Consider the following 144179-nt stretch of genomic DNA (forward strand, 5'->3'; position numbering starts at 1 on the left):
TGCAGTGACAGGATCTGTGAAGTAGCTCATCACGGTTTCACACATTCCTAAGTAATCCCTATGAGAGTGGTTTTGGTTTAGCATGTGTAACTACTTCTGCATCCTGTTCCCAAACTGTATCTGGTGATACTCAAACCTAAAAGCCAAATAGGGATTCAGATTGATTTCTAGAATGATATTAAGGAGTCAGAGATAAAAGAGATATTTTCCCTTCTTTTGGGGTAAAATCTAATATAAAACAGTCTCAGCTTCAGAAGTCAGATTGCTCTAGTAGAGCAGTCAGAAGCAGATCAGGTTCACAGACATAAAGCCTCAGCTGTATCGAAAGGAGAAAGTGGTGCTGGCAACTATTTGATTATCAGTTCGGGAAAGGGAATCCCCTCCAGGCCAATGTGGAAATGATGGGTGAAGAGAGAGTATCTTTGCCATGGTGATATTAATAGCTCATTTGCAAATTTTTACCCGAATCTATTCACTTCAAAAGCTCAGCTTGGGGACTGAGAGAGATATTTTTCAACAAAACATTAGTCTCAATTAACTAAATGTAACTAAGATAAATGAGGAAGCAGATAAAACTGGTAAGGCCATTAAATCCATAAAGGGAAGATGCTGAAACTTGTAAGGCACCTGAATACAGTCCTGCGAGTATTCCAAGGCAGGGTCAGAAAGGGATAACACAGCCCTCCCAGGCCAGAGATGCTGAGCGGCCAGACGATATTGACACAGACAGTCAAATAATAGCGCAGCCCACAGCAAACACTGTGCACTAAGGTGGGAAAGAATTTTAATAAGCAATTTCAGTCTCATACATGCTATGAAAAAAGGACTTGGCATCATTCCCAATGACAGTGTCCTCCAGATTAGAGACTAAGTCACAGCATCCTCAAGGGAGGGTGAAAAGACAGTAATAGAGTTTCTTTCTTTCTGTCTTTGACCCTGATCTACTAATATTAACATGTGTTGCATAAGAGCTATGCTGGAGCAAAAAGAGCCAGCTGAAGAATAAAAAAGAATAGAATAGAATAGAATAGAATAGAATAGTATAGAACAGAACAGAACAGAATAGAATAGAATAGAATAGAATAGAATAGAATAGAATAGAATAGAATAGAATAGAATAGAGTAGAATAGAAAATAAAAGAACAGGACAGAACAGAACAGAACAGCACAGAACAGCAATGTTAACTGATTTTAAGGCATTAATCCAGTTTTACAAACACCTATAGCAGGCCATGCACTCTTAGGTACACAGCAATTTATTTAACCAACAGCACCCCTTTAAAAGACTGTTGTATGATGTCTTCAGAAGGACCAACTCCCAGTTCCCTCAGACAAGGCAGATGTACAAAAGCAAGCAATATCTTATGGGATGACAGGTTCTGCCTTCTAAAACACCATGGAGGAGCCGCCACGTAGGCAAAAGGAACAAAACACCTTCAGGCATCAGGGGGCATCAAAAAGCTCAGCTGTCTTCTGCAAAATATCTGCAATTTGTTATTAGCCCAGGGTAAATGAGTCAGATGCTTCCCCCAGGAGCCATTACACCCAGCCGGGCTGGGGGCGGAGGACTGGCAGATGGCTGCTGGGGATGCCTTTCTGTCCGGAAAACTGGGAATGAAAAGATCATGCCCCCGAGCGCAGCTGATCTCTTAGTGACAGGTTCATGGCTGCTCTGTCCCCCAGCCCAGCGTGCCGTGGGAGCTCTCCCACCCCGGGCAGTGTCAGCACCAGGGCTGGCTTTGCTCCCCCAAGCAGAACGCAGGCTGCTGCGGCGCCTCCATGGCCTTGATCCCGCTCTGGGCTACAAAAGATGAGAAGCCAGCAAAACTCCTGAAAAAGCCTCCTCACGACATGTAAGGCTGAAAGAGCAACATGCACATTATTTCCCCAGCTCTGCACCACAATGTGCCATGTGAGCCCTCCAGGAAAGCAGCATTTTCAGTTTTCCAAGCGATTGTGCTGCCACACCATTGTGGGCTCGGCCCCCTCCCGAGAGCAATTCCCCGCCAAGCTGTGCTCCAGGGAAGGCCAGCTCGCTTCATCTGCCACTGACACGGCTCCCGGACACAAGGGATCCTCTCACCGCCGGGCCGTTCACTTCCATTTGATTTTGCTCATTATATTCTCACCAGCTTTTTATAAATCAGTGTCCTGCAAGAAAGCCCAAAATTGAGCATAATGGAGACCTAGGCACGTGCGGTGCTTATATACAGATAAAGAAATGCCTGTTACAGCGCGGGTGGCTCTGGTGACGCCGAACGCGCCACCTCGCTGCTGTTCGTGTGGCTCCAAACACAGGTGCTCGGCCACCCCGAGCCCATGCACGCAGCCAGGTCCACCCTGAGTGTCACCTGGGCATCGGACAGACACGTTCATCCTTTCCAACTTTCCTATCAAAATTATCAGGAACTGGAACACTTGAAAGCAAATAAACGTTTGAAAGGAAAGATATGCAAACTCTTTGTTCCCTCACGAACTTGTGAGTAGCGACATTTTTCTGCCTGTTTGGAGAAGTTATCATTATTTTTGAAAACATAAGGTAAATCTTCTACAGAAAAGGCTTTAAACTGTTGGGGTTTTTCCTTTTCTTTTTTCCCTAGATAAAGCCAAAAACCTTCAGTGTTTTCTAGATCAGTGGCTTCCCTCAGTTGTTTGGTTTTTTTTTTAAATCAAAAAACTACAATTTTGCCTTGCTAGATTATTTCTATTATTTATTTGTGCTTTTTCTGTAAACAAGACTGACTGCTTAATGGAAAGTCGTCCTCTGTGTTTCTCAAATAAGAAAGTAGCTGCTGTCCCAGAGGCAGCAATAATTGCCTGAATGGCAATGAATAATTGCTTGGTAACAGCCAGTGCAGGGCTTTGCTTTTCACCGTGAACCTATTCCCTGCGCAGAGACTAATTAGTCACTGCCAAAAGGGAAAGGGAGACTCGCAGAGCTGCTCGGCTGCTCTCGTTCCCAGTAATTTGTGAGGTGTTTCCTTATGCCTCCCAGTCTCAGACCAGCCATGGCCTAACTCCAAACCCCTCCTCAGCATGTCTGGCCATCAGCTCTGTACCCTTCCTCTGCGATAGGATTTGAAACCTCACTGCGTTTTTCCTGTCTCTGGAGCAAAATAAAACGCCCAACCCTCAGCTCACGAGGATGAGCTCTTCCAGCTGGGCATGGGGCTTTGGTTAATCAGCGAGTGGCGGGGCTGCATTGCTGGGAAGGCACCAGACCATCACTTTGATCACTGGATTTCCAGTGAAATATAAAGGAGAAGTGGATGGGACAAACAGACATGCAGCTTCGCTGTCTCCTCTGTGGGCCCCCATGGCTATCCTCACTCAGGGCTGTCATGCCAGGTTGCTTTGCCTTTGAAGCTTTAGGAAATCAAGAGTTTAGAGCTAATCTCTCTCTGCTGGTTCTAATGCAACGTTCTCTGTGAGGCACGAAGACCCAGCTTATAGGGCTACATAGGTACATGTATGCTCAGAGTAGGTATTAGGAGGAAATGTCAGGAGTGAATTATCTATGATGATGTAATTAAATACTATATTATAAAGCGTATCTAGAGAGAAGCTGAGCTAAGGCTCCCTTGGAAGTTATGACTTAGTTATTTCCTAGTAGCTGAATGTTTGACCTTGGAATTGTAGCTTTTCTCTACCCAAGTTTTCACATGTCGTACTGACGTGAGGAATTAGACTCTATAACTCGAAAGTTATAAAGTAGGTATGTTTATTGCGCGCAGATGCACGGGGGATCGCTCCTCCACAAGCGTGCATGCCCCAAGTGACAAACCATCTCACATTTATACAATGAAACAAATGAATATTCAATTAACGCCTATACATATTCGTTACCTAAACCCCGCTTCGTATGTTAATTAGCTTATCAGTCCGTTTCCTGGAATGTGGTGGTCTTGCAGGTTTGTAGGTGATTCATGTTCTTGTGACCATCCAATCTTCTCCAGCAAGGAGACTTAGCACTCCCTCCTTCTAGATAGCATTTGAATGTCTCTCATCTTTTCTCGTTCTATTTTAAATAGCCCCCTTTGTTAGAGAAAGAAGGGCAGGCGTCTCCCCGTCTCCCCTTTGTTAGAGGAAGAGGGGCAGGCGTCTCCTCAAAAACTGTAGTTGTCTCCTCAGAGCTGTGTGCCTATGTGACCAGACACCGCACCCATGACTAGTCACCATACCCACATTTCTGAGTAGACATATACAATCACAGTCGGTGTTAAGCGTCCCCATTTCACACTATTTCTCCATATCAGTACTAGTAGGTAACTTCAGTAGCTTCAGACACAGACTTGACAAGTATCTCCAGTGATCACGTCCCATGTTGTCTTTCAGCTTCATTACACATGGCAAGCGTGAGGGAGATGGAAAGAGTGAATGAGAATTTTAATTGCTTTGGAAAGCACGATGTTCTGCTCATGTTCAAATTTATACGGAGTCACTTGTTGGGGTAGCTCTTTTAGCCTGTGTGAAACAATAATGAAAGAGTTAAGCAGGAATGTTGTGGGTAATTATTTTAAAATTAATACATATATAATTAATTCCCAGTCTGCATTTTGCAATAATCCAGTCTTGCTCCCACTGAACTCTGTGGCAGTTTTGTCATTCACTTGAAATAAAACAGGTTGCAGAGCTATCATAAAGTGAAATCCAGCACTTCAATAAACCCTTTATTCTGATGTTCCAGGGTCTTCTTCAAAGATGTGTAGTAATATTACTCCCATTATACAGATATAGATGCTAACGTTACAGAGTCAGCCAGATGGTCAGGTGATGGACAAGAAAATAATAATTCATAGCCTGCTTAAACAAATGAGTTTCAATGAAATTACAGATTCTATTTCCAATGGACGAATTATAATTTTTATTATTCACAAGGGAAGTTCAGCTTGTTCTTGCAACCCATTTTAAAATGCCATTTGGAAACTGTATCCCAAATGTTTATTCCAAAATAAAATAGCTTTAAACTGAAAGAGCATAGACTTAGCTTAGGTATTAAGAAAAAAATTCTTCACTGTGTGGGTGGTGAGGCACTGGAACAGGTTCCCCAGAGAAGCTGTGGATGCCCTGTCCCTGGAAGCATCCAAGGCCAGGCTGGATGGGGCTTTGAGCAACCTGGTCTGCTGAAGGTGTCCCTGGCCATGGCAGGGGGGGTTGGAACTAGATGATCTTTAAGGTTCCTTCCCCACCCAAGCCATTCTATGACTCTATGATTCTGTGAAATTACTACCTTATCTATTAACTGTTAAGATACCTGTTATAGCCTTCCCTAAACACCCAGATTAGCCCAGGGGCTCTCAGCGTTGCAGGTAAGACCACTCACTGCAGGGAAGGACAGTGGCACCAGGCAGCTGCAGTACCACAGCAAGGGGAAAGGGCAAAGGGGGCCGGGATGTGGTGGAGCAGCTGGCACTGGCTGTGCTGGGAAGCAGGACGCAGCCCCGCGCTCACCCTGGGCACGATACCCACCCACTCCCCACAGCAGGGCAGTCAGCGATGCTCTGGGGAGGGCAGTTCCACAGCAACAGTCACTACAGGCAGCACGTGGCCTCTCCTAGACCTCGAAGTCGGGCTTGGCATCTGAAGATTTGTGAAAGCGTTTGATGAATTAGGATCGAATTTTCCCATTTTTTTATTAAGGTGCCTGGCAAACACAGAAAGTGCATTCACAGCTGCATTGTCCAACACACCCTCTGTGCTACTGTTTGTCAGGTCTTTTTCCCATCGGGGCATCCATACCAGCAGTTTTGGTTTAGGCATCTTGCCAGCCCTCTAACACACTCCTGTTCCCCTTGGACAGGCTGTATAAAGCAATAGGCATTTGGTTTACATCATTATTCTGGGTCCTGGTTCCCAGTTGAACACTGTTCAGACTTCTTGTGGTATAAAGGCACCCAGGTCCCTCCCAAGAGCAAGATGCAGATTTCTGGTAGTGACTCCACACTCGGGACAGCTGACTGTCTCACAGCAATGAGATATTTCCCCTCTGTCTGATAACACAAAGTGTTTCTGTTGGAAATTATGTATGAAAAGACTTGGCAAACTGAAAATTAGCAGTGATTTTATTTTTTTTAATTATAAAAGCAACCAGCATTTCCAAAAACACTCTTCTCATTTATGTATCAATCACAAGGCAGAAACTGCTCTTGAATTATCATTGCTTGTAGGAAACTGCCTTAACTTTACAGATACCAGAACAAAGTGTTTATTTTTGTTATCATGAAAGAAAAACTCATACATCCTTCAGTCTGCCTATATTTCAAAGCCCATCTGAAGCAGAGCAGCAGGTGTAGCAGTTTCTCGCAGTCAGTTGAAAATACTGATGATTAATTGCATATATGCCCCCAGATCTCTGCCCCTCCTCCAAAAGCCAATCCCTTGGACTCGGCTGCGCACAAACAGGGCGGCACAGCACCACCTGTTCTCCCTGTGCTACATAATACGCTCTCCAAGCCCGGGTGCAGCTGGAAATTTAGTGAATCCAAGTTCAGGGGAGGCAACTAAAGACAGTGGGGTATAATAGAGTGGGCTGCAGAAAAGAATAATTTATTTTCCAGTTTCTAGACTGCTGCAAGTCTCTCTCCAAAATGTGCCTTTTGCCTGTTGAGCAAATGCCCCAAAGTAAATGTTATTGTACACTCTGCAACAGCGTTTCTGGGGTTAGCTTACACCAAACAGACTGATTTGCTTAGAGGAGCTTGGGCAGCAGCACCTGCTCCAGAGCAGGAGCTCACAGTGCGACTGGGAAGCTTTTCCTGCTGAGCACCTTCATATCTTTCTGCTGTGCAAAGTCACAGTTCTCCAGGTTCTTGTGTGATTTAATCAAAGTCAGCAACATAGGTTCGAGGGATACTTTTCCCTGCCTTTTGTCAGTATCCGGTTCACACTTTGTAGCTTTGGAGACCTCTTTATCAACATCACGTGTCATCACTACAGTTAACATTCATGGGGGTTTTGTTATACGGCTGCAGATGGAAAATCATCCGAGAACAAAGTTTATAGGCCAAATTGAGGTCATATCTCTCTCTGTAATAAACAGCCTTCCAACAAGAATGCCTGATTTCTTCCCAGATAAAAAAAGCTCCTTTTTAGAGCTACCTTTTTTTTCCTGCTTTTTGCCCAATTATCAACTTAATGAGCCAACTTTTCACTTATTCCATTACCCTGCATCACAGACATTGCACTGATCTGAAATTTTGCCAAATGCTCTAAAAAGCTATTGCACTCCCCCTGTACACCATAACATTAGTATCTTCAAACCATTCCACTACATTGAGCTATGACCTTGTTCCTAACAATACAATCACTTTCCCATCTTATGCTCCTGCCTCTTGGTTGGTTTTCCATCACTTGTTTATTCCTCTCTTTAGTTAAGAATATGTTGAAGGAATTTCTTAACTACTTCAGGTACCAATCCAAATCTCTAATTCCCCTGAATGCTTTTGTTTGCCAGCCTTTAAGGTTTTTCTTTAAATATCAGTTGGCAGATAGCAAGTATTGTTCATACATTTGAAGTTACAGCTGAAATCCACACAATGTTATTATATATCATCATAATGGTCTGATTGAAACTAGTGAATCACATGTAACTTTCACTATATGCCGAAATGGATACTAAACTAAGCAAAATCAGAGGTAAATCCCATTTCAAACCTGCTCCTCAGAACTGACATCAGTTAGGGGCAGCTAAATTGCCAACCACTTTGCGTTTGCATCTTCATTTAAAAAACCAACCAAACAAACAAAAAAACACCAAAAAACCCAAACCCCAAACACCCCATCCCACCCCACCCCAAATTAAAATGGATGGAACCAATGTATACTCGCAGTCCAGTTTAAATTATCCAGGTATTCCATTTTAGTCCAATGCCCTTTTGCTTGCTTAATCGCCTGGTTTGATAAGTGAGATGAAGAGATTGGCAACAAGAAACACAGTGCTGGCAGGAATGAACCTGGTATGAAAGATGTGCAGAGACAGGGAGACACGGCATCTCCAGTCAGGTGTGAGGAGCTGCAGAGCACATGCCAGATGGCACACAAATTTCTTCCATGTCTGAAAACCAACACAAGTTCAATAAAGCTTTGCTGTATCTGAATGCCACCTATTTACATGCATAGTACATCCAAACATGAAGCCTATAAAAGCTACTAGACCCGCCCAAACTAAGACTATTTCTTTGATCAGAGGGGTCTGAGGGCAGCTGAGCATCTACTTCTGCCATGTCTGAAATGTGGTGTGCTTCTGGAAACGGCTGCTGGCTTTGGCTGTGGCAGCAAGGGGGGACCTATGCCAGCAGCGCAGGTGGCTGCTGTGATTGGAAAACAAAGTTATTTTCATCTGTGTGCTTGCGTAAGCAATAGTGCAACGTCTCTTTTACCCTTAGTCCCTGCCCCGACCCTGGATACCCACATCAGGTCTGGGAATGTTGTTCTTGTTCCTCCAGCCCTGATGCTAAGCTGGGCACCTGTGTGGGTGGCCGGAGGGCTGGCTGGTCCCTGCAGCGCTCCAGGGCCACCACACCATGCTGGTGTGGACATTGGGGTCAAGAGCAGCGAAAGCACAGTACCACATGCCAAGTCTGCCTCGAGGGTCATATGTTTCAAGTGATTTCACCAAGGGAAATGACAACAAAGTGGTTAAGGGTATCAAAAGGCACTTTTGACCAGAGTCTGATAGAGAAGCATCACTCGGACAGGTCAGGAGGGACCTGACAAGAGGAGATAAGGATCGGTGCAGAAAAAGCATGGAAAAGGGAGAGGGGGAAAGAAGAGAAAATCATGAGGTGGTTTCTGTTGCTTTTTATTGGTATTGTAGACATCGTATTTCCTATGGGAAGTATTTCAGTCATGTCAAAATACTCCAGTAAATCAGCGTAAGTCCGCACAGTTGCAGAGATGCCATCTTCTAAGTGTCTGCTTTCCCCCCCAGGTTCTATAGAATCCGTGTTAGTATTTTGTCCCCAGTTCCTGAGACACTCTAACCAGCTCAGCACTTCAAGTTCTGCCTGTTTTCACTTCTATTACCTTGCACGGTTTCAGTTTACATACTCGCACAGCTCAGCGACAGTGACAGTGCACCAAGGTCAGGCAACAATGCTGCACAAAACCAGCCAAGGGTCAACGGCAGCTGCAGACCTGGGCCTGAGCCTGACTGCGCGGCTCAGGAAGGTCGTGTGGTCCCTCTGCCACACCTCACACACATTGCACAGCAGGGACAACTGCACAGGCCACATCCCACCTGGACCTGCTGAGGCGGCAGACTAGTACCCACGGGGATGCACATCTCTTTCCACAGATGATCTGAGATGCATCAGCCAAGCTGACTTTCAGAGTGATCCTATGAGCATGGTATTCTGTGCATACAATAAACTGAAATACATATACAATCGATATGCATACACTTCATATATACATGGGCATATACATAAACTCTCACATTTTCTGTCTCTCAAAACACACAGTAAACCGAGTAAGATATCCGGGGAACCTTCATAATCAGGAAGAAGTCATACAGCTTCAGTTAAACAGACTGTTAAGCTCATCCCATGTTAAACACAATTTTTGAGATTTTAAAATTTTAAATGCTTTCTTCTTCCTTTAGCTCAAATATTGCCAGACAAAAGTAGAACTACCCCCTGAAGCTCCAAAAAAGTTGTTTCCCTGGTATCTAGCCTCACTGCAGCAGGAATTTAAAGAAATCTGTCAAGAAAACCACAGCTCTACTTTTATAGTAAGATTTTAAGGCTAGAGGTGGCCTGTTTTAGTCACAGCCACGTTTAAAAGAATTGTTTAAGGGGTCAGAATTCCAATCTTGGGCATTAATTCACAGGCACTCAGCAGAATTGTGTCCAGTTTCTGACTATTCACTGGATCTGATTTTTCCCGCTGTTTCTCCCCTTTTTACTTTCTACATATTGAAGTCTGCTTTTAAGAATAGCTCTTCATTTTTGTGTCATTCATTTGTGAATCTGGGGAGGAGGAAGGCAGGAAACACTCCCCACCCCCCAACCCCCACCCCCCCCACCCCATTCCTCTCCATTGAAAATTGTAGCACACCTACACTTTTTCTCCCCTGCAGAATTCATGGCAATTTGTAAAATCCTGCTGTCTGACAGTTGTCAGAAGTAGAGTTAATGACAACACAGTTCACAGACCTTAAGTATGAACATTTCAAATGGTACCTGATTCCAGAAGGGAAATAAAACTCTTGACTTGCAGTCCAAGCATCAGCCTGAAAGGAACTTAACTACATTGACCACAAAATGCTTACTAAAAGATTATTTTTTTTAATTTTATGATTCCAGTATTTTGAGTTGTAATATAGAGTTAAATTTACTGTACAAAGACTGATTTGAAATTCTCCTCTGAAAAGGATTAGAAGATTTTAAAATATTGTTATGCTAAAATGACTTCATGATAACAGGTGATGGTGAAGAATTTGAGTGCATTACACAGACATCTGCTTTGCAAACCAAAAAAAATTACCAAGGTGGTCTCAATGACACTCCAAATGTGGCTTGTTTCTTCTGTCTACCCTGTAAAAACAGATCTACGAACGACATCATCACTAATAACACCTATTGCAGCTGTTAAAACAAAAGAAAAAAAGGAAAGGCAAAGGAAATACAGCACATACAGAGCGCAATTTAGGAACACAGGACTGTGTAGTTGTTTCTGGGGAATTTGAGACAACTGCGTAACAAAATTGCTTTCATAAGCTGATCAAAAAACTTCTTAAATTAAAGTGACAGAAACTCATTGGGGGAAAGTCAAGGGACATCAGAGGTTAAAGAGACCAATTTTTGCCTTTGTGGTCCTTATCCACACAGCCACAGTAGCCATATGGCACAGCAACTTGTCAGCTTCTCAGCTGCACCTTTAAGCTGTTCCATTTATATGTAATATGATTTATGAAGCAGATCACAGAATTAATATAAGGAACAAAATCTCTTCGCTAGAGATGATACTTCTTCTGCCCCTGAACTGACCGAACAGCCACCACTGTGGGAGGTGGCAGACCCACTCTTCACCCCACAGACTTAGAACAAGAGTGAGCTAAGTGATCACAGAAGGCAAATCTTATTTTGGATGGATTAAAAAAAAAAAAACAAACTTTATATTTCTTCATTTCCCCCACCAGCTGTCAGCTGTGCCTTGCGGAAATGAGTAACAATTTGGATATTGGGTGCTACAGAGATCTTAGTAGTTTGTGAAATAGTTTTCATCTACCTTTTATACTGACTATACAGCACTGGAAAGTTCACTTTGTACTTGGTATCTTCTGGCTCAGTTACGCCACTCTGCATTTTGAAAAGGGACTGACTGTGTATTAGGTTGGACTTCTCTTTAGTAAAGCAACTCTAGTGTCAGGCAAAAGTAACACAGAGGCTAGCTATGTCTGTTTGATATTCAGATGCCTTTGAGTAGGAAAGGACCGGTACTTACACCTACCACTTTTTCACAGTGATATGAATGAGCAAGAAAGTAAGAGCTTTGCCATCAGTGACCCAGGAGCACAAGGAACAGAGATGTTGGCAATTCAACTGCTGTACACTTCCTGGAATCTGGACTTAAATGCTAATTTTAACAGTTTGAAAATGTAACGTCTTTTTGCTTTTTGTAAAGGAAGTGAGGACTGTTTTTCTGTTTCCAGTAATCACCAGTGCATTTTCAGCACCCAACATAAATTCAGAGAATCTGGTGTATTGTTTTGACCACAGATAAAGTAAAATTATACAATTTGGAAGTATATTAAAGTATCTGATAATTTGCTATAATGCGTATTTCTAGATTTCTGAGACTGAGGAAATGAAAGGGAGAGAGTGAAAGAGATTGCTACTAAATTTGGGAAGAAAATCCCTGTCTTGCATAATGACCCTTTGTATCCCACCTATTTAAAAACCTCATGGAAGTGCTTTATAAATCTAACTTCTTTCCAGTAGGCAAACCTTGGTCATCTGTTGAAGGTAAACCAACTAATTGTCTTTGGAATACAAGTATTCCAGAAAAATGTTTCATCAAAAAATATAATCCAGAGTGATAAATCATTTAGAACAATAAAATCACTTGCATGAACAAACACAGCTTCTGCCAGTAATTGTACTTGCTTGCCCTAGGCATGTTTGTTACATATGGGAAGTGATAATACTCATGGTTACAGTTCCCAGTATCACATTTCCCTTTCCCAGTTCACACTTGCCCATAGCTATGCTTATACAGTAGCAGTTACATAAAATGCAATTCCAAACATTTATAATCCACCTCTTGCAAGCAATAAATTGCATCAAATTAGCCCCTGATGTGCTTTGTACTAGCAAAGAAATTTGCAGATTTGTCATGAAGTGTCATGTCAGCAGTCGGTATGGCCATTTTTTCTGACAGTGTTACCTGCAAGTGCTTGTTTATATGAACTTACAGTGGCTGAGAGACCCTGAGGCAAAAGGACAAATTCAGTGACATTCATTTCCCCTGTTTCTGGATGCTGGAGTACATATCCGTCTGATTTGACATCATGAGATGTCCCAGAAGCAATATCTGCAATGGCTGAGACCACTGGTTTCTACTGGTGATGTCTATCACACCCTACTCATCATGGCATGTTGGGGAACCCTGAACCCTGCCTCTGCCTTGACTAACCTGTTTCACTTGTCTAGCTGTCTATGTTTCTACTTACAAACTATCCTTCACAATAAGCCCTCTCCACATGCCAGCCATCAGCCCTTGAGAGCAGAGTGTTTCTTTCCTCACCACATTTTGTTTTCATTTTTTTAAACCTCCTCTGTGGGAAGGCTTCTTGTTCTTCTCAATGGAATCCTGTCCACATCTACTTACTTAGTGCTATGTCTAATTACTACAAAGAAAACTCAGTATGCAATTTAACTTGAAAGGTAACAGCAACAAATCATTTACTTCCCCATTCACATTTCATAATTATTGTGAGTAACTTTCTTTGTACTGCCATTTCCACATCCTTGAAACAGTCATCTCCACTTCAACAAATTTCTTTAAAATTTGCAGCAAGTAGATGTTCAAGCCTTCAAATTCTACTGATAGTCAACACAAGGTACTATTAACTCAGAAGGTTTGCCTCTGCACTCCTGGTGCCAGATTCAACCAGCAGGTAGATTCTACCAACCTGATTATTCTGAAAGTGGTTTTTGACTGACAATTGTTTTCAGCAAACAAAAATTCATATATTGTTTTGGATAGCCACCTTTGAGAAATGATGGAGGTATAACAGCACAGTAGGAAAAAGAACATCTGCTTAATGTCAAAGTACTACCTGCTCACTCAGCAAAGATTGTCATTAGTGTCAGCAGCGGATGCAGCCACTACTCTGTCCTCTCAGCTGTGTCAAATGACAGGAACCAAAACCAGAAGGCTGAGGCATCAGCGGGAGGTGGCACATGGAGCAAAAGGATTAGCAGGAAATGTACACATGCACTAGAAAAGATGCCATGAAGTTTTGCTACCACAAAACAACAAAACAAAAGAACATTAGTTATCATAATCCTTTCTGTTGACTTGAAATAGATTTGAAAACAATTCCACAATTTACATTGGATTCCAGTTTGAGCATAAACTTATGGTAATGTCTTTTTTTCCAAACCAAAATGCAACTAGTGCAACTAGCTAGAATGGAAATATAAATCATTACTTAGCTCAGGTCTGATCTTAGAGAGTCAGCAAAAATAAGCAAAGTAAGACCTGTGCCTTAACCATGGGGGGAAAAAAGCAAGTATGATATACATGTCTCTGTTACATAAAATCCAGTGCACTTGAATTAGTTTAGTAGGTTGGACCATGCTCCCTTCATGCTTGTATTTAAGGAGAAAGAATAACAATGTATTTGAATGTAGCATGCAAAGATTACAAGAAACTGGAAAAGATACAAAGCCTGAAATAAAGCAGGGCTGCCTGTGGGCTCTGTGAGCAACCTGGATGACAGGCATTTGAAAATATGTATCTTGGTCATTTTTACATTAATCTATGAAAAATTTGCCCCTGCAGAGCAAGACATATTATTTATACTGCTTTTTGCTGCGAATGCCGTTATCTGCTCTTCTTTATTCCAAAACTCACTAAAACCCCCACATGCTGTATCGCATTCAAAACCCCAAACACTTGGGTTTTGCGTATAGAACCATTGTATTATTTGTGCTCTTGATTTAAATTTTAAATAACTGTGGTTTATTTTAGATTTTATACTAAAGCAAAATTAACACAAGATTTACAGTTGAAAAGTCTCTAGCAGCATATAACACCATGAATTAATGTGGTGTTTCACCGACCAGGAACCACCACATATTTCTGGGTACTCCACGTACCAATGATTATAAACCTAATTATCATTAAGGTTTCTTACCGAAATTTCTGTCACTTACATTTCATAAAAATGAAAATATAAAAAGCTCATATAACATCATAAATGCTTATGACAGCCTTTCATTTAGAGCCCTTCAAAAACGGCAAGAAATTACCAAGTCTAGCAAACTTCTGTTAGGAATGCCATCTTGTGGTTAAAAGCTGCATACAACGACGATTCTAGGTAATTTTAACTAAATTTTTACTTGCAGAATAACGTTTTTGCAGAAATGAGCTATTCATGTATGACCTTTTGGAACTGTGCAGTATTCTTTTATTAACCATTCTGTATAGAAATGACTGTCAATATGGCTTTCCTGTCCTCATCTGTATACAATGCTAATTAATTATGCAGGGACCAGTAGTTTCATTATGAGATGAGATGCATTTATTAGCATTTTAAATAGAACCAGACTGCCACATGTACTTAGTAAAATAGTCCACTAAATGCCTACTCTATTTAGGTATAATTTAGTGAATTAGTCTGAAATGTATAGGAAATACATTTTTTCTCCAGATACCTTTCTAGAGCAGAACCCTATAAGCACACTTTACCTTCTCTAAGCTTTACAGAGCATCTTTGGTTGGTATATAAAAGGTCGAGTCTAACTATAAAAAGGAAACATTGGATTTTTCTATTTGTCTTATATAGATGTTATTATGAGCTGAAAATTAATTGAAAATGGCCACTGGATCGCAACTTGCTCATGAAAGCAGACAGAAATGCCAGGTAAACAAGAATGGAAAAAAGGGGTCCAAAAGCATCTAATAAACCTTAAAAGATCTCTAACTTTTAAAAGCTTGGGAAAATAAACAATAATTAGCTACATTGAATAAAGCTCACATTTGCATAGGCACTTTCCTCCTGTGTATGTTCATCTCATTTTCATAATGAAAGTATATACTATCGCCCAAACCATCACAACACATATTGTAGAATGAAATTTAAAACTGATGAGCCATATCCTAATAGCCATGAGTGAAGTCACGGTGTGCATTAGTAGTCCATTCGCAATTCTCTAGAGACAGAAAAAACCAAGGCTAACCATATCCAGTAGCCTACTTAGTGCACAACTTGTTCTGTGTACTGGTAACACTACAGCAGACTGAAATGAGTTCACAAGCTCTAGCACTCAAACTTCTCTGTGAAACACTGCTCATACTTGCCTTAGTATGCAGTTATTCCTGGGGCAGCCAAACTGCACTGCCTTGATTATTTAGTTTGACCTCCTGTGTAACATGAATCTGACTTGCCCGAATTAGTCCTCTTTCTATCAAATCACATCTCTTCAGGAAACCATCTAACAGGTCCAGACTAGAGAAACCTTTACCATTCTGTTACGTGCCTTTATTGCTTCTTGTAACATGTCCAGCTTCTGCCTAAAATCGCTGGATCACTCTTTCTCTGCTAGATGGAACAACATTATTTTATTATCAAATTTTTGCTCCAAATATGATTCTTCTAGGCTAATTCTCATTAAACAAAATATATTCTGCTTATTGAGACTCTCACGCCACTGCTTCTTTTTAATCCTTTTATTACCCTGATTAGTCTTTTCTGTCCAGTTTTCCAGCGCTACTGGAAATTGTGACTGCTGGAGCTGGACATAGCATACTTACAAAAGATTACACCTAAGTCAAATATAGACAGCAATATTGCTTCCCTTGCTTCCCGTTTCTAAACCTGAGGATCTCACTGGTCCTTTTGGCCATGTTCTCGGGCATGCTGAATATCCATACTCAGATGAGCATGTACATCTTCTCCAGACACTGTTCAAAGCCAGCATTTCCTACAGCAAATTGTTCTACTTGGTAAAGTAGAGGTCCTCAGACCTCTGCTCCTCAAAACACAGGTCTGCTTTAGGCTACAGTAAAATGAAGATTGCTTATAGCTCCCAACTAAGTCATTAATCTTAAACAGAATAAGTGGGTCCTTAAGCTTTGTACCATCCATAGATTTGAGCAGTCATTATTTTATTCCCTTCTCTGTTCTTAACAAACCCATGGTTAAGAGCCAAATCCTGTGTGAGCTCACGTAACAAATCTGTCCAGTCACAGCTGTCCCTCCAGGATTTACATTCTGAGATCTTTCAGGTTTTGACTCAATTAGTGTCATGATGAATTTTAAAGCTAGGGGTGATACACTGCATGTTTCTATAGCAATAACGTATTTAAGATAAAATATTTGAAAATCTAAGGGTATTCAAATACCAGTAATGAAATACCTAAATAAAATGCTAGAGCAATTATTCCTGTTCTATGTAACTGATTTTGTGGAGGTTTTATTTAAAAATGCGTCCCCATCATCTTGCACAGGAAAAACACTGTGACTTCTCTGCTTGGTTAAATTTTCTAAGAAATTGTACTTAAGCAAGTAAATCAGGTGTTTTCTTAATTCTGCTGAACAATTTTCCTGTTAAACATTTTATTTCCTCTGCTGTCAACAAAGTAGCCAGAGACCATCTTAAACAGTTACCAAGGAATAGTCTTCTCAGGTAAAAGGCACAAACAGTTTACAACTACCTCCATGCCGAGAGCCCTTCAAAAGTTTTACTTAAGTTGGAGAGCAAGACCAAGGTTGTGTCTTTTAGAATGTTTCATTCTGAAAAACTTTTGAAGCAACAGCTTCCCAGTTCTGATAAGCATGCTGAGCATATTTATGATACTGTGAAAAAACACAGTAACATTTAAATCCTCCTCAAGCTGCTAATATATATTCAGAATTAACTGCTTGTTCACGTTAATTCACTGAAATTACTTACTCCTTTCTTATTGCTGCTTCAACCATTCAAGTAATTTTTAAGCCTGTGATCCTGAAGTCATATTCCAAGTGAACCAAAGCTGCTCCACAACTGTTAACAATCAGCTCATTCCTCCACTGAACTAAGCATGAACAAGAAAGATTAAACTGTCAGATTTCTGTATTAATTCCTCACAATACACAGACTTCCCCTGCAGCACCAAACAAGTCTGTGGTGCAATATAAACAGAATGTTTAGCCATTTGCTATTTTTGATGTGGGTTTCCTTTTTTGTAAGGCACTTTCCTCCCAGGATAATACAAATTATCTCACTAATATGTCAATCTCAACAAAGGGAATTACTAGATTTTTTACTATGCACCTAACTTCCAAGTTACACAGGACTGAACAAGTCTTTCAAGATTTAAGAATATAAAATTCTGAAACCACTTCTTTTAGTAGATTTTCTTAATATCACACTGATATTATGAACATACTTGCAAATAAAGTGCTACAGAGTGGATCCTGCAGTATTTATTTAAAGAGAATACAGTGGATACAAGTGACTAATACATACTTCAGGCACGCCAAACATGATATACTTGATAACAATGTGTGTTCTTGATGTGCTTGAAGAACAGAGTTGACCTCTTGAAAAAGAAGAACCTTCCCTTTAGAGTTGTTACTGCTAAAATATTCCATCACCTCAAAAACATAAATTGCAATTCTTTCTAAATTGTAAGATACTGAGAAAACAAAATTATCTTCTGAAGTTATCCTTATCTGCTCTATTCAGCCTTTAACTCAAACCACTGTCACCTTGAGAAGCAGGACTCTGACTAAAGGCAAGTAATGAGCAACTGTAAGCAAAACAAAGTATTTTTCATACAGTCTTATAATAAAAAGTGTAAACATAGACATTACATTTGTCCTTACATTTGTTATTTTTGTCCTTAAGGTTTTTCATGTAATATCAGTGTTCAGCAAAGATTTACCTATACAGAAGAATAAAAGCTTAACTAAAGCTATGCTATTACTCTAGGTCAACAAAGCTAGTAGAAATGTGTATATATGCATGTTCACACTCTCTGCAGACCTGGCTTATGTTGATTTAGATTGCAACATCCTATCTTTAGACAAATAGGGGCAAACTGCATATACACCAAGCCTAAAACGCTTAAAGAATCCTGCTAACCATCACCATGCTGATTTGCTTTTGTGTATCACTAGCCTATCACTTTTACCTTAAGAAGTTAATATAAAACATTGCATGACAACAGCGTGCCTGATGTCTGCAAAAGACAAAAAAAATGGCACTTGTGTCCACTCTTATTCAGTAATGTCTTTTGAACCTTTCATAACACTGACAGTAGTGAAAAAAAGTACAGTAACAGTAACAGAATATTGAACCACAGTATTTTGCTGACTGACGTTCAGAAAAGCTGGGCTGAGAAAGCAGGATTGCTTCCCTCACTATCCTACGCTCCTGCAGCCAGCTATACTGAGTATGTTGGAAACTAGGAAACTTTTTCTCTTGCATTCCTCCAGGCCCTGCAGGACAAGGCAAACCAGAAGACTGTACATTACAGCTACCACAACACAGCATCAGCACCAGACCACAGATACTGTGTACATCCAGGATCGCAACACTACTGCAGTGTTTTAAGGTGCCCGTTACCAGAATCCACAAGCAAATGTGGTGCACAAAAATAGTTCAATGAAGTTATAAGAAGTCAAAAAATTAACTTATGATTTTTAAAAACTAGTAAATACTGTATTGTAAAAGCCTTTAGACACTCTAAGAAATGTACTAATACCCTATGTGCTCTTTAACCCCTGCCTTTATACACCTTAATTCCACATTTAAAGCCTGTAATTGCTCATTTCCTTATTCATCAGCTGTTACAATGGCTCATGTGCTATGTAAATAGCAACTAGAAATTTTACTAATACTTTCCCCTTCAAGCCAAGCTTGAGTTACTGCCATGAACTTTGAAATATTGATTGTTTGAGTCATGCCAAAATAAATCCTTGGTTTAGTTCTGTTTTATCTAATAATGAGCTAACTCAAGGCAGAATGTTGGCTTTTAGACTAATCTTGTTTAGAATCTCAGCTTTTCTCTTTTAGGTACCTTCTATGAAAACAAGCTCTTCTTTGTGGACATTTCTGGAAAGTATCATAGCAGTGCACAACAAATGGCCCTATGACATGTAATGGCATTGAGCCCCATGGAACCAGGTACTGCAGGATTTCCACAGAGATCTTATGCTGAAATCACCTCCTGTTCCAGTAACTCAGGCAGTCTGGTTTGTTTGGGGGTTTTGTTTCGGCTTGGTTACTTTAAAGATATAGAATTTAGGTTTTGTACTGAGCACACCCAGAGAAAGCATTATTTTTTTTCCACGTGGAACTACTGTAAGAATCAGTCTGAAACATACAGAAATACATGGTGGATGTGCACTTATCACCCACACAAGCAATGCTGCTTTTTTGGCAGTATGCTATATTGTCCTTACAGAACTCTGATTATTTTTTTAATTCCGTATTTATGGTCTTTCTCATGCTGTGTCTGGAAAAAGATTAAAATTCCTCTGCCCTATGAGGAGAACCTGAATGAGACTCCGGGCCTTATCACCCTGCAGAACAAAATGGCACCTCATCACAATTTTCCAGTACTTAAATGGTGGCTTCTAGAGGATGGAGGTGCTCTCTGCACAAGTAGCCACACAGAGATGACAAGAGAAAACAGCTATCAGTTGCACCAGGAGAAGTTTCATCTTGATATAAAGAAGAAATTTTTCACAACGAGAACACTCCATCACTGGAACAACCTCCCCAGGGATGTGATAAGAGTCCCCATCGCTGGAAGTTTTTAAGATGTGACTGGGCAGGGTGCTAGCTCATCTCATCTAGGCTCCCTTTCCCATGAAAGATTGGGCCAGAGGATGTTTTCAGGTCCCTTCCAACCTGGGCTGTTCTGTGATTCTGTGAAAATAAAAAATTATTTTCCAAAGTTACTGCAGAAATAGTGAACAAGGACCTAGCACAGAAAAGAACTAGAAAGGTCCTAAAAAGGCATCCAAGAATGGCGGAATCTAGAAAGTTACTGTGTCACACCTTTACTACCACCTACATTAAATTTTATTGCATAATGTATTCACTGTGGCAAATGCACATCATGCTTGGGTCTTTTTATCTTACACTGGAAGAAATGACAAGTCTTTAAAACAGTTTGCTAGATGACATATTCTTAACCCTAATGTGGCAAAAAGTACAAGCAGACACACAAAGGAAGCTGGCAGATATGGCAACAGTTCAAAGCCCCAAATGAGTCCTGGTATCTAGATGTCGCTTCTCAAAGAGGCAAAAAATGTTATCAATTACCATCTCTCTTGCCAACACCTTCCCTATTTGAATCTTGGTGGGAAACACAACCTCCCATAGTTGTATGTCCTCACACCTGATGACTCTTAGCTCTTTACCTCTAACTGCATGCCATTCAAAACTTGCCAATACATCATTTTACCATTTCTCTTAGCATGAAATGTAGTTATATTTTACGTCCTTGCCAAATACCATCTACAGTTAGCAGAATATGTTTGTCCATAACCACACGATCTCCTAGGACAAACTGCTCTATTCTTTTTTTAATGCTAAAACCCAGTAAGGAGCCTGTCATTAGCAAAACCAGATTGCTAACGTAGATTTATTTTAGGTTACACAATTAATACCTCTGATGCTATCACATTTTCCACACACTGGAATTCATCCTTCGCTTTCCTTGATGGGATGCCAAGTACTTTGGGAAGCTTCTTTCTTACACTAAGTCAAGCGAAGTATGAATAGAATAGAATGTCAAGAAGATTTAAGAAAAATATGAAAACACAAGTTATTAGAACAAGAAAGCTGTATGACCTCAAAGATAAAACTTACATTCTAAAAACTTAGAATACAAGAAATAAATGTAAATAAATGGTGAAGTCTGGTTCTTATTTAAGGAGACTGCTGCTACTACTAGCAAATTCTTCTATAGCATTAAAAAAGGATTCTAAAGTTGAAAGTTCCAATAGAAAAGATCCAGGAAAGAGACTAGAACACACCGGAGGAAGAGTCACATCTGAAAAAATATTAAAAATATTAAACAAAGGATTCTATTTTATACAGGAAAATATCTGGGAGAAAAAGTGTAAAAACCAAAATTACCAGATTTTTTTACATAAATGCTGGCCTCACAATACATATACGATATGTTTAACATAGACGATAACATACTACCAAATTGGATGGTTCAAGGATTAACAATACAAGTATACTTCAATCTTTGTAGTGAAATCAACCCTCATTAGTAATATACGAACATCATTACAGTACCTTATCATGTTTCAGTGTCCTAAGTGAAGTGAGTTCAAGTTTAACTAATCACCCACTGACCAAATGATCACATCATTCTTGCAACAAAACCAGAGCTGTTAGTTTCAGAAAGGTCGGTCAGACTTCATTATCTTCCTCCTTCCGTGGAGAACGCTTCAGGCTTGTGAAGGAGACAGCACTGCCAAAGAAAGCCGGCAGTACTGGTGTCTCTGCTACATATGACCCGCAAAAAAGTATTCCAGTCTTTTATAAATTCTCAATTCACAACCTTTCACCACTACTAGAAATCTCACATGTGTTACTTACAAATACTGTTGAAAACTTGACAACCGAGTATAAAACTGCAGACGTTATGCTGTGGACTGGACACAGGCCAGATGAATCATGGCTTTATTAAAACATGCAGCTTGTTAAGAACGTATCACAATTGACACAGTGGACATCTGATCAGTTGCTCAGAAAACTTTCATAAATCGATTCTGAATTAAGGTTTCTATACAGGACATTAGCATACTCATATCGGCAGCACAGACCTGGTGTTCCTCACTTCCCTTCTTTTTCAAGGTCTCTAACAGGCCCCAGTGGACTGGAGGCAGAGGGCTGTAAGAACTCAGCAAGTAAAGCTGACTTAAGGGATTCTGGTTTATTTCTGCAATCCTCAAGGCCCTCAAGATAGCAGGTGCAAACTTAGAATAATGAGCCGTAGATGAAATAATAATTGGACAAGTTCTATCTTGTAATCGATCTGCAACTACTTTAGCAACAGCTGTGTGTGTATCCAAAATATATCCTGTAGTACTGTATACAGAGTGAATGGCAGCCAGACAGTCCTCCTCAGAGCACCACCCAGCCACCAAGTCTCGCTGAAGCTTTTCAAGTAGATCTTTCCGTAGCTGGAAGTGGCCCTTATTTTCCAGCTGGTTATATAATTGTGTCACCAGTTGTCCATCCTCATTAGCAATCAGGTGCAAGTATCGCTCGAGATTGGAGGACTTCAAAATATCTACTGCTGGTGAAAATGTGGGAATTAATTTTCTTCCCCTCAAATCATAAACACCTGTTCTTATGAAGTCAGTCAAAACATTGTTTTCATTGGAAGCACAAATACATTTTCTAATAGGAATTCCCATCATTTTAGCATACAAAGCCGCTAGTATGTTGCCAAAGTTTCCTGTAGGAATGCAAACATCTACAGGGCTTCCAAAAGGAATAATACCCTGATGAACAAGATCAAGGTATGCAGAAGCATGATAAACTATCTGAGGAAGCAGTCGTGCCCAGTTTATGGAGTTTGCTGCAGCTAAAGCTGTTCCATATTCTACCGTAAGAAAGCCAGTATAATCAGAATTAGTAAAGATTTGCTTTATAGCTGTCTGGCAAAAATCAAAATCAGATTTGACACCTATTGACCAAGCATTTTCTTTCTGACAGCCAATCATCTGTGATTTTTGAATTGGGCTTACTCCATCCTCAGGAAAAAAATTCATCACAGCAATTCTCTGTTTGTCAGTGTCATGGAGGCGACTAAAGCCATCTAGGACAGCACTCCCTGTGTCACCAGAAGTAGCTACCAGAACCAAGTAATTGCAGCTTCTGGGAATGCAGTATGCAAATATATGTGGCACCATCTGTAATGCAAAATCTTTAAATGATGCTGTTGGGCCATGAAATAACTCAAGGAGAAACTGATTGCCTGCCAGATGTCTAACTGGAGCAATTTTAGAACAAGTAAAGTTTTCTCCATAAGCAGTTCCAATAATTTCTGCCAGCTTAGAAGCAGGAACATCAGCAGGATGTATGCATCTTTCTAGTATCACCTGGGCTCTTTCAATGTAAGTTGCTTCTATTAGGCCTTGCCATTCTCCAGCAGTGAATTTGGGAAGTCCTCTCTCAGGAACAAAGAGTCCTCCGTCAGGGGCTAAGCCCTGAATAACAACATCACTGAAATAATTATGAGAGTCTTTTTCCATACTTCTTCCAGACCTACTAGATCTAGTTGAAATGAAAGTTTCCAGTTCCGAGTTTTGGTATCTCTTCACGGCATCAAGTACTTTTTCTGCTACAATCTCTGCTGCAATATCCCCTCCACAAAGAACACGGATGTCATACCACTTTTTGTAGAACTGCTTCCTAAACTGAAGTATGTCCTTGAGAGAAATACCAGGAGACTGGCCCACAATGCGATCCACTTTCATCGATTTCAGCCTGCTCATAATGACTGCTGTGGGCACATCCAGATACACAACTATCCCATTTTTTTTCATATGCTGCATGCCAGCAGCATGCATTGGATTGGACCCAGTAAGGGAAATGACACTTCCAGATGCTGAAAATGTCAACAGGACTTTTCCTTCCTCCTCTAAAAATTGCTCATTACCAACATCCTGCAGTTTTTCCGACACACTCATATTCCAGGTTGTTTCAAGGACATCGTCATCTATGTCTATGACAGGGCAGTCTAGCTTCTGACCTACTATTCTCCCAGTCGTTGTTTTCCCAGCACCCGGAAGTCCCATCAGGATAATATTTTTGTTTCCAACAAGAGAATGGCTTGAGAACCATGACTTCCATATCTGTGCAAATGCAACAGGTCTTGAAAGCATCAGTTTTAAACACATGCCAGAAAGACTGTTTCGGGTTAAAAGCCTTAAAGGCCGATATTGAACAACATGAAACATCTTCTGCTGTGTTGTTTTGTTTGGGTTTTTTACCCAAGCCAACTTGGCAATCCACCCAACTGCTTCAAAGAGAAAAAAACAGTAATTAGTCCTTCAGCAAACATCTAGGAAAAAAACCTAAAATTTATGAAATTCAGAACAAAAATTCAAACATAAATCCAGTTATGACTTCATGAGAGCCAAGGAGGTATTTTTCAGAGTAAGACTCATTTTCCTCTCCTGCATAGTTCCAGCTCACTTCCACTGACAAATCTAACTTCAAACAGTCTACATCCCCAATGAAGACACCCAAGCCTAACACTACACATTCAAAACCAATTAGTTTTTCCTCTAGTAGACTTATTTTAAGTACACATTAACAAATAAGGAAGATTAACCTTCTTGTAATCAAAACGTTAAAAATATGCATGTCCCACCTCCCAAGATACCTTTGATTTCTTATACTTTCCTTCTGAATAAAACAAATGCAACACCCACTTAAATACACAGAAAACTCACAGACTTGTGCAAGAGCAAGGCAGGCTGGAAGAGCTGCATCCAGTTCTCTTCTGAAGGGGCGGCAAACCAAGCACACGATTTGTGAAGAGCTCCTACAATGGAATTGTATTGAGTGTAGATTGTGTAAAGTGAGACAGAGAGAAAATACATCATGAAGACACTATAACCTCAAAAAAAATCCATAGGAAAGTTGGATCTCCAGCAAAGATTAAGCAAGCAGCTCTCAACAAAGTGGGAAGGACTTTCAAAATCTCCGTAAAACTGGAGGGGGGGCCCAGGGACTAAACATAAATTTACACAGAAAATCCCTATAGAGTCATTTCTCATTTTAGGTAGGCAAAGAAGCAGCACTTTGTTACTATTAATTTTTCATTCTTAATGACTAAAAATGCTTGAAGAAAAGCAATACTGAACTTCCATTTATGAAATTAATAAAATTTTAGATTTAAAAATCCAACCCATTGCTTGCTCATCAACTCTAAAAAAATAATATATACAAAATAAAAACATGCTTTTGCAATATATATATAAAATCACCATTTTTAAAAATTATTTTGGTTGCTACAGTATGAAATACAGAGAGATGGTTGACTAAGCTGCAAGTTCTTCTTTCTCCTGACACTGCAACACATAACCAAAATGGTTCTAATAACTACATTTTAAAGGTTCAATCTAGCTGCTAGCACCCCAGCATTTGCTTTGCAATGTTTATTAAAATACTTTTACCAGTGAAAAAAATTTTAATGAGAAAGTGTTTCCCACATTAACCAAGACAGACTAAACAGAACAATTAAAGGAATTCACTATAAACTAAGTTTCCAAATCCTTCAATTGTTCAGTGTCTTTTCTCCAGTCCAATGGCCTTTTATCACTGTGAAGAGCAGAAGGTGGCCTGGAATTGCAGTAGAAGGCAACCAGTGGGAACTGCAACATCTTCCAAAGACCTGCTCATGATTAATCCATGTTTACAGTTGTTACAACCATCCTTTAAAGACCCTGCTGTTCTCCATCAGAGTGCATTATATCAAATGACTACAGAGATATAGGTCACAAACTTAAAAAAATGCCAGAGAAGCTCGAGTTTTGTCAGAGCAAACCATAAAACTGAAGACTCTTTACTTGCAGATGCTCCTTGCTCTAGACTATAGAATCATAGAACCATTTAGGTTGGAAAAGACCTCTGAGATCATCAAGTCCAACTGTTAACCCAGGACTGCCAAGTCAATCACCAAACCATGTCCCCATGTCCCTAAGCACCACATTATGTGTTTTTTACATACCTGCAGGGATGGTGATTCCACCACCTCCCTGGGCAGCCTGGTCCAATGCTTCACCACCCTTTCAGTGATTTTTTTTTTCCTAATATCCAGTCTAAACCTCCCCTGGCACAACTTGAAGCAGTTTCCTCTTGTCCTGTCACTAGACATCTGGGAAAAGACACTGACCTCCACCTGCCTACAACCTCCTTTTAGGTAGCTGTAGAGAGCAGTAAGATTCCCCCTCCCAGTCTCCTCTTGTTAAGACTAAACAACCCCAGTGCTCTGTGTTCCTCAATCTTTTACACTCTTACTTTCTTTACCAAACTATGAGCATACGTTACAAAGTCAAAGCACTTCTAATAATTTAAATCTTTGCATTTGCTCACTTCTGTGTGGAGAGATGAGCTTGAAGACAGTTAAGTGTCATGAGTTTGCACCCAATGCTGTCATGTATGTGCTGTAATTATAAGGCACAGATATGAGGAAAGATGGGCATATCATACTGTACATTTTTTTCTCAATCCTGTAAAGTATAAGGGAATCATCCTGTGTAGATGGAATACAAGTTTTTCCTAATTGTTTTTTTTGTAAATAACTATCTGTGAATAGTAGCTGTAATGTTCAGTATCATTATAAAGCTATACTGCAATAGTAATGTACTCCAGCTCTGTTTGCATTTATTCATCACTACAGGGCCAGAAAGAGATCTTAGTGTTAAACTTCCAGATGTAAGAAAGTTATATTCAAGTTTACAAAAAAACTAGAGACAGCATTTTAGCTATTTTATTTCTTGAATGTAAGAATAACTTCAAGTTATTTGTGAGCAAAGGGAGTACAAACCATGCCCAGTATAGCGGTCTGCCTGCCATGTCTAGATGCATTACAGATTCACTTTGAGGTGCAGTCACATGGTATGTATACAGCTGCTGTATGTAACATCTGGATTGCTTTATGAATCTAGGCCATAGGTATTGTTTGAAAACAACTTAGTCAATCAGGTGAAAAAATTTGCAGGGAATTCCTTTATTCAGCTATTCAGTTCAACCCACTTCAGTGTAATCCAATTTTGTACCCACATAAAGTACATGTACACAGAAGCTTGCAGCCATTGAATGCAACCTGTTTCTTTGAAATAATTCTTTGTTCAATTAGCAAAACCTTATGGTAAGAACAGCTCGAATTAAGACTTTATGGCTAGTACAGTTTAGCAGTCTAGTTAGAATGCCAAACCATTCAACTTTAGATATAAATCCCATGCCAAAAAGGTGGAGGGGGTTTTGAAGCAGAGCTTACACCCATGCCTCCAAAGAAATATTGACAATACACCTTGACCCCTCACTTTGATGTTGAGAGCACCTGTGTATTATTAGGAATCACCCACAATTTTAACAACTATTACTGATGACAACAGTTCTAGTGAAAACTGGGCCTTGTTACCAGTACAGACACAAAGTCTGCAACAATATAAAATACAGTTGAAATTCAGCAACCAAACAACACAGAGGCTGCTTGGAGCTGTCAAAGACCTCAAGGTAGGTCAAGACTGATAGCTTAAACATTTCAAAATTGCTAACCCAGGACAACTTCCATTTGACTTTTCTCAGAGCTTTTACACGGAGAAAAAAAATAATCCCAAAGCAAACCACTCAGCTTCAGCCTTCTCGTGACCATCCCGCAGACCAAGATCCTGCAAAGGTTCCCGCCTCACCACCGCGCTCCGGCCTCACCGTTTCGACGCCCCGAAGGTGTCAAAGCGCGGGCGGGAGGAGGGGGCCGGCCGGACCGCGCCGCGCTGAAAAACCGCGACCGCGCAGAGCAGGGTTAGCCGCTGCCGCTCGGCCAGAGCAGCCCAGGGCTCCGCCTCCCCTCGGGACCGGCGGCGGCCCGGCCCGGCCCGGCCCGGCCCGGCCCAGCCCTGCCCCGGCGGAGCGGAGCGGAGCGGCCCGGCCCCGGCCCCGGCCCCTCGCCCTCAGGCGCCCTCAGCGCCGCGCGCGCACGTACCGGCGCGGACAGTGACAGCTGCCGCAGGTGACGCGCGCCCCCTCCCCCCGCCACCGCGCACGCGTAGTCACCTGCCCTCCCCGCCCCCTCACGACTCCGCCCGCAGTCGCGACGCACGCGCAGCCGAGCTGCCCGGCGCGCCCGGATGGCGTACGGTGCTGGGCCTTGCTCGGGGGCAGGACGCCTGCGCTGCTGCTGCTGCTGCTGCCGCTGCTGCCGCTGCTGCCGCTGCTACGGCTGCGGCGGCTGCTCCTGGGCCCAGCTCGGCCGGCGGCTGTCTGCCGCCGCGGGGAGGCGGAAGCGTGGTGGCGCAGGTTCCGCCCCCTCATGGCGCTGTTACTTAGCAACGGGTTTCCCTAGTAACCGCGGCGACAACAGCGCGGTAACCGCGGAGACAACGGCGCGGCGGCCTGAGAGGGCGGGCGGGCGCCGTTTGCCGCAGTCGGCCGAGGCGAATGAGCGGCGGCGGGAGCTGTGAAGAGGGAGGAAACTCGAGGCCCCCCGAGCGAGCCCCGAGCACCCTGAGCGAGGCCGGCGCTGCCCTCGGGTCCGGGCCCCTCGGCTGGAGGATGGCAACGCAGCGTGCCCAGGAGAGCATCTATAACCTCCGCCCCCCCCTGGATGAGAAGCCTGGCAAACCGCCCAGGTATGTCGGTGCGACAGTGCTACTTGCAGACACGGTGACTGGTTCTGGCAAGGCAATATATCCTATGGGTAACAGGTATCAAAGAAAAAAAAGTCTAGTTGTTGCGCCTCCAAATGAGTCACTAGCCAACATCTGCTCCATGAGCTGATGATTCAGTTTGGTATCTTCAATGCCATCATCTTCATTGACAAAGAATTTACAAAGCATTCTTTCCCCACAGAAGAATTACATGGCATCTTTACAGTTTGCACCTACAACAAATTTTCAGTGAGCAGATGAAAACTTGGGGTATTTTTAAAATTTCTCTCAGTGCCACACTTCCATTCTTTTCATGTGTCAGGTGCGTCTTCTGACATTGTTTCTTTTGCTTCTCTTTCTCACCCCCTACCTACAAAACAAAAAATAGCCTTTTGCCCCCTGGCATGAATTCCTTTTGAGAGTTTTTGTAAAATTCCTATTTGATAACTATGCAAACATATGTGTTTTTTTCAAATCCTTATTACTTTATATGAAAGAAAGCTGTTAGTTGGCATTTTCAGTGAAAGGTTAATGTCGATCATAACTCAATTAGCTTTAAATGAGTAGAAGTATCAGTGACACTCATCAGAATGGTTACTCCTTTTCAGAGAAAAGGCTTCAGACTTGTGAGATTCCTAGTTCTGAACCTTTTCCATGTAAAAACAGATCATAGTTGTGTTGGTTTTTTTCCAGTGTGAATGAAATATTTCTGAAAGGCACAGGAAAGTGAAATGACTGTATGGCAAAACACACAGCACACTAAATCCATTCCTGTCCTAACACCTTTCAAGAATTTAGATACTCCACGACCATCAAGTTCAGTTTAGGCAAGGGATTCCTTAGGTTGGATACAATCTGACTACATCCCCTTCTGATCTCATTGACTTGTGTTGTCACCCCACTTCCTCCTTTGGTTCACAATGTGCCAGATACTCTGCTGGTAACAACAGTGTTGAACCTGGCTAACAGCATGCTCTGACCAGTTTTAACTGATGCATACAGTATCTAGAGTCCGGCCCCCCAAATGAAATAATATATATTTCACTCTTAACTGACCAGGTTCTACTCGTGAAACCATGGCAAGCATCATTTTCCCTAATTTTGATGTCCCAAGATGACACCTAAGGAATAGTAACTGTCTTCTTACAAATGTGTCGTCTTTTTCCCCTTGCCAAATGATGAATGAATTAAGATTTTAAGTCCCCTATAACCGTGTTTTCTCCCTTACAACCTTCTTTAACTCTATGATACTGGTGTATGACAGCATTTAGCCACCTTTGTGGCCTGAAGAGTCACTTGAAAAGATATGACTGCCACATCTCTTTGTCCAAAGGAATGCCCACAGCTGTCTTCAAAAGATGTCTTCACGTTATGACAACATGTAATAAACTCAATACCTTCTCATTCCGAGTCTTTGTGAACTGTACTAGGTCAAACTCCTCATAAAGTATAAGAATTTTTACCTTTCTCTACTGCGTAGCTACAATGCCACTCCCAGCAAATGGTGAGGAAGAGGAATACAATTATTTATGAATGTGGTGGGTTTGTTCCTATGTCTATAGTTGTTTGCCATGAATTTAACAGAAAAAATAAGTAATACCTCATTCCTTATAATAAGAGGTATTTCTGGAATTGTATATAATCTTAGGTACATAATCCTCTTTCAGATTTTGGAGATCAACTCTCCAGAAGACAAAATAACTCCACATTTTTGAAGCCAGCTGAGCTTTTCCTTAGATGTGTTTGATTGCTGGGTAAGGCCCTACAATGTTCTGCAGCTGCAGCTCCTGAAATGGCCAACATAAATTGGCATTTGCATCTTTCTCATACTACAAACTTTAAAATATAGAAGAAAATCTATCAAAGTAGGTTCATGATTACTGTTTTCCTGTAGATGCATAACAGCTGCATATTTTGGATGCATTTTTGAACAAAACAGCAACATCAGAAAAAACTTTTCAAAATGGTGGTAGTTAAGAAATAAAGGCCAAGGTGTGTAATGCACAAACTCATAAAAATTACGAATTCATGCAAGCAATACTCAAAGCAGCTTATTTCCAAAATTTAGGTTTTTTTCTGTTTCAAAATGTCTGTGTTCAGCATTTATATGAACAGTGCACACAGGAACCATTTCACAAAGAATGATAACGCAGACCTTGGAGACACAAGAAAAGAAGGAAGAAGCAGTTAACTTCAGAATCACAAAAAACATTTGTCAGTGCAGTGCTGGGCTTACATTAGCATGGAGGTTATATTAATGATGGCCTTTTTTTGGGAGAGAGTACAAAACAAATTAGTTTAGGGCATTGGCATGAACTACTGCAAAAATGTATATTCTTTGGAGAAGTATTTTTAATAATTTTCTGACCTTTAACTTCTTGATGGCTATTTTTTAATGCCTAAGGTATATATCCAAATTTAGACCATCCGTGAAACTTGAAGCAGAGAAAAATAAAGCTCAGTGGAAAACTATGGGACCAGCAAAAGCTGCACTGCCATCTCCAAAAAATTTTCTGCAGAAACATTCAAAAGAACCCAAGCTACCAGCAAGTAAGTGTAGACGTTAAATATATGAAATGTAATGCATTTTTAAATTTAAAAATTTGTAATATTAATGTTGAAAGTAACAGTTAGTTATGGAGGATTGAATTTTAAAAAAGGTTTAGATCAGTTTTGTATGCTGGGTCAGTTTCCATTGTTCCTTTTATAGTATCTGTGATATCAGAATTCCTTCTCTATTTTACAAAAATGTTTCCTGTTTGTGCAAAATACTGAAACAAGCAACAAGGAGATTATATATTATATATGTAGAAATTACCATAAGTATTTACTGTCATGTGGTACAAAACTAGCTGAAATACTAAGAAAAGAAACCATCTCTTTTGGGTACAACTATTCAGATGTTGAAGATGTGTTGATGGTACATTCTATCCTGTTGATATTTCAATTTGTAATTACATAGGTATGTACATCATTCTTTTCTGCAACTGATCATTAACATTAAATAATATGAATGTGGGTATTAAAAGTGGACTAATTGCTTTAATGCTTGAAGAGATATGGGAAAAGTAAGTGTGCCTTTCATGATGTTGTAAGCAACATACAGCTTTTACTCTCTTCAGCACTTACTGTCGGCTCTTCGTCCTGTACCATTAAATTGGCTGGTGGTATTCAAAACATAGACATTTTTGGAGACCTGAATGTCACAGAAATAAAATTGGAGTGTTCTGTTGCAAAATGCATCCTATCTTTGGGTGCAAACCACAATCCTGTGTTTAAGAAGTTGACAGTTCTAATGTTTAGCTTCATGGCCAGTTCTGCAAGTGTAGAGTGAACTTCTTAGCGCTGCTGGAGTTCTAAGTACATTGCTGCCAGAATTTATAATTGAGTTAAAACATTTCAGCTTGAAATTGGTTTTAGTTTGGAGAAATAGAAGAGCTTAACATACAGTATATTAAAAAATAAAAAAAAAAAAAAGGCTGTCTAAGAGAATGTAGAAGTCCAGCACCCAAATTTGCATGGCACATGCAAATGGCTTTAGCACAGGAGGCTTTAGAGTCTTGACATCTCAGGCAACATGGCTTATTAGAACCTTATGGTAAACTTTGGTTCCAGAGGTCCTGTAGGCATCCTGGGTTGTTTTTGAACAAAGCCTTCACTTTTTGAGGAAATCTGAAGTGTTCGGTATACTGGAATGTAATACTTCATGACATCTGAGCATGAATGCTTCCAGGCTCAAGACCTTGTTAATTTACCACTCTAGCATTTTAAATGGGCATAGGAAAGAAGGTTGATTCACCAATAGTTTGGAGCAGTCTGTAAGACCCCTTTTAAGTACTTGTATTATAAAATTAATGTTATCTACTTTAAAGTTGCTATATATTGAGGTAAGCACTCTGACTCATTTTTCTCAGACAAGCAGCTCACTATTTCTATTTTAACATGTTGATTCAGGGCTTCATAATAGCAATATGTGCCTTGGTGTTTGCATTTGGAATCAGTGTACCAGAGCCTCAATATTACTATGACACATCATAGTTTTGATCCAGACCAGTAATTTCATTGCCATGATTACATCCTAACAGATCTTGAGAAGGAACTGTATCATTAACTCAAAGTTCTTGTATCTTTGTTGGATGGAATTTCATACCTACCTCAGAGAAGTTACAGGCTTAATCATTTCTTTTAAAGCATGGCGCTTTCATCCGTTGGAATTTAACCAGTTATAAGCTGTCTAAATGGGATTATGGCATTGTGATTGTGGTATCTGTGCTGCCTTCAAAACTGGGTTTGATCCAATTAGTTAAAACACAGATTGTAAGGACAGAACAAAAAGACTGATTTTTTTTTCCCCTGAAGTCTGGGATAGTGTTATTCTTTTGGAGTCTGGTTATTCACCACTTCTTTACAAAAGGTGTGTTTCCTAACTGAAGCTTGTATTATTACTGGACTCTGGCATTCATTTTAACCAAGCTCAGTTGCTGGCTCCAGAAGAAATGGGGGCTCCCAAAACAGCAAGTGAATGTGTACCAGTGTACTGCAGATAAGGGTGAGCTAGTGCTCACTGAGAAGCTTCAGATAAATTGTTTCCAAACACATTCAAAGAGAAACAGAGATTTAGTCTGTGTGTCCAACTGTACTGTTATGGCAAACAATCAGGTTGTGAAAACACCACCCAGGAAAGTATTGGTTCATGGGGTCAGCATCAGGAAACCAGCTGTTATAGGAATGAGCTCTGTCACTTGTAATGTTGCACTTATTTTCTGCCAAAGAACATGAACTCAGACAACCTGAATCAAATTATCTCTGATAATGACTATGAGTCAGAGTTATATCTAGTGAGAAATATGGTGGGAAATGAATTGTCATTCGTCACTCACCTGAAGTGAGACTACTCAGGAGACTACTGACTTTCTGTTGGTGCCTTGGAGAAAGGATTACACTAAAGGAAGAGTTTATATCTTCTCTGGAGAAAGGATTGTGAGAAGTTGTTTATGACTGTTAAGGAGCAGCAAGAACAGGGCTTTTCCCTAAGGGGAGGTGGCCCAGAAATTGAGGGCAACCACAATGCAGGCTGGGCAACGATCTCACCAACAGAGTGCAGTCCCTCCACACCAAAGGCAGGCAAGCAGAGTGGTGTGGTGACAAAAATGAGTCCTGTCAATGGCCTGGTGACCATCAGGTAAGATGGAGTAATAGGCCGGGTCCATCCACTGATCCCACATAGCTGTTCAGGAGCAGGACTAGGGGCAGGCATGGCAGAGACAGCTTGGCCAGGCACTGACAGCACATGGCTGGCCTGAAATGTGGTCCTGAGCCCAAGGGTGCTAAAACTGGGCAGGGCCATTATTAATGCCTAAGGGCCCTGGCCATGAGCATCTCTAGTAAGAGTAGTTTTAATCACATTTGAAAAAAGTCCCGTACTCTTGCAGTTAAGAAGAAATGAGTGGCATGTTATAAGGAAAACCCATCTAGTATTTCCTAGGTTATGAAACTTCTGTTTTGCCAAACAAGCACGCTCATTTTCATCGCAGTATATTCCCAGTCATTTCTTTCATTGTCAATACAGTTGGTTTCTGTTTTTATGTAATATTGTACGTATTTTTTCCCTTTTGAAAAATGTAATAACATTAAATTGCAAAACTCTTCATGGTTATTGCTAAGAATATTTACATGCTCAATTCACAGGAAAAAAAGAAGAGGATAGTAAGAAATTGCCTGCATTATCAGTGCCACGGAGGACAGATCACCCCGTTATGGGAATTCACAGTAAAAAGAATTTTATAAATGCAAATGCAGTTGCTGCTATCACGGGGTTGCCTAAAAAGCCTCAACCTATTTATGTTGATAAAAGACAGGGAGATAAATACCTGCTTGAAACTTCGGGACTTGTTCCAAAATATATTAAAAAAAAGGTAAGTTTTATTAAATTATAGTGGAAATGCTAGTAGCAGTGCCTATTTTAGGTTCTGTATTGCATTCTCCTATGAAATGTTTATGATTCTTTTTGAGATGTTTACATACCAGTGCTGTTTGTGGTAGACCTCTGAAATTCATCAAGGAGAAATCACTGGCACTACAGTTGTGCCTTGCCTTTGCTCTGTATTCACTTGCTTACGCTGTCAGCAAAAAATTGGCAGAATGATGCTGCTAAAGCAATAGCATATGTGTTGCATTGGGAACCCAGGGAATATCTAATGAGGAGACAAATGGAGTTCTGTGATGAATGAATGCTGGCTCTTTAGAAAGTTAGGCAGGGAAGAAGAGGAGGCGTCGCCCTTTGGGTGAAGGAGCTGTTCAAATATATGGAGCTCTTCTATGGAATTGGTGACAGCCTGCTTGAGCTTGTGGGTCAGGATCAGAGGAAAGGCCAGTAAGTGTCAAAAGTATGGTTTTTATGGGCCATCTCTTGAAGCAACTTGAGGAAATCTTCAGATCATGGTGCAGCTTCTTATGGAAGACTTCACCTTCCTTGGTATCTGCTGAAAGGACAAGACAGTGGGATGAAAGCAGTCCAGAAAGGTTCCTGGAGCACGTCACCAACAGCTTCTTAACAAAGACGGTGGATGAGGCAACCAGTGGTCATGCTCTTCTGGTTCTGCTACTTACAAAGGAGAAAGAACTGGTGAGAGGTGTGATAATCCATAGTAGACTCGGTTGCACAGGCCATGAAGTAGTTCAAGATCCTCTCCTCCTCAGGGAGGCAGGTGGTAGTGTACAGACCCTGTACTTCAGAAGAGCAAACATCAGGTTATTCAGGGAACTAGTAGGTAGGAACCCAAGGGAGATATCTCTGAAAAGCAAAGGAGCTTGAGCGTGCCTTTAAGGACAACATCCTGAACCACAAGAACAGTCTATTCCACTACTCAGGAAAACAAGACGTATCAGGAGTCTGGCTTACTAAACCAGGTAACTCACAAAAGAGCATTACGTGGAGAGAGACACAATATATGGCACAACTTGTGAGGGAGAAGATGCAAAAAAAGGAACCTGCAGCCCTTGCACAATACCTTTGCATGGCTACACATATATGTAAAAACAATACTAGTCATAGTGCTACCCAACACTACAAGATTTGTGAATCATTTAGCACTTGATAGAAAGAAGGTAAGCTCCAGCACCTTTTGGCAGAGCTAGATAGGCTTCATTTTACAAATGGCAAAATAGATGTGTTCCCGTAAGTACATCTGAGATATGCAGAAATTATTTTTCCTCCCAGAAACACAATTCTGCCACGTCCAGTATGGGACAGTTTATCATTCCTAAGTAGTAAATTTTCATGTATGTATTAACACTACGTACTGTCTTCTGTGGCATGCAATGTTCAGCAAAAATCAGGATACAGGAAAACTTTTCAGAGAAAGTATCTAAGGAATATGTTTCGGAACGTAGAATCTTGACACCATATAAAAACATACAATAGCTTGCTGTCATTAACAGGTTTCAAACTCCGCACTCAACCATCAGTTCTTATAAATAAGAAATAACTTCTTCACCCTTATAGGGTTATGGTGTTACACCGAAATGTGTGATACAGAGAAATGAAGAAATGACGAGAGCTCAGAAAGAATATGAGGCCAGTATCTTGGAGCATCTCAAGAAAAAAGCCTTGAAACAGCTATCTGATGAAGAAAAGACAAGTATTCTGCAGGTATGTATTTTGATCTAGTGTGATTAGTAACATACAAAAGATTAAATAAGGCACTGTAAGTCCATATAAATAATAAAAGTAGCTACTTTAGGCGAGGCAGGTGAGGTAGCTACTTTTTCACTAGATGGAGCTGTAGAACAATTGTAAACCGAACTGAAGGGAGCTGATCTAGCTACTGCTTTAGTCCAGGTTTGCAAGTATTTCGATTCTCTTAAGATTCCTATCCCGCTTAATGACTTCGAATTTCAGTGAAACTTCAGATCAATGCAGAAAATTACCTCTATGGGTTTAGTGACAGTTCTGACTCTCTTCTTGTGAATCATGGAAAAATACAAATGGCTGGTTTTTTTCTCCCAATGCGTAACATTGACGCTTATTGGCAGTTTCTGTCTTCACACTGTGGCTTTACTGACTAAAGCATAAGCTCATGCTTTAAAATGTGGCAAAACCAGAAAACAGAATTAAATCTCAATATATTCACAGAACGATGACTGGAAAAATTGTATTTTGTTAAGCTGTTTTGGATATTGTCTTTCATACAGTTTTCATACATTTTTTATTGCACAAGATTTTCTAAAAAGAAATAATACCATAAAGAAGTAGAGCAAAAAGGAGACATTTCAAAAGTATATCATATCCTTGCACTGGAATTTCTCATGACCACATTTTAGCCAAATTTCCTATGAAAGTGAGGCTTACATTACTGTGATAACTGTTTATCAGGCTGTCCCTTAATAACTTGATCTTAGCAGCCACATGAAAAAAATTAGCAGATGGATGGACATCTCCAAGATGCTCAATTCCCACAAAAAAAAAAAAAAAGCCAGCAGAATATCTAGAGAGAAAACATGGTGTCTAACCTACTTGCAGTGATTAACTGGTTAATTGGCAAAATCCAAATAGCTAGCACAAGGTTGTCTCTTGCTTATGCAGCAAGCAGTAGAAGCTAGGAAGGAGTATGGGAGAGAGATAAGGGTATTGCATTGACAGAAATATAAAGAATGTAACAGCAAGGGTGAAGATTAAGATGATTTTTATGGTGGGAAAGGCATGGGACAAGCTGATGGTTCAGCAAGTTAACTATGCAGCAAAAATACATGTGCAAAAAGGCATGTGAGTTCAGCTGCTCACAGTTCTGCATTTAGTTTGATTAAAATTACATTGTATATTTTTAAAATACAGAGTGCACTGAAATATTTTTAATTTGCAAGTTTTAGATTGTTTTTATTAAGTCAGTATTTTCTTTGATTTTTTTTTTTTTTAACAAAAAAAACGTTGCTCTTTCATGGGCCAGATTACTTATACAGTTATATTGTCAGGAGGAATTAGTGTCCCCAGGGTATGTGGCTTCTACCCAGTGCTCAGCTGTAGACATATGGGAATTCTTGTCTTTTAAAATAATTGACATTGCTAGTGAACACATGTGCACAATCTGCTTTGAAAGAATATGTGGCAATAGATGTCTGAGAACAAAATCAAGCCTCATGAACTTACAAAAATAAAGGGAAATAATTTGTGCCAGCATTTTTTGAACTCTCCATTATGCTTACTTTGGTTGGGATTTTATGAGAATAAAAGAGAATGTTGATAAATGCAGTACATATTTCTCACTGATCCAGTATGTATTCTTTATACAGAGTTAGATAGTCAGTTTGTGATCTAGCCTATAGCAATATTGGTCAGCACATTGCTGTTAGAGGAGCTGTGAGGGAGATTTTTATGGAGAGAGTTATGATCTGCTTTTCATTTCTCCACTCTGTAGGGATAGAGTAAATTGTGATCAATGCCTGTTGTAATGTGTTTTAAAATTCACTGTTTTCAGTGATTTCCAAACTAGTTTTTACTAATGTACACAAAGAATTATTTAAAAGAAGCAGTGAATGACTCTTCTAGGTAAGCTTTGGAAATACGGTATTTATTTTCGTGACTATATATTTGTAAACTATACCTGATGCCTGGTAGACTAGGAGCTTTATTTAAGTACTTTGTAGCCTTGGATTGCGAAGACAAGTAGCATTACAAGACAATAAATAAATAGCCATGTTGCTCCAAGTTTCACCTGTTGAGGTAGGGTTTTTCAATTTATGTAGATGTTTTTATATGAAGATTGTTGGAATAGCCTTCATGGACAACTCTTAGGTGCTTAATATGAATAAACAAAAAGAATGAATTGCTATGCAATAAATACACTGCTTTGAGTCAGTAAAATATTAGTTCACATTAAAAAGTATTTTTTTCTTAATCAGTATTGGCAGTGAGAGGTCTTTTTTTTTTTTCTGTTAAATCAATTCATACAGCGGACAAAGTCAGACAAGTTTTTGAGCACAGGAGTCCTTGAGTTCTGAAACAGAAGCAACAATCTTCAAAGCTAAATATGTATTAAGAATAATTTCTCTAAATTTAACTTCAGTATGTTAATCAATTAGCCAATTCGATAGAAAAGGTGCTCAGCAATACTGGAGAAGGGCATGAAGTTGGAGATCACAATGTGCCACAAAATCAGTGTGTCAGCTGAATTTGGTTTTAGTTATGGAGGAGAGTTGAAAACTAGTTGTCAAGGGAGTAACTTCAGTTCTTCATTTTTGAAGATACTTTGTAATCTCCTGTAAGGAAACAGAACTGAAAGCCAAAAACATTTTGGAGAAGTGTTTTCTCACTGATAGCTATATTGTATTCTTTACTGATTGCTGTATGTGTTCCTTTAAGTTCACCTATACAGTTTTCATGAGGACATTTGATGCACTGAATAAACTCTACTAAATCCTCATATATGCATGTACAGGATGTGTAGATTTTGATTATCCTCTTGAAGAAAGTAAGAGCAATTGTTGCAGTAATTGTGAGGATGTAAAGCCAAGTTTTAAATTTCATTTTTCTACCACAGTCTGATTCCATTCAGCATATATTGGTGGACAAAAGTTTGTCTCTATGATGTTGGTACTCATAACAGGTTTATAAGTACATTTTAGATGATTGCTTGGGATTTTTTTAGGCAGGGTTTTAGTCGTGGGCTTTTATATATGGAAGATACAGTTCATTTTATCTAGTAAGGTAATTCTTTGCATAGCAGCATTCAAGAGAGGTAGCAGTTACTGAAATTATTGTTGATAGGGTCAGTGACAGCTAGTTTTTTTAGTCCAAATGATAAATAAGTTGCCTGTAAATGTTATTGTAAACGTAGATTAGGAAGGGAATATAATTATTGAGGATTTTTTCAAAGTAGTTCACAGAGATGAAAATATTGGGGGATCAGTTTGGTGTCCATGGTCTGCGCAAAGTCTCAGTTACAGAAAATGAAGCTGGTGGTGACATAAAGTGAAACAGCTGCTGAATTTTGGCTGGAGTTCCAACTATTGGTACTCTTGTGATTACTTAAGGTAGGCAACACCACTGTGCGTGATGTAGTGATATCTGTGGTAGCCAGGCTGCCATGTTGCTGTTTATGGGGAATGGTTTCTGTAGTGCAGTTTCTAAGACTATTCCTGTTACATTTTGGAGAAAAGAAGGCATTTAAGTGGTATGAGTTTTGAGGCAGCTTTAATGAATCCTAGTAGTCCCTCAGTGAGCATACTGGCATTAGATACAATGGAGCAATCAAAGTTGCCTACCTATAGATCACTGAAAGCATAGAAAATCTCTTACACTAAGGAACAGTCACTCTTCATTTACCTTGTGGAGTTTTTCTTGAAGATACTGAGGACTGGAAATTAAGTGTACAGGCTTCCCTGAGTTCCCGGTAGGCTGCAGAGTTTACTGTTAGTCACACTGACATACTTTTTTTCAGTTTAGCATTTTTGTAGCTTGTCCTTCATAAGCTAGTTTAATTATTGTTTTGTTGCCTCTTAAAGACTGTCATTTTTTCTCTCCAAGGCAGAGTTTTTTCAAGACCATTCTTTATATTGCATCATAATGAGTCAAAATTATTTGTTGCAACTGGTTTGACTTTTAAGTAATTATTTGGTCCAATTAAGGTGATTAAACATTATCCATATAATTGTCTATTATTGTAACATTGCAGTGACACCAAACGCAGTATTAACAAAAACCCCTAAGTAGTTCATGTGCTTATTATTCTTAATGAATTAAGTTTTCCTCATATATTTTCTTTTCATGCAATGGTACTAGGGGCTGAAAAAGAACTGGAAGGAAGTGTATCGTGAATTTCAGAGCCTTCCAATAAAAGTAGACACCATACGCCAGAAGTTATATAAAGAAAAGCTGGAATCACAGATGAAACAACTGGAGCATGACATAGAGGTAATTGAGAAGCACAAATTTATCTACATTGCAAAGGAGTAAGGACTGTTTTTCAGCTATTGCCTCTTTCCTCCTTTTTTTTTCTACTACTGCTACATCTCCAAGAAGTGCCCCCCCCTAAATTCTCAGAAGAAATTGACACCGCCAACTATTCAGAAGAACATATTTAAGTAATACAATCATATAGCTTCTTAGAAAAGTTGTTACATATAGCTGTCATTGTATAAGTCACATAATGTTTTGAAATAAATTTCTGAATTAAACTTTGAATATAAAAACATTAATTTATTATTCTTTGTAATTTTTATTAACTACTGAGATTTCTATAAATGTCATACAAAAAGCATAAAAAAACCTGCTTCATATGTTTGGATCATTTCTTTCCATGCAAGGCCAAAACAAAGTGAAACAATTGGGTACTGAAGACAGCGTGGTAAATAGAACTTCAGGGTGGGTTGGCTTCTGGACTAGTTATTAAAGAGCTGTTGTGCTTAAAAGCTTGAGTGATTGTATTTCTAAACAGCTTGGCTTGTGCATAACATTTTGTGTACTCATTTTTCATTACCAAACCCAGTTTTTACAGTGGAAGCCCATAGTAATATAGACTTCACGCAATACAAATACCACATGTAGCTTGCTGTGTTTATGTATAATTAATTATGTAATACTATAGTAAATCTACAACTGAAGTAGAAAAATGTGTTTTGATTGCCATTATGTGTATGATATTAGCATGAAAGCAATATATTAACATGCAAGTCAGGACCTAGGCAGAAATTATATTCAGTAGACTATATTGCAATCATTTACATAAAAAGAAAAAATGTTTTTCTTTCTTACTGCTTAACCTTTGCTTTAGATCACAGCTTTTTCTGTATGGTATCAGTCATTACCACCAGCAGCTGTTGTGACATCACAGTATCTGACATCAGCAGAGGATGAAGTAAAAAAGTTCAAATGAACCATTAAAAACCAAATTTTCACGTACATTAAACTTCTTTCATAAATTTGTCAGGGAATGTCTTTGAAGACTTCACAGTGGTTCTAGGCTATATTTCTTGTGCATCTTAAATTTGTCTGTGACCTGCACTAGGAAAGCGTGGGTGAGCAGGAATGTGTATTTTGTTCTTTGTAACTTACTGTTCAGCAGTCATGTTTATTTTTGAAAGATACAAGCCAGAAGAAAGCTGTGGTTTTGTAAAATATGTATTTCATTTACTGTTTACTTAAAAGAATGACTTATACTGTATATTTTAACAAAACCACACCAATTATAAGCACTTAATAACACATCATGTTATCTCCTAGTGAAGTACAAGATGCCTTTTTTAAGAAATGCAATATAATCAAACATGGCTGTTTCCTGTGGCTTAAAATAAAAAACTAGATTTGACTCCAGAACAGCATGCATTCCCACTGCCTCACTCTCAGCTTTTAGTTCCCCACAGACCATTTGTCTGAGTTAGGTTGAGGATCTGTTCTTCCATTTATCATCAGTGCTAACTTTATGGAAATGTAAAGTAGGTGATGGCCTATCCCAAAATTTGGGGCAAGCAGCTAGGCCATGCTTGGACACATTAATCATTCACCAGCAATAATGACTGGTTTTTCAAAATTGTCAGAAGGCTATTAGTATATTATTGGGAAGTTAGGAAGTGAATGGGAAGGCATGAAAAAAGTATTCCTGCTTAGCAGGAGAGGGAGAGACTAAAGCCACCGTGCTTCTGTAGCTAAGTGGGCTCTCACTAGCATCTTTCACAGTACTGTGGGGTTTTTTTGCATAAACCTCACATAGCGCTTTGCAGGTAGCTCTGCTGCCACACGGGATGTTCCCCTCTCGATACATGTGAATAGCTTCTGTCACCCTGTGGAGATATTACAGTTCCTTCCATCTATTTTGATGTGTATTCCATGCAAACTACCAACAATTCTGATTATAGAAAATCATAATGATACTATTGAAAATACACAGAGAAGGGTAACATTCTTACCCTTTAACTCTCTCTGGGAAGTTTGACAAAGTAGATTCACAGAATCCAAAGCATGTAACTGTATTTGTATGTTCATGAAACGCCAATAATTGAAGGTGTAATGTTCACAAATCAACTAATATGTACCATCAGTATAACTAAAGCAAAAAGGTGAGTAAACACAATTGTTCTGATAGAATTTTTCCTTCATAAAAGGTTTTAAATATTAACAGAAATAAGTCTGTCCATAGGCTTAAAAGTAGCATTACTAGTTGAAACATTCTGAGAATTCACTATTCAATTACGGGTAGTCAATGAAATGATGAGAAAGAAAATCATCAAAATGCTTTTAGTACTTCGTAATTATTGAACTGGAATTTATAAATGGTCTATATTAAATTGGATAACCACCAAAAAACACATGCTAAACAGGGTATGAATACTCTATTCATCAATAAGTTATGTTGCCACAAACTGGAAATATTTCCTGTTGGAAGTTGTGCATGACAAAATTGTGTATCTATTTTTTAAAAATAGCAACATGAAATTATGATAAATATCTCACTGGCTGTTCTTCAAAATGAAACTATTTATATCCAGGAAGGAAGGGATCAGATATGGCATCATCACAAACACAGGGAGTTCCTGATTGTATGGCTCCGACAGAGCTGCCTCGAGCAAGCATCAGATCTGACAGGAGCATATGGGCTCCATGTGGCTGGTTTCAAAGCGCGGTGGTTTCTTGGGTTCTGCATGCGTTCCTGGGGACTAAGTCTGAGACAATTCCTCAAAATCTTCCTTGCAGAGGGGCAACCTCATTCCCTTCACAATATAGTAAGGGCAAAATTCTGTGGGTGAAATAATACGGGAGAAATTCCTCTCTGATTTCATGTTCTTTAGTCTCTGTATTATTGCAGGAGGGCATGTTCTGGCCCTTTGTATGTTTTTGTGAAAAACCGGCAGCACGAATGGCTGTTGTGATTGCTCTGCCACAAAGCTAAAACCTAGTCCTTTCACTGGCAGACATTTCAGAGAACAACATATCTAACGTTTTCAGTCCTAATGAAGGCAGACATCTTTCAGAAAGAAAATTTCACATATATGCAGATTAATGAGAGTCCTAGATAAATGCTAGTGTAGTCAATGCTTTCATCCTTGGCTTTATGATGCTTGTAATATTAATAATATAATTACAGGAGAGACAGGTGGCAAAACCTATTATTAAGGTTGCCTGACATTTCCCATAGTCAAGGAAGCTAGCTGCTGAGCCCTGCAGCCAATTGGGATCGTCCATCCCAGTAACTAGAAGCGTGTTGAGCCTGACCAAGCTGAGGAGGACAAGCCATTTCTTCCCCCATGAGTGGACATCTGAGGTAGCGATGTGTATTTGACTGCTGAATACCTAGACTGTTTGGTTGTGGTTTTTTTTTCATTTTGTCTCGATCTTGCTCCAGTTCCTTTCTGTTATGTAATGTTATGTAAATAAAATGGGAGTAAATTCAAGGTTTCCATCCTCCAGACTAAGCAGTGGCATTATGGTAGGAATCCAAGGTGAGATGAGTTTCTTGTTTGTGTTTTTTTCTTTGCTGTTTAAAGGATGCTGAAGTAAATGTGACTTCCATTTCACCAAGTTATAAAAAACATATTTAATTTCTTTTTATAGACTGCACCTCCAACAAATGGTTGCAGACAAGCAGGCATAGGCATGTTGTAGACTACGTTCATGTCAGCTGGTCTTGTTGGTGCTGCTATGAGGATGAACTTTTGTTCAGTCACAGTACTAGCCTGTGCAGTTAATCTGTTGTTCCATGCCTGCCTCCACGCTGACTCCACAGCATGGAGAAGTTCACACAAACACGCAAACACTGGAATAACTTTGTCTTCAAATCCTTCCTCAAATGTTCTTTGTAATGGCGCCCACCAAAACTTTAACAACCGCTGAGCTGCTGGTGAGCTGAGATTAGGGCTTATCTCACTGACCTGTGTGGTTTACTTGAACTCCCCTGGCACTGTAGCCAGTTGTTTCTTGTTTTAGGCTTAGATTGTAAATTATCTGTTGTGTGGATCATCTTTTTCTCTATTTGCTTAGCATCTGACACAATAGAATTTTTGTCTGTAAGTACAGCTCCTATGTGCTTATAATAATAATAAAGATGTTCACCTGGAGATGATTTAAGACCATGCAATAAAGGGAATGGATTCAAGTTGTTTACTAAAAGGATCTGTTTTCCAAGAACCCTCATTTCATTTGTTTCAGCAACTGGAAAGTAGGAGTTGAAGGAAGAGAAATGAGATTTAAAGCACTTACTCCCTGGAGCAATATGATTTATTCATGTCTTTGTCATATAATGTTTTTGAAATGCAATGATAAAGTATTTAAACCTGGCTTTTTCACTGGTAGTCATTAATACTGCATTTCTCATTTTTGGGGTTCTTGACTTCTACAATTTGAGCCCATATGTCTGAAATACAGGACTTTTGTGCCTAAAGTTAGAAGCTATGCTTTGAATCTAGACAGGGCTATATAATAGTTTGAAAGCTATTGTCTCAAACTGGTCACTCAAAATTAATGAAATTAATGTTTCATTTACTCTCGCTAGGTGAGAGACCCCATATGGAAAATTCAGGTGGCTCAGTATTCTAATTCCCAGAGCTGCTGTAAAGATAGACAAGTACCTCTAGAACTGTTCCCGCATTGCTTTGAGAGCTGTATTAAAGCTGAGGAAGCACTATAATAATGCTCTCTTCAAAGCAAAAAAATTCAGTAGCGTTCAACATATGGCCCCAAGCACTGCACAGTGAAGAAATGACCACGTTTTGCTGTTTGCTTAGGAGGAACGGTCTGTCTTTTACACAAACAATAACATTAGCAAATGGTCTAAATCCAGCATTCCAGCACCCTTAGGGAGCGGGTCATTCTGTGTAGCAACGAAGCTCAGGGGCTGGCTGGCCAGAGGCACGTAGTGTGTCTGCGCTACAGAACTTGCTGGACCAGATTCTGCTTTTCAATACACGTTTGTTACTGCACTGTTTGTTCTAGGCAAGCTGTGAAGTATACAAAATTACATCAAAGATTACTGCGCTATTTGGGAGGTGGGGTGGGGGCAAGTCCTCAAACTGTTGTTTACTTGGTTAAAAACCCTCAGAATTCTTTTGTTTTGCAGATTTTCCCAAATTTGCTGTAGATTATTAGAAGAAAAAAAGAGGGATGAAGCCAAGTGAACAACCTCCTTTAAAAAGGAAAGAAACTCTTAACAGTTGAATTCATTACATTGGGTGTGACCCACTATGTATTTACAATTCCCTGACTAGTTTTCATGGCCATGCATGACGATTTTGTCATAGGATATGATGTGAACAGCATTCCTGAAAATAATGCTTTATCATTTAAATGTCATTACTTCTCAATAGCTGGTTAGGAGGTGTATTTACATAGTATTATGAGGGAAATAAAGTTTATTCTAGTATTAAAGGACAAGAGGAAACTTTGTTTGCATTTATTTCAGCTATAAAGAACTCCATATTAATAACATGAACCTGAAAAGCAGGAAGAGTATCTTCAGGAGCCAGGAAATTGGAAAGTGAAGCTTGCGCTGCTCAAGTCTGGCACACTGAGATTAATAACAAACAAAAATGCAGTTTTGTATTAAAGATGTTTATCATGGACCAAATAAATCAAAGCCCAGAATTCTGTGAAGCAGTGTCTAACACTGATTTAAAGGTCATAAAAAATTTTAAAAAAATGACTAACATCTTGAACAACAGCTTTTAGCCCTTTGCTTGATATCAAAGTTACTGTAGGTAATTTTCAAAGCCTAAGTCAGTCTCATAGACTCAGCACAGGTTAACTGTGATAGCTAAATGCTCTGAACTTCCCTTGTGGATCTCAGATGCTGCAATTGCTTTAAAGAAATTGAACATTCCAGTTCCTCAAGGCACTAATTCTGCTGAAATGGAAGTCTGACAGAAGCTAGATTCCAGCTTGCAGTGCCACTCCATCACCTGGTGTAGTACAGTAGTTGCAAAGGGGGAGTATAGCATCTATACTATTGTACATTGCAGGATGCTGTGTAACCCTGCCTAACTGGACAGCATTTCCTATGGTCTCCCTAGGTTCTTGAATGTGGGGGAATGGTTTGAGATACTGCTTCATGTTCTCCCAGATGTCTGTAACGCTGTCTTTCAAGTATGTTTTGCTGCACTCAGGGTCTTCAGCACCCACCCTATGGGCTGGGTAACTGCCTCAGGTAATGCAAAAGTTCTCAAAATTCTGGAATATATTAAAACTGGATACGAAAGCAACCTAGAATGGCTTTCAGCATGTCCTAAAGTACTACATATGCTAGACTTCTGTGTTTAATATTCTCTTCAGTGGCCATTTTACCCAAAAATGTCTTTCTGTGTACAACTGGCGGGGCTGCTTACCTTGTAACCACCAAGAAATGCAGGTTTATGCTTGATAAGATTGCTTACAGTTCTGCTGTTCACGTAACAGCTGCAGCAACAGGCAGAACCAGAATAGGAGCTCTTACTTCATCCCCTAATTGGCAAGCTTTTACCTAGGTAAGCTACACCTCTTAAAATATTCCGGATTTTCATGCTTTTCATGTCTATTTTTGGCATTATCATATTAAACTGAATTGTCAGTTGTTTGTTATAACTTCTTGGGAGAAGAATACATAATCGAGTTGCAAAGGCTAACAGGTAACTCCATGATGTTGGTCTTGGACTGCTTTCTTGGTATATTCCTGCCCCCAACCTTCTATTTTTAATATTTCTTTACATTAAGAGTTGTGAAAGGGTGGAATTTTTATATTCTGCTTTTATCAGTAACAGGGTAAGAGAGGAAAAGTTGTGTAACTGAAATTATAAAATTTGTTGGGTAAAGGCCTAAGATATAAATGCATTCACAAGGGATTTGCATCTAAGTCTTAACTCTGCGTTGTTTCTCTGTGTGTTGCTTCTTCCATCTGCTCCTTTATGTCTCTTGGCTATGTGTCCAGACCTACTTGTTAGTATGATCTACCCTATTTTCTTTGTTCTTTCCCCCTTTGATCATTTCCCATGGTTGTGTATCTAGAAGTGTTTATTCTTTTCCTCCTATTTTTAGTTTATAAACAAACAGCTAAACAAATACAAACATTCTTCAGAATGCTTACGGACTTTTTCACAGTTAAGGCCCTAATACCATGTTTCAAATAATCATATTTTGGCCCTAATTAAAAAAAGCTTTTGAAAATCTACTGTAAATTCATTCATTCTGCACCAGTTCATACTATAAAGAAAACATGTAAACATTCAGTAAGTACATATACCATCACAGCAAAATCCTTAGCAGCCTCATTTCCTTCATGTGCAATAAAGCACATTAATTCTGGTTTCTATTAATTCTGTGAGTTTACAGAACCATGAATTTTTCTCATTTGCAACCAAACTAAAAAAAAAAAAAAAGTATTACGTTTTATGCCAATGAAAAAATCTTACATGGAGAAGAGCAATTTTGTGGATTGGACCAGTGGTTGCTGATAGCAGCACCACCCTTCAAACTGTACCCCACTTAAATTTATCTAGTTTTTCATTTCCATGTTTATTGTTATTAGCAAGACATGATACTTCATTACACTTCTTAAGTGATTTTTGTAAAAATGCTGGAAGAGAAGAATACCAAAAGTAAGACTACAAAATGCCGATGTCCAACCTTGACGGGAAGAACAAACATTTCCTGCCTAAATTCTTCAGTACAATCCCAGAGGAATTTATGTTTTAGTATCTTGTTCACGTTAATCCTTTTCAAATCGTTAAGCTTCTGTCTGTGGTGTGGTTAGGACAATCTCCAGTGCTATGAGATGCAGTGGTCAGACAGTGGACTCTGCCAGACAGTGGTCTGATAAAGAATGTTGTCTAAAAAGACAGAAAACTCTGTAATAGCGACCAAACTAGTCCAAAAGGTAGAAGAAAACATTACTCAAACAGCAGTGGCAAAATTAATCTGAGTTTCTAGTTGTAATCTAAATAGCTTCAGAATTATTAGAGCCCAGTTCTGTGATGTTTATGCAACAGCAGCTTTATCTGTAATGTGGTGATAACTGAAAAAGATTGCGTTAGCTTTAGGGCAAATGTGGGCTTTAGAAGGGGTTCTTGCCCACCTCTAAGCAAGAAGAATCCTCAAATTTTGAAAAGCGATTGTGAGTACAGATCAGTAGCATTTAATCCCAAAATTTAGATGAAAAAATTGATGACTTTCTTTCTCAATAGTTGTACAAAATGTTGACATGCAATTGAAATGCAAATGTATTTAGGGATTTTGGCCATTATGAAAATTTATGTATTTTACAAAAATATTTTTATTGACTTTATGTAGGTGTGTACAAGTCTGTATATGCTGTTTATCAAATTCACCACTTTTAATTAAGTTTATTTTAAAGCACCGTGACCAGGAACAATTTTTTTCCAGCATACATATACATATGTATAGATACAGTCTTCATATACACAATATACCATATCACTTCTGAGGCAGACATATTCTGGAGTCGTACTTTGTAAACCTGGTCTTCTGTCCTTTCAGACATGTTGTCAACTGTAGCAATAATTCTAAGAGTAGCTCCTTAATTTACCAAAAAAGCAAACAGATCTGGCTTCATATAACAAAGCATTTATCACAAGATAATTTTCAGTTGCTTTAGTACTTAACCAGACTTTAATTGGTGATTCATTTATAGAAGCTCTCCTAACACCAGATTCCTGAGCTCTTATTTGCCCTATCAGTTCTAACGTAAGTGCGCTAACAGGATGCACCTAAAAACCAGCCTGTGTTGGACACCGAACTCCTACTGTAGACACACCCATAGTGTTCTCTGGATTCACTTGTTATAACTTGTGACCTACAAGTCTCAATGACAGCACGAGCAACACGGCAGCGGGCTGAAGGCACGGGAAGACATGGCTTGCTCCAGCATGTGCACAGCGGCGGGGTGCAAGGCACACCAGTGCAGAAGTCAGCAAGGATGGAAAGCAAGATTAATGAACTACTGGAAGTTTGCTTCCTCGCATCCTGTTTTCTCTCCAGAGTATAAGCAACAAGCTATCAAAATGTCAGTCTAAACCACAACAGCCTAATCTTACCCACGAGTTCATCCAGCCCAGGCTCCTTACCCAGCTCTGCCCAGCGCTCCCCACCACCCCGCCGGCCCGTCCCCGCGCGCGGGTCCCCTCAGGCCCCGCCGGCGCCCACCTGGTGCCGCCCCGCACCCGCTGCACCGACACGGGGGACCCGCTGCACCGATACGTGGCACCGACGCGGAGCACCCGCCCGCAGGCACCGCTGCACCGTGCCCGGCCCCGCGCGTCCCGCACCCCGGCTCCTCCCCAGGGAGGCGGGGGGACCGGCCCCAAACACCGGGGTGCAGCCCCCCCCGGGCACCCCGCAGCCCGCCCGGCCGCCGGCGCGGCCCCAGCCCCGCTCCCCCGTCCCGCCCCGCCCCGCCCCGCCGCGGCCCCTCGGGCGGGCGCGCAGGAAGATGGCCGGGCAAGGCGGCAGCGGCGCGGCGGCGCGGAGCGGCGGAGGCCGCGGCGTTGTGGTAAATGCAAAGCGCGGCCCGGCCCGCCCCGGCCGGTCGCCCCCCCCGGTGCGCGCCCCCCGCGTTCCCGCCGCTCCTTCCCGCCCTCCGCCGCCATGCGCTGCCGCAGACCCCGCGCCGCCCCCGCCGGCGCGGCTCCCCCACCGCCGTCGCTCCTCCGGCGCTTTGTGTTTGACCCCCCGCGCCGGCCCGGCCCTTCCCTGCTGGGCCGCGGCCCCGCTCCGCTCCCTGCCTTGCCCCGCCGCCCGGCCCCCGCCTCGAGGCCGCCGCCGGCCCCTGTCCGCCCCCTCAACGTCCTTCCCAGCCGCCGAGCCGCCCTGCGAGGGTCCCCGCTTGCTCCGCGCCCTCCTCGCCCCGCTGTCCGCCCCGCTCTTGCGTTACCTCACGCCGCAGCGGGCCTCTCCAGCCCTGCGGGGCCGCCGGAGGGGGCCGGTGCCTGGCCCGGCCCGCGGGCTGCGGCGGGAGGGTGACTTGGGCTCCCCGGCTGGGAGGCAGGCAGGCCGGCCGGCTCCCGGGGCTTCGCCGACCTTTCGGCCTCTGCCGTCCCGAGTTATGCCGAGCGGCGGCTGTGGCTGTGCGTGTCGCCAGGTTGCTTGAGCAACTGAGACGAGGTTCCCCAGGGATCCCCAGGGATCCCCAGGTGTCTGGCTCCCACCGCAGTGTTCACAGGGCCGTGAGGATCCCTGGGCGCTGTTAGGCTGCGCCTTTGCTTCTGTGGTGGGACGATGTCCGAACTTGTGCAGTGCGTTTTGAGGACCAGTGTGGCTGAATAAATTATGCAAAAAATGAACGAGTATGTTCCGTGTTCTGAGGGACAAATCATACTCTCCTGTGAAGCAAATACCCTCACTGCCACCACCTTAGGCATGCTCTTACTTTATTGTGACGTTGAGATTTTAATAGAGTTGAAGAACGCGTCCCCAGGTTGTGGCGCAGGGTGGGGGGCTCTCTGCAGGCAGCAGGTACACCCTGACCCCACCAGCATCCCCTCAGTCCCCCTTCCAGAGAAACCCATCGCTGGCTGTTTCAGCTTTGTCTGAAACCACCATGCATCTCCTGACACTTGTTTAATAATCGGCGTTTTTGAAGTGGGTGACTGTGTTTGGTGCCAGAGCAACGTGAGGATATTGTAAAGGAGGTGAATGCTCATAACCATATTCTGCTATACTGATTTCATTTCTTCTGCTCGCTACACACTAATGTGTTCATGCATTCCACAAAGAAAATAACCAAAAGTAAGGCCAATGCTGCGTGATCTAAGTTTACAAAAGCTGGACTTTGCTTGATGCTTGCACCCTTACTTTATACCAAAGCAGAATCCAGATCGTTGTTGCTTTGGTGAGTACTGTGCTCAAACCTCACATGTACCCACTTCACCAGACAACAAAACTAGTAATGTTCATCCAGAGGTGTTGCAACTGAATGTCTCCAGCTTCTCTTATGCTTCAAGGGAATAGCTTTCAGGTATTGCCATGTATTGTTATTCCTTTTTGTGTACATTCACATCAACTTTTTAAAGATCTGCTGAAGAATTTCTGCTGGGCTGCTTTAACATGCCAAGCTTGAACTTAAAAAATAGCTCTTTGTTTCACAGTAGGACTTTTATTACACACTTGTGTACCAATATATTTAGCATATTTATTTATTTATCCAGCTGAATACTGTCTTTTTATCGAAACAATCACAAATACTTCTGTCATATTTTCAAAGGCTAAAGGCAGAAGTAAAGAGAAGTTGCATTTAATTTGGGGAGGATATTACTTGATGCTTAGCTATTAAACTGAGGGTAATTGCACTTGTTTTTAAATTCACAAGCAGAATACTCCTAAAAATTTACAGTTACTTAAAGATTGTTGTATAGCATAATGCTGTGAATAGCTTTAGGATAAATGAGAATTTCTAAGCCTTATTGTTGGGAAGTGCCTGTTTAAAAGAAGAATACGAAATAGGCTGTTTATATTTGAAAAATAATTATTTAGAAAGTACATGTGAATTTAATCTTATTTGTCAAATGCCAGTGAGCACTTGTAAATGAGAACTTCTGTAGTATTGCCAAGTGATGCAGTTTATGTTCTTTCACTGTAGAGAAGCAGGATAGATAGGAGAATCAAAATTTCATCCTGATCATGTTTCATAAATGGCTTACCTAAGTAAAAGCTATTGGTTTGGATGAATTCTGAAGCAGTTTCCATCCATTTAGTTTGATTTTCTGCATCACACTAAAACCATGCAATTTGCATGAGTTTTATAGGAGAAAGCATAAATAAATAATACTGACAAGGGTTCTTGGTAGGTATTTATAGTACTCATGCAGTTTAAACCACTATCTGAATTTATTTCATTTTATGTTAAAATGTTTTTGAACAAAACCATTTCAGACAGTTCATTGCTACAAAACATTTAAGAAGTGCCAGCCACCCCTCTGTGCTGAAAATGAAGACAGGAAAATAGGCTTCCCAGGCCTTCTGCAGCAGTGTTTCCGGAACGAGACTTGCCTCTGATTAAAAAACTCAGCAACAAGTCTCCTGTTTCTATGGAAATGAGGAACATAACTAAGTAATTTTTTCTTTTGTGTAGTTTCAAGGCTTGTGCAAGTCAGGCGGGAAACTTTTCATTGATTCCAGTGATCTCCGCATCATGTTATTTATGGACAAATGTTCAGCACTAGTTACCAACAAGTAACTTTTCCTGATACAGGAATTGTTGGGCAGAGTTAAGAACACACAACAGTCGAGGTGTCTGTAGCTGTCAACGAATATGCAAAAAAACCCCAACCAAACAAACTTCATGAGGCAGAACACTGTTTCAGTACAGCGTGAGGCAGGGCTATACCTAAGTTAAAGAAAACTAGATGTGGAGGAACAGCTCAACATCAAATATGTTGTGTTAGCCTAGATATTTTTGAGGCATGGTTTGTTGCTCTACTACATGAAATTGTAAGCAGAGGTTAGTTTCAGTGATGGTCCATTAAAGGCTATATTTAGCAGAAATGTCGTTAAGATGTGCACTTCACAAAGGCAGGTTTCTTGCCATTTATCCTTCTGCTCAAGGTTCATGTGGCCAAGCTGTAGAAAGAAGAAAGACAATATGTGACCTGAGGAACATGACTGTAAAGAAAACTTAATAGGTGTCACTTTTTATCCTGAACCAATATTGAAGCAAAGCTTTGTAATGATTCCAAGATACGTTGTGAACCTGCAGGTCTTGTCTTTCATAAGGAATTGTGAAAATTGTTGGTTTGGAGTTTGTTTAGTTCTTGTGCTGATGACTTTTCATCTTCATACCTTTCTGAAGTCTTTATCTGTTGGCTGATTTTTGCCCTGCTCAGTCTCTAATGCCATCATATACTGTGGGATCTCCTAATTGTTGTATTCTAATACTATGAAACTAACATAATTAAATCTGTAAAATAGGTTTTCTGTAAATGTATCAACTTACAGGCTAGCTGATAGTGAGGTGAGATGTAAGCATTTTGTAAACTTATCCAAACTAAGAACCTCACCTGTGGCAGGAAGTACAGTCTTCCACTGATTTGTACAGATGCTATCCATGAACCACATAGTTTATTATCCCTATGTGCTGTTTCATCTGTAGAATAATTATTTATTTATGTGCAACTTCAAAATACCTCTAAACAAGAAATGTACAATTTTAATGTACAATTTTATGGCTTCTAATCCCACTGTCTGTCTCCCATTGGAAAATCTTTTCTAGCTGATAATCCTACATCTGCATTATGAGTTTGAAAGTAGTAAGAAACTTAGACTTGCCACTAGTTTACTATAAAATATTTACTCTTTCTATCTAGTTGTTTGTAATTTCAGGTGAAATTTCCCACGTTCGGGGGGGGGGGGGGGGAAATGTAGCATTTAATTTCTGAGATATACTGAGAAGTAAAGTAATTAGTATGAAAAGTGAAATAGTAAGTTGTAACTGGAAGAGAGCATGTCATATAATTAATTCAGCCAATAGAGTGTACTAGAACACTGATTTTATATCCGTTATGTATTGTCAAACACCATGAAGTATTCTTAACACTACTATTTGATATTCAGATTTCAGACAATTGGCCTGGATACAGTCTGGATTTGTTCACTTATCCTCAGCACTACTATGGAGATCTGGAATATGTGCTCATACCTCATGGCATTATTGTTGACAGGTATGTGTAGTTTGAATGTTACTAGATAAATTCTTTGGTCACTAGTATTACTCTTTTTTATAAAGCCTGTCATCCACAGACAGTGTGTGTATAACATTCGTCCTAAAATATTATATTAGAAATTATAAAAATATTTTTATTTATTTAATTTGAAAAGTAAAAAAATTATTGAAGGTTGGGAAATGCTAGACTTGAAGTTGCCTTTGCAACTGCCTGTCTGATTTCTTTCACCTCATTTCTGATTTGGGCATTGAATGAGATAATGGTCCCACAAAAAGGAGAGTGTGATCATATAGTGAAATTGGTATTGGAATGTAAACTACAGGAGAGTTGAACTGAAAGTGAAAAGACAAGTAAAAAACTTTGTATATAGTTATACTTGAATATCCCACTTGCCCTATGTCATGTGGGTTTGATATAAAAAGGAGAAAAAACTACATTCAGTTATGTGCAACTTTCACACTTCCTACTACAAATCATTAATGCCCATTAACCTAATAGTTCCTGGCTACACCATTGACTTCTGCCATTCGGCACAACCAAATAGCGTGTTGTGGACTGTTGGGTCCAGATGCTAGATTTGGAGGGTGGCAGTGGGAAAGCTTGATCATCCCTCATTCCTTACCCTGTAGTAGTTCTCATGTGCTCTCAGTGTAGGCATTCAATGCTGCTTTGGTATTTGTGGTAGCGCAACTCACGTGTTCATGCTCGGTTACTATTTTGACATGCTGTTAAAATTCTTATTAAAAAGCTACAAAATAGAGATCGTAATTTTCAATGTATTTATTGGGAATATCTGCATGGAATTTCATGGGATATTTTTAGCCTTCAGCTTTCTACCTACCACATTTAAACAGCTGGTTGCAAGTACTGAAATTGTTGGAACTACTGGAAAGATTGTAAATATCCATCACTATGACACCTGTATTTGCTTTTTAAACACAAGCTTTCTTTCATTGCATTTTCAGTTATCATTGTGTTGAATTTTTCATCTCTTTTGGTTAGAGTCAACTTACTTTTAATTCTTCTTTTTTAAATAAGTATGTTACAACTTCAGTTCTCATAAAATTCAACATAAATTTGTTTGAAGTAAGCATTGAACTCTAGTGTTGTTTTTGTACTCCACTAGAATGAACTCCACTGTTTTTCCTTAAACTTCAACTGAAAAGGCTGATTCTCTTCTAATGGAAAAAGAATGTAGAACTGAATATATTGTGATCACACAAAATTTTCATGTAGGAAGAATGCTCAGCACTTAAGAAAATTCTTGTCGCTTGGTAGCAATAAACATAGATTAAAAAACTGGTATGCTTTTATTTAGAAATTTAAATTAGTACATTTTTGTCTATGCTGGAGTTCATACTCTTTTAAAATAGAAAGTGGTCTTTGGAATTTTTGGAAATTTCAGCTCCTCAAACAATCTGAGGAAGACTATAAAAAAAAAATTAAAATCACCAGAGAAGTGTTTCTTCATAATGAGAGGTCTTCCCCATTATTCTCAGATGTGATAAAATATGATAAAAGACTATTTTCCTAGTCTTCAGAAAAGTAAGAGAAAGTCTTTTACTTCTTCATTCTTACATCAGTAAAAGGGATAATGTATTTGAGGTCAAACAAGATGATCACATCATACAATCTATTTTTCAAATCTAAAAAATATTAATTACTGCTGTGTGGAATTTACTTGAACATTACAAGTACAAAGATGTGAAAATGAAGCACAAGCTTTTGCTCATTAACTAATATATTATCTTCAGTTTAGAGCTTATTCTTCTCTGGTACATGCATGTGTAGATTTCATTAAAGTTCAGTGTATTTATGTAGTGGCAAATGGATTCTCATATTGCAGTGGGTAGAGGAAATAAAACCCCAACAAATGTAATCATGAAAGAGGTGAGATAAATTACAGGTTTATTTAAAATTGCATCCTGGCAGGAGATCGACTCTCATTGAAACTACTGATCTAATTCAGAGAGAATTAGAATCAAAGAACTTTTCAGCATAAGTGTTTACAGAAAATAATGCACTGAGCTGTTTTTCTTCAAAACATGAAATGACATTGTTCAGTATTCTGATGATATCTGCTTTAAATCTAGAAATTACCTGGTACCCTTTTTTAGGTCTAGAAATGCCATCTACCTTGTTCTTTAGAAAGCAAAGCTACTTAAGATAAGCATTCATGTTTATTATTTTTATCTTGAAAATTTATGTACTATTGCATGGTGGAAATTTACGTTTCAATCATCTGCCACATTGTGGTTGAAATGCAGAATTGTCGTAGAGAAGACAGATATGGGAACCCTGCAGTTCTGGTTCCATTGGAGTATAACCGTGATTATTCTCATGTGTGTGACCTTGGAACAAGTCACTGAGCTCTTTGCACTCTTTTGCTGTATGAAGTAGTGATAATGTGTACCTTTTATAAAATTTTGATCAATGGTATATTTCTTTATAGTATTTGTGTATATTTTTATTAAATTGTAGGGGTAGCATCTTCCAAAGCCTATCAGTATGAAATATTTCTAACAGTTCTCTTGCCTACCTTTCACTTAATTTATTGTTCTTGCATAGTAACTAACATAACAAATTAGGGGATTGTACAGGAATATTTTATGTTGATTTTTCCTGTGAGGTAAAATGGAAGGATAAGTTACATTCTTTGCTCCAAAGTCTCTGAAATGCTTATGAATTCAACATACCCTGAGATGTGTTACTCCCTTTTCTGTAACAGGAATTTATGCATTTAAGGTTAACCAGTTTGATTCACACGCTTTGCATCTTGCATCCATCACTCTATATCTGCCTACTGTGAACTTGATCCAAACCCAGTCAAGATACTTAAACAGGCCGTTAGTCAAGCTGTATACTCACCATAGAGTTTCTTTGTAACCACATGGAAAGCACACCATGAACATAGAGAATCTGCATCTAACGTTATTTTATCCTTAATTTTTTTGCCCCAGGACAGAACGATTGGCCAAAGATATTATGCAAGACATTGGAGACAATGATATTGTGGTTCTCTGTGTCCTCAAAGGTGGCTACAAGTTCTGTGCTGACCTTGTGGAGCACATTAAAAATCTCAGCAGAAATTCAGAAAGGTTCATCTCCATGAAAGTCGATTTTGTTAGACTGAAAAGTTACCACGTAAGTCAACAACTTGTGTAGATTCTGGTCGTATGTTCATAATAAATAGTGTACTTCTGTATGTGGGAAATTTATCACACACATACCACACACACCCAAATTATAAGAAAAATATAAGAAAAAAAAAGTATGAAAAATATTTTTGTTTGAAAATCCTGTGAGATTTTCTTTCAAAATATTTGCTCATGTCCCTTTATACTTTATGTATGTTATGAATGAGGATATGAAGCATCCTCAAGCTGTATTTTTTTATTTAGTCTGTCTTCATTTTCGGACAGAATATTATTCAAATTTCCATCATGTAAAATGTCAGTATGTTGTTTGTTCTCAAAATCCTCAACAGTTCTGTCAAGTTAATTTCATGTTACTTCATTTTCCACCCCCACTCTCACATGGTTTGGCAGAACTGCAAGATGATACGTCTATGTCTTATTCTGAATTTTTAATGCTAAGTAAATGAAATGCTTTCATCTTCATAGCATGTAGTTTACATAGTGGCAAAATATACCATAAGATGATGATAGTGTTTTATAAGAAAATTAAATAACCCATTAAACCAAATCCTGTTATCTGCAGAGGAAACTATGCAATAATTACTCGTTTCAGTGAGGCAATGATAGTGAGATGACCAGCCTTTTTTAGACTGTGTGATTACAATTTCTATTTGCATAAGCTATACATTTGTATTCCACCTTGTAGTGCACACTGCATGATGAGGGAATGTTTCTACAAGTAAGTTGTCCTAGAAATGTCTGAGGAAGTACACTAAGTAAATGGAACAATAATACAGTTTTTCTCAGAGCACAAATGCAGCTTGCTGAGTCCAGTAGTTCTCACAATAGCTACGTCCTTTCCACAGACACAGGTTGGTCGGTCGGCATTTTGCTCTGGCTCCAGTGACCATAAACTTTTCATAACTTTCACAAATCCCGTCTGTATTTTTTCCATTATGGAAGAAAAATGTATGAGAGCCTTTTGTAGCCATTTGGTCAGGAGTCCTGGGACTTCTCTTTCAAGAATTAGTCAGGTCTATGAAGGACATGCGCAATACTAATATTATACAATTTCTAGCTATTTAGCAGTATTACAGAACTAATTAATAAAATAAAATACAAAGTTTGTCTCAAAGGCACATGTAAATTACACTCATTTTTTTTGGTGTAGTAATGTTAGCACTTCAATAATACTGCTTGGCAAATAGTGGAATTATTTAAATTGTTTTTTATTTTGAACCTAGCATATAGGTAATGCACATGCTTTTCCTGTTGTATTAATCTCTTATCCAGTATGAAGATACCCTGGTTCTAAAATTTATTTCCTTGGTGACAAGTCAACTCTTATTAGCCATACTAAGCTATAACCGATGAGTGGCAGGGGATGTATACCACAAAAGTGTGGAAATCTTCATATTGTTGATTAGGAAATAAAATAAAAGGATGTAATATCAAGCTGAAACTACAACACCAGTTTTGTTATGCAAGGATGCAATGATGAAGACTATCAAGCTGAAACTACAACACGAGTTTTGTTATGCAAGGGTGCAATGATGAAGACTAAGTCCTTAGATGATCCTAGCATTTAATGGCTGTGCATATTCTGGATCTTAGCCTCATGTTCTAGCAGGAGGGTAGCACCTTCCCTAGAACTAATGCTTACATCTAGTTTTCAGAAAATAAATCCATTTTTTCTTACAAGTGCTTCCAAATAGGTATCATGTAGTTAGAGCCGGAAGCTGTGCTTGATTTAGTGCTTGGAACAGCGCTTCATATCTGCCTGATCTTGAGGAGCTGAATGACACTGTATTATAAATTTGAAATTACATTAATATTTGTGGATTCATTCAATGAGATATGCATAAATGTAATGCTGACTGAAGTACCAGTACCACTACCTGCTGTCCTTTGTGTTTCGAGTGATTGTTGTGTCCCGTCCAATTGCAGGTTTTAGAGCATGTACCCTTGTCAACATAGCCATAGTCAGAACACTTGAGGAACTCTCTATTACTAGTTTGAGTGACTCTATCCCAGCCTTATATGAGACTCCCAGATCTTTCCCCAGATCAGTTTGTTGTGTAATAACATACCTCTTACAGTTTTACACTTTAATCAGAGGCAAATAATTACAGTTTTAGAAGTAAGACTCTACATAAGGTCTTGGAGCATCACCAGTTCCACTCCTTTGCTTCCCTTTGTCTTTTCTGTTCCACATTCTATAAGACTTATTACTGCTCTCTCTTTTTATCCCTTTTTCATTTTATAGACACTGTTCTTCTCACATTATTTATCCTGCTTCTTTTTACTTAATGTTCTCTGTTTCTCTCCTAAAGGGAGTCCTGCTGCTCTCAATATACTTCCTTCAGATATGTCTCCCTTCCCCCCCTCCAGCTGTTTAAATCCAACAACTAATTTCAGCTCAAACTCATGGGATTTGAATTGTGTCATTCCAACTTCAATACTGAAAGGTTAGTCAATTTTTAGAGGTTGTAATTTAAATTAGGATATCTTGGTTTAATTGGGTAGCAAAAATGGGCTGTAATTTTGACCCAAAGTCAGGTCTTGGCATCAGTGAAAGTATATCTTAACTGCAAAGTATCAGTGGAAAATGTTGTACTATGATGTCTGGCATACAAACATGATTACAGGAGAAGGACAAGACCAACAAATATGACCATGCAAATATGGCCAGCTTTACATGGCTCTTTGTTTTGCAAACCTGTCATCATCTTCCAGAATTTAGACACTTAATTAGTATGTTAAGATCTGCTTTCCTGTTAAGTAGCTGAAAGTTGGGCATGTAAATTCTTTTTTAGACTTATTCATACAAGTACATTTAGATTCTTTGGATATTAATGAGTGGCTGCTTGTACTTCCATGGTTAGGATGGTTTTATCTGGTTTGTAAAGTATTGACATATGTGCCTAAGCTTGGACATTTTTATGAGAAACTTTCCTGTGTTTTACAAGTGGTGTCTTGTTTCATTATCTTGAAAGATTACTGAATTTAGTATATATACAGGTAATGTGGGAAAATACAATTTGATTATTATTTTTAGAGGCAACAAAGTGGAATCCAACTAAGGAAACCATAGCCTAAAAATAATAAATATGGTTACATTGTTTATGTTCTACAGACATCAGTATTAGTTCTTAGACCTTTAACAGAATTCCTGCAACTGAAACTGGAGGTACAGCCTTGTCTGAAAGCATATTTTTATTTACTTTAGAAATTGAACTGTATTTTTCCATTTCTTTAGTTTTTTTATCACTAGAATGCTAAAATGGTACATTAGAGGAAGTTAAGGAGTTTACATGTGTGGGTAGAAACTTACAGGCTCAGGTGTAGATCAATAAAGAAAAAATGAGGTGTGCTTAATTGTAAACAAAGTTTTGTATCTGTAAATTGAGAAATAGAAAATTCACAAAGAAACACTTGGTAATCTTCTAACTCAGATTTTTAAGGCTTCCTAATCAGTAACAATTATATTAAAAATAATTGTGAAATGGAAAAGAATCATGATTGGAAGATGAAGTTTTCCTCCCTAGAAATAAGACTTTTGGAGAATCTTGTTTCTTTTAGACTTACAGGTGATAAGATATACTTGTTCTCATTTTAATTTTATATATTTAAATGAGCTCAAAATAAGGGGATTATTTAAGTGGGGATTTGATTAGAGGCTGTATGGTGACTTTATAAGCTTCTAGCACAGCAGGAAAATTAAAAGAAAGCACTGAGGTGAGAGTTAGAAATAAACAGATATGGAAGTATCATGTAGACTTAAGGGTAGGAGTCAGGAAGTAGATGGAGAGGAAAATAAAATCTGGTGATGAAAATTTGAGTGAGAAGTAGCAGTTCTGAGTTTTAAGAGGCAGAGAAGAGAAAACACATACTTTCTTGAATGAACTCAAGAATAGTGAGGCAATAAGTATAGTGGGTAGACCAGGAAGCACTATAATAGTCCTCGTGAAATATGATGCAGGTATGGAAAGCTGAATGCCAAGTTTAGGGGAAATGTATTCTGGAAACACTGACGTAAGAACTGATAGAATTTGGCAGCTTCTTATATATTAAGTTTTAAGACACTGGATTTTAATACAACATGTTAGGAACATTGGAATTGACTGCAGAGATTTTTTAGTTTAAAACTGGGTGAATAAAATTTAATATATTCAATTTTCACCATACTAATTTTTTTCCTGAGTGCTTCTCTACAGGGGACCAGAGCTCTGAAGTTGAAAAGAGGTGAGAGTTTCAGATTGATAGAATTCAAAACTATTTTCAGAAATATGGTAGGTTGAAGTCAAGGATGTAAAGTAATGGAGGAAGAAGTTGGGCTTGGGAATGTCATCTAAGGAGAGTATGACACCAGCAAGAGAGGTAAGAAACATGGATCCAGACATTATTAATTAGGAAATTAATAGGAAATTAATTAGGAAAATTACAGAAGGAAGTACCACAGAGGAACCAGGAGGGTGTTTTACTAGGGTGTTTACAAATTAATGGATAGGACTAGACATGACTGAATGTTTGAGGATGAACCAAAAGTGAGAGTGAACAAAGGAATAGAAGGATGTGGATGTCATGAAGAAAAGAGTTGAGTGGGATATGTTTTAGTAAAAAAACATAGTGTGAGAACCATTAGTAAAATACTGTAGCGTGAGAACCATTAGTAAAAAACCACAGCAGAAGAGTAGAGAGTTCACAAACAATAATCCGATCTTTTTGTTCAGCGTGGAAGAGATGATTTAGGACAGGCTGATAAAGGTAAAGGTTGAAGTAGAGCTTGAGACAGAAGGGGATGTTCTGGCTCATCAGGTCTAATCCCCTACTAATAGATGCAATAATATCACCTACTCCTGTTTGGTAGGTATGCCAAATGTGATCTTTAAAGCAAAGCTCAATTTTGACATGGAATTGGAAAAACTTAAGTGGAGGTTTAGAGGAAGTGTGCAGAGTCTGTAGAATTTCTTGAGAAGTTCTCAGCAGCCTGTCAGTAGAAGAGACAGTAAATGCATGTGAATTAAGACTTCTTTAGTGGACAGGTGATGAAAGCTAATAATTGAAAGAATCAGGCTAAGTCATTGTTGAAACTAATGGTAGGGGCTGATGGAAGAGAGGAAAAACACCACATAGTTTTATTAGGCAGACCGGTGTGCTTTCTACATGCATTGCTACCTGTTCTTGTGAAACGTTTAGTATTCCCATATCCTTATCTATAGGTATCTATTTAATTCTCTTAATTACTATATTTTACAATGTAAGAATGATAGTAAACCTCAGGTTTTGGGGAAGGACAAGTGAACTTGATGGCATAACTTTTTTTCACTGAAACTCATGCAGAGCTAAACTGAGAGTGAGACTGATACTTTTGCGTAAGGCTTTTGTGATTTCTTTGGTTATTCCTGTGTGGACTAAAGTGACAGAAAATCAGTAATCTCTGTTATTTTGAAATAATGCTGTTGTAATAAACCCTGTTATTTTGAATAACTTTGAGACCCCACCCAGAGTACTGCATCCAGCTTTAGAGTCCTCAGCACAGGAAAGGCATGGACCAGTTGGAGGGGGTCCAGAGGAGGGCCACAAAAATGATCTGAGGGATGGAACACCTCTTCTATGACGAAAGGCTGAGAGAGTTGGGGTTGTTCAGACTGGAAAAGAGAAGCCTTCAGGGAGACCTTATTGTGGTCTTTCAGTACTTAAAGGGAACTTATAAGAAAGATGGGGACAGACTTTGTAGTAGGGCCTGTTGTTATAGAACAAGAGGTAACAGTTTTAAACTAAAAAAGGCTAGATTCAGACTAGATATAAGGAAGAAATTTTTCATGATCAGGGTGATGAAACACTGGAACAGGTTACACAGAGAGGTTCTAGATGCCCCTCGAAACACTGAAGGTGAATGAGCAACCTTATCTAGTTGAAGATATTCCTGTTCATTGCAGAGGGCTTGGACTAGATGACCTTTAAAGACCTAATCTATTCTATAATTCTATGAAATTGTGGAATACACTTCTGAAAGAGGATAGTAATTAATTGTTGATATTCAGATTATACATCATAGTTGTTAATTCCATCTTGAGCACAGATTGTTACAGAATACTGGTCTGTTTTCCATATAGTATCTGAATTGCAGATTCTAGAAGTGCATTGTTTTCTTCGGATGTCAAGAAGACATTGCTGAAAATCATCCTGAAAAATATGAATGAACTTCAAAGGAGTATTGTGTGCTAGTCACTTGGAGGAAACTTACAGAGTATTATGTGGATTGGGCCATTTCATATGATTCTTTAAAATGAATACATTATTTATGGTTTCCAGAACATAACTAGTAAAAAAGTGACCTCTGAATTGTAATCCACGCGCAAGGGTTGCATTGAAGTCTGTTCACAAACAAATCCATTTATATGATCTGTTTCCTCTTCAGCCTCCGGTTGTTTGAAAATATATTTACAAATGTTGGTTATTAATCTTGGCATAAACAGGACCATCAGTGCTGCAAAATTCTGAAAATAGGCAACAAAATAAGTATTGTTTAGTAGAAATCTGAATGTTTTTGCTATATGAAGCCATCTCAGTAGATAGTTTTGCTAAATCTTTCTACTATGAGAGTAAGGAAACAGAGGAATTTTATAATGAGTAAGTTTAAAGACAGTTGGTAAATGTTCTAAAATAATTTATTTTTCTGCTGTGTAGCTTTACTTTTCATACACCATTACTAAATACTTATATCTTAAAAAACCCAACAACACGAGGCATCAGACTATAATCAGAGTAGAGAACAGTGTAAAATGTACATTCCTGCTTTGCATGATAACCTGTTCTTATTCAGTGTAATTTTACTGTATGGAACTTGTTTTTTTAAGATCAGAATGAACTTTACATCTGAAAACACTATGTTATAATCCTGACCCTAAAAAGCAAGTAGCTTCATAATGTTTTTATTCATTTAACACCACAAAAGAAACAACTAAGTATATTGCTTGCATTTAATGATTCATATCTGTACGCAGACTCTACACCAGTGTTAGAATGATTGTTTACCTCCATGCCTGTGTGTCATGAAAGCACAACTTAGGATCTCCTGAGAAAAGTGCACGTCCTGAGATGAAAGAGAATCCACATTAGCTTTTGTACTTACAGGTTTTGTCTTGGGCGGGTTTATTTTGCTTCATGCATACAGTTTAGATGATGACCATGTCATTTTCTTGATGCTGAGTAGCCATAGAAGAATTACAACTTGGAGCCTTCCTGGTAGAATGAATTCCTATCAACTTCAAAGCCAAATTCTGCATTAATTTCACAGGATTGAACTCCAGATTATCTGCAAATTAGCAATTTGACATGCAAATAAATATCTTCAGTGTAGACAAAATGTGGTTTATTTAATTTAGAGAGAAGTTGTGCCTACACCAGACATTCAAAAACTAAAATATACTAATTTTGCCTTTTTCAGATGCATGCCTTGCAGTTAGCACTGTAGACAGTGAACACCTGTACAGAGAATTTTGCAGCATGATATACTTTTAGAAGCTAATGGGCAATGAAAATATGACATTAATTTAGTCCACAAAAGCTACCAGTGTCAAGAATATGGACCTTAAAGTTGTTGCTGTTCTGATAAATGTGTTTTAGTGATTGTAGATGGTGCTGCCAAATAGATGTCTTATGGACAAGCTAAAGATGAGAGATTTGGGATTACAAATATACTCCTAGAATTGCCAGATTTTTATCTTGGTCTACTTTTCCATGTCTATGAATGGATAAAATGGCATTTGCATCCTAAAGTAGTAGTATCTTTTTGAGTGAAAGCTCTGTGAAATGCTCAAACTTGCTAAAATGAGTGAGTAAAAGGTCCTTTATAGTTCCAAGCCAAAGGTACTCCCAAGTCTTAGACAGGCACTGATGCGCTCTCTGTATTGCTCTCTCTGTATCGCTGATGGTTCAGTTATTTCCTGAAACTTAGTAAGACCTGAGATGGTTAAGAAGTTGAAGAACAGTGGAAACTGATCATATTTTGTGTGGATAGAAAGTTTGGAGATGCTACAATTCACAGTCCTAATTGTGTCCAAATGTTCATTTTTCCAAATGTTAAGACTTGCTTTAAAATAGAATAGTTTTCATAAAAGAAACAAAATCCACTTCTACGTGCAGTAGTGTCTTACCACAAAATGTCAGCCTCAGAGACACTAAAGCTTTTCAGACAAATAGCTGAAAATGTGTTAGTAGCAGAAGTTGTCCCAAAAGCTTATTCTTGCAACTAGCTGATGAATTTTTTTAAGCAATTTACAAAAATGTTATGAGAAGGATGGCAGTTTCTTGGTTAAATTGTGGCTGGTGGTTTATTAGAGTAACAGCATGAGTCAGGCAACTTTGAGAATAAACTCTCCTGCCAGATTCATCTTTATATCAGGTACAGACAGTGGTTTGGTGTGAAAACTAAAACACTGGAAATGGGTCTCTTTTCTGATTGCATCTGCTCTGGCTGGAACAATGACAAGTTTCCAGTTAATTTCTCAGCAACTGCAGTGCCCTCCTGCCAGTCACACTTGCCAGCTCAGCTGCTCCTGAGCACTTCTAACCTGTCTCAGCCCAGATGAGACCAGTTACAGGAGACTTTCTATTGGAACTACTTCAGCTTGCTGGATTCATTTTTACTGACCCAGATGTGCACGTGCCGCTTAGCCTGCCAGTAGCCCTTTGCCAGAGGGAGAGTTACAAACAGCTGGGGACAGCTTGTGGGCAGTAACTTCTGTAGTCAGCACAGCTATTGCTTGAAAAAGATGTCTGCCCATAATCAAGGGACCCTCATTTGCACACGCTTGGTGTGCAAGCCTCAGACTCCCCTCTTCTTTATCTGAGGGGTGCTCCTCAGAGGTATCAGAGGGAGCATGGGTATTTCAACTGTAATTATTTTTGTGAACCAACCTACTTTTCATAGTGTTCTAAGGCAAACTGAAGAAGGCTGTACTATGTGTAATAAAATGTGACCTGAAAATTCAGTGTCATGAAACTTCTCAGGTCTGAAGGCAGATGCTCTCCTTTCTAGGTATCTACAGCTTCCACTGAACTCTGACGGCAGAGTTGTGAGATTTGAGAGCTTAAGTTCATCACTTGCTCAAGGCTGTCTTGAGTATAAGGAGGAAGTGTTTCTGGTTTAAGTTATTTAATTAAAACTTACAGTGTTTTCCTGTTGGACACTGCTTAGGGGCTTGGAGTGTTACTAATAATACAAGTAGGTGTTAATTTGTGGGCATAGTTCAGGAAAGGTCGTAATAAGTCTAGCATATAGTCAGTTTATCAAGTTTATCTGTAATGTAAAACTTAGTCATAGAGGGATGATCTCTGTAACTGTATGCATCAGATAACACACCTACACACCACTTAAATATGTTAGCACCATCTGAATTCTTAGTGATTTTTTTAAAGTATGAGTAAGTGTTTCAGTGACTCACATATGAAAGATTTGGGGGAACCAAACAGCTCGGTGGAGGGAGAACTGTGTAGGAAGCGGCCTGATTGCCATGGGGACAGAACAAGAACAGATGTGGCAGCGAAGGAAGAGTGGTACTGAGCTGTGCTATAGCTTTCCAGCAATATAAAAATATTGTTTTAAGACATTTATGGGGCTTATTAAAGCAAGTAACTAATTGCCTTCTCAAGATACTTTTCATTTTTATCTATTGTTTCCTGCTTAGGTATTATCTTCCCTTATACTAATCTGTGATTTTCAGCTGTGGAATTCTTTTTACTAACCAAAAAAAAATCTACAGTTTTCCTGTATTGTCGGTTGGTACTCTTGTTCTTCTGGACTTCCGATCTAATGCAAACTCCACAAGAGGTATTTTCTAATCTCTCTGGAGAAATTTGTCTCCCCAAGGGTCACATTTTTCTAACAAGCTGTAATGTTTTCTTTTGAAAAATGTTTTCCAATTTGCAATAAAAGTTTTAGATTACAGTATGTTACAGGGGATACAGCTACTATGTACAAATGGAGTTTTAGATCTGAAGTTCTTTTTTCTGAAGTTTTTAAATATTTTTTTGTGGTGAGCTTAATTCTTTGGTATTTTTAAGCAATCCAGGTTTCTGGAACATCTTTAACATTTGAGACCAGGGATGTTTTTAAAGTTGGTCAGTTTTAGAACAGATTCAGATCATCAAGGGATTTCATTAAAAGCATTCAAGAGGTTGTCTTTTCAAAGAATGAGATTCTGAAGTTCCCCTGGATACAGCATTTGTTGTAAAGCAGTGGTTTGTTACGAAGCCTAAAAAATTGAAGTTTAATCTTAGTGAAATGTTTTCTTTCATATTCTGCCAAAATACAGCAAACAACTACTAAATTATGACATTTGCAGCAATACTACATGTCATCATTAGGAGAAACCGTAGTCTGTATTTTCAGCCTGCCTCACAGATTTTTACAGTGCCAGGGAGATAGGCTCTTACGTATAAGAAAGGTCCAGAACATAATGGTTGCTAATCCTGTTGTACAAATAAGATCTGACAAGTTTGAAAGTACCATGACATGTTTATGCATTGGAAGAATATCACCTTGATTACTTATTTGAATGCTAATAATACCATTTAGTTTGTGGGGGTTTATATGGAGATCTGAAATTGGGCAAAATTAATCAAAAGAAGCTGGAGGGTTCTAATTTTCCCAAGGAATTCTATGATTCTCTTTTACTGGCATCTCTTAAATGCTGTTTCTTAAGACAGATCATAGCATGAGCAATGTTCATGCAGTGCCACACCCCAGGGGTGCTGTAAGGCATAAAACAAAAAGGTTTCTTTAAAGGAATATAGCAATAACAAGAAGTACTCTATTACTGCAGTACTTACCTGTATGACAAATACAAAATTCTTTTCCCTTCTCATTTGATAGAAGTTAGAATATTTAAATAGAGAAGGGATACTATAAAATAACCTTGCAAGAAAACTCACAAAGGATATGTGTGTTGTGGAAAGTTTCCAAGTTGTCATTAGCCAAGGGACTAAACATGGTGGTGTGAAAGAGAGCACTACTGAGTTGTGAGAGTCAGGGATACAGTAGACTTCACATTGCTGGGAGACACTAAGCATTTGATGGTTTTATCAGTCTCATCTTTTGTGAATTTGCTTACACCTATATATCTGTTTTCTCAGCCTGTGACTATTTGACAAATTTGGAGATTCTTCTCCTACCTTCCTTTCATCACCAAATCCTAGGCACTGCTGATAGTCAGGGTCAGAAGGTCAGTACTTCGTGCTTAGTCTAGAGAAAGCTGTTTTCGCTTGTGCTTGCAGAACCCCCCAAGGGACAGGGTTTTTAGTACGGAGCTACAAATTCACTTTATAATTTTTCATAGTGTTCATTTACTTTTGTACATTACTTTACAACACAATTTAAAAAAGAAGGTAAGATGGTGCATATGGATCTAGTAGTGTCCCAACTGGCATGCTGATACCCTGTGAGAATGTTAACGCTGGGAAACGTGACATCTGGTTCTGCTGTTGTGGTGTTTATGCATTTAATGCTAAACAGTAATTGGTTAAAAGACAGATACTCCAGTTAACATGGACTTGAACCCAAACTGACCTTTTCCTAGCTGAGTCCAGTATAGTTGGTCATAGCATGCTTGATGATTTTGAACAGGAGGAAGATTTTCCCTATACACTTTAGCTTATGGTGATCTTCTGAGAGCTGAGGAAGGAAAGAAGCCCATCTATTCCAAGAGTGCGGGCTTGGAATTTTATCACATTATTATACATGATTATCAAAAAAAGTGGACACCCTTAGTAATGTGTCCTGGCAATCCAAAATGAATAGCTGAATAGGATTACAGCAGTTCTGGAAAATATGCTTCCTAAATTGTTCTTTTGCTGTAAGTTTTACATTTTATTTGCCTCCCATCTCTAGAGAGTATGTGGTCTGAACCTCACCTCACACAACTGAACAGCCCTATGAAATTGCTAGTGCCTTTTCTCGTCCTGGAACATATGCAGATTTTATTTCTATGTTTTAAATATTATTTTACAGAATAAAAAGAAGTTACAGTACAAAGAAACTTCAGACTATACTCTCTAAAAACTGACCTAATTTTTTAGGATATATTGTGTTTCAGATTTATATATGATTCAAAACATTTGGTATTGCATGTTCTTGATTTCAGTTCTTGCTGATCTTTTAAGTATACAGGTGATGTTTGTGCCATATGGTTATGTGTGGTGCTGCAATCTTACTGCCTCATCCTTAAACAGAATAACTCATCAAACCAATACCTAGAAAATATGTAAAACTCAATTGCTAATCCAGAAAGGAAAATATGAAATAATTTATTGTCTATAAGCCTTATTAGCGAAGTCAGCTGTTCTGAATTCTGCTGCAATTTACAACAGTTTGGCCCTTTTCCTGTAGAGTTACTTCATGTTCATGCCAATAAAGCTGAAATCCTATCTCTGTTTAGAGATTTTAAGGAAAGCTACCCACAGTAAAACTACAGGGGTAGATCATGTGTGCAGTCATGTTTTTTTATTTGAAAATATTTGAGATATCTTTATTCTGTATATCTACAGAACTTAGTAATATGTGGAAGTACAGTGTTGAGCACATGCTTCCAGCAAAAGGAGTGTAAAGAATTTACAGTTTTTAATATTTGCCCTTAGCAAATAGGTTCTTAGTTGCAGGTATAATCTGTATTAACCTGTGTTAACTGCATTAACATTGGTTGAGAGTTCACCTTTGTTGATGTCTGAGAATACACCCAAGAGAGATCAATTCCAAATCCCTTGACTGGGAAAAGAAAAGCTTCAATGGCAGTTTATACTTTATTAGATACCAGAGAATCTCCATGGAAGCAGTTCTTAGAGGGAATGAATTTTCTAGTATCTATTTCAAGATACCTTACCTTCTTTGGATTAAATACAGAGAAGGCATACAGGAGTCCTGGTACACAATAAATTACTGAATGTATGAACAGATGATTGTATTACTAAGTTTAATAACTGCCTGTTGCTTTGAGAGTTGCTTAAGCGGAGTGTTCTGCCTTGCTTTTACAGCAGGGAAGAAACATACACAGGTGTTACCACAGGTCAGATGATAAGGAGTACCTTGCTGTCAGTAAGTTTGTTGTTTGTCTTTCTCTGTCCAAAGCCAACTTCCTCATTGCAGAGCTCTGGCTTTCCCTGGAACTGGATAGGCTAGCCTGAATTTGAGGCACTTCCAAACCTGCAAGATGGAGCTTTTAGTAAAGAACAAGGAAGAAAAAGAATAAAAAATAAGTGAAACCTTCAAATTATATTGTAGATCTTTGATAGATATACCTACACCAGTTTAAAGTTCATTATCACAGGTTATCCTGGCAATAGCAATGGTTGCAGTATGGTCAGTGGTGTGGTTACCAAGCAGCTCAGGAAGGCAGCTTTAAAGCTAACAGATACACAAACCCGTCAGTGCTTCAGTGCAAATGTACCTTTACTGTCCCTGCAGGGTATGTGATGTGGATGTTCGCCAGTTTACTGTATTTGATATCCAGTTGGTTCAGCACTGTTGGCTTGCTTTGCAAGGTATTCAAAGCACCTCTTACAAATATATCAGTGACCTGGCACTTGATTATTTTGAATGTGGGTGTGCCCTGGAGGTTGCAGTCTTCCCTTTGGTGTACATTTGATTCTGGGAAAGGGAAGGCATGCTTTCCAGTCTTTACTGGGAAGCGATCTGTATCATTCCACTCATTTGCACGTCTCCAGCTTAACAGTACTTACTAGTTGTCCTCTGAGTGTTGCTGCTTAAGCTTGGGCTGTACTTCTAGTTGCCTGCCATGAGAACCATGACAGTCTGTGTTCTGACCTACACCCTTGAGGTCCTTTATTCTTAGCTGTTCTCTAGAAAAGAAACCCAAAAGAAACCCAAAATGGTATCGGTTCAAGTGTATGTTGCTTGTAAGTACAGCATTTTGATGTGTTACCACTCCACCAATGTTCTTACTGCTGCTGATCTACTGAGGATAATTTCATAGCCTATACTTTATATATTGGTTTGACTTTACCTAGTAGTCAGAATAGGTTAACAGATGATGTAGATGCCATACTGACACTTCCTTGACCAGCATATTCATATATTGAAGTACTTCTCAGAAGGTAGGCTGCAAAACAATGAAGCTTCACACTAGGGTGTCAGCATCCAAACTGGCACATCAAAATTTTCACTTTAATTATTATGTTCATGATGGAGATGGTAGAGAATGGTCATGTAGCAAAAGGTATCATAATTATTGAACAGTATATAATTTCAAAGAAGAAGTCTTTATAACTGCAGATACATCTATCTAAATTCTGCCAACACCTGCAATTAATTTCTGCAATACTATTTTTTAAGTACGGCAATCTTGGTTATGTTATGAATCAATTTGCTGCAGCTAAGTCACATAGAAGTAATAATTTTCTGTTTCAAAGCTATGTGAGAGACATTGCTTCTGCAGTTTCATTTTTTGAAGATATTAACTGAAAAGTAATTTATTTTCATATTTGCTCTGTTTTCATCTGAGCATCATGGTTTTTCTTAACTGAAAAAATATCTGTAATATGTGTTAATTTGTATGCCAGAGTATATAGTTCTGCTTGGGTTTTCTGTCATTTTCAATTTCTGTTGCAGCAGTGTATTGTAGCCACGTCTCTGAAAACACATATCCATTTCATAAGTCAGTTGCGTCCATGTGGTGTTTCAGAGTCTCAGATTTTCTTTACTGTATGAGCTAGCAAAAATTTTGTTCAAATTCTCATAATTCATTAACTTGGAAAATGTCTTCTCCCCTTTGGCTTTAATGCCATCCACCTTGTTCCTTCAGTGCCTTTCAAAATGTAGCTGTCCAGATCACCTTCAAAGTTACTGTTAGTGTAGCCTATCCCAGCTGCTATCCTTCCTCCAGTATCAAATGCAAGTTATGGTTTTGTTGAGGTTCGTTGAGACTTTATTCTTGATCATGATGAACTTCACACACATGAAATCCAATTGTTTTCATTATTCAGTGGGTAAACCCTACAGGTAAATTTATATTTCTGCTCCAAGATATTTAGAGTGTAGAGCCCTATTAATCATCCAGTGTAATGTCTTTATAAAAAAAAATCCACAAAAACTTGTTGCCAATATTTTTTTCATTATGTAAGTGGGAAGACATATTAGATGGCTTGTATCTTTTGAAATCTCTTCTTAAATATATTTCACCTGGATTAAAATTAAACCTTTGAGTAAATGTGCAAGCTAATTATCCTGGAGTGGTACCAAGGAGAATTGTGTTAAATGTTTGTGTGAGACAGAGCCTGCGCGGATAGTTCAGGACGTTACTAATGGAAAATAGTCAAGATCATTGCTTCTTACACGCCTGTGGTAAATGTGACTGAAAGTAATCTCTTTCTGAGTGCTCAGTGAGGCTTTTAGGAAGAAAATATTTATCTAATTTCTAAAGCTGGGAGTCATCTCACCTAACTTCAGATTTCTCACAGTTAGAAGTCTAGGTGTAAGTTACTTGCTGTAGATTTCTGATGTGGTGAAACAGATGATTTGTATGATCTATCTTGTTTTCTCAATTGATTATGAAGGGAGCCCAGGATGTATAGATTTAGATGTCTAAACTTTCAGATACCTGAATTAGGAACAGAGTAATCCTGTCTTTAATGAAGACATTTCAAGATCATGGGTCACCCTACGAGAACCTAAGCAGAATAGCTCACATGCTGTTAATGACAATCTTAAAAGAAAATAAAAAGATAAGGCCAAAGTGAATGTGGAGACTGAACTCTGCTCTGCTTTAGTGGACATGTCACACCAAACCTATTGGTAAAGCAGTGCTTGACTCATGCTTTTCAGACTCTGCCAGTTGTGGGCATAAGTCAGAAACCTTACAGGCAATAATTCTGTCCTAGCCATTTCACTGAGCTTTAGGAAAGGGCAAGGGAAGCCTTAGAGATGCTTTATATTGACAAGAAGCTCTGTGCTCTGTGGTTGATGAGAAGTTCAACATGGGCCAAGAAATCTGTGCTTGCAGCCAGAAGGCCAACCATATCCTGAGCTGTACCAAATGAAGCATGATCAGCAGGTCAAGGGAGGTGATTCTCCCCCTCTCATCCACTCTCATGAGACCCTACCTGGAGTACTGCATTCAGCTCTGGGCCCCCCAACATAAGAAGGACATGGACCTGTTGGAACAAGTCCAGAGGAGGGCCACAAAGATGATCAGGGGGCTGGAGCACCTCTCACGTGAAGACAGGCTGGGAGATTTGGGGTTGTTCAGTCTGGAGAAGAGAAGGCTCTGGGGAGACCTTATAGCAGCCTTCCAGTACCTAAAGGGGCCTGCAAGAAAGCTGGAGAGGGACTTTTTACAGGGGCATGTAGTGACAGGACAAGGGGGAATGGCTTTAAACTGAAAGAGGGTAGATGTAGATTAGATATTAGGAAGAAATTCTTCACTGTGAGGGAGGTGAGACCCTGAAAGAGGTTGCCCAGAGAAGCTGTGGATGCCCCGTCCCTGGAAGCATCCAAGGCCAGGCTGGATGGGGCTTTGAGCAACCTGGTCTAGTGGAAGGTGTCCCTGCCATGGCGGGGGGTTGGAACTAGATGATCTTTCAGATTCCTTCCAACCCAACCTATTCTATGATTCTCTGACTCTGTATTCAATGGCTTGAGATTCCAAGGGACAACTGAAAGTGTTCATCTGTCAATCACTTCTTTTTGGTCAAAACCTTCCTGGAAAACACAGTTGTAGGAGGCGGGATGATGGTGTGAAGTAAGGGAGCTGTCCTCATAGAAATCCTCAGGTTGGCAGATCTTTTGTATCACCCAGGTGGCAGAAAGCAAACTAGAACAGGCCTCGTTGGTCACATCCTTGTTTGTTAAGAGTTTCCCCTGTGAATTTTGAGAGAAAAAAGGTAATCGTGTTTTTTTCAAAGAAATACCATATGAACTCTGCAGACTATAGTAACTAGATGTGTGATAATGACCTGGTGTCCATTTTCTGTGATTTAGTTATGCATTTAAACTGTTATGTTAAAGCTACTTTTTTGCCATGATTAAAGAATTTTTGTTTCACTGAGCCCAGTATTAATGCACTCCAGATTCTGTTTCTTTGGAATAGTAACAGATGTTCACAGTTTGGTGCAATTTTCAGATGAGCAATGCTGTTTATAATAAATTTTCCTGAGACCACCCAACTCATTTCACTTGTAACTTGAACTATGTCCAAGTGTTGATCTCAGGAGATGTAAAAGAGATGTAATAATTTTGTGCCCCACCCAGTTCAAAAGACATGACTTAGTATAGATGGAATTTAAATATCTATACATCCATTGAACATAGAAAGTCAGTTTTACCTTGCATGCTGTGAAAAACGGAGGTGGAAATAGTAACATTCTTGCTTTCATTCATCAAGTATTCATAGGATCCGAAGATGTATATTGACAAGGTATGAAAGAAATAAAATTACAAACCGAAGATGAACAGGTGAAAAAGCACAACACAGCAAGTAAAACCAAAGAAACTGAGATTTATTCTGGAAAATGCTGATTTATTAAACAGAAAAAAATCAGAAATGCAATATTAAATATAGCTTGGGATGAGGTGTAGGCGTGCAACACAGTGTGTCATGTCTTGTTAGAAACAGCTGCAGTAAATTTTGTGCTGCATTAACCAAAAACGTGATTTTGATATGTCTCGATCTGGGACATTATGTTTAGTGTCAAGCGTTTAACAGGAAAAATTATATTGATAGGGTTTAGGGGTGCTAGGAAGCAAGTATTGAGGAACTTTGGGTGATGGAAAGTGAACCTTTAATTCATGTCTCTGCATTTATAAAAGTCCTAGAGACTCAATCATACCAGTTTTGTCAAGGTATGGAACAACTCCCAAACGGAAAAAAAAGTCCTGAATGACTTGAGACCATGAAAATTAAACAAACAGTTCTGAATTGACAGTAATTGGTACTGAATGAAACAGATTTTATTTCTTTCCTGACATTTATTGTACTTTACACTTAACATTTAGTGCAGTGTTATTTTGAGATGATAAACTGAGAACTCAGGAAAAAGCATTGAGAGGTTCCTATGGCAACCATAGTGTGCATGTTATCTAAATGAACATTATGATTATGGTAATGTGACATCGTGGTGTTGAGTCCTGCCATTTGGCAGGTATGTATTTTACAATATGAGTTAATTGATGAGTGTAGAGATAGTTATAATGGCATTAAAATCAGTGATATGGAATTTTTTTTTGCAAGGGAGTTGCTCTACTGTGTGATGCAAGTAATTTCTTTGTATTTCTTGAAAGCACCTTGGCTGGAGGGCTCTGAGCTGGATTTTTCTACATGGTTTTTAGACACAGTGAATACTCAGCCCTGTCCTCTGACAGTGATCGTTCCCCAGTCAGAACACAAGGATTTTCATAATTGTGTGCAGTTGTGTCAAAACAGCCAATGTATGAATATGCAGATTGACAGATGCTGTGATCCCGCAGCACTCAGTGGCTTTTGTGTTTGCTTAACTGCTTGCCAACAATGAAGATGCTATTTCAGCATCTTCCTTTCAGCTGGAGCCAGAAATACCAAATGCAAAGGAAACAGTGCTGCTGTGAAAACTGCTGGAAAAGATTTTTTCTTTAGTTAAAAATAAATAAATTCATTAATCATTGCACCTCACCTTTTTTTTTACCCTGTCTTTTTCACTGGCAACTAAGGACAAACTGCCCCTTCAGTAATTCTTGTGTGTTGGTTGTTAATGAAATTCCAGACTTTCTCATTTGGAAATGAAAAAATATTTTGTCAGTGCCTTGGTTACACATGCCATGGTAAATACTAGAAACTGTCTGCTTTTCATAGTCTTATAATACTCTTGACCTGAATATGTCCCTGATTTTTGAAGTGACCTGTCTTGCTGTACAACAAAAGGCTTTTCATTTTAAGCCTGAACTTAAAATCTTCTTTATCTCTACTTTTTATTTAGTTTTAAAATTATCTTTTGAGGAAATCAGTTGCTTGCTTTGCTGGTAGGGTTTTTTTCTTTTTTTCTTTCTGCTTTTCTTCACAAAAATAAGAGAAATACTGGAACTTCTTTTGGAAAACATATGGGATGTAACCTTTATTCCTGCTCTAGCTGTGTTTCCCAGGAAATGAATCAGGGCAGCATGGAAAGGATCTAAAGCTCCTTGATCCAGTGCAGAAGAAGTAAAGGCAGATCTAAAAACTGTCATTTAAAGCAATGACTGCTAAGGACCTCTTACAAAGCTGTGGTGTGAGAGTTTTTTGAGAATTGGAGTCTGAGTAAAAAGGGAGCCTTTTGGTGGGTCTGCACTATGCAAACCTGGATAAATTGTCATCTGGGGAATTCTGCAACCTTTACTTACAGTTACTCAGGAAGGCTGTGTTAATTTAGAGAGTCCATTCCCATGGGGACCACAAATAGTTCCTGGGGTTGTCAAATTTCTTGTGATCAAGCAGCTGCAAAGGTTCCTTGAGAGTCCCTGGACTTCTGCCACCTGGGCTGTGAGCGTGGGCAGATGCAGCTTCCATCTGCATGGGCGTGCAGCTGTAACCGTGCTGCATGGCAGGCGTGTGCATGCTACCTCTGCTGGTGCTGCTTTTTGAGGGGAAGAACAGCTATAAACCCCTTAGCCCAGTATATCCTCACCTAACTTATAAGTCCTGCCATGCCATTATTTATCCATCAGAGCACTGGATTTATGAAATCAAAGCCAAGTATTCAGGCATTGCATTTTTGTCAGTTGTTTGTAATAATAAAGCTTCTTGATGTTACTAGTAAACTGCAGTGTCACATTGTGGTACTACAGCTATTATTAAAATTGAAGTAACACTGTCTTCCTGTGGGTAGGGAGGTTAGATTAGCACACTCACCAATTTGCACACATTAACTATACTTAGTTTTGGTCTTCCATTCTCTGGAAAGTTCATGCAGCTTTGCCATGACTATATTTTTTAATTTGCTACCTTCTTTAAGGCCTCTATTGTCTTCCCTTAAAAACAGGGCTTCCCTGTGTCTCCCTTATGTGATCTTGACTTTGCGTGCTGCTGACAGTGAATTTGAACTAGAGCTGGTTGAGAATTTTCCATCAGAATGAATTTCAACAAGAAATGCCTGTAAAACAAATTTATCAAAACAAGAACTTTTACTGTGTTTTTTTTTAAAAAAACACCTTTTCTAATTGGATAATCAAATACTGTTCTGTTGCATTAGTTTGACCTGATTGGCAGTATTTAATATTACAAAATTGACCTCAAGGATTTTTATCTTTGATTTAGTTGATAAGGCAAAAAAAACCACCCTCTTGAAACTGTATAGAACACTGAAACTATTCTTGACAACAATTGATAATTTTGCAAAACATTTTTCCCCGGAAAAAAATATTGAGTGAATTTCTTCAATAATAGCCCAGTTCTCTGTGTGAGTGACAGATGTAAGCACATTTTGTCTGTGTTTCTAAAGACTGTTCCAAAAAAAGAATGTGGTTACAGGTGTTTGGTCAAGTGTTGGGATGTTCCAGTCCTCCCTTTGTGAAAGGGACAAATACATTACTCAGTGCTTATCATATTAAGAAATAGCAAGCAAGGGAACATTATTTATTTTAAAAAGAAAGGTGTGACATTTTCTAGTTCAGTAAAACCTGGAGCCTGACATTAGCTTAAGTACAAGCAGGAGATGATAGAAGCCACAGGAACAAGTGAGAGTGTGGTTTTGTCAAACACCAATACTAATGAGCATTAAAAAATACTGGTAACCAAGACTGTGAAAGATCAGAAAAAATTAACATGTTTATACTTTTATTTTATACAGTTATGTCCAATTTCAAAGTTTGGTCTTTCTTCTTTCAGAATGATCAGTCTATGCAAGATATGCAGATAATGGGAGGAGATGATCTTTCAAAGCTGACTGGGAAGGTTTGTTAATTTTAAATTTAAGAAACACTAAAAACACTTGAGAAAAGCTGTGTAATTTTGCACATGGACTGTCAGATACTAATAGCGGAATCAAAGAAATTTATTATTAAATTGCTGTAATGCCATTGCTTTCAGTTTGCAGCTGCCCAGAAAGGTTGGAATGTAGCTCCTCGGTCCCAGTGTAGGGATTTCCCAATAGAGTTACACATGTACCATCAGTGAGATCGTGGGCAAAATTGCTTCTCCTGAGCTTATGTCTTGGAGCCTTGTTTTTTCTGCCTTCAATGGGTGCATGCAAGTAAACTGCACATAGGGTATCCCTGTTGAATTCAGCATATGAGGAGTTTAACACAATTTTGCAGACTGCACAGAGTTCGGTTGTGGAACCTTTGACTCAGCTAATCAGGCTGGCTGTATGACTGAATTTGCTTTGCACTGTGCTTGAACGTTGTGGTAATGAGAGAGGGTTTGAGTCAGTGAAAAGGCTATTTTCATCTAGCCATGGCAGTACAAAGCAGTACTTTGAAGAAGAAGGAAGGCTGATTTCATTAGGCAAATGGTCTATGTGGAAAACAGTCAAAAATTGATTCTTTACTTACACATTAAGGCAACATAGTACGTAGCTTGTTATTTGTACTATATGTGCAGTTACTCTTCTATTAGCTAGCACTAAACAGTATCAGTTTCTTCAGAGCACTCAACTGTTGCACTAGCAAACTTACTTGTTTTGTTGTACTATTGCACACAAGAAAAAGAAGAGAAAACCAACTTTAATTAGTACCTTAATACTAAATAGGTTTTGATGCAACTAGAACTTATATGAAAAAAATGCTGTAATACTCAGAATATTTTAGTGATACATATGTCATCAATTTGCACTTCTAAATACTCCTGCTGGGTGTTTCCAGATTATCACTAAAGTGTTATTCATGTTCTTGGGAAATACTAATTCATTTGCTACTTTCTAATATTCACACACTGGAGCTACCTGTTTTTCTATGATTTTGCATATGTTTCTCTACCTCACAGGCGGAACTAGCAGTGCACCTCTTCATCTTACCTAACATTTCTCTTTCCCAGATAGCCCAAACACTTTCTCAGCTTCCAGGCCCAGCTCCCCTTCCTTATCTTCTAATCCCAAGTTTTCTTGATGAATGGTTTCAGTTATTAATATATTTTCCAGACATAATCTTTCTAGTATAATTGAATTCACTGAGGCAAAACACTGTTTTCTTTCGCAGTACTTTTGTGTATGTGTGTGCGTCCTGATGTGTATGAGAGAAAAGGAAAACTTCACCCCAAGTATTTCTGTTCTTTCCAAAAATGGAGTAAATTGTTCTCTGACACTGAAATTCCCAGTGACCTTTTTCTCCTTGGCACGACCCTCCTGTTGCCATGTATGGAACAGGACATGTAATTTGGCTGTTGGAAGGCTAGCAGATACTTGAGGAAAAAACTGAAGAGTGATACAGTTTAAGATTGCTGGTGAGGAGACTGGGATTTTGGGTAGGCAAGAAGGGGCTGGTTTGGGACCGAAGGTAGTTGCTGGTCAGGAAGGGAGCCCAGTGCTGGAAGCTGGGTGTGCAAAGGCTGCAGCGGAGCAGGAAGGGAGGGCTGGGACTGCCCAGGGGACAGACATGCTGAAAGGGCATCTTCAGTGGTTGGTTGTATGTATGGTTTTCTGTGACAGAGATGATGTATGAATAATTAATAGCATATTCACTATAACAGGTGAGAATGGGGTTTCCTTAAGACTTATTTTACTGATTGAAAAGCTGGGATGCGAAGCTTGAGCTGAAATGTTCTTACTTACACATCTAAAGTTGGATATATGAAGGAGTGGTGTTATGTCCATGGATGCCAGCTCCTCCATCTGTTGTTGACTTAAGCAATTAGTGCAAGTATTCAGCACATTTTACTAATCAGCCATTTGTGGACTGATTCAGAGCCTCCTACGGTCAATGTAAATCTTTCCTTGAAGTGTTTTTTAGTACCTTAGTTTAGCTGCTGGCTTTTAAAACTGCTGGCTTTAGTAACCATTCTAAGTCACTGAGTGAATTAGTGGAAGACCTACTGATAGAATTCAAATTCCTGCTTTTAAGCAAGTTGGGTGCTTCTTCTGCCTGCTTGGAGTACTTATTAAGAAAATATTGTAATTGTATTGAAAAATTAATATGCCAGGTTAAGTCCCATTAACTTAATGATCATGGAAGTGTTTTCAAAAGTGCCAGCATGGGTTCAAAATGTAAGTTCCCTGAAGTTTCTGTAAAGTTTAAAAGCATCAATAATATAAACAGTTTTGAAACCCGGAGACAAAGGATTCTGAGATTTTGATCTTAAAGTGCTCTTCATTAAGTAATAATACCTGGAATGTCAGCTAGCCTATAATCTTAGTGAACAAATAAAGCATTTCCATGTATTACTTATTATTGGAAAAAAAGATTACTGAGTATGTTCATGAACATGCTGTTCTGTAACAATATTTTTTTCTGAGAAAGCTTAAAGAAAGGAAAAAAATTTAAAAGCTAATTAAAAAGAGGCTGTTAAGGCTAATAGCTCTTCAGAAGGAAGAATATCTGCTCTGTACTTCTCTACAATATGCTTTTGTTCGTAAAAATATTATAATCCTGGAAAAAATTTATAATGACCCAAACCATGAAAAAGAGAAATATTCTGAGAGAGAAGTTAGCATACAGACCCAAACTGTTGCTTGAAGAAAATCATGCACAATTTGAAATTCTTCTTCTTTGAAGAAGGCCATAGAGGCAAGAATAAAGATTTCCATGACATGAACCATGAATAAAGGTGCTTAAAGAATGAGTCTTGATATAGCATAAGATTCTAATGCTTTGTAACTATTCATTTCTATGCAGAAAAATACAATTTCAAAATCTCCAATGACAAAAGTGGTGAACATAAAATTTCTCCTTAGCTGATTTCATAGTTAAGTAGCTGCTTAGTTTTCAATTGCTTTAAAGCTGAAATGATCATTTGGGTAAAAATTATCATTCATGTTTGTAAAGAGGAATTAATTTTGCAAATGGGGAGATAATGAATAACTATCCAGAAAACTGGAGGCACTGTTTCAAAGCAAGATGGCTATAAAAATTCACGCAGATGAGGTGAAAGAACAAATAATATAGCCCTGTTTAGGGTTAATACCATAATCATACTGTATAATACTGTAAAAATTTTTAACACATTTTAAAATATTTGTGGCATTTAAACAAAGTAAATTTTAAAACATCTAGAAACTTCAGTACATTCAGCTGTACCAGAGTTGTAAGTTATCGCTGCCATTTACGTCTTACACTTGTATGTGTCTATGTTTTGTCCCAGGAACTTTGGAGCTAGTTACATAGTCCAAAGTCTCTACTGAGCGGAATCATTCTGTATATCACTCTATATGTAATATGTCCTGTAACCTTTCAAAAAAGCTCCTATACCACTTTACCTTGTCTCTTTGCAAATAAGACCAGTTAGACAATATCATAAACTTAAGTTTTTATCATTTTGCAATTACTTATTATAATTGCATAATGTAATTGATGTCAAAATGAGATCCATATATTCTTGTCATTATCACTATTTCTACAGAACGTAGAATGTGAACAAAATAATTTTCATTTGTTGGCTTAAGAAGAACTAATTAAAATAAAGTAGTTATGTACTTAGTATGATACAATTATTGAGCAGTGAATTTCTGATATTACATCTATCTGTAATATGGGTCAATGTTTATGTTCTTTATGAAGGGCTGTTTCCCTTGTTCATATTGAGTACATCTTGTTGACAAACAGTGGTTTTGGCATTTTCAGAAAAGTGTAGAAGGTGATAAATAGCGATCAAGAACAAAAGAAAATGAACGTCTTGTATTCTTTCTGCACTTCATTCTGCTAGTTTGAGCACTCCCATCACTACTCTAATATTCTTCTAAAATGACTTATCAGCTCATATCAGAAAGAGATTTCATTCAGAGGAAGATATCTACCATGCAGCACTCCTCACTTCCGTCTGGCAGGATTTGTACTATAAAATCTCCAGACTTCCTTTATGTGTCTCATCTAAATCAATTTATCCACTGTCTACCATTTTCTTGCCCCACTTGTCATATGGGAAGATGTTCCAGGAACATAATGCAATCTCACTTTCTTTTCTTATGCCTCTCATTTCTTCTCTTAATTTACTAAACCATTTTCTCTGCATGCCATAGGTTCTAACAACAGTTCTGAGAGCTGTCTCTCTATCATTCTTCAAAATACATTAACATTTCAGTATTTGATAGCTGTATAACACAAGGTTTTATTCTCTAGATTTAAAATACATACTATAGTCTCCACCATTTCAAGTTTGTGTCTGAGAATTCTCTTGGTTCAATACTTATTTTTTCTTTATCTTTCAGTATGCACTGCCTTGACTAATGTGTTTTCTCTCCCTGTATGCATTCCTTTCTGGAATAATGCCCATAAATTTGCAGAAAAAATAATTTTTTTTCTTTAGAATATCATGTACATGAGAGACTATTTATATGACAGTAAAGGTATACAAAAGCCACTATACACTTTTTCAATAGTCATGTCCCCCACTCATCTGTACTTCTTACTGCCTTCCTATCAGATGTGCAGCCTTGCTTTTTTCGTCTTTTCAAACGTTGATTTTATGTGTCTTGACACATTCCACATGTTCAGTATCTTAACTGCCATCTTTAGTCACTTTTTGTTTTGCATTTTTTCTCATTTAGATTTTATACCGTCTACTCTTCTGACAGTTGCCATCCTTAACTGCTTTTTCCACAGAAAAAAGCAGTTATGTTGTTTTTTTTTCTTCCCCAAAGTCAATCACCTTTCTTTGCTTCTTAGGTAATCTGTTCTATTGTTCACCATTATTTTCTTTTTTTGTTGTTGTTCTGAGGAAGCAAAAGTACAAAAAAAAACTTCCTAGCCTTCCTATCCCATTTTTCACATGGGCTTTGCTCACCCACTGTCTACTTGCTTCTATATCATACGTGTCCATAACTTTTGGTTTCACCTGTGTCCAGAAAATCCTCTTCCAATTCCAGATAATCAGAATATTACACTTTTTTCTTCAGGTAAGAGATTGGAGACAGTGATCCATTCCTGCATTGCCTTTAGATTGAGTATGGTAATTTGCTCTACTTCTTATGCACAACAGAAGCATGCTGTAAAGATGGCTGCAAGCAGAACATGTGCATGTACAGCATTCAGCACAATGCTCTCTAAGAACAAAACGTCAGTGAGAGCATATCATCATGCCCTCCGTCACATCCTCCGCTCTGTTAACTCTTGGAGATACTGAACTAGTTTTACAGAGTTTTAAGTAGCTGGTGTCTGTATAATACCGACTGTTAATGCACTGCCCAGGTTGCTCCCATCAACAGCTGACACTGACCAAACTGAGTGTCTAAAAAACCAATGTTTTTGAGATGTCTGTCCTTTCAGGAATGCCATAAGATACGGATCAGCCCAGCACAAAAGGTTAAAATCGGACTTTCGTGACCTTTTAAAGAACCCTGTAGAAACCTCCCATTTAGATGTCTAATTTCACAAGTCTTTCATATTATTTTCTAACATCTTGATGAAGTCTTAGTATATGTGGATTTCATTCCTGTGCATACCATAAAATGATTTCACTTCTAACAGCAGTCCTTGTCGCTTCCTTTGGACCTCTTCTGAAACTCGGTGCATTATTGTTTAACCTTTGTTTGCTGATGATTCTTCAAGCCTTATGGCACTGCTTTTTCAAGCCTAACAAGTTGTCATAAAATGTCTTGTTTAAACAGTAGAACCTGAGTTTCCCCAAATACAATGCTAAGAAAGCAAGTACTGCATGTGTGGTGAGTAAGCTGATAACCCGTTAACAATTCAGTTTGAAGAGTCACATTACCGATTTATGTATTTCTGATGCTATGGAGTACAAATGAAAATGAAGGTGTCTTTAGAAATAATCTAACTGAAAATGCAGACTTCTGAATGGAAATTGAACTAAAGGGAATGAAAATACTCTGTTTTGTAGCCTTCTACCTCCACCACCACCCCAAAAAAAAAGAAAAAAAGAGAAAGAAAAAGAAATAGAGATAGGTAAAAAGGGGATGTGTCTTTTTTTTTTTTTTTGTACTTTTGTATTTTTTGTGATTACGCCTTCATCTGTAGAACCAGATGTATAAAAGAACTCACCTTTTCCAGCAACTTTGTATTCATGCATACTTTATAAGCTGGTGTAATAATATGTTATATGTATCGCCAAGTAATTTAAGAATAATTCTGGCCAAGAAGGAGAGAAGAAGGAACATAGGACACTGATGGGGACTCAAAAATGAAAGTATTTCCATCGTTCCCAATTTCCATGTATTTTCTCCACTTGTAAGACCACCATTACCACTATAATAAATAGGATGAAGGCTTGTCTAGGCTTGTGTCAGGTCTTCAGCACCAGACAACTGGAATTTTGTTAGGGAAAGGATATATGAAACACAGAAAGAACAGAGACTTCCAAAATCCAGTTTATATCTGAACTATCTTTTTGAATACATCTAGTACTAGAAATGTTATCCATGTCTGTATCATCTCTTTGTAACTCCAATCACACCTGTAGTCCAACAAGATCCTGTAGCCAGGAGTTTCAAATTTAAGTAGCATGTGCAGAAGTTCTGTCTTTCAAACTTGCTACCTGCTTACCTTTAATGAGCTGTACAAGACTTAGGTAAATCTGCCTTCTTTAATTCCTTCCTTAAAAAATTCTGCAAACCTTGCCACGTTAATTTTTTTTTCTTACTACATTTATTTGTTGTGATCACAAACATTTTTTTTTCAGAGGTTCCTATATTTTAAGGTCCCAAAGCACCATTATTTTCTTGTCTGAACTTCTGGGTAATTAGATTGAAGGGTCCCAAATGATAATTTCTTCACTGTGTGTACAGCAGAATAGGTAGCTTTTGAGCTACCAACTATTTTGATTTAGAAAAGCTTCCGTACTTCAGACACATTTTACTAACATTCAACTGTCATCACTACTAAAATGGTGAACCTGATTTTCCCTTCTGAATTTGGATAGCTTTTTCCTTTCACTGTTGCCTTTTTTAATACCTTTGTCTGCTAGATTGAGCAGCTTGCCGTTATCAAATTTATATTGCCATATGGTTGCATATTTGCCTATCATCCAGTCATTACTTAAGCTTTTTTTACATAAACTAATACTAATTGGGAGCTGCTGTAAAGTACCATAGGATGTAAATGAGACAAGGTTTGAAGGTAGAATTAATAACAGGAAATTAATACTAGGCAGATGATATAGTTGGAAGAAACAAAATTTCAAGCATGTAGATCCTTCTGTAGGTCTGAACAGAATCAGCAAGCTTCAAGCTAAGTACAGCTTTGTAGAAATTCCTAGTTTTAACCTAATGGGGTAATCAGTTTTGGAGAAAACAGTGAGTGCCCTACATGATTGCCTGCCCTGTGACCAAAGGGGCAAATAAAAGCGTTAAGAATTCCTCTGAGCTGAAATAAGAGAGCAAATTATCAGCTGTGGAACACTGATTAATAAGTTGGAGGTCAGCTGCAGTGGAAGATTGTAATGTGCTGTAAAGCCAGTATTTTATTGAGTCCATGATTTCCAGCGCATACAGCAGTTCTGAATTTTTGTTCCCAGGCTCAACTGTTGAAGGTATTTTGTGGTCTCTTTGAGGTTGTGGGCTGAAAGGTCAAAGTTCTTTTGTGAAAAATGTTCTCCCACTGGGAACTGGCCTGTTGATTAAATAAAAGCTATTACTTCCTGCCACAAACGTTACTACACTGTAAGGTGTTTTTTCCAGGTCTCAAATCATTATTCTTTTCCCAGTATTGAGTTCTTTCAGGGTTTTTTTAAACAGCTTTTTTAAAAAATGTATGTTACGGCTTTTATGCTGAAACATTTAAGGAGAAGATACCTTCTTTGTTTACCTACTCAATTTTCTTGCTATATGTGCAAAGGCTGTGTTTGTCCTCTTAGCTGTAGTATTGCATTAAGTATGGTTGTTTATTTAATTACTTAAAAAGAGTTTCTGCTTTCCAGGAAATAATCTCCCTGTCTGAATTTGCAAATTAGCATTTTACCTTGTTAAAATGTTATGGTTTATGTTAAATCAAAGGTAGCCTTTCCCTCAAATTCTTATTCAGTGCTAAATTTGAAGCACTTCTGTTTTGTAGCAGTTTTTCTTTGAAATCAGTCTTCTGAATGGAACATAAAATCAAAATCTAGAGAAATTGTTATTCTTTTCCAGGGAGGTGAAAAATATTTTCCATGACACTTACTACTGTCAGGCAGGAGGCATACATGATCTGATTACTTTGCTTGGTTTTCTTAGCTGACGTTGTTCCATTTATTACTGACCCGTGGGAAGGTAAACAATAGAAATGTATTTGACTCAGTGCCAGAGTATTTTTCAGCTTATTACGAGTCAAGATTTTTCTTACATGTATTATAACAACAACCTACTTTCTTGCTGTGTGTAAGCTCATGTGGCTTTGAAAATCAGTAAACTACAGATGTTCAATTTTTTGCAGGTTTTCAGTCCATTATTAAAAAATTTACACAGATACATGGAAATTTATTATATAAGTGAAAATGTGTCTCTCTAACGTGGGAGACAAAGTCCCATGGAATGCAGGGGTTAGAAATTATTTCTTCTTCATTTTACACAGTACTAATATTGTCAAAAAACTGCTTTTTCAAGATGTCCCAAGACATGCGGCTATGAACCGTTTCTACTACTGTCTAAAAAAGAATATGAGAGCACAGATTTTATTTTTGTGTAGATTCAGTTCACACCACTAATACTATTTCTGCTCAGTGCAAATGTCCATGTGCAGTCACAAAGTCTATCCATCTAATCAAGGATAACCTAATCTATTTCAACCAGTTTTAGTTATACATCACTACTGACTAGACTTGGATACTGTATATCAAAGCACTTCTTGGCTGCTCATGGATGCTATGCCATCTCTTTTCTGGAACCCTTCTATCAGTAGCCTGCTTCAACAGGAGAAAGTAGGGGATAGACAATAATACAGTCAGTTTCCCAGCACATCATGTCATTTTGTAGGTGACAGTTTCTGGTACCAGAGGATGGCAAACCATTTAAATACCTTCAGCCATAAGCAAAAGTTAAACATGACGACTTCAGCCTAATCAAAGCAGGGATTAATGTATCTCTCAATGATCAGGATGCCCGTTTATTTATATATACCGAATGTTTTCATATCTATATATTTTATAGTGGCTTTTCCACTACAAAGTCCTTACATACAGAAAATCTTCATCGATGTTTTGGAAATAATGAGGCTGTGCATAATACAAAACAGAATCTGTTTCCTGACCTAGACAACTGCCTGATTAAAGGGACTTTCAAAGGACCAAACCTCTCAGTGTATATATTTGCAACTGTTGGACTCCTTGACTCTGAGGAGAAGAGGCAAATATAAAAGAATGTTGGTCAGACAATTTCAGGGCCTACTGATATTCTTCCTTCTCAAGTTAGTCAATAAATATGAGATCTTAAACTTCTGAAGTCACGCACAGGTGACTATCACTCTTGTGGCCAGACAAACCCTTCAGGCATGTCTGGATCCATGTTAAATCTTCTTTCCTTCATATGAGTCATTTGTGATAAGGAAATGTAGACAAGATTAAATTTCTATTAGACAGATGTATGACTGGCTGGAAAGCTGTTCTCAAAAAACAGTTAATTATGCTTCACTGTCAGACTGGATACATTAAAGCATGGTCTCCAGGGACTATATAATATTTAATTCATGATTGAAAAGATAGAATTAGGATTTAATGCTAGTGAGACTACCTGGAGAAATACTACAAGATAGTACTGTGACCTTAAAAAAATATTTTAAGAATTTGGTTCACAGAATGACATGTAATGACAATAAAAATGAATACTAACTTCTGTGTTTATATAGAAGTAATCTTTTGCATAAACGCAAGTGAGTTCTGAACTAGAGATGATAGGTGGATCACAAGTTGCACATGAGACAACAGCATACCTTTATAAAAGGCGTAACTGTTGTACTGGAATATATAGGAAGGACGATTATTTGTAAAGCATACAAAGTGGTTCTTTTGTTCTTCTTGCCACTGGAAAAGGCTTCTCTCTGGTTTGAGGCACTACAGCTAGAGAAGGATTCTGACCAACTGGACAGGTTCCAGAGGAGAGCAAAAGGATGATCAGAAATTGAGAAAATCTAACTTATGAGAAAATGTTGAATAAATAGGGGCTGTTTAATCTGAAGAAAAGGAAACTGAGGAAATACAGCTATCTTCAAATATAGAAGAAGTTAAAAAGAGAAGAAAATAAAGCTTTTTCCGTGTCCACTGCAAAACGAGTTCAGATCAAATAGCAACAGAAGTTTTCTGATTGTATTTTTGCTCTGAGATAATGAGGCACTGAGACATTGCCCAGGGAAGTTCTGAAGTACTCATCAGGTTCAAGAACAGGTAAATCAGGTATCACAAGGGATAGTTTTAGGTTGATTCTTCAGGCCAACAGAACAGTCTTGATGACATTTCATGGTCTCCTCAGCCCTATTTTCTATAAATGTCTTATGATTTTTTTCTCACAGTTAGTAAGGTCTGCTCCTCCCTGTTGGTTTAATCCTGATTCCCTGGCCAGGGAGGCTGCTGCCTCTCATTCTGTCTAATTTTATAATTTCCACTTGTGAATAAGCAAGAGAATCCCTATTGCTGCTCTTTACAGGATAGCTGAAGCAGCTGTGGTAGCAAGGAACCATATTCGTCTACCAACAAAACATCTCAGGACTACGCTTTTCTCTCAATCAGTCACAGCCCTTTGTGCACTAATAGGCCTTAGTGGCCATGACCTGTGTCACCTGGGGCCTCTACTCACACCTGTGGGCACAGGAACCTCAGTTCAGCTCAGCCCTGGGCTTTTAGTCCATGCTTGAGCTATGCTGTATGGGTACTGATCTTCAGCTCAGATACAGCCATGCCTGCACGTTACTATAGAAGTTAATCTATACCCTAACTCACAGACTGACTTCCCAGTTAACCTTGGACCTGTCTCATTGCTGTGGACCTGCCTGAAGACCAGGAGGCTGTATCTGATCATGATTACTCTCACTGGACCTGATCCCAACCTGTGGATTGACATGTCAGCTTGACCTCAGATCTGCGTGGTCACCATGAACTCACCTGATGCTATGCACCCTTGGTTGGACAAGACTTGGGTCTGCCCGCTCGCCTCGCTGGGGCACTGCGGGGCTGGGCCCTGGCTGGCAAGGCCCCTGCTCTGCCAGCTGTGTCACTGCACTCCACACATGGCTACCTTCCACTCGGGGAGCCACCAGCCTTTGCTGCACCCTGACACAGTCTGCTAATGCAGGACTTTGCAGCCCTCTGCCATGTCAGTTTGGGTGTGTCCCATCTTATGCCATAGCTGCTGGGTAGGTCTTGTCACTAGAAGATCTTTGCTTTTCCTTTGGGAAGAAAGTCTGTGTCAACGGTATGAAGAGCAGCAGGAGATGCAGAAAGCTGGCAGAATGGGTCAGGATGTCAGGCTGATGTCAGGTCAGCCTCTCTTGCCAGGTGCCACTCGCAGTCATCCTGTACTGATTGCACATATGAAAAGAGTTCGTCTCCATCTTCAGTTCTGCTGAGGTTCTTTCCTTGTCAACTCTTCTGCTCTCTCCCTATATCATATATACATATATGTGTGTATGTATATGTACACATATAAATATTTACGTATACCACCAGCTGTGCAAGTTCCCTGAGGGATAGTTAAACCATTACTCCTGCACGTAATCTTCAGATGCCCACTGACTGAATCAAGTGATTTGCTTATGCCTCAGACCCAGGTGTCCTGGGCTAGACTTTGGAAGTGTTTTTCCTAGTTATGACTTCATCCAGGAAGCCAGATGAGAGCCAAGCCCTTTCTGGATTCAAATGGCTTCCTTCAAGAAAATGTGTCCCTGCACACCTGTCATAAGCTTCTCCTGAATGTGGTTTTGGCTTCTTCATCTTATCTAGAGGACTGACATACTTCCATTCTTTCTCAAAGGAAGAAAATTCTAGAGACAGGACATCTGTGGACTTCTGTTGTTAAGAGGCCTTTGACTTTTTACCTCCACAGGACTAGGTCTTTCAGATCCAGAGTTGTTTGTGTCAGCAGCTGAGAGGTTGAAAGTCAGGAGTGCCAAGCAGGATAACCACCAGTGAAACCTGTTATGAAAACACCAAAAAGGAGCCACCCTCCAAGATTAACACACATTCCACTGGAGCTCAGTCTAAATTAGTGGCTTTCTTGAGCGCTATCTCCATTGCTGACATCTGCTGAACTACCACCGGGAGTTCCCTCCACACCTTTACCAAGTGTTTTGCCATTTCAGAAGCATCCAGGTATAATACAGTGTGTGGTAACATGTTTCTGCAGCAGTTGGTGCGTGAAGCATGCTGTGTCTTCCTACCAATCACTGTAATTGTTAGGAGGAACTGCAGTATGAATATAAATACGGACAATCTATATTAATAATTTCTGTTTTGAAGATTTTTTTTTAAATGTACATATAATTTAATGAAACTGTCAAAGGTGTGTTGTTCATGAACATACTCCCTTCACACACTCCTCTGTGGTGTTTCAGTCGTTCTCAGAACTCTGTCTTGGGTTTCTGCGATGGAAAAGGAAATCAGACAGTCCCCACATTATGTGTGTAGAAAGCAAAGAAGCCTGATAGAAAGGAAGTGGAATGTAAGCTAGTCTGGTGAATACTGCATGGATATAAAACTGTCTTAAGGTTTTGTGGCATGTACAATGTGCACATGCGTGTAAGACCTATACATAGATAGATACAGGTATTTGTGAAATGGCTTTCCTTGTGCAATTGCAGGTTTCACCTCAGAAAGTAGATCTTAATCCAAGGTTGTAAGAGTCCATCCCTTTGAACATGCAGATGATAATGCCCACTAATAAATACATTTTTATTTCTTCCAATAAGGAGATTACTTCTTATTACTGCTTTTAATAGAAGAGCAGAAGTCACCTTAGATATTATGATTCCTGGAACAGCGATGAACCATTTCAGCAAAAAGATCAGCCTGTAAGGCTTGACATCATTGCTCTTGGCTGGACCGCTCCCCTTCTCTTCAAGTAATACTACTGATCTCAGCAGCAGGATTTGAAGAGAAAGAGGGTGCTTCACAGTATGAGAATGAGTGATACAACTCGGCCTGTAATCCTTCACTGTGAGATTTCTGGGGGGTGGAAGTGCGTTTATTTCAGAGTAAGAATATTACTGCTGTAGTCTCATATTAACATTGGAAATAGTATTGTAGTGAACTGTAGGGTACACTAGTACACAGCTAGACGCACTGGAATGAAGCAAAGCTCATCCCATTTGGATTTCTTCCATCTAATTTTATTTTCTGAAGCTACATCCATTCTTGCACAAAGAGGATAATCTAGACAGAGCTGAATGAAGTCGTAGCCCCTGCCTGCAGGGCTTGCTCTTATGGCTGGCTCTTTTTCAGGGCACAGAAATGAAACAGGAAACCCCTTGTGTCCTACCGTGTTGTACATATGTGCAGGGACCTATCTATCTTCATTTTGCCTTTTCAAACATTTGTTTCTTTAAGTCTGTGAATATTGTGTAATTGTATTCCTTTTTTTGTTTGTTTCTTTCAGAACGTTCTAATCGTGGAGGTAAGCTGGGTGCTTATATCATATTGTACTTGGCTAAAGTCACATAGTCAAGTCAGTGTGTTTGATTTCTAAACCTGTCTGTGTTTACACTTCTTTAGCTGGGAAGCGGTGAAGAGGGAGAGGGGTCGATTTGCTTAATGACTTCTCAGTGTTTTTGCAATTGTATGACAGACCAAACTAGATTGCTGCTGCTCTAATTGGTACTCTCCTGTGATACCCAGGAGTCTTTGTTTCTGTGTAATTTGATTTGGTTTTTTTCTATGGTTTCATCAGCTCCTGTTCTGCAAGTTGTTCTTTTACTTGGAGGACAATGGATCAACTGCAGTGATGTCCTGCACTTCTCAGTTGCGTGACTTTGAAATAGTAGCGTAGCCCTGCACATGCTTTACAACTTCAGGGTTGTGCACACACTGGTTGAGAATGTCAGTCATTCTGTCAAGTCCCATGGCTCCTGCTCCTCAGCACTGCATCCTGCAGTGTCCCCTGGGGAGGGCCCGTCACAGATATGTTACTGATGTAAATCAGCAGTAGAGGAAAAGAATGTGTTTCCTCACTGGTGCTGCAAATTCTCTCTTAATTAATGTATGTGATCCTCTTAAAATGTTGGAAAAGCAATTGGGAAGGTTAGAGAGCACCTCAGGATCTGACTGGCATTTCAGGCCCGGACTGCTGGTGTGGGAAATAAGCTGGACAGTGTAATGAAGGAAATGCGTAAATGTTGGAATGTCTTTTCTTAGCAAAGGAGGGGAAAAAAGTCATCAGCCTCAGAGATGGCTGGTTACCTGAATAGCTGCTAGGAGCTCCGTATTTGCTAATGCTAACTGCTGTAACAGAAATGAAAAATGTCTGCAGCAAATTTTGTTAATGCTTTTAGATAGCTGAGGGGCAGAGATAAAGTGTTGCTAATACAAAATCCACACCCACAGAGTTCGGCATCAACAGCTGCTCTCCATCTCATGGTCAGTTTTGTAGCCAGGTATCTACTGATATTCAGATCAGGTTGGGTACAGCAGCCCTAGAGAATTCTCATTTGTACTGGACTAATAAAACACAAATAGGGCAGATTTGGCCCCCACATGGAGAGATGTTGACATAATGTAGTCTTGAGCATAATATGAAAAGTCTGATCCCTTCATCCTTGCAGTGCCCAGTAAGGCATCTCCAGTCCCGTGTTACATCCCAAGTACTGAAAACACAAATATTTTCAAGAGGAAGTGGACAGTCCTTTAACTGGTGATTTTATGAGTAGAAATTATGACCTTTTTTTGATGTGGCTCACAATACGCTGGGAAAAATACAGAATTTCCACAGAATAAGAAGGTGGAACTGCTCAGTCATTGTCCACATTTCCTGTTTTCAGCTTTCCTTTGTTTCTTACTTATTCTGTTTTTCATGTTTTGTGAGGATATTGTTGGAACTGGAAGGACTATGAAGGTTCTGCTTAATAATATAGAAAAATACAAGCCAAAAATGATTAAAGTGGCAAGGTGAGTAAAACCGTCGCAAAACTTAGTAATGAATTAGTTTAGCCCAACATACTTTCTAGTGGAGGTTCCCATTCCAAGATCCTGCTTTAGTTTGATGCTGCAGTATCACATGGGGAGCTCTGCGGAGGAGCTGCCTGAGTCACTAACGGGGGGCGGAGGGAAGGGTAGGAAATGCTTTTGTATTGTTCTGCAGTGGCAATGACCCTTCAGCCATTTCAAGCCTGGCACTGATGGACTTTGAAGGGGAACACACCCATCTTTTCCCTGCCATCAGGACAGTGTCAGGAGGAGAGGCAGAATGAGAATGGTGATTCACATAGCTCGGAAGTTTTTTTTGATAAAGGGAATAGTTTTAATGCATGTTGTTCAGATGAATATCTAGGGTTACATGAGTTTTATTTTGTTTTTAATTACAGTTTGTTGGTGAAAAGAACGTCTCAGCCTGATGGGTACAGACCAGATTGTAAGTGTTGTTGTGCAGATCAGTACGTGACAGTACAAAAGTTTACCACTACTCTACCATTTGCATATCATTCTATGGAGTGCTAGAAGCATTGTAAAATACCAGTTGTCAATGGGACTATGGGATGCAATGGGAGGATTTGTGTAATTGTGGTTTAGTTTAGAAAGCTTAGCCTCCTTATAGTCTGATGTTTTCTGCAGAGTGCTAACTTTATAGGGAAGTTATGAAAGGGTTTAATTTTATCCATGAAAGGTGTTTTTATCTTCTGCCTCTGGCAAACTATATAGCGGAGAAAGTCCATTTCTTCCTTTTCCTTCCTCAATGCATCTCTTTGGAGGAGCTGCAGGATTCCATCTGAACATGAAAGGTGTTTTATTGTGACCCAGTTATTCACAAGGTTTACACTTTTATAATAAAATAACACTTTTTGTTATTTTTTGAGAAGTGTTATTGTTTAAAGGGTAAACAATGATATTACAATGAAATCCCACCCCCAAAAAGCAAAAGATAAATTGGGCTTTTTAAACTTCCTCCTGCTGCTCCTTGTTTGTGTCACACCAGCATCTCTTCTCTCTGAGTTATTGGTATATCTACTTACTGTGCTGTGATGAAGCCATAAATGGAGCTATACCGAGCTGTTGCCATTTTAGACTTACTAGAATAAGTGATGTAAAAACAGGTATATGTGGCTAAATACTGAAAAGCATCGGAACTGTCAAGAAGAGATTGACTCATGTTGACTACTGAAGAAGGCTCTGGTCAGCTGAGCTGGGGAGGAGGGTAGGACAGTAGGTAGGTGAGTACGGGGAGGCAGCATGAAGGGTCTTGATTTGGGATGTGGGAGAGACGGAAACTTTATGAAGCAAAATTTGCTCAGTGTTGGGCATGGCCCTGTGGTTTAAGCCAAATCTGAACTGTGATTGAAACACTTTGTTGTACAACTTCTTATACAGTGGTATTTTTAACATATAGAAATTAATCCAATAGATAAAAATGTATGTTTGACTGGATTCAGTAATGTTAAACATATAAAAAAATACAGTAAAATTACTTTGTGAAAGGTAGCTTAATATTTTTATGCAATACCTTGTAAAATGAAAGGTTTTGTCTTTGTTTATTCATAGTGTGATGGATTTTATAAAACATCAGAGATCTCTCTTGTAAATCACTGGCAGTGATATCCTCACCCAAATTTATGATTCCAAAGTGTCTGTTACCCACAATTTTTAACAATTGAGTAAATACATTACTTGTATATGTGTAAAATTTTGTATGCTGACCTATTTTTGTGTCCCTAAGGTTATGTTTTTCTCTAGCTACTTAGTGAAAAATTTGGAAAGGGTCTAACTTGGTTTATGTAGTGCTGATACTGCGCAGACCCTCACACTCAAAAAGATACATACCTATACTTAACTTCCAGTGTGTGAGTTGTATGATTCAGCTACACTGCATGCATTTGCTTTGTTAAGCTTGTGCATGAGTCTTCACAAGGTTGGGGCTTTGCTTTAATTTAAGAAACATTTGACATGTTTTGGTAGCATAATATGCAAAATAGCTTTTGCTGTTCGCAGAAGAAAATATATAAATCCCTCAAAGTTACTTCTGAATTATAATATTACTTTTTTTTTTGTCGTTAGTGTGATACTGGACAGTTGTCATCATACACATGTACCAATAGAGCTTCCAAACATAGGCAGAATTTTTCAGCTCTGATTTTGGCTTCCTTCTGCAATGTGCCTGTTGTGCCAGTGATAACTGTCCAGAACTCTCCTACTCTCCACTGACTGTTCACATCCCTGTCACAAATGGTCTATGAGCAGGAACTGCTTATAGGGCTACCGCTGACCTTGACTTCTGAGTCAAAAGTAACATAACCAAAACTGACTGCATGTATCTGTACTCTGTTTGTCAGAGAACAAACACATGAATTTAAGGGCTATATAACTGCCACTGATCTTGTGTTGATAGTGTTTCTTGTTTGTCTCAATACAGACTATGGATTTGAAATTCCAGATTTATTTGTGGTGGGTTATGCCTTAGACTACAACGAGCACTTCAGAGATCTAAATGTAAGTTTCTTAAAAAAAAATAAAAAAGTTAAAAAATTGCTGTTGTACTTTTCCAGGGTGTCTTAAATACCCCATAATTTGCCTCCTCCCTGGGGCCTTAATGTCATTGCTGGGACCCTTTCAGTGAGTGTAGTCCCTGAAAAACCTCAAATAATCCAAAGGAGTCACTACTCAGTGCTGTGAACAGTTCTTCATCTCTTCCCCTGTCGTACCTCTGCTACACTTCCATCTTCTGTGAGCCTAGGACTTCACAGGTCCACCATTCCCGGTATGTGCAGACACAGCAGTAAAAAACGAAACACAGCTACAGTTCAGACCGGTTTGGACTTTTACTGCTATGTTGCCTGCCCCTTTTCACAGAAGGATAATGATTGATAAAAGCCCTGAGTCTTGCCTTTGCTTCCTGTGGTACTCCCAGGGGCAGACCTGAAAGCTGAGAATTGCAAGCGGGAGAACTTACTGTAGCTAGAAAGTGAAATCAGAATTCAATTCCAGGTCTTTGGAAAGGAAGGGGTAATTACAAGGTCACTAGATTGGTCAAGCAAAATTATTTCTGAACAATTCATTAATAATGTAATCAAATATGCTGTTGCAATCAGTGTTCAATTTTTTTCAGCACATATGTGTTATCAATGATCATGGCAAAGCAAAATACAGAGTCTGAAGCAGTAACATCCTCACCTGAAGATCTGAAAGCTCAGTGAAGCAGAAGTTTGACTACACTCCCTTAAGCATCTCCCAGAAGAGCAGTTGACTGACCTGTGTTTCTTTCAACTCAATGTAAGGCGTTTACTCTAGAGATACTGACTAATATTTACAGAACTGAGAACTCTTACCTAAAATGTGAAGTAGGGGGCTTTTAAAGTTATTACCTTTTTAAAGTATTAAATTTACCACATGATACCTTTTGACTAATAATTTGTTTGCCTCAAGTCTCATTGTGCATGCATCTTTTCTTCACTCAGTCCATCTTCCTACCCACTACAATTCATGTACTTCACTTTGTTACATAAGATCATTCAAAAATGCCGTTTTGTGCGTGAAGATTATTTTACAGAATTTTAATGACTTAAGTATCCCTGTAGTCCTGCTCAGATACACTGCTGCAAAATTGAAAGTATTATTTTGATACAATTCCACAATTAAAAAATTTCAGCTGAAATTGTATGTTGTATGATAGTACATTTCTAGCAGTTCATTACTGCCTCTTCCAAACAGAAGTTTTAACTCTCAGAATGTGCCAAGTTAGAATGCTGGTGTGAAATGAGCCTTTGCAAGACACCGTGCATCTTGAAATTGGAAGATGTCATTCATGTTTTTGGTATGTCATGTAGCCATAGAACTAACCTGTTCAATGTGCTGAATTTTAGTCATGACAGAACAATGCCAGGCAGGTTTCAGTTTCTGCGTGGTATCCTATGGGACACAAACAAATAAAAAAATAACATGGTGTTCTCCTGTGCATATATTCTTAATTAAACCTCATTAAGCACAAAAGTTTAATGCTAGTCAGACAATTATTCAGTTATGATTCGGTTTTTGTAGCATGTCTAATTTGAGACTCTAACCTTGCATTGTCTTCTAAGAATACAGAGCTGACCATGTTGGAGAAGACTTGTATAAAAAAAGAAAAAAAAATAGAGGGAAACAGAAAACCAGTTGACATAGGAATACCATAGACTCTAGATTCCTTCCTTCCCTTATACATCATGTTTGAAGCAGTTTGTTAATTTACATGCTGTAATAAGTGAGAAAAATTTAATTCTGTACTGTACGTAACTGTTCTCAACAACTTCCTGAGAGAAGCCAATGCAAAGAAGGTGTCTGTGTATCAGTAGCTTTGCTCTGAACTCTAAGTGGCAGATTGTTTTTAGCTTCAGGTTCCTTTAATAAAGAAACATTAAAAACACCTGTTACATTGCACAGTTGTTTATTTTTCTGCTTCAGCATGTTTCACACATGTTTAAAAGCTCTTCAAAAATATGCATTTAACTGGTAATCTAAACATACCTTGTGTTGTGTATTCTGTGGCTCATAAGCTATTGTTATTTGGATAAAATCCATGATGTTAATGGAATAAAGATCAAAGGATTATTGTGATTGCAAGAGAAATGCTTTAGCTTTCATTTCTTTACTGTTTTAACCTATATTTTTAAAGAGTTCTGTGGAAAAGCTTTCCCTCTTAGGATAACTTTCTTCTGTTTCAGAAAAGAAGACACACCCATACAGCCCCTGGAAGAAGCTGGTGAAAAGAGTTTAATCTCTTTTCCTTTTATGAGAGTGCTGAAGTTTTTCTTAATGCTCCTGATTTCTAAGGATTTAGTAGTATTGGCACATTGCGTAGGCAGACATGCTTAGGCTTAGGCTTAGTCCAGGAAATCCATTAGGTTATTTCCTTTTTTTCCCCTCTCTTCTTAAAAAGTCACAATCCAGTTTGCCTTGCTACAGTGATCAGCCTTCAGCAACAACAAAAATGCAGCAAGTGAATTAGTGTGGAACTAGTGTGAAAACATAAAGTACTGTGGATACACTTAACTCAAACTGTGTTAAAGTTGTTTTGTTGAAAGATTCAGGTTATTAAAATCTACATACTTAATAGAAAAGACCAGATATATAATAAATATAAGAAGAACTGGGAAGTTTCTTCAAATTAACTTTATTTCCTCCTGCCATCATAATTTTAACATTGTGAAAAAGTACCATGCAGATTTCACCAGTGAATTTGCATGTGCAATTATACTGTGAATAGGAGTTTTTCTCTTCTAATGTCATATTTGAATTTTTTACCTTTATATATCTGAACATATCCAGATGTCTCAGTTGCCATTCATGTTACTTTATGCTTGAAGCACTTCCATCTGAAAAATTATTTTTCAATTACTTTAATAACCATATTCCAAAATATAATTAATGTAACTGAGGGAAGAGGTAGTTATGCATATATGTCTGATTCATATTGGGTCTAGTTTCTTTGCTGTGCTCAGACAGTTTAAAAAAATCACACATTTTTTCTGTAGCTATCTCCTGGTTCAGCAATAGTGTTGATTCCATTCCTTTAACTAAAAGACCACTGAACATTTTTTCAGTTGTGGTTGCACCCTGTGACCCACAAAGCAATGTATTTTTTTAAAATCAGTTCAGCAGTATCTGTTGCTGAAGAAGAGAGGATGTTCTTTACAACCCGTTATTTTTCTGGACATCGTGTTTATGTATGTGGTGGGCATCCGTTTTTACCTCAGTTTTTCTTCTCGTGCACTCTTAACACCAGCATCTTTTCCCTACCTGTTGATCACGAATTAACATGAGCATGGGCAGTAGTTTGATTTAAACACTTAGCAGCTGTCAGGGTTTAGACTTCATTCAGTTCATTCATGCTTGCAGCTGGTCCAATTCCAAAATACCTGAAAGTGATTTTCTGGAGAAGAAGCCAAAGTAGGAAGAATAATTCCTGCAGCTTGGTTAACTGAATATCATTTAGGAGTTCATGTTACAAACTATAGATATGGTTTGAATATCTAGTAGTTTCTGCTTAAAAAATAGAATTTAAATAGTCTAAAATGTCTTTAATCAAAATACTGTTTTCAATTCAATGAGCTGCTGCGTTCTGGTATTTATACAGTTGAACAAAATAGAAAATAGTGCCTGTTTTTTTGATTGCTTACTATTAATGTTGTATTTCCTGACCATATTATGTTAATCCTCAAAGTTTATTAATAAACTTCTATAATGTAAAATTCCAGCATTTCTCCCAAAACACAATATTAACTGTGTGTGATACTCAGCTGCAGGACAGTTTTTGATCCATGGAAGAGTCAAATCATCACAGTTTATACACAGTAAAATGCTTAACTTGGAGATGTACTTATGTCATGAGTCATTATTGCTTTGTGGTGAGAACAACATTTATTTCAGTAAAAATGTTGGCATTTTAAAATTTAAGATTTCTTTGTACTGAAGATAAAAGCCAAATCAGCTTCTTTGTATATGTTTGCATGTTGATTTTATCAGATAAAATAGCAGTGAAAACCCCTGTTGTAATCAAATTCGTTACACATGCAAACTGTAATTGATTCTGGCTATGCAGAAAACTTTGATTTTCAGATTCAGTTAAAAATGAGAATCTCAAAACTCTACAAGGTGGCATAGCAAGAGATAGAGGGATCTTTGCCCTTTTGTAAAACCACAACATTTGGGAATGTTTTCCCCTTCTTTTACCTTATTAAATGTTTTCCAAAAACTCTGATAGTCTAAAGATCTGAAATGTATGCAATATCTAAGCGTACTGTGAAAGGTACCTTAAATTCTTTTTCTCCTTAGACTGGAGGAAGAAACTTACACCTCTCAGCTAACGAAGGTGTGTGTTACCTCCGTGCAGCCTTCCAAAAGTTAGCTCTGGCTGCGCTCACCAGGGAGCACAAGCGAACTGGAAAGGATGAGCCAACCTCCCTCCCTCTGTGCTTATTCCAGCGGTCCTCATTTGAAACCTTGTAGATGAGAAGTGCAGTGTGTCAGGTACTTTACCCATCCTCCCTCTCTCTCTCTCTCTCTCTCTCTGGAGGGAAAATAAAAGCTTTTATGCTAATTTCATACATCTTTCACAATTATTCATTTAATGCTATATGCCTTCCTCTGGGAAGTCAGCCACAGACAGCTGTCCCGGTACGGCAACTAACAGTGTTTGCAGCACCAGGGGAGGACTGCTGTGTTTGCCAGGGATACTCAGAGCAGTGAGAACACCACAACACGTGGCCAGGTAGAAAAAATTGATCAGAAGCCATAAACTATACTGTGGGGTTATTTTGTGATGATAAAAGGATAATTCTTTGTTAAAAAACTCGCAATATTCTGCAGTGACCAGAAATGATGCGAGAGCAAAGATAACCAGCACAGAGAAGGGAGTGCTCACATACTGAAGAACTGTTATTTATTTTGCAGATAACACAGAGAATACCCATTATTTTTCAGAAGAGGAAAAGGAGACATCAGTTCCGAGTGAGGCTCTGTAAGCCTCTTGAGGGTTGTCGGTGGTAGGACAGTTGTTTGTGCTGTTACGAAGCACTGACTGACACTACCTTCCTTTCTGTCGATAAAGTAGCACTTGGTTTCTTCATACTGTCACATAAATACAGGCATATGCACAGCTGAGCTTTTCACTGTTGCCAGTCGTTGTTTTGGAACACAAAGGGGGTTCTGGATCTGCAGAAACTTAGACTCAATTAGTTAAATATTTGCTGTCATGCCTTGTTCCTTCTGCTGCTGCGTGGAGCAATGAACTACTGACAAACTACTGGAGTGTGCACTACAGCAATTTATCTGTAATGCTAAGAGAGAAAAAGGTTTGGATACCATTCAAAGGATGACCTTTAGTTTGTTTCAGGAGTGGCATGAAAGATTTCCCCTTTTTTTCCGTAGCAGAAAGAGACAAAAATGACTTGTTGTATTGTGATCTGGCAGTCTCTCTTAGATCTGCATGATTGGGCCTCTCATAATGGTAAGAAAATCTTGTTTCTAATCATGATGCAAATTTCATTACACTAAATCATTACTACACATGTTCCAAAATCCACTGGTCTTACTGTTAGTAAAGCTTTGTGCATTTGTCAGCAATGTTAAGTCATGAGGTTATACAAGGGACAACTCTATTGCTGGAAGATGATGTTATGCCTTCATAATATTGAATTTGCATAGAAAAACGTCAGAATTTAGCTAAGATGATTTGGAAGCAATGCCAGAAAAGAGTTATCTTGAAGCGCCTTTGCTCAGAAATTTTCCCTTTTCCTAAACTATTAGAAGTATTAAGCTCTTTTCTTCAGATCACTTTTTTCCAGTTACACCCTATTTTTATGTTGTGTTCTATCCCAGCATCTTTTAACCAAACTCTTGCCAGTCCTGTAATTTTTAATGGCACTCACAAATGTTTGCTGTTTTCCAGGAAAGATAAGCCCTTGTTCTGAAAAATTCAAGGGCAGATTTTCAAAGGTGCTTAAGGATCCAAGAAAATCTTACAGGATTTCACCTGCTTGGGTGGGTGCCTAGCTGCATCCTTCAGTGATTATGTACCTTTGAAAATACAGTTCTTGTCTAATCTGGATAGAATGGGAAAATGTGCAATAATATAACTTGGAATGAAAACAGGAGGGTGTCAGAATAAAAAGGAGAGGCAAGTACAATTGTGTCGTTCTTTGGTGTGGGCATGAATATATCTGTGTTTCTGATTCATGCAAGTGTTGTTTAACTGATTTATTTGTTTGGGTTTTCATGAGAATTATTGTAGTAGTGTTTCTGCTTTCTCTTAGGAAATTTGGAATAATGTGAGAGTGCTCAAAATTTAGCTTTTGGAAGTAATAGCTCAGCGTAAACACTAGCACAGGGAGACAAAAAGCAGACCGGATACAAAGGAGTATTTGACAGCAGCATGAGCAGCAGAAGACTCAAGGAGGGTAAAAAATGAAGTGTCATAAAAACTTTAACTGTAGAGTATTGATTGGAATGGATCCACCAGTGAGTGTACAGGAAGGATATTAAAATCAGTTAAATATGACCTGCTGAATGAGTGCGGAGATGGCAAGTTTTCTGCTGAGAGCCAGTTTGGTCCTGGGCCCATTTGTGCCATATGGGAAAGAAAACCACAATAAACTGAAATTATCTTCCTCCAGAAGGCATTACACATAACAACATGATGCTATTCACGGCATTCAAGCTTCTAACGACAAATACCTGTGTGCTGGGCTGACCCTGGCTGGCTGCCAGGTGCCCACCCAAGCTGCTCTATCACTGCCCTCCTCAGCTGGGCAGGGGAGAGAAAACAGGATGAAAGGCTCACGGGTCGAGATAAGGACAGGGAGGGCACTCAGCAGTTACCTTCATGGGCAAAACAGACTCGACTTGGGGAAATAAGTTTAATTAATTACCATTCAAAACAGAAAAAAGCACCTTCCCCTCCCACCCACCCCCCTTTCTTCTTCACAGCCTTAACTTAATTCCTGATTTTCTCTACCTCTTCCCCCTGAGCGGTGCAGGGTAAGGGAAACGCGGGTCAGTTCATCTCACATTGTTTCTGCTGCTCCTTCCTCCTCAGACTCTTCTCTTGATCCAGTGTGGCATCCTTCCCACAGGAGACAGCCCTCCATGAACTTCTCTAGTGTGAGTCCTTCCCACATGCTGTTCTTCACTAACTGCTCCAGTGTGGGTCCCTCATGGGACACAAGTCCTGCCAGCAAACCTGCTCCAGCACGGGCTTCCCACGGGGTCACAGCCTCCTTCAGGCATCCCCCTGCTCTGGCGTGGGGTCCTCCATGGGCTGCAGGTGGGGATCTGCCCCACCATGAACCTCCCTGGCTGAGGGCACAGCTGCCTCACCGTGGGCTTCACCAGGGGCTGCCGGGGAATCTGCTCCGGCACCTGGAGCTGCTCCTGCCTCCTCCTGCGCTGACCTGGGGGGCTGCAGGGCTGCTGCTCTCACAGCCTCACTCCTCTCTTCCAGTGCAATTGTTGCGCAGGGGTTTTTTACCCTCTTTCTTAAATACATTATCCCAGAGGCTCTATCACCATCGCATTGGTGGGCTTGGCCATGGCCAGCAGTGGGTCTGTCTTGGAGCCGGCTGGCATTGGCTCCACTAGACATGCAGGAAGTTTCTAGCAGCTTCTCACAGAAGCCACCTCTGTAGCTCACCTCCTCCCCCACCCCAAACCGTGCCATGCAAACCAAATACAACAACATTTAAGCTTCCAATATTGTTTTGCCTAAGCTGTGTATGAAGCAGTCTCAGCGCTGTAAGGTTAATCTGAATCTCTCTATGTCTTAAATTTAATCAGCTGTATGAGACACCTATATTACTCCATCTGAACAGATCTCAGTGTTGTTCCTAACAGTCTGTCTTATTTTCTGAGTTGGGTCTTTCCATCTCAGGCTTTACCCTACTCCTTAGATCTTTATTTCCATTTCTCCCAATTCCTTTTAGTCCACGTTGGGCAGAAACCAATTTACAAGCTCAGGAGGTGCTGGGAGTGAGGTGAAGGATGATCTAAAGGCATGGCACAAACATCGGTGAGTTTGCAACCCTTAGAGAAAACACCCCATGAGCCACTGAGACACTCTGCTGGGTGGCAGTTACTGGTCTTCAATGGGAGATTTTAAGAAAAGTAGCAGATACTTAAGGGGGGAAAACATCTCTGGCTTATGTCCAAAAGCATCAGAGTGGAGAAGCTAACTGGCTTGTGAGGCACGGAGAGAGGACTCTGTGCCACCATCACTGCCCAGCGTGGCTGCGTTGGCTCCCACAGCTGCGGCAGCAGCAGTGGCTGGAGGAGGAATCCAGCCACTGAGGCGCAAATCAGCACAACAAATGTCCTGCCCTGCTGCAGTATTTCTAGTTCCAGTACTCAGAGCAGCACAGAAGAGGGTTTATTCAGGTCAAATCTGGCACACAGTTGATTCTGTCAGGTCTCAGCCATATCTTGCAGCAGCCTAGCCAAAATATGCTTCCAAATATTTTGATATTTTCCTCACATGGGTCACTAGCTGAAGTCCAAAGCTAGCAAGTGTTTTCCTGATTATGTTCCATTTATTTATAGAAAAAGAGTCCAATATAAGAACACATTTCCTCTGCAGAAGGGAAAAAAGAAGTCAAGGCACGTCATGGCACTGCCCCAGGCTGATCTGAAGTCTCGGTTGGGCACAGATCTACCAGGGTTATTTTCCATCCTTAAACTGTGTTTAGCCTGTCTCAACCTCAGCAGTCTCTGAGACATGTAGATTATTTTATGCAGAGGGACAACAGCATGTTGTGAAGTCAAAAGAGGTTGTGAAAACTGTATGTAAAGCTACTCAAGCAGGAGCGCATGTTCTCTGAATAGCAAACTAATGCCGTAGTGCCCGAGCCCCGTTCCTACAGAGAAACACAGACCAACTGAACGCAACTGCACACACACACACACACACACACACACACACACACACAAAGCCTTAGCAAGATTGGAGCCACAGTTTTTACTTAGTATAGGTGTACGCATGAAAATAGTATGTGTGGATGTTATTCCCGTCCTTTAGTATAATGGCGAAATTCCTAAAAATAGGAATGCCTGTACTATTGTTAGCTATGAGAATTAAAATTTTTGGTACAACATTCAATACGTTAGTAAATACTATGGAAATGTGGTTGTGCAATTTGTGGAAAGGCTTATCCCATGTTCATCCACCAACATCCTCTGGGAGTCACAGCTCTTGAGGTAAATCTTCAGCACCTGAGAACACACTGTAGGCACATCGTAGCTGTTCTCAGCTGTCATTTGGAAGACTTTCTGAAGTTCGTGATAGAATAAAGTCCTATTTCTAGTAAGAAAAAAAAAGTTGAATATAAACTCTTCGCTTATGAATTGTAACAATCGGCACGGAGCACAGCTGCTTTTTTCTGCTCTGTAGTTCACCTGCTCGTAAATGCCAGCCCCTTCTTCCTTGAGGGTCCTCAAGGCCACACCTGGCCTGCCTAAAGCCGTAGCTTCATCCACCTCGTAACGCAGCCATCTTCCTGATAGAGCAGGCAGAACCTCTGCATCTTCTACTTTGATTTGCTAAGAGAAACCCTTCCTCAGCCGAAGCACTAAACCATGTAAAATTATTGTAAGTTACGTATTGCAGGAGTGGCCACTAAGTACTTGGTATTAGCTAAGTCTGTGGGGTAACAGACTTGGGTTCAAGTGGGACGGGGAGAGTGGTGTTCTGCCCTGCCGTTTCGGAAGGGCTGGGTTGGGAGGACGGGAAGGACTGTCCTACTCTCGGGTTTACACAGCGGTGTGAGCGCCTCGCTAGAGGCACAGCTCCCTCAGGGCTCGGGAGCTCCTGTGGCGGAGAAGAGACAGCAATGCGGCTACCAGCGTCAACTCCAGCACTCTGCCGAGGTCTCCTGGTATTTTCCAAGCTCAGCTGTCAATGTTAGAACAGATGGGATCGCAGTTTAAAACTGTAAGGACGTAGGAGTTCGCTTTTCACTGAGAAAAAGAATCTGAGTAAGAAATGTCATCAAGTTAACTGCTTTAAACATCCTTGCCCTTTTCCAGGGAGTTTGTGCTGCCCTCCCTGGCTGCCAGTGCTGCCTTTACTCAGTTTCTTTCCAGAACTAGTTTTTCTCACCCTCTGCTGGCTCTTGCTCTTGCCCCCAGAGCGCTTCATAAATGTGTATCTTACAGTCAAAAAATACCATTCCTGACTTACCATTCCCTTGCCAGCCCGTGGCTCTAATTGAAATAATTGGGTGGGTGGGAAGTTATTTTGAAAATCAAGGAAGTAGGTGATTTCCCTGTTTAGGTTTAAGTAAAATTATAGTACCAAGATACGTGAAACCCTAATGCAGCAGGGCCTGGCTAGTGTCCTCTGCTGCTGATGAAAGGAGCTGCCGCTTTCACTCGTTCAGATGGTTTTGATGTGTGATGTACTGGGAGATATAGTGTCCCAGTAGATAGTACTGTATTTATCCATAACTTGATAGCTAACTGATAAAGAGCTGAAAACATATAAACAATTATTTAAGAATTTAGGGTTTGGAGGTGTTTCGGCTTTTTTCAAATTTTCCTCTGCTTCAACACACTTTGCAAAAGCCCTCTGCCAGCATATTTTCAAGAAGTCTTCTAATTAGTCATTCCAGGAAAACAAGCATTTATGATTTGATATTTGTCTATAGGTTCATCTAAGGTGAAAAATCCTGGGAAGTTGCCATCACTCTTCTGAGTTAATTCAACACAAAGTTGTCATACCAAAATTGCTCTAAATGTTAGCTTTAAAATATGCAATTAAGCATTCATGTGTCACCATCTGCATTAATTGCTTTCTGAAAGACAAAAAGTAGTTCTTATTTATGTATAATATTCCTATAATAATAGTTGTTAGGAGAAATGTGGACATAGAAAAACAGCTGAAAATAAAATTCATTATTTTTATCCCTGTTTTTAATAAAGTCTCAGCTAAAAGGTATTTTTCTATTTCTCATATTCTCACTTATTTTCCAGAGCTCTAGCAGAACTTCTGTGTTCAACATGGTAAGTTAGTCACAGGATTCCTGCTTGACTCACTATCAAGCGTACTTCATTAGCTCTACTTTATTGGCCTCAGAAATTACCATTAAGGGAACTCTCACAAGTCGGGTTCTAACTAAGGATGTTCACTTTCCCTCCTTCCAAACAGTTTATTTCAAAGGTGCCACCCAGACTGCTCATCCAAATTAGTTTTCTTTTTGCCCTCCCTTGTGCTTTCTGCAGTGGGTCCACTCGCCTTATTTCTTCTGATACATCTCGTGCGCGTTGACAGTGCATCGCAGTGCTCCCATTTAAACACTGAATTATTTCAGCAACTAGGAAATTGTTTTCTCTTGCTCCAGTGACATTTCATGGTGCAATAAGGCAGCCTTAAAGTGAGAACGGCTGGCTTTAGAGGAATATCCTTCATCATTTAAGCCCTGCTGGCCACGACAATAGCATAAAATATATGCTGGGCCTCATCTTAGTTCCTGGCCCAGATTTTTGTGACAATGCCAGAGCTCGCCGATCTGCTTTTCTCAGTGCATTGCAATCGACAGTTACCTCAGCAACCTCAGTTTGCTTTCCCCAACTCTCTGAGCTGGGCAGGCTCCTGCACAAACCTCACATGGTGCCAAGATGCTGTAACCCCCACCTCGCTCCCACCCTCGGTACTCGTTTCACACACAGGCACAGATTAATGTAGGATTACAGTCTGATGCCTCGTGCCTCTTCTATTTTTAATTATTTGCAACACCTGGAGAAACTTCTAGACGTCTTGATTCTGCTTTTAGTCTTCATCACCTGTTCACCGGCTCACTCCTCTTTGTCTCTAAAGATCCATCACTCTTTTCAAAAACAGGAACTTTTTTTTCCTGAAAAAGTCAGATTCTTGGCACATTATTCCAGCATTCCTTTGAACATCCAGTCAGCAAACAGCGCAAACACTCGCCTGCCTTCTCATTGTTTCCTGACCCTGATTTACGAGAGGTCAGTGTGATAGATGTTTAAACTAGCCACAGGCTCAGTTTATGCCAGGACATTCCATCTGAGTTTTCATGCCATATTAATTGCGATTCCTTTACATTCTATGGCAATTAAAATCGAAAGTAACAGTTGTGTGCCTTCAGCACCTCCCACCCAAATACTGCATATTTTTCGAGGCCAGATTCTACCCCTCTCCTTCTTTGTGGATATCATCTTCCCTTCTATTATTCATGTTTCCAAATCACTGTTGAAAAACGTGGAGTTTATCTAATTGAGTGGACAGCCAAGTGCAGTGACATCCAAGAGCAAAGTGCTACTTTAGATAAGAGTGTTACAAGCTGGCCCTTTGCAGACATTTCTAAGCTGCTTTCACAACATAAATACAGGATGTGGGCAAGCACACAGTCTTAGATTTTCTGTTTTGAAAACTGCAAATTCACAGACCTGATTTTAGAGGCGCATATCAGCTCTACTTTCAAGCTATTGAGGAGTGTGCCACAACAAATGAAAACAAGGTACTGTGGGAGCCGTAGCATCAATGCTTCTTCATACCCAGCAGTGGCACTGCACATGGCAGTGTCCTATTTAGCAGCAGCATCTTGAGGGGACGCCCTTGTCACAGCACCAGCCAGTTGCACTGGGGTCTAGCTACTCGACCCCTTGCCCAGTAGACAAACTGCTAGATCATGTTCTGCTTGCTTGCACCTTGGCCTCTTCCTAATACCTCCCCCGGTTCCCTCTTTGCATTTCTTTTACGGTCTCCCTTCATCTTTTGTTGTATTTTTAATTCTGCTTTGTCTTAATTTTGCTGGAACTAGCAGCCTTCTGCTGGGCTCCCAGACTCTGAAGGATCTGCTGTACTTCCTTTCTGGTCTCACAGGACTGCTGCTGAAGCTTCTGGCAGAATTCTTTCTTGTACTTTTTTTTCCCCCAGACTCTACTGAAATAGCTGTTTGACTTTCCAATAAGAGATGCTACATTACTTCCAGGAGCAGGTGGTTCTCATTTCAGAATTTTCAGACAAGAAACTGAAGCATGTGACATCTTGTGAATCACAGATTCTTGCTTTCTGTCCTGACATTTCTCTTATCTTTTTGAGTTGAAGGCTGATCCTTAAAATGGATAACTAAGTGAAATTGCATACCGTGCCACTACAGCCCAGCCAAATAATATCTAGAAAAATGGCTTAGGTGGAGTCATTGCAAAATGAGGAATTAAAAAAGATAACTAAATTTTGGCCTATATAATATTTTTATATTTGTACTATTGCTTTCAAGATGAAATAAAAATTACATTGCCTGACAACTCTAAGTCAGTGTTTAATCTTACGTCTTATCTATTAGCACACCCCCATATTTATTTTCTTTTTCAAAAAGTTCAACCAGAGATCCTATTTGCCATTTTCCTGCCTTTCTTCACTCCTGACGGAGGCTTGAAGTGCTGGCAACCCCAGCCGGCCACCAAGAGCTTCATGCTGTAGGAAGTCAAACTGAAAATGTACCGTCTTAAACCTTTCAGTCTGTCCAACAAGAAAAAATGCATAAGGAAAAAAAGCAAGAGATGATAGAGAAAATGATTTTTTTAAACATATATTACAAAAGATTGTCTACATCAAGAGAGTATATTGAGTTTAAATGTCTAAAATTAAATACCGGAATGTCTCAAATTTTTAAATGTATCTGTAGTAGGTTTGCATGGCAAGGTTTTGGTAGGGGGGGGCTACAGGGGTGGCTTCTGTGAGAAGAATAGAGCCAATGCCAGCCGGCTCCAAGACAGACCCACTGCTGGCCATGGCCAAGCCCACCAATGCGATGGTGATAGAGCCTCTGGGATAATGTATTTAAGAAAGAGGGTAAAAAACCCCTGCGCAACAATTGCACTGGAAGAGAGGAGTGAGGCTGTGAGAGCAGCAGCCCTGCAGCCCCCCAGGTCAGCGCAGGAGGAGGCAGGAGCAGCTCCAGGTGCCGGAGCAGATTCCCCGGCAGCCCCTGGTGAAGCCCACGGTGAGGCAGCTGTGCCCTCAGCCAGGGAGGTTCATGGTGGGGCAGATCCCCACCTGCAGCCCATGGAGGACCCCACGCCAGAGCAGGGGGATGCCTGAAGGAGGCTGTGACCCCGTGGGAAGCCCGTGCTGGGGCAGGTTTGCTGGCAGGACTTGCGTCCCATGAGGGACCCGTACTGGAGCAGTCTGTCCTGAAGGACTGCGCCCTGTGGAAGGGACCCACGCTGGAGCAGTTAGTGAAGAATGGCAGCATGTGGGAGGGACTCACGTTGTAGAAATTTGTGGAGAACTGTCTGCTATGGCAGAGACACCATGCTGGAGCAGGGAAAAGTGCGAGGAGGAAGAAGTGGAAAACGTGTGATGAACTGGCAGTAACCCCCATTCTCTGTTCCCCTTCACCACTTGGAGGGAGGAGATAGAGAAATCAGGAGTGAAGCTATTCCTGTGAAGAAGGGAGAAATGGGAGGAAGGTGTTCTTACATTTTGGTTTTTAGTTCTCATTATCCTACTCTGATTTGAATGGTAATTAATTAAACTTATTTCCCCAAGTCGAGTCTGTTTTGCCCGTGATGGTAACTGCTGAGTGATCTCCCTGTCCTTATCTCAACCCACGAGCCTTTCCTTATATTTTCTCTCCCCTGCCCAGCTGAGGAGGGGAGCGATAGAGCAGCTATGGTGGGCACCTGGCAGCCAGCCAAGTTCATGCCACCACAGTATCTCTGGACTTGGACTTCCGTGGCTAGGGTCTATCTCTCTATTTGGTGTTATTAGAACTGAGCTAGTTGAAAGGTGTTTCTGCTGTCTCCAGACGAGTTCAACCAGTTTCTATCTCTAGTCCGTCACATAACAACAATAACTTTACACTTAGCTCATCAAGATATGCCAGAGAATCTTCTTCTGCATCTCACTGCAGTTGGGAAGGGCTGGAAGGCAGTGCAGTGTCCCAGGAACAGCCATGCCTGAGCCCGTAACAGCTGGGGGGTTGTCCTACTTTATATCTGAATGTTCTTTATGTTCTCAGCTGTGTGCTAAGGACAGGAGCCCAGAGCTTGTGCACATGCTATTTGAGCGGCCCTTGGTAACGTCAGTGCCACGGAGTTACAGTCATTATCCCTGATAAATTGATGTTCTCTTGCTGCCTCCTCAGTGGACTCACTGTGAAGGAGCAAACGGACTATCTGCAGGTGCAAGGAGCAGTGCTTCCCAAGGATGCCTCAGCCTCTCCCACCTGAAGAAACCTGTCCTTGACTCCAGTTGCCTGACCAGGTGCTCCCTCCTCCTTACTGTGGGTCTGCTGTTAGAGCAGCGCATCTACAATCATCGCTCATACTTTTCTTCTTCAGTTCTGACCTAGATCTTCCCTGATTTGGCTTCTGCCACTGTGCTCCACCTGAGTCGGTGTACTTAGCCCATGGCTTCCATTAGAGTTCAGAACTGGAGGTAAGATGAGTCTTTCATTCTAATTTTAAACCGACACTTTAAAAACGTTTTAAACTGTTGCTTGTAAAACTCCAGTATTTTAAAGAAAGGAGTTCTGGGGGAAGGAGAAGGAATAGTGCATCTCTCCCAGCAGCTTCCTTACAGCGAAGGCTGACAAGGAACAGACTGTTCTATTGATGCTGCATTTCAGCCCAAGCTTCTGGAAAGCCCAGTTATCTCTTAAGGGTTCCACAAAAGCCTCTATTGATTTATTTCTAGCTAATACTGCTGCTCCCCTCTCTGATCTGTCTCCTACTTTCAAGAGATTTGCTCAGGTTACTCTTCATGCTTTCATTTGGCTTCCACAATTTTATTTTAGCTTCCACATCTTCGATCTTTCTGACAAGGTGTTAAGGGATCCTCATTCTCTTTTCAGCATTTTCTGCAAATTCAAGAAATAGCTGTACTCCATCACCTTTTCTTCCCTCTTTGTACTTCGCCTCCGAAGGTTCTTACCATAAATACCATTCCAGCATCTTTCTCCATGCTTATGACTCACCAGCCTTTCCACTTCAAATTTGTCATATTCTTTCCAAGCAAAAATTTTGACTTGTCTCTCTGGCACTAATTGCCATGCTACTGTCTGGTATTTCCTAAGTCGAGCTAGTGCAGCACCCACATTGAGATATTTTTGGTAATCTTTTTTTATTGCCACTCCACTAAACGCATTTTCTTGTGACTCTTAAGCGTCTGTGTCCTCTTACAGAAACTTGATTTTGGTTTCCCAGATCCATTACTCCCACCTTGTACAACTTTTGTTCCCATAGTTCTGATACAGGTAGGAAAGAGGTGGTAGGTTTGTGTGGAGTCACCAGTCAGCGTATCCTAAAACACATGAGCAGATTTCAGCTAGGTTTGGTTTATGGAAGTAGATTAAGTCTTGAAAACATCCTTTATGACTAACTTGTAGTATCCTTTGCTCATAGTTCTTTGTTTTATCTCTGCACTTGAGAAGGTGAATAATACATAACCAAGCCTACTAGATTTTTCTAAAGACAACTGTATCCAACTGAAGGTGTAAACACAAAAGAGAGGGGCTGAGTGTTTAGCACTGACCGATGGGGAATAACTGGGAGTAATGAGATTAAATTGAACAAAGGAAAACCACTGAAGGTTGAACATCAGGAAAATATCCTGGCCGTGTCTATCAGACCATGGACTAATTTCCCATGGGAATTGGTGGAAACTCCATCTCTTGAGTCATTTACAATTAAACCAGATAAATCACTAAAAAACAGAGGGCTGGGAACAATCCAGTTGGAATTGGAAGGCGATGAACTAGATGGTTTCAAAAGATGGTTTTAGCCTCAGTTTCTCTTATTCTGAAATTAAATAACACGCCTGCTCACTCAGGACTGACAAGCCTGCAGCTGCACTGCGTCCTCCTCATTATGGTCAGGTTGAAATGCTAATGTCACTCTAAGTGACCATTTTTCTGTGTTGTGGTAATGTTACGGCTCAAGCCTGCTAGGGTAACCAGAGGAGTCCCCCACGGGCCCTCCTCCTCGCCATATCACAGACCTGGCTGGGACTGTCATAGGGTTTTTCTGCCAAAAACGATGCTTTGTTTTAGACTGGTTTCTCATTATTTCCTCTACCACGTACCCTGTTGGGCTGAGCTCCCCTAGATGGCAGAGCTGAAGCAATATAAAATGCAAAATGCTTTATGCAGCCTTGCTGTAACAGGGACAGCCATAGACAGCCACTAATTTTTTGAGACCTACTTGCTAGAAACAGCTTCTGTTGTCATGGTTCACTGTTTGCTGCATGGGAGAGACGGTCCAACTCCACGTGCAGTTATGCAGTTAGGATTTGGCCCTAAAAGGGTATTGTTTCCCATAAACGATTCAAGTTTTCAGTTCTCAAAAACAGCAGGCCGAGAAACCGGTTCATTTATGGTTGTGTCTTTCACAAAGCCCCGTGGTCCAGCTACAATGACTTTTCAAAAAAAATCAGTTGTGCAGATGCTTAGTTGGAAAAGCAATGAACTTGATGAGGCAAGTTCAGAGATTCTACAAGTGACCTTCTTGTCCATTTACACTTTTCAAGACTTCTGTTAGACAAAACTACGGGTCAGCCTATTAGCAGTGTTAGTCCACACAGTTTCTCTTTCTGTCCACACACAGATGTTTTTCCAACTAATTGAATTCTACTGCAATGCATTTTTTGAGGGTTGAAGTGCTGAAGAAAGCTGAACCCAAACTGGGTCACATTTTGAGGATTTCTTCTGAAATTACACACATAGCTTTCTTTAAGGATCTGATAAAAATTACTTGACTTCTGTAATATCCAGAACTTTCTTCAATTTGTACAGTTTGCAGAAAAGGACAGTAGGTCAGGGGCTTTTTTTGTTGGTGTTTCTTTTTGTTGGTGTTTGTTGTTTCCTTTTCAGCTGAGCAGCTCCACGTGGTGTGTTGCATTTCTCCGCTGGCAAAAGACTTTATTTTTTAAAAAATATTGTTGGATTAGCATGAGATGCCTGAGAGCTCCCCATATTACAGTGAGAAACAAGGTAAACAAACTGATAGTGGCTGTGGTAGATATGTAGAGGTAAAACAGAAATTACTTGGGAAGCAAGAAGATTGATCTGAATTATTTCAAAATTTGCCTTTTCTTACATATCTGAGCATGTAAGTGTAGGTAACATAGTCCAAATCAAGAGTCGTGAGTAGAGCATAACAAAAAACCAACTAATTTTATCTGTGTTGGTAAGTCATTAGTTCAGAATCAGGCTAACCTTCCTCGCTCTGAATTTGTATAGCTTTACAGTTTATTCTTGAAGAATTTTCTTCTTATATGATGGTTATTCTGCTTACACCCAGTCTTGTACCGATCATTCCTTGTTACTCCTTCTGTTACACTTCCCGTTATTTTAACCTCTTTCTTGCTAAGAGTGTTACCGTTTCTAATTTCTGACTCATCTTTGATTGTCTACAGCTCATTTCACATTTACCTTACCTATTTTGTCAGCCTTTGCTTCCTCCAATCTTTATAATTACCATATATCTTTTTTGGTTTTCCACAGCACAGCTTCACAGTATCAAATACTCATGTTGCAAAATTTCCCCTCGTATAAAGATCAACAATAAGTTAGCTGGAAGTCATCCGTATTTCATTATGTTTGGCACTGAGAAGTGCAGCTTTTAAAGAGCCTCCACCCTACAGCTGCATCTCATCATTGATCCATTTAAATGCACTAATCTAGCCAAAAAGCAAATGTTTCCCATTACAACCTGTCTCTAAGTGACATCTATGTGCTAGTTTAGGAATAGATCTTCATAATAGAACTACTTTGGAGGTAAACCAGGAAAAGATATTCTTCTGGTTCTGTGCTAAACACTTGCATGCTTTTAGCCTGAAATAAGTATGGAGCCATGTGCTTCCATTCAGTTATATAGCGGGTAAAATAAACATTGTGAGCATTGCTCACTGAATACAAATTCTGTAATTATGGGTTACGTGTATGATCAGTTCAGTGACTCGACATTGGCTCCTACATTTGTAGGGATGTCTCCACAGAAAAGGAAAATCATGAAAAACTCTGAAGTTCACAACGAACACAGGGGCAATATCTAAGATGCTACTAATATCCCAAAGGCCCTTGGAGCTTTGTCATGGTGATCATACCACTGCAGCTTCGTGAAGGGAGTAATGAGGCCTGACCTGCCCACAGGCTAATACAAGAGTGTGTGAGGTGGCTTTTTGTTTTGTTTGACTTCATTGACATAGTCATACTACTGGAAATCCTGCTAATCAAGATGAAGTGCCTTTAAAAAGAAAAAGTGGGGTTTGCAAGTCCTGTGACACAGAAGCATTTTGATGTCAACCTCACAGAAAGGTGAAAAGGAGGTATCTTGCAATTGAGAAGGAAAATACACAATATATTCAATACCATATTCATTATTTCATACATGCGTATGTTGAAATAATGATCAATATCCAGTATGGATTATCTTTCAGTCCTCATGCTGCCTTTGCACTTTTCAGCTGTCGGTGGGATGCGGGACTCTCCCTCAGCACTGCTCCATTCCAACAGCTGTCACAGGAGAGCCAGAGGGTTGTATAACAAGAGAGTGGGTAGCTGTAATTTTGGTACCCAGGAACTCGTGGGAGCCTGTTTCTTGACACCAAAGACAAGTAGATAAATGAGAACGTGGAGGTACACAGGCTTTGGAGCACTTTGCAAGAGCTGCTACCAAGCAATCCACAGGGGCCGTACCCAGCTACTTAGGCGTTCTGGCACTTTTTGAAATACTATGGTTTCTCCTGAAGGCCTTTCTCACTGCCAAATGCTTTTTGCATGTGTTGGATGGGTCCCTGAATCATAGTTTCTGCAGTGCTGATGCTCACAAAACTAAGCCTATTTTTGATCACACTGGCATCTCCTTTCCAAAACTTCTTTTCTAATCCACAACTGCAGCCAACAGCACCTTTGACCCCTGGCATGCCTTCCCATACACTCAACCTTAAGGTAGACATACCATTAAAGCCCTGAGCTGTATTTGCTTTCTGAATTAACATCCCAGCTGTGATAAATGTGGCAGTTCTTGGATAACAGTTATTGTTTCATGCTGTTTGCTGGCAGCATCAGGAGAATAGTGGCAGTGGTCTCAGTTCAAGTCACACACCGAAGGCTGCCTTCATAGCCACAAGGGCTGAAAAATAACCTGCTGTAGGGAGGCTTTGGTTCTCAGTCCCAGTTCCATGCAGTGGACACATCCCCAACTACTATCTTGTTCAGCAGTGAACAAGACAAGGATTTAATCACTCCATACTACCAAACAGAGAATATCTGTACCGAAAATCGTTCTACCGTGCTGACACACAGAACAGATCCCCAGTGAACAAAGAACCCCAACCCTTGTGACAGTGTGTACTGTGTGTGAAAAGACAAGATTCGAATTCAGCTTTAATGCACTTGGCACATAGTATATGATGCTTAACTTTTCAACTCAAGAGAGGTCAATTATATCATGTCTCAATATTTTACTTTTCTCTGGACTTACACACAAGTCTGTTGTGAAACAGACCTAATAATGATTTCTTACGGTAGTGGACACCACTGCTCAATTCTTCATTACTATTAAATGGACCCAATTTCTGTGTCAATAAAAATGACATGTGCTAGGCATATCGTTTCCAGGGTCACAACCATTCCTGGTATATTCTGCAACAGACAGACAGACTGCTAAGTTTTATAACAAGGTAAATGAAAGTAAAATGAAAATCAATATTTTCTTTTACAGAAGCTTTTAAAACACAAGTCCTGGTGCCTTGCTCAGAGTAAAAAAATCCTTCCTTACTAAAGGCAAGCCTGCAGCAATACAGATCCTGCAGCACAATCACACTGTTGCTCTCACCCCACAAAATGGCATGTCAATATATAAAGTGATAAGCCAAAGAAATTTGGAAATAACTAATTAACATAATTGAAATGTCTCAGTTAATATACTTGGTTAACAGCAATGCTACCAGGAGAAAATTCCCCCTACACACTTGGATGAAAGCCTTACTGTTAACTCATGTCATATTTATTTCTTAAAATAGAAATAATTAATACTTGTATATGTGCGGTTATATAAAGCAGAATTGCACAGCTGTCCCCTGCTAGTCATCAAAGGGATGCTGTTTTATATACAGGAATAAAGTGTTACTTTTATTGTATTTCTCACAATACGAGGGTGGGCAAAAAGGAAATGGGCTAATAATATGTCATTACAGTTACAGTAGTCTGGGCTCTCCCAGAAGTCAGCGGAGAGAAAGAAGAGCCCTAAGAAGTTGATGCAAGCTGTCTTCAATAGTGGCATGAACATGTCTGCTCAGCTGCTGTATCTCTTCATTGATTATTGAGAGAGCCTAGCTGATTAGCTCCGATCAAATGACTAATTCATAGATGGGTAAAATCAGGTGTCATGAATACTATCCGCAGTGTTTAGCGCACTCGGAGAGCACAAGGCAGGCAGAAAATTTCCCTTGCCTCAGGATGTTAGGGGATTGTGTTATTAGTCTCCCTGTTTGCCCTGAAAGACAGCCCTATTGCAGCCAGATTTGTAAGGATTTGCTTGCACCTGGAGTTTGTGGCAGTGGCCATGCTGGAACACCTTTATCCACAACTAGAGCCCCTCGTTCTTGTCTTTACAGCAGCTAAACTGAAGGTGAATAAGACATTCAGATTTTTGAAAGACCGTACCCAGCATACACTTTGCTAATCCATTAACGTTTTCAATATTTCAGCAGTGCTCCTGCTCTGCATTGGAACCAAAAGCAAGCCTTTTCATTAAAAGCCAGCAGAAGAGAGGGAGTATGAGATCCATTTAATTAAAACATTTCCAGCCAATACACTAAGGAACGTTTAGATTCTGCATGTATCTTATGCATAGTCAATGGAAATTGCATGAGCAGAGGCTGAAAAGGCTTGGAGGAAGCCAATGTAAAATGAGCAAAGACTAAAATAGTCTAGACTGTAGATTACAAGAATAAGGCTCTGGCATATATCTGAAAAGAACCGAAATAGTCAGCTACTAAGTGGACCGGCTGTCTGTTAAAGAGTGGCAGGTGAGCCCTGACACAGTTTAGAGCAGCCTGCCAGCTTGCTCTGCGCGGAATGACATGTCTGACAGTAATAACGTGTTCCAGCAGCGTTTCTGCAGAGGATGCTGCAGGGAGCAGTACTGTGGGCAAGCACAATCCCCTCACCCAGAAGTGCCTGTTTCCCTATAGCTGCTGTATCCTCCGGCTGGGTCCATTGTTTCTATACCCTCTTTCAATGCAGAGTAGCATAGAAGTTGAGGCACTATTTCATTAGTGCATCAGTCTGTGAAATAACTATTTGGCTATATGTGTAGCTAAAGTAGACAGCTGTTTGAGGTAGCTGTCTTCGAGGGACACTAACACGAACCACCCTTTCCCAGTGATCCAAGCAGTGTGTGTCACTCCCTGCCCTCGTCTTTGTTCTTGTAAGAGCAATACTGTCATGACCAAGAAGAGGGTAATCCTCCAAGCTGGAGTCAGAAAAAAATCTTGCAGGAGGAAAAGCCAAAAGATGACTGCTGCAGTGTCTCCACTCCCCTTAGCTAAAGCAGTTCGCTGACTATTGGAAGGGGACTTGAGCTCTGCACAGCTGTTATTTACCTCTGTTTTGAAATGCAGAAAGTTGCAGTAATCTGTTTATTTTTCTTTAACTCTTTTGTGCTTCAGAAGTATCACACAGTTCAAAAAGCGGTATGACTAAATTTTAAGAAAATCATTGTGCTGGCAATGTTTTAACAACTGTTTCTTTGTAAAAGAAAAGCAATAAATAAGGGAAAGAAGATTAAATAAACATAGAAGCTATCAATGGCAGGAAAAATATCTAAGCGAATAGAGAAGTTTGACAGATGGTGACGGGTGAAAATCTTTGCTTTTTCTCTGGCTTTCATCAAGATTTCTCTGAAACTTAAGGATGCCTCCAAAAGAGGAGCTTGACACATCACAAATGGAATGGAACCTGTCGCTCCTACAGCTGGTCCTACAGGTCTGGGAATAAGAAAAGCAAACAGGAACATGGCATATCAAGGAGAAGGGGCTTCCCGTTAGATTTCTCTTTTGTACTAATCAGGTCCAGTTATTAAGGCTAATTACCTTTATAGAAGCTGATTAATACTTGTGGCACTCACCTCAGGCAGTTGTATAGTCCTGAAATCTAATAGTCCCCACCTGATTAAAAGGGAAGACCACTCTCACTGTATCAAAAAGATTAAGTCCTGTCCTTAGACTTTGAGGAAAATGCTTTGCACTACTGTGCTCAGAGTTTGTTTTGTATTTTGCTTAGGGCTTAAGGACTGCCTTGAGAATTAAATAAACTTGGACTCTTTCCCCTTGCCTCCCTTGTAATGCTTTGGTCTAATCCTGCAAATGACCTTTGTGTGGACATATTTTGCATCCACATGGAGCCATTTGGAGTCTAGTGCATGTGAAACAGCACAATACTGCAGCGAAGAGTTCAAGTGTATCTAATGAGTTAAAATATTTGGCTGCTGCTTTCTTCTGGGAAAGCAGTTCTGAAATGAACATCTGAGGGTGTCTCAGCAGAAGACTGGGCCGAAAATATTCTGTAAACGTGGCTTTGTTCCTTAGCTCATACTTTCATTTTGACTTCTCCCAGCATTATGTTATTGCTAATGAGATTTCTGGATTGATTTTTGTCTAGATTTGCAACTTTAAGTCCATTGCCAAACAGGGACAAACTGGTGGAGGGTGCTAACAATTAATTTAATCACACTAGAAACATGTTATATTCAATGCTTTCTTTAGTCAGTTCAAAAGCATGTTTCTTCTGTATATACTACAGTTTGCATAGGCAGTCAACATAGCATGTTTACAGAAAATTAATGAGCATTTCTGTTCATTAGTTGCAATAATTTACGTGGCTGGGTTTCTGTGTTTGGTGGTGTGTTTTTCTGTATAGGCAGATGAGCTACTTGGAACCTGAACTTAAACCTAGGTGTCCCCAGTTCCTACAGTTGTCTCTGTTTGTCCGTAGAATTAGAGCAGAATCACTCTTCTGACATTTGGCATTTTGCATCTTTCAAAGGGTTTGTAAAACAATGAAAGAGAATGAATCCAATATTTTCTTCTCCTTGAAAGCAGCATCCATAGACAACCCTTTCTCTGGAAGTAGGATGCAGCTTGCTGGGGAATTTATAATACTTCTTCTAGAAACATACGATGACAGTTTAGCTCCATTAAAATACCAAACATATTCCTAATAGATCCTTTTCTGGAAAATTCATACCATACAGACATAAATACAATCTAGTTTGCCTCACAGATTTTTTTTATTTTTTTTGGGGGGTGGGGGTCATGCTTTCCTGGATACTCTCTCCCCATGTTTTGTCTCACTTTAAAGTCAGAGCAGGAGGATGAATGGTGGGAAAGCCGGGGTGGGGGTGGGGCAGAGAAAAAACCAACAGTGTTAAACAGTATTAATATCACTTTCAGAGCCTAGTCCCCATAAATAGTAATCAGCTTACAGGTTTAGAGACCTTCTGGCCTTTAGATGGCTCCTGCTGTCCCAGAGAGCATCTCTTGTGTCTCTCCAGTGAAAAGAGCGCTGAGCAGCGGTCGGTTGGTGTTAAGTAGCAGCACATGGAGTCAGGTTTATAAGCCAGTAAGAGCTGAGTACCTGCTTTTTACAGGCTATCTGGTAGTGATGTTCTGATGAGCTCAAAGTGAAGTAAAAGCTCTTTGGACAGACTAGGCAAAACACAAAAGCAGGAACTGATACCTTCCTTATGGATGGAGCACATCATTGTTGGAATGAAGGAGGGTTCTGATGAAATCAATATATTTGTGTGATATAAACGCGTCATTCTTACTCCTGAGCTTTTCTCAGTGCCTGAAAGCTATCTTGATCCAGCTCCAGCTATAGAGGAAGATCCGTTAAATGGTAGAACTCAGAAGAAAGCTGTCACACTTCATCCATCTAGAGAGAAGCTGATAGTCACAAGAAACACAAAATTGGTAGCCTGAATTTTGGAGACGGCTGTTAGCACTTCTGTGCTACTAAAACAAGGTTTCACTAATCAGTAGATCAAGCTACTGATTATGCGATAAAGCAAGGAGAGAGTGATAACACTGTTGTCAATTCATCACCAGCTCCTTCCACCTAAATTGTCAGTTCAGTAGTTAAACTAAACATTTTACAAATAGGGCTGACTTATCACCTCCCAGCCGATGGTAAAGAACCAAACAGAGCTGTTATTTCAGTCGAGGAGCTAAGGTAACCCAAATTGTCATTTCACTTTTCTCTGCCATTCCAGCACTTAAACCTTTTCTGTCACGAACAATTTTAAATAGATTGGATTATTTATTGTATTGAACTCTTTTAAACTGTGTGTGTGGGAGGGGAGGGTTTCTGAGGGAAAATGCTGCACATCTTACAGTCCCTGATGTCTTTCTAAAACAAGTTAACATTGTTTGACCTAAAGTGAATAAACCCTCAGCAGAACTGAGGCTGATGACTTTATCTGTTAGACTCTGGCTCCTCTAATTTAAAACAAATGAAAGAATGCAGATAGTTTAAGTGAATGCAGAAGAGATGGGAGTGATACTTTTTTCCCCCTAGACCTTTACAAAACTAGGAAATCTTGCTGTAAACAGGCATGGCATTTTTAGAAACAAGTTTTTATTCCACAGCGACAGTTTCCAACAGCAAAACATGAAAAATGAGTTTTGTTTTGCTTATAGTTTCAGAGTGTTTCAGTAGATTTTCATTGCTAGAAACCCAAGTTAAAAGTAATGTGAGTTCTGCTGGGCTCCTCCTAGCCATAATCTTGCCTATTCAAATTTTACACTGCAACTCGTTCCCCTGGGCTCACTGAATTAAAATTGTTTTTGTCTCTGGCTGGATGACGGTAAATTCCTGCAGGCTTGAACACTTTCCTATTGCTTTAGAGTACCAAGTTTGCTGTTGGAGCTGAAATATTAATGCCCCAAACCCACCAAAATGTGTCAAACCCCAAACTCAGAATAGCAGGGATCGTTGGTGTGAACAACTGAGGCTTATTGCTGAAAAAGTCGTGCGTCAGCCTGCCTTGGTGCACATTAGTAGCCTCACACAAACACCTTTGGGTCTAGTTCAGGGAGGCTATGCGCAGGAACACACGGGAGCGTTAATAAGTATCAAGTTAGGCTGTGAATTCACAAAACATCAGAAACTTTTCACTGTCTCTGTTTTGGACACATTTCTCATGGAAGAATAACCTACCTCACTACTTGGTCATCCTTGCTCTGAAGGGAAACTAGCCTGAGCTCATTTCATGAGCCTCTTACCCAAACACAGCTTCCTCTCTGACGATGGATCGGTGATGCTGTCCAGGAGGAACAGTTGTCTTGCTGTACACTCCAGGTGGGCTTCTCTTTGTGCCTTGGACACTGTCACCCTGACTGCATGAGGAGCAGCACCCTGACACAGCTCTCCGTTCACACCTCAGCTTTGTTATCTGAGAAGACTACACTGAGTGGAAGACACATCAGCTGAGACATTGGTTTTCATTGTGTAGCTAGCTGGTTCCCAGAACAGACAATTGCCAGAAGCCGGACAGCAACTTTCTCCCTAAAATCCAGCAGGATAAGGACTAGATGCCCAGACCTCCACCCACGCTATAATGTTACTCTCTGTTGCTCTGCTGGTTCCCTCAAACCTCAAAGTATTTTGAGAGTATGCAGTTCATTGCCTCCTCTTCCAAACTCTGAGTTTTAGTCTGTAAACAAACATTCTCCTCTGTCATTATGGTCATGTCACACTGTCTCTTTGCAAAGGTGTTGGATGCATATGTACACAAGCACACACACACATGCGTGCATACACATACACAGAGTTGCTCTGCCTCTAAGGACAACAACAAGGGCCAGGAAACAACAGTAACACACAGCCTGGGTAAAAAAATAATCTCTTTTGGGTAGCACTGAAAGGCAAGACCCAGCTTCCTAACTCAGAGAAAGCCGATCCAAAACCATGATTCAAAAGCCTGGCAAATCACCTCTCCCTCCATCTAGCACCATTAGGTGGTATGGGAGGAGACAGCCTGACCATTTCTACACATATTTCAGATCAAGACACAAGGGTCACTACCCACCCTGCGGGATGAGTTCTGCCATCTCCTGCTGCTGCTGGAAAGATGCTGAGGTATCCTCAAAGCAGTGAGTGGGGGAGTTGTCCTGGCACAGGACAGGAAAAAAGCCCTGGTAGCTCCTGCATGGAAGAGGCAGTCATCTTCCCATGCACATCTCTAATCAGTCGCCACAGCCTCAGGACATGGGTCCTGAGAACATAGCCAGAAATATTCCCCACAGTTTCACTGAGCACACCCAGTGGTGACCTTCACCTCACGGTCCTGGACCTGCCATGCATTAATGCAATGTCACACTTGACCTGTCTCATTGCCTCAAGTCAAGACGGAGGATCACAGGGGAAGGCAAGAGGCTACATTGGCCATCAGACTGGTTAGCTAAGTCCTGGACGATATTCTGAGAACGTACAAGTCAGCAGTGACACACTTTTGGCCTTGCAGACAATCCCTTTCTCTCCCGCTCATCTGTATTCAGCAAGCCTTGGTGATGCTGACTCTGGTTTGCTTTAGTGCCCAGGCACTCACAGACTTTATTTCCCCTTTGTTCAAACCCAACACTTGCCCACAGGCTTGCCCTGAGCCTGCTTTGCACATGTCATTATTCATGTGCACTGCTGGCAAACAACCTTGTACCTCACGTTGGAGCCCCTGCTATACATCTTTTCCATGTCTTCAATACCTTCTTCTTTTAGTAGTATATCCATTTTCTTTTAACTTTATCCGCCAAATTTTTCTCCAACTGGTTAATCCTTCCCTGGTTGTCTGAAGTAAATAAAGTTCTCTCATGTTGTGTCTCATTTCTTGTGCCTTGACAGTTACCTCTTGTAAAGCCTGTTACTTTCTGTTTGTACCTCTCTGCTCATAGGATTTTTGGATGTCTCTGATCAGTGCTCCTAAGCTGACCACTGTTCCAGCTTATAGATGACGCCTTAACACTCTCAGGATGCACACCCCCCTGCACATCGTAAGCATCTTCCTTGGCTTTTCAGTAGGCAAATGTTTCCCTTCCACCACAACTTTAGATAGGCAGAGAATTTCCCTGAGGGCTAAATCCTGCATAATACCATATATGCTTAAAATGGTGTTACTTCTAAATGTTGCCTAGTACCCTGTAACCGGTGGAAACAGCACAACTGAACCTTCAGGATGCCAAAATCCTCCCTTACTATGGACCCAGTAGCGGGCCTGGCTGCAGTTCTCTTTGGCAGTGCTCTGGACACTTGAAAAGCATCAGCATCCTGGGCTGAGGTGGGTGTGATGTCCTGTGAAGATAAGACTGAAATAAAAGAATGGAGACACTTCGGTCAGAGTTCAGTGTAAACATGGGAGCCAAGATGTAAGCATGGCAGCGATGACATTTATTACTGTTGCCAGAGTGTAGGTGATTGGAATGTCTGTAGAATAAAAGGAGAATATTGTGGCAAAGTTACCAAGAAAACAGCCATCACTAGTGATGTCTAGGATGAATAACGTACTAGTGCTGGACAGGAAACAGGTGCCTGTATCATGACTGAAACAAAGGAATCTCAATGCAGAAAACTGTAAAGCAAATACAGTTGCAGACAATGGTCATATTACTGTGCAGCTCTAGTCATGAATTCATGGCTTTTACGTGGCTAGGAAGAGACTGTCTACTAGCTGCAGTATCGTGGAAAAATCAATTAATGAAAAATGTGTCATCCACTTCTCGATCTCCCATTCTGGGGAGAATCTAATGGATTGTTCTCACACAGGGCACCTGTCAACATCTTCAGGAGCAGACAAGCTGTTAGACTGATGCCAACCGGTGCTCTGGCCATGTGCTGAAAAGCCTGTCACCAGGGTACTCACAGCAGCACTTGCAAATGCTTTCAGGGAGGTAGTAGCATTCATTACCTCCAAAGCAGAGGAGGTGCAGAGGTGTCCATCTTCAGCCTGAACCTCTCAAAGCAGGTCCTGACCACGAGATTTAAGAAGCTGGGGTCTATGGTGGAACGTGTTAGCAGAATGATCTTTACCTCAGTGGCTCCTACAAGTTACAATTTCTGAGATCATCAGTACAAACATCTACTTGTTTAGAGGCATATCTCTTCACACGCACTCTTCCTTTCATCCCCAAACTTAAGCCTGTTAAACTTGGACCTTTTCTTACTTAACTTTTCAGACTTTGTTATCTAAAACATCCAAGATTTACTGCTATCCCCTGCTACTGCCTATCTAATCTACCCTACCCAGGCACTCCACACTAATCTAACCTAATCTAATCTAATATAATCTAAAACGTCCTGTAAAAAACCTGCTTTCACTTTAGCTTCTGTTTCTCTCCACTTATCCTCTTCTCTATTCCAGTGGCAGGACATTTGGGACTGGCTACGGCTGAGCCTCTTCACTGCTCATGGCACCTCCGGTCTGACTGGTGGGCTGCAGGTGGTGAGAAAAGAGGTGGCCTTCAAGATGGCAAGGACAACACAAATGCTTGGGAAGTGAGTTGCTTCACAGTAGGCTGGGTGCAGGTTAGATGCCTAAACACATTGCACAGCCGAGAGAGGCACGCCCCTGGGCCCTGCCAGAGGCAGATGTGCAGATGTTAAGGACTGTGGGGGAAGGAGGCAGGTACCTAAAACATATTTAATGTAATTAATTTCAGTCCTCCAGTCTACCTGGCCAAGTGAATTTTGATGTCCACAATTTAGCCTCTAGAATTTCTATATTCTCAGGACAGCAACACATTCATTCGGCAAATGATAGTTTAAGAAGATAGAGCCCTATAATTGTGCCACCACTGACCCGGCAGAAGAGAATGACTGAGCACACCTCAGCCCCTGGACTGCAGTGCCAGCTTAACTCTGCCTACCTCAGCAATTTAAATTCAGCTGCTAGACTTTGCACTGAAGTGGCTGAGGTGCACTCAAGGATGTCTGCACTAGCTCTCCTGTGGGGACGATAGTCTTTAGCAAGGAGTGATAATAAACAGTAGGATGGTGCTAACACTATTCTGCTGCAGCTGTCTGCTAAGTGAATATGTGTCAACACCTTCAGACTGGAAGGTGAGAAAGTGAAATTACAGTTTTCAGTTACCCTAATTCTGCTTTTGCAACCTCTTTTATTAGGTCACTTTCAAGGGTGGTTAAGGGACTCTGAGGTTTTGCTTGCATGTTACAGTAACGAGCATGTTTCTGGAAAGCTTGACTGCTTGAAGTTTTTCTGTTGTAACTATGACACCATATTTAGAATGAAAAATTACAGCAGCATAGCCTTATACATGAAAGTCCTAAAAACACCCTAGTGTCTCGAACAAAAACATCTGCTGCAAAAAAATAAAACACTGTGATTAAGAGGAAGAAAATGAAGTACACAGTTTAATAAAGATTTTCTAGTGTAAATCTTCTTTTGATAATTACACAAATATAATCTTCTTAGAGTTAATAATAAGTTCTGTTTCCTCAGCCTAGCTATGAAGTAATTTATGATTCTAGGATCACATTTTCCTCTGTGATATTTTCATCTCCCTGTTACAGTTTGAAAGCTAAAGCTAGAGAAAATGATTGGCAATGTAAGAAAAGTAAAAATGGAAGATTTGTCACCGCACTGATGTAGGTGTGCTGATATAAATAGAGACTTGATAGATAATAAATGATCACTCAGATCCTACTTGTGGTTTAATCTCTCTGAGACGTATTATAAATCTGACAACTTTGTACATGGATATTAGTTATGATGCTAATTTAGATTTGAAGTCAGTACTGTGACTTCTATAGAAAAAGTGATTATTATGAATACACAGAACTGATTTTGTATACATCACGGATTTCTGATGACGTTCTGCAAATTGACGTGATGACTACAGTGCACAGAGCAGCATGCAGCTCAGGCACACAGCTATACTTCTTGGTTCTGCTTGGTAACAGTTTCTAAACAGGAAAAGTGCTCCAACTGTTGCCCTTCTCCACCCTTCAAAAACCTGAAGTGATTTTAATTCTGGTCTTTCCAACTTCTTGACAACCATGGACCAGTGCTCAGGGTCTGTAGGGCAAATAAATCTTTAGATGTTGTATGACAGTGAGAAATAGTTAGGGAGCTGGACAGAACCAGCCTCTGGATTGCCAGCTGGACAGCAATATGCTTATTTAAAATATGTATATATAATCTCTGGTCCAGGTCAGGTTCAGCCACAAAGTAGTCTCTGACATAAAAAAATTATGAGGAACTCAAATTCTTCAGAAACTAGTATAGGTTTTTAACTGTATACAGGCCTAATGAAATCTGTGGCAGCACGCTGAATGGTAAGTAAGCATCTAAATTAGTGCAACAGGCCCTGAGTTGTAACACCCTTTTAAACTCGGCACATGCGACCTTGGTTGCGCAGAATCAGCATGTGGACCTTAAGACTCTTCCTCCAGCTACTGGATGTAAGCTCTCTCCTCAGTTCTCTGGATGCCAATATTCATACCTGCTGCTGCTGAGCGCTGCTGATGGGTAGCCAGGCCAGTCACCCCTTTTCAGAGATCACTTAAGAGTAGCACAGTAAAAAACCCACCACAAGTCAAATCATCATCATTGTTTAGAGACCACAATCAAGAAAAAACCTTTCATTTCACACAAGACCTTTACCGTTTCCTACAAATGCTTTGTTGTTCTTTGTTCCCTTTCACGGAGACCTTACTAGTCCAGCCTCTATACTGAAAATCACCGTTCTAGAAAAGGAAAAAAAAAAATAAATCACACGCTCCGATAACAATAGATGAAGTATACAAAACGTTTATGTTACCACCTTCACGGAGACAAAACCAGGTCCCCCCAGCCCACAGGCAAGCAGCTGCAGGACTTCAGCCTTGCCCCATCCCAGAGCCCTCGGAGGCGCGGCCGTGGCCGCTGCCGTGCCGAGGGGTCCCTCACCGAGCCAGGCGCAGGTTGGAGCTGGCAACAGTAGCACAAAATCCAGAGTTAGGGCGGAAAAATTTAGATTACTCATGTGTGACACCCCCCACCCCACCCCGCGAACACCACCGCCGAGTCCTCTGGCGGGGAGGGGGAGAAGGCGACGCCGCGGCCCGCCGCCTCAGGGCGCGCTGGCGGGCGGGGGCGGCGGGGTGCGGGCCCGGCGGGGCTCTGCGCTCCTCGGCCGCAGGGCGGGTGCCCGAGAAGGCAGCCGGGAGCCAGTTCCTGCCCTCGCGGTGTCGTCTAAGGAGGTGGGTGGATTTTTGGAGGGAACAGAAACCGCCAGCCTGGAGGCGGGGGATGGGGACGGGCTCCCTACCGGCCCCAGCGGCGGAGGCAGCGGGAGCCGCCAGCACCGGGAACGCCTCGCCGCCGCCGCGGGGCTGAGGGGCCGGAGCCCTGCAGGCCGCCGAGTAAGAGGGGGCAGCGTCAGGGCCGGCGAGGCACCGCCGCGCGGCGCGAGTTCGGCGGGCCGGGCGCGGTTGCCGCCCCTGCTCCTGGCAGGGCAGGGGCCGCCGTGAGGCGCCGGGGCGGACTCGGGGCCTTCCCGGGGCGGGGTGGTGGTGTAACGGGACGGGGACAAGCGAGGCCGTGCGCGGGCGCGCAGGCCGCGGACAACGAGACGGTGCCGCGCTAGTCCGGGCAGAGACCGCGGTCTCCGCGCGGTGGAGGCGGCTAAGCCGCGCGAAGCCCCGCGCCTTCGGGAGGGCGCTGGCTGAAGCTCCGCGGCTCCCCCTCACGCCGAGCCCGGGTCGGAGCGCGGCGAGCGGCCCCCACCCGCGGCGGTGGGCGAGGCCGGTGCTCAGGTAGCCGGGGGAGCGCGGCGGGCGCAGCTGGCGCGGCGCGATGGCCCCCAGCGCCGAGACGCCCTAATTGGTGGCGGCGGAGCCGGCAGCGCGGGGGGGGGCAGGGCCGGCCGCCGGCTGCCGGGGCGAAACCGCGCGTCTGTGCGGAGGGAGGCCCGAGGGAGGGGCGGCAGGCGGGGCGTGGGGCGCGGTGGTCTGATCGCGAACGGCTCCGGCTACGTAGACGGGGGGAGGGAGCCGCCTGTGAGCGGGGTAGGCTCGCGTGAGAGACAAAAGCTGGGCTCCACCGAGCGGGGGTCTTGGCCTCGCTGCTGCCGGGAGGGCTCTTTTGTTGCCGTTTTCCAACCGGAGGTTGTGCGCTTCCCGCCACCCCCCGCCGGTCACACTGCTGGTTACGGCCGGGGCGAGCAGCGCGAACAGGCGGCGCCTTCCGCCCGGCCCGGCGAACGAGCGCCCCTCGGCTCCCTGCCCCGTCCTCCACCAGTTGATCAAAGTTGGGCTGGGCCGAGAGAAGGAGCGGCCGGCCGGCCCGCGGCCCTCGCCAACCGGGGCTCCCCTCCCTGCCAGCCTCGGCGGCCCGGGGCAGCGCTGCCCCGTCCTTGCTCCCTCCGGCGGCACGAAAGTCTGTGTGTAGCGAGGTAGGAGGGAGCGGGCGCCTCCCGCTTTCTCTCCGCCTGTCCTCTCCTCCCCGCGGCTGGGGCTGTGGATAGGAGGAGCCGGAGGAAGAGGAAGATGACGAGCGGGTGCAATTAGCCTAACGAGGGACGGGTGGCGGAGGAGGCGGCGGCGGCCCCGCGCCGAGGACTGACACATCTGCTCTCTCTCTCCTCCTCCAGCCATGAAGGCAGAAGCCGGGGAGCGCAGCTGAAGCCCACGGTCGTCCCGGCGCTCTTCCTTATGGCAGCTGCCTGAAGAGGCCGAGACCCCTCCCCGGCGGCGGGGCTGGCCTCGGCGTGTCGGGTGTGCGCGAGTGGCTCTGGCGTTGGTTCCCTCCTCCGCTCCGTTCCCTTCCCTGATGTGGGCTCCTGAGGATTTGCACCTCCTTTGTAACCGGGAATGAAATAATGGCGACCCGGTGGGCAGTGGGGCCACCCGGCGGAGATGGAGACAACGAGCCCCCCCCGGGCGGCGGCAGCGGCGCCGGCGGCCAGGTAGGAGCGGCGGGGGCGGGCGGGGCGCGGGCTGTGCGTACGCGGCGGCAGGCAGGGCCGGGCCGGGCGGCCGCCTCCCGCCGCGGGGAACGGCTTGGCTGGAGCGGGTTTAATGGCCGCCCCCTCTCTCCCTCCCTTTCTCCCTCCCTCTCTCTTCCTGCCCGCTCGCCCCGGAGTTGCTGGGAGTTGGACGTTGGGAGCGGTGCGGGCGTGCGGCTCCCCGGCAGCGGGCGGGGAGGCTGACCCGGCCGAAGGCTCCCCTCGCAGTCGGGGCGTCGCTCCTGGGCCGGGAGGCGGGGGCGCCTCGGCTGCCTCTGGGGCCGGGCGGCGGCTCCTCTTCCCGCCCCGCCGAGCGGCCGCCGTCCTCGCCCTCGGGGCGGCGGTTTCCGTGGGGTAGCCCCTTCAGCCCCCCGTCCGCCTCAGCCCCGCGGTCAGCTTGCGGCGCGGCGCCCCCACGCTCGGCCTCTCCGCGTCGTCTCGACGCGTCTGCCCCGTCCCCCGGGGAGGGGAGCGCTTGGCTGGGCGGCACTGGGGTATGGCTCCCGCCTGGCCCCCCACCCCTGTCACGCTGAAGCCCTGGTGCTTTTAATAGGAGTACGGGTCTGGCCTCTGCCCCCTTCTAGCCAGTGCTCGCCACACTCCTGTCTGTACGCAGGGGCTTGTGCTAAACTTATTTCTATCCACAGCATTTGTTGCTGGAATGGTCCTCTGTGTGTTTAGTTTAAAAACTTGATAGCATGCCATATGGTGGTACCGTTGCATGTTTGGACTCGCAGCACAGGTTTTAATGCAGAACCGTGTCTGGTGTTTCCTTCTGTGCTCCCTGTTAATAAATCTCTGCGAAACAACTGTAACTTCAGGGCTAATAAAGTATATATAACAGCTTCAGTGGATGTGTTCCAAGATCTGTCTTAAACTTTATTTAGAAAGACAAACTTGCTTTTTTGTCTCAAAGTTAGGACATGTGCCAAAGGCAAAAAACTGACTTAAACCTATGTAGGACTGTGAAATGGATGCCCTTTATATAGATGCTTCCCTTTGAAACTGATATGTAATAGAGTGATTTTAAACCTACAGAACTTAAAAATTAAAAGTGCGAGTGGCTTTTAGTTTGGTTGTGTGTGGGTTTTTTTGGTCTTTTTTTGTTGTTGTGTTAGGACACTGGGTTTTAGTTCACTGGTATCCTCAGTTTACCCTTTTGCCTTAGTTTAAAGGTGGCACATATGGTATTGTAAGATTTTCCTTACTGCCATCACCTCAATTAAGGAATTCACACAATGTCTTAAAGCAGGTGGGTTGCGTGAGGACAAAATGTGAACTTTAAGTAAGAAAACAGAAGATGTTGAGATTTTAGACTTTGTTACAAATTATGATTCTTAATTTGCATGTAGGATAAATCATGGTTTATTCTTGTTGATGCCCTTCTTAAAAATGTGACTGAAAACAAGGCCATATTTGGAGACAGTGTCCTTTAATACTGTTCAAATAGTGTGGGAAGAGGGAGGAAACCAGATGTCTAAGTGTAAAAACTAAAATCTGCTTTTTAATTCTATCATGTTGAGACTGCTGGTCTTTTGGCACTGGCAGTTGTCATAATCCACCTTTTGCTACTGTGGTAAGCCCTAACAAGGCCCGTGGTGCTTTTGGAGCTCATCATGTTAAAGCTGTCTAATTGGGGACTGCTAATAGGTACAGAATTGCAAAATGGACTGCTCTGCCTGTTGTTTTGCCTGATGCTTATATGTTGCAGCTAAAATGTAACTGCTAGGAAGCATGCGCTTACACTGATGATTGCCTTACTCACAGCAGGCCTGACAAAATCTTTACTTGAATTTAGGTAGCCCTCATGAATTCTAATCAAGGTTGCAGTGCTTTCACAGTTACTTTAGTGTGCATATTACTGTCTGGCTTAAAGTTCAACTTACTTTCTTAAAACTTTTTTCATAGATTGGTATAAAATGCCAATAGAGAGTGAGGATCTTCTGTCTCAGTTCAGTTGATGGAAGAGTTTCTGTGTGCAGTGCTTGATACGCTGCTAGATGTGAACAAATCTGTTTAACTGAAGTCTTGTCTTGTAAGAACTGCTTTTTTGTTGAATAAAATCAGAAAACACCTTCCATGAAACAGAGTTACTAATAAAAAGGAGTTTTAATTTTGCAGAAAAGTTGATGCAGTTGCAGGGTTTCATAGTGTGCTAATACTGACATGCAAGGTATTAGCAATTTTGGGAAATGATTTATGGTTTTGGACACTGTATCCCGTATGGTGTTTGCATTGTGATGCAATATTAACTCATCTACATTTAATGTTTAGCTGTAGACATATACACGCAGCAGGTTGTCACAAGGAAGGCTCCAAGCATAGCCCGTGTTCATCACAGGCAAGGAAGTTGCAACAGAAATCAGAATTTTCAGCCAGTTAAATGTTTTGGAAATGTACAGCAATAATCATTGAGGTTTGATGAAGAACTGAAAAACTTGTGCTCTGGCTTAAAGATCTGTGGTCAGGCAAAGAAAGGGAATGTCAGACTGAGAAACTAGTGCTTCTTTGTATCTTTGCATACAGAGGTGGGAGGATTGAGGACATGCGATGTGACTCCTTTAGGTAACGCCTATGTTGGGTTGATAATTGTTTTTTGTTTTGGATGCCAGTCTACTCTCATGCTATGTTCCCTTTGGTCATGGTTCATCGTGGTATCTATTTTTATTTTCACTTAATTTTTTTGTTTTCCCTTTGACACTGTATCTGGTGGTCTTTCTCACTTCAGAGCCCCTTCACTGAAACGATTGTTGAGAACAAAGATTGCGCATTCAGGCTCGTGGGCTCCTGTCTGAACATACAGCGCCTGTTCAAAGGGACAGATCACGTATTCTGGGCTCTTGGGGGAGCTGGCAGAGAGGGCCAGGGACTCTCAGGGCTGTTTGCCATTCTGTTTGAAATCTGACACACATTTGCAAACGGGTGCAAGAATTGCTGAGCCTGTGTTCATACAGACAGATAAGTGAGAGTGTGTTCTTTCTGGTTTTCAGATTAACAGGCATATACTATCTCTGTTTCATCAGGTTTTAGCAGTGTTTTGCTGGGGTGTTTAAGCCCTGCTGAGGTACAGGCAGTACTACTTCAGTCACAACATCCTGTCTATGGCCCTGTCCAGATTTGAGGCTGGAACTGGCTTCTTTGTTAGTATAAATTTCATCTCCCTTCTTCTGCCTAGAAAGGCACAACAAAAAGTGCTTTTTGTGCTTTGCTATTCCCACTATTTTGCATTTACTTTAAAAGAATAGCTAAATCTGTTTGTGGTGTAGTTTACACTTAATCTGTATTAAAATTACATTCAAAATGTTAAATGTAGGATGAAAAAACATTAATTACAGCATATGTGACTTCAAAAGCCAAAGTTTTATTGTAAACAGTACTGCTTCCTCAGTTTATGAATACTAAAACCCCTTTATCAAATGATTTTATTAAGTGTTTGTTATTTTTCTGTTGGAACTCGTTAGAGTACACATTTAGTAGTAGATATTTATTGCAAATTTCTAATACTTTATTGCAAATTTACATTAAGTGTAGGGTTTTGGTTTTGTGGGATTTTTTTTTTTTTTTGCCTAACAGCTGAGTAGTTAGGCATAGTTGGTTATCCTCAGAGATTCCTGAGAGTTTCTGTATTTGGCAATAATTAGGAAATACATTTCCAAAGACTTCTGTGAAAGAATAGTCAGAGGTTATTTAGTACTTGCTTTGTAACCACAAATATATTTCAGAAAGGGAGAGAAAACGCCATGATAGTTTCACTCCTACACCTTATCAGAGAGAGTACAACTGCATGACCTGAAGAGAAGCCTGCGCTGGAAGGGTCAGGAACCAGAGAAGGGCAGTGATGACACTAAAAATAGAAAATTATTGGCATTCTCACTAACAATACTTAATAGATGGTTTACTATTTTAACAACCTGGTTGGGATGACATTGGTAAACTTCAAGTGGTGACTTCAGGTGCTATGCCTCTCTAATATAGGGGCACAAACACTGGAGGGGTGTATTTTGATCCTGCTTTTTCGATCTTTATGTAATTATGCCTGTAACCTATTATGCCGGGTACGCTGTTCTGGAACTCTGTATTGTTGGATGTCAGCTTTTTCTATGCCTGATGCTTAGAGGCAGAAAGGTTTAATCGTGATATAAAAAAAGAATTAGAGAAGTGCATTTGTAAGATCTTACATGTCAAATAATACACAATACCAAAACTACTTGTTAGAAGTGTATACTCTTATGGCGATAGAGAATTCTGTACCAACCTTGCATCAGGGGAGAATAAATTTGATATACAGACAGTGATCACAACTATTCAAAAAGCTTGAGTCTAATCCTGTTTAATCATGCAAGCATAGCCTTGACTTCTGCTCTCATTTATATTGGAGTAAGCCTAAGATAATTTGACAGAACATGGACCTCTTCCATGAGGAAATGTTATGTATTTGATAAGCAACAGTATAAAGCAGCAAATGGTTCCTTTTTGAAATGACTTTTTGCTTCCCAAAATGACACCTTTGTTGAGTGTATCACTTTCATCACTGTCTGAATCCCCCCACCCCCCCGCCCATCTTTGCAAGAGACATGATGGACTGAAGAATATCTCAATCTGTGTCAGTATAAAATAATAGCATTTATTGCACGCTATGTATCTATTATGAGTGAACTTTTTAAATAGGTTTAACAAGCATCAAAGTGCTAAGTTGACTATTGTTGTTACTTTCACATCTTAATAATCAAAATAATTAAAAATAGCTTACACATCTGCTACTTTAGATGTATTATTTCTTGCCTGTTATATTTACTTGCTTACACAAAAACCAGTTGAGAGAACAGTTGGGGAAGAGAAGGTATTTCATATTACACACTGTATGCATTTGTGATCTTGTCCATCTTGAATGTATGAAAACATCTTCCTGTAGGTGGATGACTAAATTGTAGCTCAGCAGAAAAGTGTGGGCAGTTGAGTATGGAAAGAGTAAAAGTTGGTCTTTATTTTTTGTTTTACATTTTGTGTATATGTTGCTGTGTAAGTGATCATTAGAATATAAACATGTGCAACCTGTGAGAGCCTTATTAAAAGAAAAACTCTGTATCTGTTCATAAGGAAGTCTTTGTACCAGTCTTAGACTAACCTGTTAGGAATATATACTGATGCTTTGTAGTTGGTGGTTTTTTTCCTCTGATAAACAACTGTCAGAAAAATGAAAGTTTTTAGCATTCAGAGGTTGTGTGTTACTCTTCCTTGCAATTGTTTGTATATTAAATTGCACAGGATAGGAAGCAGATATAAAAAATTAGGAAATTATTTTAAACAAAACCAGATTTATTTCCTGTCGTTAACAGGGGTCATTGTTCTTTAAAAGCGTGAATTAACCCTAGTATAAATGGCGAGGCTTCTGAATTGGTGTTGAAACAGTCTGAATTGATGGCACCCCAGAAATCAGTCTTATGAGCTGTTTGGTATAACTCCATGGTTGTGGAAGGCATCAGAGTTTATGATCTCATCAAATCCTTGAAATTAGGGCCTTGCTACAGAAGTGTTTGTCTGCCTACCATAATAGATAATCTATGTGTATATATATTAAATAATATGTTGTGCCAAGCATAGTAGATAAATGGTGGGTAAGAGTTACACTGTCTGGTCAGGTTAGTGGATGAATGAGGGTAATTGTGTCATACTTTGCCTGTTTATTACACAGAATGCAGATTAATGTAAATACCATGTATTTCTCCTGTCCAAATCCTTCTTACATAGTTTTCTTGTAATTTGTAATATTTTTCAAAGACAGTTCCATGGTATTTTTTCCCGATCACCTAGCATTAGGTACATACAGTAGATGTTTAAGTGCAGCTGATGGGTGGGAACAGTGATATCAAAGAAAGTTTGATTTGTTCATATCAGAGGCTTGACACATCTTATAAACCTGAAAGTGCCTAATTTTACAGTTGCAAGGTGAGGTAAGCTGTTTCATGTATACAGTTCTTAAAGATTATTTAATGGGAAGGCTTCCTCTGTTGCATTTTTCTTTTTTATTCATTTTTTTTTAAACGGGGTGAAACTTCCCAGTTACATGGGAAGTCTAGCTATTCCCTGAATTGTACTGTCTTTCATTAGTAATCATGAAACCATTTGCTGAATTTACTGTTTTATCATTGCTGTTAGATTTGAAGAGAATTTTTCTGGGGACATGATACCAGAGTTTAGAGATTGGATCACTTGGTAATAGAAAAGTAAAAATCAGGCACAGCTGTATGCTTTATTCTCTGAATATCTTCGTTTGTGTTGGGCTAGATCTGCAGCATCTTTCTGAACTGGTATGCACTATTATGATGTTGTGTATATGTCATCAGTGAATTGCATAGCAGGAAATGCTGCTACTTTATATTTTCTGCTCTTGATTTTCATATTGAAAGCTGTAGTCCAGAAAATATTTGAGTGAAGAATTGGGAGCTGTTGCTGCAGCTTTCTGAACAGCATAATGTTTGAGAGTGGCTGATGCAAATCACGTTAGTAAATATTTAGTGCTGGGCATGAGAAGTTCTGTGTGAGCATTCTAGAAAAATACAAACAGCTGTTTAGGTTTTGACTCTGGCTTGCGACTGTGAGTGTACACCTTTGGGAGTGTAGGTAGTAGGCTTATTTTTGTTCTAAATTTCTTTATTTCCATTTGCTAGCAGCTGCTGCTTTGCTGAGAGTGAATGAGGTGTCTCCTTAGAGGACATGGCTAATTACAGATTGGCTGTTGGTGGAGGGGTGCACTTTGAGATAGACATTTTTCTTTTATGTGTGTGTCATTTGCATAATGTGTTAGGACACACAGTATGGACTGCATTAAGCACTAGCAAATAACACTGTAGGGAATAATGTTGCACTGGCATCGCTGAGCTGGCTGGATGACATAATCTTCCTTATTGTAAATTTTGAGGTTTATGCTGCTTTTTTTTCTGCTTGGAGTGCCAGGGAGGATAAATCAAATAGAAGACTAGGAATTGTATTGGGAGAGATTTTAAACACTTCTGAGTAGTAGTTGCAGTTGGTACAAATCAATTGGAAAGAGGAACCTGAGCCTGTTTATGAAGTGATCTTTTTGTTTTTAGACAATAGAAATGGCAGTGTGCCCTCCTACTTTATGTATACTTCTTTGTATTCTTAAGAGTACTATTTCTTACTGAAACTTAATTACAATTCACCCACCCTTTAAAAGACTATATTTTACTCTCTTCTATTTTAATTTTTCATCTAAAGTATATGAGGCTTTTGCTATTGCAAAGTTGGTGAGAACATAAGAAAACAAACACTCCTGTAATAAAACAACGCTAAAAAACCCCAAAGCTGCTTAAACTGCCTTGACGTTAATGTTGAATATATAGATGATATCTGCTTCAGATGTGTGATTTTTTTTTTATATTATTATTTTATTCTAAGGTCAGAAAAGGCTAAAATAGAAATGTTTTCTTGTGATTTAACACTTTGAGGTGAATGGGTGTCTTGGGTACTACCTATTCTGAGCACGGGATAAGCTAAAATAGAATCTTTAAATTCTCAGAAATCCCTTCTAGATCATCTGCCTTGTGACAGATGCAGTCTACCCAGTGATATGTACATGGCATTGAGGCAAACTTTTCAATTTTGAGAACTAAAACTGAGCTCAATCTACAAACTAAATTGCATTTTTGTATTGGAAAACTTCACATAGAGAGACATTGTTCAAAAACTAGTATATGGAGCTCAAGTCATGTGGATTTCAAAACCCAAGACAGTTTCAGTTTGTGTTTTTTTTAAGGAAAAAACAACGTTTTAACTTGTTCAAGGTCTGCCCCATTGTAATAGAACATGGAAGTGGTTGATTTCCTAAGAAATTTGAATGATCTTTAAATACAATTCTTTAATTGAACTTAAGGTCTGTTGTAGATTAGACATGTTTAAAACTCATATGTCCTCAGTTTTATAATGTTTAAAAGGCTTGAGTTCAGTTGGTGCTTGCAGGAGTATGCAAAACTGTCAAAATCTCCTTGTGATGCAAGAATCAAGAACTGAAATGTTGTGGTGGTGTTTCAGCCAGCAAAAAAGCAACAGATCTAGTATGTGCATCTCAAACAGGTGGCTCTTACTACCTGTAGGTTCTGACCTGTTTTTGTAAGATAAAGATCTGGTTAAAATTATCTCTGAAAGGAATGCCGCAGTTTTCATGTAGCGAGCTGTCCCACTGCAGTTTGTGCTTTGTTATTGTTGCTGTATTTTTCTTCTCAGCCCTCCAATTTTGAAGCAACTTCAATAGGGAGCCTGTGACTGGTGAAAAGTATTCTTGTGTGTAGCCACAAACATTTCTTATTCATCAATGGTTGTAAAATCTGACTTGTTCCTTCTTGCATGCATTTTAAAATTTTATTATCCTCAATCACCATAGTAAAAGGTGAGTAAGTAAACTTTGCCCGGAGTAATCAATTTTCATGGCAATTTTACAGGCCCTCTGCTCAATTCTGTGTACTTACATTGGTTTTGTATGGGTCTGTGTGAATACAGTCATGTGTGTTCTATTACCTTAAGTTATTTTTTGAAAATATGTTGGAGAAGTTGTTTTGGAGCTGCCTGTGAGGTGGGATTTAAACGTGATCTCCTTTCTTGTCTTGAGGAAGGAAGAATGACTGGCTTGTGTGTTGCTCTTGGGGCATTAAAGTATTTCATCTTGCCAAATTAGCATTAATATAGAAGTTTGCAGAGTGAAACAAGTTTACATGAATAGTTTTCAAGGTTGCAATCTGTGCATCTGAATCAGATGAGGTGCTTCAGTAGCCATTAATAATTAGGCAAGCTGGCTGATCCTGATGTCATGGAGGTAATCTTACAAGCTCATTAATTGAATCTCTTTTGTTAACATTTTCATTTTTTAAAAAAAATGAGAAGTAATAATACAGCTTTTAAAAAGTACTGCATACCTGATCAAAATGTTCCTTGTAGCTGAGTTTGTGGAACAAAGGGTTTTTCTGTATGCAAGTGTTATGAAACATGAAGTATAATGGATGCAGGCCAATACTCGTAGCATTTCATAGCCTGTGGCCTTTAGGTGTTGTTTTTTATGACTTCTTTATACATGGTTTTGAGTAATTTTCTGTTTACGCTGTGACTGAGAATATGATTCAGCTGTATATCTAACAAGGTCTGATAGCTTTCTGCTGTTTTCCTGAGTTAAATGGCGATGGAGAGGTAAAGTGTTTGTTTTTCTATCTTCTTTTGTGCAGAATTTTTGCTTGCTGATGCTGTTATTCAGGCATTTTGAAGTGAAGATGAATTGTCTGTGAAGAAGTGCAGAAGGACCTTTTGATGTTCAGCACTAATGGATAAAAACTAAAATGAAGTTTTAGTTCTTGCATAAATGTCAAGTAATATGTCACATATAAAATACTGAGAGTTAATGATTAACTAGGAACTCATGGGTGAGGTCTTAAGAGTTGTGATAGGTAACTCTAAGGTTTAAACAGCAGCTTAGTGCTCAGTGTTGGTCAAAAAAGCAAATTGTCATGCATTTCCTAATAATTTTGAACAGTTAATGTTCTCTGTCATAACTCAGTATATAAATCCATGGTGGATTTGGAGCTGGTGTGTCTAGGTCTAGTTCTGTCCCTTCCCCCTTCATTTTTCCCCATCTCAGAAACAATACAGTAGAGCCAGAAAAACGTGGCTAAGATAAGCAAATATATGGAGTTGCTTCTGTACTAAAACAAAATAAGGAAGCTAGGACTTGGCATTTTGGGAGAGAGGAGACTGTAGAGATGGATAGATGATTTTGAGATGTAGCTTTCTCCATCTCTCTTGAATTTCTATGAAGCAGCTCTTTACTATCAACTCCAAGAACTTGGTTAGATGAGCATGGTGAACTGAGAACAAGCAAAAGGAGATGGCCCTTTGCATAAAACTTAATTAAATTTGTTACTCTGCACCATAATATTTTGGAAGTTAAAAGTGTGTATGTAAGCTGAAAGATAAACCAGATACATTTTCGGAACAGCAATAGTGACAGAGTTACAAAATACCCTTGTAGTGGAATGAATTATGGATTTGTGATCTCATGTTCTTTCCTGTTTGCAGCTGTCTGCATTTGGTCACTGTTGGAGCTGGGCTAGGTGGACCTTTGATCTGACCTACAGGCGTTCTTACATGTTATGATGCTGATTCTGTGATAGTTTATTAGGATTCCTCCTGCTTTCTGGAGGTTCTGTACTAAGCCTGCTGAAACAAGGCAGTCGTTTGCAATCAGTGACAGGAAATGCAGTTTTTCAGATGTTCAGGTCTAGGACCTATTTTTGCTTCTTGAAGGTTCAGGCTAGATATCAACTTTTTTTTGCTTGCTTTTGTAAGAGCTGCTGTTAATTCTTGTTGCATCATATGGGTCTAATGTTCTCCAGTTTTGATAAGCTAAAATGAAATGCACAATTACCTGCTTTTGTGTTTACCCCATCTCTTCCTCCATTCCTCTTTCCCAGTCTCCCAGCTGAAGGAGAAGGCAAGGTGATTGTGTGGCTTGTATGCAACTTAAACAGGCTGTTGTAGTTCTCTTTTTTTTTTTTTTTTCTACTTGTTTGCAATCCGGCAAGTATTTTTTCTGTCTGTGGATTTTTTTTCTGCATCAGTTCTTTTAGTGGGCAGCATTAGATTGCAAGGCTTTGTTCTTGGTTCCAAGTCTTGCAAATATTGTGGCAGCAAAACCAGTAAATCCCTAAGAGCCAGTGGAAAACTCCTTTCTCCTTCTATGGTAAGTGATGCTACTGAGTCTTCTGTTTGCTGTAGAATCATTACTCTTCTTGTACTCTAGTTATGTGGTACCAGTTTAGGGAAAGGAAATAGCACTTTCAGGAGCTACACAGCAAGCTACATAGCTTTGAAGGCTGCTGCATAGGACTGAGTGATGTACAAATAGGGAAAGTACTGTAGGGAGAAGCTCCTTGGCAAAAAGGAAATTCTCCCCTTTACCAATCCTGAAAATGAATTATCAAGAAGGTAACAAAAAAATAGTAAAAAAAATGCGTTGGGTTTATTGTCTTTTGTGGGTGGGCAGACCAACAACCCCCAGCCCCCAAAACTATTTTTAAAGCTAGATCTAAAATGCTAAAAGGCATATGTGGCTAAGATGGTTTTTGCTCTTGTCATCAGTGATTCATGACTGAGAAACTAAATTCTTTAAGGTGAGTGAGTAGAGACTGGTGATATTAGACAGTTACTCAGCAAGGTGTGTTCAGGGTAAACAGTTCTCACAGTTAAGTTCGTATGTAGAGAACAATATTTTTCCTCACTTAAACTGGAAAGTTGTAAATTTACAGGAAAAAATGTTCAGTTGAAGACTTGCTACTTAAAATCCAGTGATGCCTGGTTTTCACACTTACCTGGTAGGAGTTTATTTGGGAAAAAGATTCTCCCTCCCCCAAGTCCCTTAGCATGTTAACCTTTTTGTGTTTCATGGGCAGTTGTCAGTGGCTTAAACTGTAGATGATGCAACATCAGTCAGTGATGTAATGGTTGTCTGTACACTTGCTTGCAGCTCACAATGGGAACCTGAAGTTTGGAAACTGAATTTCATCCATGTGTTATGTTCTGTGTCTGCTGTGAGGGAGGTGAAGCACAAACACTGCAATCATCTCTGTCTCATTTTGGATAGTTCCAGAAGGGTGAATCATAATGTTTTAGTGTGGGACTTTTTTGGTTGTGGTTTTGGGGGTTTTTGGGTGGTGGTTTTTTGGTTGTTTTGGGGTTTTTTTTTGGTGTGTCGTGTGTGGGTTTGGGTTCTTTTGGTTTTGGGTTTTTGGTGTTTTTTTTTTGTTTTCATTTTGTTTTTAATTGAAGCCATTAATGCCACCAGATGAATTGAAGTGAAGGTATTATGTAGAGATTAAGAACAGGATTTGTGGGAGTGACTTGACCTTAAGTTCAGTTAATACTGTGGTCATTTCCCCCACTTAGATAATCTGGCCTGGCAGATTTCTCTTTGCTGCTTAGGACCCAAGATACCATGAGCTTTCATTCCTTTGAAGGCTCTTGTAGTCTTCCCTAACTCAGCGAGAAAGCAGGGATTACAGGCATGTGTCCTCAACTGGGTATACTAGCCTTTTCAACCCATGAGGAGTAATGGTGGTTATTACTCTATTTTTTTTATTTTTTTTTAATTCTGTGGTGCAGTTGTTTTTTCAAGAGCTTCGTCTCTTTTTTGTAGAGACACTTCTTATCTGGGAAAGGAGTAGGTCTAGTTGCATTTTAGAATGACTCACTACAGAAGGATCTTCTAATTAATTCTTAACCCTTAATAAAGCCTTTCTGGGGTAGTTGCGCTTTATTTCACAAGCCTGTTTTTTCACTGTTACCTCGTTTTACGTGTTGCTATTACAAAGTGGTAGTAGAGGCTTTACTGTTCTGTTATGCCATTTTGTACTTTTGTGTTCCATCCAGTTCCCAGACATTCTTGTGTTTATTGCTTAAAATGGTTGCAGTCCAGACTACTTTATTCTTAAATGCAGATTTAGGGTAAGTGACTTCAGAAATTATAAAAAATGTGGAGGAAGAGATTTGTGATGGCTCATGTTAACAAAAGTTTCTTTTTTTTTCTAATTGCAAAAAAAAAAAAAAAGGTATTCAGAGTCTTATTTAAAATACTGAAATAGGGGGGAAATGACATTGCTCCTGCTTCATAAAATAACCTGTATAAAAATCCTTTCAGCTGAAGATTCTAATAGGCTTTGGACCAGCAGTTCTAATAAATGAGCTTTTGAAAAAAAGCCTTCAATTGTTGTGAAAACCAGTTGTGTCTGTTCTATTACTGTTCTTTAGATAAAGCCAAATGCTTTTTGTATTATGTGCTAGAATATAAGAATAACTTGCATTGTATACTTTCTGCAGACCTTCTTTTGGAGGAATTGGTGCCAGGTTTAAGCACAGATACCCCAAGCAGCTAGTATTTTCTTCAAGTATTAAGAGTAAAAAGCCTAAAAATAGAAGTTCTGTTTCTTTTTATAATGCAAAAGTATATAATATCTAAAACCTGATACACTGTTGTATATGAAGACACAACATGAGAACATGAAGAATGTTGTAAAAATAATTAGATTTCAAAATATTGTTAAACACACTGTGGAAATAGGTATGTTTGTTTCAGGAATGAAAAGTTGATAGCTTTCTATAACTCCCCTATTCTTAGACAAATCTAGGAGGAGAAGAAAGCTTCTTTCTTTAGAGGAAATCTGGGAAGAATAAAGCCTCCGTTTTTGAACGTATGCAGCTTGAAAGAGTTGTAGATACTTCTCCAAAACCAGGCAAATAAGACTGTTTGCTGTAAACACAGTACAAATTGTGAATTTGTAAACTGTAAATTTCATCTTACAAAATAAAATTCTTGAGCATCTTTCCATAGCGAGTCATGGACTAAAGTATGATTATACTTCATCTACTGTCTCCTTACAGCATTAACGGAGTCTGCCTGTCTTAAGAGAATTCTCTCTTCCTGGTGTTTTTTTTTTTTTTGTGTGTGTGTGTGGGTGTTTGGGGTTTTTTTTTGTTTGTTTGTGTTTGTTTGGGTTTTTTTTTTTTTTTTGCAACTTTATGAAACCAAGATTCTAGTCTTGGCAAAATAAACCTTACAGAAGCCTTATGTGAGAAGGACATAGGTATCTAACCTGGAAATAAGAGTAGATGGTTAAGTGTACCGAATTGGGAAAGCAGTAAGAGCATACTAATGCTCTGTTAAGAAGGTTTTTTTATTGCAAATGGATTTTATCTGTCCTCCTGCTATATGATACTTTTGCAGCTCTTTGTAGTCAGCTGTCAATATTTGAGGGGTTCCCCCTGCCCCCCCTGTTTCCTGTTGGGTTTTGGATAATGAGGTAGATTAATATGAAAATGCACCTTACTAAAGAATATGGTTACAGATTTGGTCAGTAGATTTTTGTATAGCCTGAACTTGAAGTAAGAGATAGGCAAAAGGCTGCCCTCAGTGGCAAAATACAGGGATCAGCTGGTCTGTGATAACTAGCTGTGGTACAAAGAAAAGGCTTTTCTGTAGTATTTGCAGGATTTCATGTGGAGCCTGGAAACCACTGCTGTACCTGCTGCAGTTAGTGTTTGGTATTAGATCTTTCTATGTCTCAAATTCATTTTTTGATGCTGAGATCAATATCAAGGTGAATTTGTGTTTATTTTTCCTCCTTCCTTCCCTA

General features: G+C 40.1%; 4 protein-coding genes across 17 annotated transcripts in view; 3 read left to right on the forward strand and 1 right to left on the reverse strand.

Moving 5' to 3' along the window:
• Positions 1-4474: 4474 nt before the first annotated feature.
• On the reverse strand, positions 4475-28001 carry THNSL1 (threonine synthase like 1). 8 transcript variants are annotated; one of them, XR_013927669.1, is made up of 3 exons: positions 27639-27890; positions 24653-24744; positions 4475-8053 (listed from the first exon to the last, which is right to left on the reverse strand). XR_013927669.1 is itself a non-coding variant. In XM_080384653.1 (3 exons), exon 3 carries the CDS (start codon positions 24152-24154, stop codon positions 21932-21934), a length of 2223 nt encoding a protein of 740 aa, XP_080240779.1. In that variant the 5' UTR covers positions 24155-24213; positions 24653-24744; positions 27913-27958; the 3' UTR covers positions 21840-21931. The 8 variants fall into 8 exon arrangements, 7 of the variants coding, with proteins under 7 accessions (XP_080240779.1, XP_080240773.1, XP_080240778.1 ...); XM_080384653.1 differs by lacking the exons at positions 4475-8053; positions 27639-27890 and adding exons at positions 21840-24213; positions 27913-27958; XM_080384647.1 differs by lacking the exon at positions 4475-8053 and adding an exon at positions 21840-24213 and having other exon boundaries at positions 27639-27857.
• Positions 28002-28127: 126 nt separating this feature from the next.
• ENKUR (enkurin, TRPC channel interacting protein) lies at positions 28128-49807 on the forward strand. The gene is made up of 5 exons (XM_080384654.1): positions 28128-28558; positions 30981-31126; positions 34265-34491; positions 36081-36227; positions 40353-49807. Exons 1-5 carry the CDS (start codon positions 28368-28370, stop codon positions 40524-40526), a joined length of 885 nt encoding a protein of 294 aa, XP_080240780.1. The 5' UTR covers positions 28128-28367; the 3' UTR covers positions 40527-49807.
• A 29-nt stretch (positions 49808-49836) lies between these two features.
• Positions 49837-97899, forward strand: PRTFDC1 (phosphoribosyl transferase domain containing 1). 4 transcript variants are annotated; one of them, XM_080384655.1, is made up of 9 exons: positions 49838-50034; positions 54090-54196; positions 57160-57343; positions 78186-78251; positions 91954-91971; positions 93376-93458; positions 93875-93921; positions 95914-95990; positions 96607-97899. In XM_080384655.1, the coding sequence occupies exons 1-9, from the start codon at positions 49975-49977 to the stop codon at positions 96652-96654; spliced, it is 690 nt and encodes a 229-aa protein (XP_080240781.1). In that variant the 5' UTR covers positions 49838-49974; the 3' UTR covers positions 96655-97899. The 4 variants fall into 4 exon arrangements, with proteins under 4 accessions (XP_080240782.1, XP_080240781.1, XP_080240783.1 ...); XM_080384656.1 differs by lacking the exon at positions 91954-91971 and having other exon boundaries at positions 49837-50034; XM_080384657.1 differs by lacking the exon at positions 78186-78251.
• A 27739-nt stretch (positions 97900-125638) lies between these two features.
• ARHGAP21 (Rho GTPase activating protein 21) overlaps positions 125639-144179 on the forward strand; it is a 121442-nt gene continuing 102901 nt past the window's right edge. The window contains exons 1-2 of one of the 4 annotated variants that reach the window (XM_080384832.1): positions 125639-128245; positions 129637-129951. In XM_080384832.1, coding sequence (XP_080240958.1) covers positions 129865-129951 — 87 coding nt within the window. In that variant the 5' untranslated portion in view covers positions 125639-128245; positions 129637-129864. The other 3 variants (XM_080384829.1, XM_080384830.1, XM_080384831.1) reach the window with 3 other exon arrangements.

The sequence above is a fragment of the Falco punctatus genome (genome assembly GCF_963210335.1).
Source record: "Falco punctatus genome assembly, chromosome: 4".
Lineage (NCBI taxonomy): Eukaryota > Metazoa > Chordata > Aves > Falconiformes > Falconidae > Falco > Falco punctatus.

Excerpts from the sequence above, each read along its gene's own strand:
- ENKUR (XM_080384654.1), top strand. The coding sequence starts at position 28,368 with ATGAGCGGCGGCGGGAGCTGTGAAGAGGGAGGAAACTCGAGGCCCCCC. Across the intron at positions 31,127-34,264 it reads AGAACCCAAGCTACCAGCAA|GAAAAAAAGAAGAGGATAGT; the intron begins GTAAGTGTAGAC and ends CTCAATTCACAG. Across the intron at positions 34,492-36,080 it reads CAAAATATATTAAAAAAAAG|GGTTATGGTGTTACACCGAA; the intron begins GTAAGTTTTATT and ends TCACCCTTATAG.
- PRTFDC1 (XM_080384655.1), top strand. The coding sequence starts at position 49,975 with ATGGCCGGGCAAGGCGGCAGCGGCGCGGCGGCGCGGAGCGGCGGAGGC. Across the intron at positions 50,035-54,089 it reads GCGGAGGCCGCGGCGTTGTG|ATTTCAGACAATTGGCCTGG; the intron begins GTAAATGCAAAG and ends TTTGATATTCAG. Across the intron at positions 95,991-96,606 it reads AGCACTTCAGAGATCTAAAT|CACATATGTGTTATCAATGA; the intron begins GTAAGTTTCTTA and ends AATTTTTTTCAG.
- THNSL1 (XM_080384650.1), bottom strand. The coding sequence starts at position 24,154 with ATGTTTCATGTTGTTCAATATCGGCCTTTAAGGCTTTTAACCCGAAAC.